This window comes from Haliotis rufescens, unplaced genomic scaffold (assembly GCF_023055435.1).
Source record: "Haliotis rufescens isolate VD_foot unplaced genomic scaffold, xgHalRufe1.0.p SCAF_60, whole genome shotgun sequence".
Taxonomy (NCBI): domain Eukaryota; kingdom Metazoa; phylum Mollusca; class Gastropoda; order Lepetellida; family Haliotidae; genus Haliotis; species Haliotis rufescens.
Window position 1 is genome coordinate 2,618,427 of NW_025964335.1, and position 144,179 is coordinate 2,762,605.

The 144,179-nt window shown below is 41.6% G+C and overlaps 6 protein-coding genes across 10 annotated transcripts in view; 5 read left to right on the forward strand and 1 right to left on the reverse strand.

Moving 5' to 3' along the window:
- The first annotated feature begins 19,360 nt into the window (after positions 1-19,360).
- LOC124140825 lies at positions 19,361-20,655 on the forward strand. Its single transcript, XM_048386770.1, has 6 exons — positions 19,361-19,383; positions 19,541-19,603; positions 19,850-19,924; positions 20,125-20,178; positions 20,292-20,336; positions 20,468-20,655. Exons 1-6 carry the CDS (start codon positions 19,371-19,373, stop codon positions 20,653-20,655), a joined length of 438 nt encoding a protein of 145 aa, XP_048242727.1. The 5' UTR covers positions 19,361-19,370.
- Positions 20,656-26,767: 6,112 nt separating this feature from the next.
- On the forward strand, positions 26,768-41,677 carry LOC124140826 (chymotrypsin-like serine proteinase). The gene is made up of 6 exons (XM_046508602.1): positions 26,768-26,866; positions 32,653-32,833; positions 34,302-34,395; positions 35,618-35,774; positions 40,723-40,859; positions 41,467-41,677. The coding sequence occupies exons 1-6, from the start codon at positions 26,809-26,811 to the stop codon at positions 41,590-41,592; spliced, it is 753 nt and encodes a 250-aa protein (XP_046364558.1). The 5' UTR covers positions 26,768-26,808; the 3' UTR covers positions 41,593-41,677.
- A 2,077-nt stretch (positions 41,678-43,754) lies between these two features.
- On the forward strand, positions 43,755-66,161 carry LOC124140827 (ankyrin repeat domain-containing protein 34B-like). The gene is made up of 3 exons (XM_046508603.2): positions 43,755-43,952; positions 62,032-62,508; positions 65,100-66,161. Exons 2-3 carry the CDS (start codon positions 62,055-62,057, stop codon positions 65,891-65,893), a joined length of 1,248 nt encoding a protein of 415 aa, XP_046364559.2. The 5' UTR covers positions 43,755-43,952; positions 62,032-62,054; the 3' UTR covers positions 65,894-66,161.
- A 7,333-nt stretch (positions 66,162-73,494) lies between these two features.
- Positions 73,495-118,967, forward strand: LOC125375872 (glucose transporter type 1-like). 4 transcript variants are annotated; one of them, XM_048386787.1, is made up of 14 exons: positions 73,495-73,603; positions 84,712-84,827; positions 98,359-98,517; positions 100,015-100,110; positions 107,456-107,616; positions 108,670-108,794; positions 110,538-110,708; positions 112,147-112,254; positions 113,512-113,600; positions 114,031-114,129; positions 115,152-115,364; positions 116,009-116,084; positions 116,702-116,829; positions 117,767-118,967. In XM_048386787.1, the coding sequence occupies exons 3-14, from the start codon at positions 98,416-98,418 to the stop codon at positions 117,968-117,970; spliced, it is 1,572 nt and encodes a 523-aa protein (XP_048242744.1). In that variant the 5' UTR covers positions 73,495-73,603; positions 84,712-84,827; positions 98,359-98,415; the 3' UTR covers positions 117,971-118,967. The 4 variants fall into 4 exon arrangements, with proteins under 4 accessions (XP_048242744.1, XP_048242745.1, XP_048242743.1 ...); XM_048386788.1 differs by lacking the exon at positions 84,712-84,827; XM_048386786.1 differs by lacking the exon at positions 73,495-73,603 and having other exon boundaries at positions 84,574-84,827.
- A 4,781-nt stretch (positions 118,968-123,748) lies between these two features.
- Positions 123,749-140,179, forward strand: LOC125375876 (glucose transporter type 1-like). Of its 2 annotated transcripts, none has more exons than XM_048386797.1 (13): positions 123,749-123,848; positions 124,058-124,213; positions 127,122-127,217; positions 128,400-128,560; positions 129,383-129,507; positions 130,175-130,345; positions 131,489-131,596; positions 132,370-132,458; positions 132,955-133,053; positions 135,582-135,794; positions 136,807-136,882; positions 138,506-138,633; positions 139,950-140,179. In XM_048386797.1, exons 2-13 carry the CDS (start codon positions 124,130-124,132, stop codon positions 140,151-140,153), a joined length of 1,554 nt encoding a protein of 517 aa, XP_048242754.1. In that variant the 5' UTR covers positions 123,749-123,848; positions 124,058-124,129; the 3' UTR covers positions 140,154-140,179. The 2 variants fall into 2 exon arrangements, with proteins under 2 accessions (XP_048242754.1, XP_048242755.1); XM_048386798.1 differs by having other exon boundaries at positions 123,750-123,848; positions 124,048-124,213.
- Positions 140,180-142,124: 1,945 nt separating this feature from the next.
- Positions 142,125-144,179, reverse strand: part of LOC125375871 — a 5,622-nt gene continuing 3,567 nt past the window's right edge. The window contains exon 3 of the mRNA XM_048386785.1: positions 142,125-143,201. Coding sequence (XP_048242742.1) covers positions 142,255-143,201 — 947 coding nt within the window. The 3' untranslated portion in view covers positions 142,125-142,254. The remainder of the gene's footprint in view (positions 143,202-144,179) is intronic.

Sequence of the window (144,179 nt, forward strand, 5' to 3'; positions counted from 1 at the left end):
TCAGACAAGAATTAAAATACTCACACTTTACATTCATTAAGCAAATCGCGAGAGGCTGAGAAATTTGTTTGCGAATCATCTTTGACAGCTATGGACCTGTGTGTCAAGACAATCACATTACACCAGCATTGGTTATCGAAGCATGAATTCATGCGACTGTGCCCTGAGTACATATACAATAAAGCAAATAATAATCTCGTTGTTTTCCCAGACATGGCTATCATCTGTTTATCCTTCAATAGCTCAGTTCTCCGAAGTGATGCTCCATTAATCTGAAATGGCTCTCCAAACGTGCTTGGAACTAACATGCGAAACTCGGAGGTAATTACTCCGTGCGAAAGAGGTGAAAACATGGCTTTGAGTGTCTGATAACATTCAATGGAAAACACCCACTTATTGACTAGACATTTGATGGAAGCCAAATTAGGAACCACGGTCTGTCAGTACAATGAAAGAGAGTACTATGCTTACAGACTTTATTGGGGAAACTGGTGAATACAACGGCAGGTTTTTTGTTCATTGAAATGGTTTGAGTGAAGTCTGGCCACACTTATTTCAACAAGTGAAATATTCACCAAATATGTCTCACAAAATGAGTGGCAAGACAGAATGATGTTCAAGCAATGTTTACTTTGCTCACTGCGACTACTTACCAATTTGGTCCAGGGCAAAAACAGAAGAGTTCCTAAAATCCGAAGAAAGTTTATTGGTTCGTACTTGGGTTTTCCTGTCGAGTGAGGGAGTTTGGTTTACAACTGATGATGTTGACAGTATTCCAGTTATATCACTGCGTGTCAGTACAGTAGAAGAAAGTCTGGAGTGATGCAGGTCCAGGACGTTTACCACTTTGGTGAAACCCACGAGCACCAGTATGGTTGGTTTCCCTATCAGGATATAGTGCGTCATTGGTCATATTCCCTCATTGTGTCGATCATGGTACGTGTATTCTATTAAGTCTTCGAAATGTGAAAATATCATAGATCCAGGTGCATAGATGCTCATGTAATGTCTACCATAACCATCCTTCTCCCAATAAACATTTATTTTTTCATAACAAAAACATGGCAAAATGTGAGCAGGACTCATTAATACCCCCGACTTCGACTGCAACATTCACTGCGACAACCTGGCCATTTACTTTACCTGTGGTTTACTATGAGTAAAGTTACTTCCACAAGAAACTGCTGGTGTTGTTTTGCCAATCCACGACTGAAATTTCAGGTAACATTTGTACTGTACCAGATTGGAAAGGGATTTGACAAAACGTGTATGAATAGTTGCTCTTCTAAATGTATATTCTATTACTAACAATACCTCTTAATCACATACATTGGCAATAAAGTGCAAACCAATAAAGTCAACTGTTTTGAAGATGCATTATTACGTGTTGAATCCAAAATTAAAATGCGAAAGTATTTTTTTGGGTTCGGTCTCAAACGCCACACTCAGCAATATTCCAGCTATATAACGGGAACAAACTAGTTGGCAAACTTTTTTTGTAATGTTCACACACAAACTCATGTTTGTAAACACAAATCGTCAAACTTGAGTTTGTTGTGTGAAGCTTTCTTAACACCGCAGGGGGCTCGGGTGGCCCAGTCGTCTAAGGCGCCGCGATTCGCTGTGCAGAGTTGCGTCTCCCATGACACGCCAGAAACCTATGATTGTGGGCTCAAATCCCGGTTCACCCCGATTATGTTTCTAGGTTTGTCAGCACCATACCCGTGCTCGTGGGTTTCACCGAAGTGGTAAACGTCTGAGACCTGCATCACTTCGGGCTTTCATCCCACATTAAGCTGACACGCCATGATATAAGTGGAATAATGTTAAAGCGGCGTTAAACCCAACTCACTCACTCACTCACTCTCAACGCCGCACTTGGCAATTTCCAAGATACACGATAGCGGCCTGTAAATGATCTAGTCTAGACCAGTCAATCCAATGATAGGATCGATGTAAGCAATTGGGATACGATGACATGTATCAGCCAAGTCAGCGCGCTTGACCACTCGATACCGTTATTTGCCTCTTACGGCAAGCATGGGTTACTGAAGACCAATTCTCTACCTGGACCTTCACGGGTCGAAAGTTATTTTGAAAGTGAGTTGATGTTTTAGGCCACATTGGAATGATTGCAGCCCTATAGCAAGTTATGGCATTTACACATCACCATTATCACATCCAATTATAAACAATGTTAACAGATATCTGGTCCTGTTTTGTAGGCAAACTCTCTGATCTTTCCATCAACATGTAACCTAAATTTGGAAAAGGTGGAGTTATGTTTTGTTAAGTTTGTCATTGCAGGAAGGTCCAGACCCGTGAAGATCCGGGTAGAACAGGTCTTCAGCAACCCATGCTTGCTGTAAAAGGCGACTATGCTTGTCGTAAAAGGCAACTAACGGGATCGGGTGTTCAGGCTCGCTGACTTGGTTGATGCATGTCATCGATCCCAATTGCATGGATTGATGCTCATGATGTCAATCACTGGATTTTCTGGTCCAGAATCGTTTATTTACAGACCTCCGTCATATAGCTGGAATATTGCGGAGTGCGGCGTTGAACAGGAAACCAAACCAAAACAATGTTAATAGATATCTTGTCCTGTTTTGAAGGCTAACTCTCTGTTCTTTCCATCAACATGTTACCTGAATGTGGAAAAGGCAGATTTATGTTGTCATGGCAGGAAGGTCCAGAGCTTAAAGGTGTCTTCCCCGTCCTGGTACTTTTTCTTGGTACTCTTGACGGCTGACTCTCCATTTATCAATCCTTCACAAGATAATCTTGTAAACAGCCCTCAATGTAAATATGCAAACCAGATGTATAATAAAGTCACTCTTTACAGATCTTAGTCTGCCATGACTTTTTATGCTTTCATTTAGCAAACTGTTTTGCAAACTAGTCAAAAAAGGTAATCACTCTGTGAAGTGAAAGCCTTGTCTTGGCAGAGCGATGTTTTCAATCCACATCATCACAGTAACATGTAGGAGAAGCTTATCTGATGAGAAGAAACACTGAGGATTTTCCTCGAACATCTGACAGTAAGCTCCGGCAAATCATGAGGTGTAGCAATCTTTATATGTATTGTTTAATGCCGTACTCAGCATTATTCCATCTTTCTGACAGCGGCCTGTAAATAATCAAGTCTGGACAATACAAACCAGTGAGCGATGATCCACGATGTCAACTTACAATGAGACATGTCAACTTACATTGAGCCTGATTGCCCGGAAATGTATGCTGTAATCTGATTGTATGAACGTTTTAATTGAGATTGAATCGATGATTATTATTCGTGTTCCGAAGCATATTCATAGTATTTTCTCTTGTGTAAGCGTAAGTCAACTCGAAAAACAAATATTCCAGGTATGTTATTGCAGTGTGTAAATAATCAATCTTGAGCCAAATATAGCATCACCCTGACCTTAAGGGTATATAATTAAAACTGCCAATTCCCACGGATATTCATATTATTTTTTCATTAAAACAGAGTTCAAAACCCGGGTGATGCTACACAAATGTGTAAACATGGCCGTTCAAACATAATCTGACGCCACTATTCAACTGAAATACAATTGATAGCAGTATTAAAGTCAATTCACACACTGATAACGTAGTGCACGTTATAATATTCCAGACTGAAACAGATGTGGTTTGATTGCTTCATACACTGCAAGCTTGCAAGATCTGCATCCAATGACAGTTGAGTAATAAAGTCCAACCAAGTATAAAAATATTGCCGTAATAATTGGAAAACTTCTAGTAGCTTCATTTAACGAAGTTGAAGAATTCGATAAATCCAACTAATGTAGCATAAAACTCCAATTTGTCCTTTATATCCGTCTGTGTGAGTGTATTTGGAGCCAATGTGTGACTGTTTCCAGCTGGATTCATCGGTTTAATGAGGTAAAGTTGAAGATAGCATATGTGACTGTTTCCTTATTTGACAAGTATCCTATCACAAAGAACTCTCTGTGCAAGTAACCTGTCTTCGCAAGGTAGAGTAAAGTTCACGTGGTGCCAAATTTTGAACCTCAGTTTAATTATTTTCTGTTGTCTCCCTCCCTGCCTATTACAGAAGAAGGACGTTCTTCACATCGTACATTATCAGTTAGTTGGTTGGTTGTTTTACGACTCATTCAGAAATATTCCAGCTATATGGCGGCGGTCTGTAAATAATCCAGTCTGGACCAGACAATCCAGTGGTTAATACCATGAGCATCGATCCAGGCAATTGGGATCAGCAGGCCAGTATACAGATGTACAAGACGACGTGTAAATGCATTTATAAAAGATGACGGACATTTTGTACTATTTTATTTCCAGAAATTGATCGGACAAGGTAACAACACAAGGCAGATAGATGGATACAGCTGGGGCCATTTTGTGCTCCAGCTCATTATTATTCAAGCAAAGGATTCTGAGGGTGAAATTTACACACATGGGTACACAAAAAATCCATTTTATTTTGCGGTTCTTAAAAAGAATGTGTGTTTCTGATTCTGGACTTAAACAAGTATGTAATATTATGCGATGAAAATGCTGCTATTCATACACATATTTGAAAGAGGTACCTCTTTATTAACGAGAACGAACAGCCTTGGATTAACATAATGTACTAAAACTCAATGCAGAACCTTCATTGGATGACTTTGTATGAATGACATTAATTACCTGTGTGCAATGTGTGGACGGAAAAACATCATGTTAGGGTTTTCCTACTTTTACTCTTAAGTTATGATGCTAAATATTACTTACGATGTGCCCCGTGGAAAATTCGGGGTTAGAATAGGTCTTCAAGAACCAATGCGTCTCGTAAATAGCGACTGTGCTTGTCGAAAGAGGTGACCAACGGCATCGGGGTGGCCAGGCTCGCTGACTTGGTTGATGCATGTAATTGTATCCCTATTGCGTAGATCGATGCTCATTGTCTGGACCAGACTCGATTATTTACAGACCGCCGTCATGTAGCTTGAATATTGCTGGGTGCGGCGTTAAACAACAAACCGAAAAATCGTGACGTAATTGCTGCTGTTTCAGTGTACACAGAAGAACTTTCATCGATTTCAACCTCCATTTGAGACGTGTTTGGGAGTATGAGTTTGTATGAAAGGTAATTACTATCTGTGAAAGTCTGGAAGAAGAGCCACCAGGGGATGGTAGGCTTCACTGTTATAACTCACTTTGGCATTGCCAAAAGATGGATTGGAAACCGCTGGGAAAGCTCGTAGACTTTTTCTGTATGACCTTGACAGGCATTGACGCCTTGGACATTGCTTCCTGAGTTTTCTGGTAGTTCTGGAGAACGTTTTAAAGTAATGTTGCATGAGGCAATAACTAAGACTTACACATTGATGACCTCAATCAGAACTCCTTCTCTATTCACGTGTGTTTTTGACTCACAGTCAAAAGAGTGCGAGGATACGACTTCAGCGGATTTCCTTCGACGGCTGGACAACAGGTTTTTCACACTTCCACCTTGACACGCTGCCGGGGACTGTAATACAAACAGGCATCTTTTGTCTATATTATACCTGTCGACATTTTGCAACCTGAGTGAGTTACTCTCATGTATGTGAGTTATCCGCGAAATGGCTGAACAGAATATTATTATCATATTTGGATATAGAATATGAATCAATGTTTTTGCATTATGATAGCCAGGCTCGCTGACTTTGTTGATACATGTCATCGATCCCCATTGCGTGGACCGATGCTCATGATATCAATCACTGGATTGTCTGGTCCAGACTCGATTATACACAGACCGCCGTCATATTGCTGAAGAATTGCTGAGTGCGGCGTTAACCAACCAACCAAAGTCTCTTAACAAGTCTCATAATTTCTCGCTGTAACTTATGTTACATGTTATGTGTGTTTGCGATGAGACCAAAATAATCATATGGGGCAAAGGGGTTGCTTAGTGGAGAATGGGATTGATCGCCATTCTGACTCCCAGGGTTGGTTCGACAATAATCAAAGAATAACCCAATAACAAATATGATTATTTGGTTTAAAGGAATTCGAACTATTCTGTCATAATCTCTTATTTGACAAATATGCCAAACAGCAGATGAATTATCTGTAAAGAGGACCGCCTCCGTGGTCTATCGGGAGAGAGTCCGCCAAGGGAGCTAAAAGTCCGGGGATCGGTCCCCGTCCGCGCCATACCAAAAGAAGTTAAAAGATGGTACTTGTTGTTACCTTGCCTGGCAATGTGCATGTTACCTGTCTTCACTAGGTAAAGTTCACATGTTGCCAAATTTTGAACCTTAGTTTCGATTGTATTTCGTGCCGGATTCATCGTTTTAAATAAACATACATGTATGTGACCGTACACGTATTGGCCAAGTATCCTATCGCGCAAAAACAATGTTAACTGTCTTCAAAAGACACACTGTTTTCCCATGCGGTGCCAACTTTTGAAGTAAAAAATTATTAAGTTCAGGGGTTCAAATCATGCAATCAGACAGCGATGAGAGGGGTCTCGGAAAAATTAATCTGTATTTTAATTTGTTGGTCAATATGAATTTTGAAAATTCGAGAGAGCCGTATCCCTCACGACGTGTATTATGTTTGGCGTTATTGTTTGTCATCACCTTTTTCCGTTTGGTAAATGCCTGGCATGAATTTATTCTACTTTTGTCCTATCATAAAATCCATTGAAAAACTGTTAGAAACAACGGTTACTGCTCACTCCCTCTTTTTAGTTCAGCTGACTGACTGTTTGACTAACGTGCGACGTGTCACAATATAGCATGTTTCAATTGTGAGGTATATTAAATACCATGTGTGAGTGAGTATTGTTTTCTGCCTCAACTGTTTCACTGTCACAGCTCTGTCACGTATTCGTGAGTGACTGTTTCCACATTCTATGATATTCAGCTGCATGAATGATGTAAACATGAACAAACTGTGCAAGCAGGATACAATGAGACACAATATGTTAGCTGTGTCACACCCACTGCGCATTCGGTTAATGTATTTGTGCATGGAGAAATGGACAGTCACGTAAAAATTTTTTTATCATAAAATCAGATTGTCACAGACTGATCATCTTGTATAAAATAAGGCATGGTTGTTCAATGTAAAATTATGCCGTTTTTTTCACCTCACCAAGACACATTATATTAACTCAGAGACGGCCTGTCCTTGTATGACTTTCTATCTTCTACGTAGGACTTTCTATATTCTCCGTAGGAGTTTCTATCTTTTATGTAGGACTTTCTATCTTCTACTTAGAACTTTCCTCTCTTCTAAGTTGGACTTTCGTATCTCCTATATGTGATTGCAATTGCCTACGTTTTTCCCACGTTCAAACATACGAGAAAAAAAAGTCCTATCTTGGAGACAAGAGAGTCCCGCATCGGAAAAATGAAAGCCCTACATCTTCAAATGAATGTTCCGTACATCCATTCACCAGAGCATATCGCAAATCTTACAAAATGAAATATTTACTATTATCTCCAAATTTAACATAAAACAAACAGGATAGATACAAATGTAAACACCCTGACAATAATATAAACTACAATAATTTTTTTTGACTATATACGCGTCGTAACTGTTGAGTGGCGGCAGGGTAACCCAGTCGTTGAAGTGTTCGCTCGTCACGCCGAAATCCCAGGTTGGATTCCCAACATGGGTACGATATATGAAGCCAATTCCTGGTGTCCCCCGCCGTGATATTGCTGGAATATTGCTAAAAGCGGCGTAAAACCATACTTACTCACTTCACAGTTGAATATACAGACAAATAAGATAGTGTTAACATCATTGCCCACTGACACCGCTCGAAAGATGAGTCCGATGTGAGGCTTTTTTAAATGAATCCCTTGCGGGGTCACAGTCCACACAGTTAAGTACACAGATTACATGACTGAGTATCAGGAGAGAAGAAAGCTCAACGCTAAAGTAATCTTTCCACTTTGTGCGACCTGACACATATGATACATGAATATATAGCATAACCAGCTGTACAACATTTATATAACGATACAGCATTTATATCATGTTTCTAGCTACATTATACTACTACACTGTATCAGACATGCACCATAATAAATGTGTAAAATATGCATTTAAGAGAGATCAGTAACAAGATCTAAACATATGTGAAAACAAGAGCTCTTGTTTCGCTTAATTTTCACGAGCAGAGGAATTGTAATTATTTTAACATATGAGTAAATTTTATGCGTCAGTTAAGAGAATTATTATTATCTCTTTATGTCGTTGTTTTGTTGTAATGTCTTAACGTTTTCCATTCAGTGCTGGTCCGGGGCTCCTTAAGTTCAAAACAAATCACACTTGGACAAAATTGTTTAGTAGCCAGTAAGATAGCTGGTGTTCTATTATATATGGTGTATATTTTATACGAAAATATTGTTTTACAATTATAACTGAACATTCTCGCTAACCCAGGCCATTTCTTAAACAAAGAGTATCCACTTGTACCGGCCGGCGATATTATTTGCCACGTTTTAAAACAAATAGAGCTTTCACATTTGTTTTTTCTATCAATTATTCGTCTCTTATTAAATGATAGGTAGATTCCGGCTCTAACACGGCTATCAATTGACTTTTACATGCTGTTTAACACTGTAATTGGATCATCCTACAAAAGATAAAAACAAATAGTGATAACATAATTACATCATCCTCTGCAACTGTGGACATAAGAAATAATGCTATTCACAAAGGGGCATATCCGCTTTTGTCTGGCACGTTTGCTGAACACTTCCCTTTCACCTGTTTAACTCAAATCACATCAACACTTTCAGATATCATAAAAAATAAAGGAATGACACAACAAAATTTATCACCCAACTGTTTTCAACAGGATATATTCCTTTAATGAGATCAAGCTGTATGTCCTTTGATATATGGCTACAATGAAATAGCATCAGAATGCTTTGTAGCAATGCAACATCATCAGTTAACATGTTCGCGAAATAGATGAGCGTATCCTGCCCCAACGGCGTTACTGTCACAAACACATGCAAAGGCAAGTAAATTGTTCACCTTGAAAAAAACACGGATGCGTCAAGTTTGGAAATGTCCTCCACACGGCCACCATAAAACTTTCTGAAAGGCTTTGAATGTTGTAACCTTGATCAAAATCTTCTGAGCAAGAGTTGTATGAGGTTGTGTAATCTTGGAAGAACGAGCATGCTCGATTGCACCTAAGAAGTTGTGAAATGTAGGCACCAAGGGCTGGAACTGGAGGAATAATGCTCGGCACAAAGGGCAAGTTGACTATTGGAAAGTTGAAGTCATCCCATTGCCATGCGGGATTGTCTTGTCACCCTTGAATCTTTATGCACAGATCTGAATATGAAACAGATGAAACGGTCTCACTGGTCTCCGGCCCGTGAAGATACGGGGAAGAATAGATCTTCAGCAACCCATGCTTGCCGTAAATGGCGACTATGCTTGTCGTAAAAGGCGACTGACGGGATCGGATGGTCAGGCTCAGTGACTTGGTTGATGTATGTAATCGTATCCCAATTGCGTGAATCGATGCTCATGATGTCAATCACTGGATTGTCTGGTCCTGACTCGATCATTTACAGACCGCCGTCATATAGCTGGAATATTGCTGAGTGCGGCGTTAAACAAGAAACAAACAAACAAACAAAAGATTATGCGATGATGCCATGGAGCAAGTTAAAAAAGACAACTGTAATCTCAGGTTACTCATTTAGGAATATTACATGAAATATGACAGAAACAATTTACCAAATTATGTCTGAATACTTTCTACAAAATAGCTGTTAAAGTCACAGTAACTAATGGTGAACAAGTGACTTCTCTGAACCCACGCATCCATCACACAACCGCAGTGCCATGGGTATACCGGCAACCTGTAGACACATCAATCAGATTGCGATGTGTGTGGATCCTGAAGATGTATCTCGCACACTCTTCTGACGAATTGTGAACTATTAGATTGCTCAGAGAAGGAGTGCTATATATACTGTAGGGCAATTTACAGACTGACTCTGTAAATGGAGCTGTCAATCTGTAGTGTTGGGAAATGCTTTATCGTATCGCGTGTCAGCAGTTATCAAGTAAATAGACAGAGTGCATCTGAAGGTTGGTTTGTTGTTTAAGGCGACTAACGGGATCGGGTGGTCAGGCTCGCTGACTTCGTTGATGCATGTCATCGATCCCAATTGGGTGGATCGATGCTCATGATATTAATCACTGGATTGTCTGGTCCAGACTCGATTATTTACAGACCGCCGTCATATAGCTGGAATATTGCTGAGTGCGACCTTAAACAACAAGCCAACCAACCAACAAATGTTTAGATTTTCAAGATGTTTCCCTCAGGCACAGCATGCCAAAAGGATAACATTTGCCATTGAAACCAAACAAACTTCTCTTCAAACTTTTGTTTTCATCGCCGTTTTTCATGAGGATTCAAAAGCCTTGTTTGATCGTATAACAGTTTGTGCTTTTGTTATTTATGTGCTCTATCTGATGGCAATGTGTTAAGTTTAAAGGCATTCCCGACAGCTATTCTCGAAAACGGCAACGGTAAAAAATGACCAGTACCATAATCGAATTTCAGTCGTTGCATCTTGGATTAAAAAAATGTTCGAACGAAATTGTCCCCGAGAAGCGCTGGATTCCGCTGAGGAATAATCAATGGAACATATGCATTCAACATTGGTCCTGCGAACATGTCCCTGCACACATCATATTGTACACGTGTCGTGGCCTTCTTTATAAAATCGATAACAACACACACGTTTGTCTAAGAAAGCAAGAAGTTAACAATTTTTGTAATAGTTATGTTGTTCCTTCTCAGTTGGTTATTTGTTACTGTAGGGGAAACCATATTGTACGCGTGCCGTGGCCTTCTTTATAAAATCGATAAATACACACACGTTTGTCTAAGAAAGCAAGAAGTTAACAATTTTTGTAATAGTTATGTTGTTCTTTCTCAGTAGGTTATTTGTAACTGTAGAGGAACATGAGATTGCTGCACTGAATTTAAGGATGGTCTGTTTGTACCATAGGGAAACACGACTGCTGGGACTGAAATACTTGTGCCGTTATTTTACCCAGTGTGCTCTTTTGTGTGTGTTTGTTGTATGTAGATCAATAAGCAAAATACACAGTTTCAACCCTACCATGAATTTACTGAATAATACTAACCATTAAATAGTTTCGAGGTGGACACGCATTTTCAGATAAGAATGTAAATACTCACATTTTGCATTCATTAAGCAAAGCATGTGAGCCTGAGAAATATGTTTGTGAATCAACTTTGACAGCTATGGACCAGTGTGTCAAGACAATCACATTACACCAGCAATTCTTATCGAAGCATGAATTCTTATGAAGTGGCCTGAATACATACACAATAAAGCAAATATTATGTCATTCGTTTTTTCCCCAGACATTGCTAACATCTGAAAACCTTCTGTATTTCAGTTCTCCGAACTGATGCTCTTTAAATATGAAGCGCCTGTCCAAACGTGGTTGAAACTAACATGGGAAACACTGAAGTAATTACACCGTGAAAAAGAGGTGAAAACATGGCTTTGACTGTCTGATAACATTCAATGGAAAACACCCACTTATTGACTAGACATTTGATGGAACCAAATTAGGAACCACGGTCTGTCAGTACAATGAAAGAGAGTGCTATGCTTACAGTATTTATTGAGGAAATTGTGAAGAAGATGGCAGCTTTTTTTGTTCATTGAAATAGTTTGAGTGAAGTCTGGCCACACTTATTTGCATAAATAATATATTCACCAACTATGTCTCTCAGAAAGAGTGGCCAAGACGGAATAATGTTCGCTATGCTCACTAAGATTTCGGTCCAGGGCGAACGATAATATTTTTCTAAAATCCAAAGAAAGTGTGTGGGTTCGTTCTTGGCTTTCCCTATTGATTGAGGGAGTTAGTGAGTTGTGTTTAGGCTGATGATTTTGACAGTATTTCCAGTTATATCACGGCGTGTCAGTGTAATGTGGGAGAAAGTCCGTGGTAGCAGGTCCATTACGTTCATCACTTCGGTGAAATCCACGAGCACAGGTATGATGGGGTTCCATTTCGTGATAGTGTGATGGGCCATCACGAAGAATCTATAAATATTAACGTATCTTCATTGTAAAATTTTTGATGGTTGTATGACAGTGAACGAATCATGTCATAATCATCCTGTAAACTGTAATTAGTTTTGCAGGGATATACCAGTATATTTTTCACGCAATTCAACGTTTTGAAATTCATTTTTGTAAAAAGTCTGTCAAAGGATCATAGCATGCTGTTATAGAGCTTCATAGCATACTAGTATCTGGAAAAATAATTATATGTCCATGCCATCATGTTACGCAAACTTGTATGATATGTCAGTACCTCAGAAGCATCGATGTCAACAACGTGCCTGTCAAAATGATCTTGTTTATCTTTTTTAAGAGTTTTCCATTGACCGTAACCTTTGAAGAATTCATCGTTCCAAGTATACAGTAACGCAGATTAACCATCAGATGCAGATTAATCATACCTTCGTTCTTAAAAAAACCCCAGATCACCATCCATTGGCAGCTCGATATTTATACATATTTCTGTGAATTTGTGATTAGGGCTTAGCTACGTGTTTCGCTGACGCCCGCGATTTTAACTTTGTGACAGCTATCTTAGGTTGAAATAAAGTTACTGAATTTTGCTAAAGCTTAGCATTTTGCATTATTAAGTTTAGTTAACCAAATGAATTACGTACAGAGGAACCCAGAATCGTGTTTGATGATATGTCAAGACGTGTATTAAAGCTGCTGTTAATTCTGACATCAGGATCTTCCCTGATGTATTCATGCGCGTCATTTACCATGATTATTTATGAACATGTTTTTCATACATATGACATCCAGTGCTACTGTCAAAGCATATCAGTGGCCAGTTCGTGTTATTAAACGTATTTTGTATCAGATAAATGCCAATTGCCTCCTGACATTCGTAATTTTCCCCTTTGAATTGTCCATCGTAATTCCCAGTCAATGTTGCTTGTTGTTATTACGTCCTCTTGGCAGGCAGCACGGACGAAGCTTCGACATATCAGGACGTAATTGTTTATCTTGTGATATTGGAAGGCAATCAATGAATCAGTTAGACGTAATTAATTGATTGGAATAAAAAACTCATTTTTATACCAAATTACCTCCAAAGATGGTTCGCCTTCCTCTTTATTTCAGTGATTTTACGTTGTGAAAGAAGATGCCTAAAAGGAATGAGAACGTAAAGGGAGGTAATTTCTCGTTCTTTGATTGGTCAAAAACTGACATGTGACCATTTACTCACACCTATATACGATAAGATCCATACTGGGTCATTCTGACTTTGGCAGTCTACAGGTCAGTTTCAATCCAAAGGCAGATAATGCAGCACAAAAGTTCCCCTTGCATATTCCCTACGTATTCTTTCTATAAATAGACTGCATTTTTGACACGCAGTTGGGAGACGAAGACATGCATCAACCAAGTCAGCGAACCTGACCACCCGATCCCTTCAGTCGCCTCTTACGAGAAGCATAGTAGTCGCCTTTCACGGCAAGCATGGGTTGCTGAAGAACGGTTCTACCCCGGATCTTCACAGGTCTAAACAATGATAATCAACCTGGTATTTACGTGATCTCTTTTTTCGTTCCATCAGGGTATAATCCAAATTGAGGAATTATGTTTTGTTAAGTTGTCATGGTCATGTAGGTCATGTAGGCTTATTACTTGTGTCTTCAATCTCGATCTTCCTGGTACTCTCTTACGGATGACATCCCGTTTATCAATCCTTCTCTGGATAATATTCTAAACATCTCTTCACGCAAGTATACAAACCGTATTTGCTAAGAATAGTCAATGCCTACAGCTCTTAGTCTGCCGTGACTGATTATATGGCCACATTAATCAAACTGTTTCACAAATGCTGGTCAGAAAATGTGATCACTCTGTGAAGTGTAAGCCTTGTCTTGGCAGAGTGATGTTCTCACGCCACATCATCACAGTAAGATGTACGAGAAGCTTATCTGCTGAGAAGAAACACACCCACATAAAGAAAGGAACACGTGTGACTTAAACACCATACTATTTTCCACGGACATCGGACAGTAAGCTCCGGCTAAACCATGATCCATTGGCATTAACCTGGTTTCCTGAAATATTTTGCCTTCAGCACAAACAGATTACATGAATTGTGCACATTGTAGGCGCCGAACATATTTTTTATGTGATTTGTTTAACGTCGCACTCAGCAATATTCTATCTTTCTTACAGTAGCCGGAACAATATTCCTCAAGAGAATCCTCAATTATGCCTGTCTCATAACTGTAAGAGCTGAGATAGAGCAATAGTGATCGGAAAATTACTGACAAAAACTTTTAAATGATATACTTCAGTGTGAAAGACTGAGTTTTCTGAAGTAGAAAAAAGTTATCGCAGTGAAAATAACACTATTTATTTAATTGCAGTGGACATAACACTGGATATCTCATTATAGTGAACATAATATTTTGACGGAGCTATTGTCATATCTTAACAATTGTACGAGGGCTGGCTGAAAAGTTCTAAGCCTATGTGGGATATCTCAATCGGATTGAAACAAAGTTTTCCCACCAACAAGTACAATCATTTAATGAATCATAGACATAAGAACTGCAACTGTAGTGTTATTATTGTCTTTGTACCAGACCATCTTGTGAACCTACCCATTGAATCACCAGAAATGGACAAAACTGGCTATAAGGCAGTCATCAAGTACCTGCAACTGAAAAGGCTAACTCCAACACAGATACATGCTGACATGGTCTCCGCTTTAGGGAATGATGCCCCTTCCTTTTCCACTGTAAAGAAGTGGGCTGCGGAATTCAAGCGTGGCAGAGAAAGCCTTGACGATGACCCGCGTCCAGGAAGGCCTTCAACAGCAACCATTCCGGAAAACATTACCCGGGTGCATGACATGGTGATGGCTGATCAATGATTGACCACTCGATATATTGCCAGTGTTGTGGGCATCTCTCATGAGAGGGTGGAGCACATTATCACCAACGAGTTGGGAATGCCAAACGTTTCTGGCATTCCCAACTCGTTGGTAAAAATGTGCTCAACCCTTTACGTTTCTGGACCCGTGAAGAGTCCAGGGTAGAATAGGTCTTCAGCAATCCATGCTTGCCGTAAAAGGTGACTATGCTTGTCGTAAAAGGCGACTACCGGGATCGGGTGGTGAGGCTCGCTGACCTCGTTGATGCATGTCATCCATCCAAATTGCGTGGATCGATGCTCATGATGTCAATCACTCGGTTGTATGGTACAGACTCGATTACTTACAGACCGCCGTCATATAGCTGGAATATTGCGGAGTGTGGCGTTAACCAACCAACAAACAAACATAATATGACGTGAAACAAGAGATAAAGGAATATTTTCATGTAACCCCGACCAACATGATTCACTTTCACATCTATCCATAAAAGGATAGGTTTACATGACGTATCGTACAGGGACAATCTGATCACAGACCCGAATAAGAAACGCATTCTTTATATTGCTGTACAGAGCCCGCCGCTGGTATCATTGATCTAATCGTCTCATCACAACAATGTACGGGATAAAGATCTAGTGCATGTAATTCGCCAACGTGGCAGTGAGAAAGATACGATTCTTTCCGGCTAATTGGACGCATTGGGACAATTACATTTTTCTCAATAGAATTGTAGGCTTGTATATACTTATATACATTAGTCAGATACAGGGATACTTGCCGTAAAAGGCGACTATGCTTGTCATTTGTTTGTCTGTTTGTTTGTTGTTTAACGCCGCACTCAGCAATATTCCAGCTATATGACGGCGGTCTGTAAATAATCGAGTCTGGACTACACAATCAAGTGATTACTATCATGAGCATCGATCCATGGTTCTATGGGACTTGAACATTTTATGACCGCTATGTTTATTTAGTAGGATATCTCCCACAAAACATCCCGACCAGCCCGCCCAAATCCCAAAGCGGTGTTTACCTTTCACAGTTTGAGTTAGTTGGTTGGTTGGTTGGTTTGTTGTTTAACGCCGCACTCAGCAATATTCCAGCTATATGACGGCGGTCTGTAAATAATCGAGTCTGGACCAGACAATCCAGTGATTGATATCATGAGCATCAATCCACGCATTTTGGATGGATGACATGCATCAACCAAGTCAGCGAGCCTGACCACCCGATCCCGTTTGTCGCCTTTTACGGCAAGCATAGTCGCCTTCTACGGCAAGCGTGGGTTGCTGAAGACCTATTCTACCCCGGAATCCTCACGGGTCTGTGCTTGTCGTAAAAGGCTCGTCGTAAAGGGCGACCAACGGGATCGAGTTCTTTCCCATCGAACGATTGCTTCTAGAGAGATATGCCAATCGCTACTGGAAGAAAAGGTATTCGGCATGCAAATTGTGAAAACATGAACGACAAACTGACCAGTTAATATCTATTTCTATGCCATGTACGCCAGCACTGATTGCGTGTCTGTGGATGTGGAAAAATACTCAGGTACGGATATTTTATGATACTTCAAACAATTCACTCTCATTGCCTTGGGCAAATCTGATCCAAGTTGTCATAAAATCTGTTACTTCATCATTTATTTCACAGACTTGAACAAAGTAATCCACATTCCTCCATGAAATTATATTTCCCTGTGACACTTGTACCTGCTGCTAACAGTTATCACGACGTATTTCTACTGCTATTGCTACTACTCTGTCTCTACTACGTCATCACTGTTACCACTACGTATTTCTACTGATATTGCTACTACACTGTCTCTACTACGTCATCACTGTTACCACTACGTATTTCTACTGCTATTGCTACTACACTGTCTCTACTACGTCTTCACTGTTACCACTACGTATTTCTACTGCTATTGCTACTACACTGTCTCTACTACGTCTTCACTGTTACTACTACGTATTTCTACTGCTATTGCTACTACACTGTCTCTACTACGTCTTCACTGTTACCACTACGTATTTCTATTGCTATTGCTACTACACTGCGTCTACTACGTCTTCACTGTTACTACTACGTATTTCTACTGCTATTGCTACTACACTGTCTCTACTACGTCTTCACTGTTACCACTACGTATTTCTACTGCTATTGCTACTAAACCACGTCTACTACGTCTTCACTGTTACCACTACGTATTTCTACTGCTATTGCTACTAAACCACTTCTACTACGTCATCACTGTTACCACTACGTATTTCTACTGCTATTGCTACTTCTCTACGTCTACTACGTCTTCACTGTTACCACTACGTATTTCTATTGCTATTGCTACTACACTGCGTCTACTACGTCATCATTGTTACCACTACGTATTTCTACTGCTATTGCTACTACACTGCGTCTACTACGTCATCACTGTTACCACTACGTATTTCTACTGCTATTACTACTACATTACGTCTACTACGTCTTCACTGTTACCACTACGTATTTCTACTGCTATTACTACTACACTACGTCTACTACGTCATCACTGTTACCACTACGTATTTCTACTGCTATTGCTACTACATTACGTCTACTACGTCATCACTGTTACCACTACGTATTTCTACTGCTATTGCTACTAAACCACGTCTACTACGTCATCACTGTTACCACTACGTATTTCTACTGCTATTCCTACTACACTACGTCTACTACGTCTTCACTGTTATCACTACGTAGTCCTACTGCATGTGCACATGCATGAATTGTTTTAGACCTATTCATAAGTTTCATAAAATTGGTATCATATGCTGTATATATGCTTATAACGAACTGCGGTTATAACGGAACTAAAATTAGTAGTCCCTTTGAGTTCGTTATAACTGTAGTTTACTGTATATTGTTTTTGCGTATGTTTTATGTATGGATGCATCTTGATTGAATCGCATGACAAACACAATTGTTACAGAAATAATAAATATTCTGGTTTTCCATTGCTAAACGCACGGGAAATGTAGTACGTGAATCAAATACCAGTAACATCTAATTATAAAACGCAAAAAAACCTTGGTCATTCTTAAAACAGGGACAGCTGACCAAAATAATTTTAAAGTTGGTTTGTCTGTTTGTTGTTTTAGCTCGCGCTGAACAATATTCTCTTATATGACGGCGGTCTGTAAATAATCGAGTCTAGACGAGACAATCCAATGATTGATATCATGAGCATCGAGCTACGCAATTAGGTACAATGACATGCATCAACCAAGTCAGCGAGCCTGAAAACCCGATCCCGTTAATCTCCTCTTTACGACAAGAAAGGGTTTCCGAAGACATATTCTATTCTTCACCGGATCTTCACTTCTTTTTTTAATTTTAAAAGGCCATGTTCTGCTATATTATTGTGTAGAAGCAGAACGCGATAGCAACGTAAAAACGCCTGCTTGAGAAATATTTACTTATTTTCAAGGCCAATTAAACTCTGAATGAACTTAACAGCATGGTGCTAATTGGATATACCACCTGTTGACACGTACGTTGATGGGACACAATCAACACCCAACTGTTGGCGTTTGATTGAGGGAGGGTTTGGTTGGTTGGTTTGTTGTTTAACGCCGCACTCAGCAATATTCCAGCTATATGACGGCGGCCTGAAAATTATCGAGTCTGGACAAGACAGTCCAGTGATATCATGAGCATCGATCCACGCAATTGGGATCGATGACATGAATCAACCAAGTCAGGGAGCCTGACCACCCGATCCCGTTTGTCGCCTCTTACCACAAGCATAAGTTGCTATTGACCTATTCTACCCCGTATCGTCACGGTAATGATTTTACAAGGCATTGTCCTACAATTTTAAGGTATATAAGCAAAACGCGATAGCAATGCAAAAACGCCTGCTTTAGAAATATTTACTCATTTTCAATGGTCAAGGTCAAATAAACTCAAATAAACTCTGTATGAACTCTTCACAGCATGGTGCTTGCTGAATATACCACCTGTTAACACCCACGTTCTTAGGATAAAATCAATACCCAAACCGCGTTAGCTACTTTTGGCGTTTGATCGCCAAAGGAAGGTGATGCCAAAAGCGACCATGGTCGTCAGTATGTGTAAAGAAGTTTTAACTTGCCATTTGTTACACTTTTTGTGTTGCAAACATTCACGATTTTTACCTCCTACGAAAAGCATAGTCGCCTTTTACGGCAAGAATAGTTTGCTGAAGACCTATTCTACCCCGGATGCAGGTACCAGGTGTCCCCGCGGTCCCTAGTATTTTAGCGAAACATTTGTTGCTGGACCCGTGAAGATCCGGGGAGGAACAGGTCTTCACCAACCCATGCTTGCCGTAAAAGGGGGGGGGGGGGGGGATCTCAGGAGGCATGGAAACACCTGGTAATGATGACACTTCCTTCTTGGGATTCATGTACATGTGTATTAAAGTCAATAACGTATGTAACTTAATCAAGCTTTATGGGTATTTGATGGTATATTTATGAAACATTGACAGTATTTGTTATGATAAATGAAAAATATGTTTTATTAATTTAAGTGTTCAGCATGATTCCTTCAGTAGCTGATGAAGCTGAAGAAGCTACACAGGCATTAATGTTTGGTAAATACTACTTCAAACTCATTTATTTCTTTGTTTTGAAGATGTAAATAAACTAAATATTGCCATATTCAAAAACTAATACCTCTTGCATATTGGCAAATTCCCCTTACATATTAAATGTATCATAAATGAACAAATGTATACAAAAGAAATATATGAGATTTCTCGATGCACTGAATGGTCAGGCACAATTAACCAATATCTTCAATACAACTATTTAGTGCACTCACAACTTATATATTTCAGATTCTCCACAGGAGGTGTTTTACACTCCACTGACAGCTACAAGCACAGGAGAAAATGATTGTGTAACTATCACAGGTATGAAATAATTTTTAATAATAAAGATAATCAAATGTTATAATTTACATTGACATGGTGAATAAATTCATACACTTGGTGCTATTTTATTCTAAAAATCCAAGTGTATGCTGAAAATACATGTGAACAAACTGAATACCGGTACCCCATGTGAGATGTTAGCAGTTACAATTATCTTAAAAATATTATATACATTTAAGAAAAGAACCAAGCCAGTCTGGAGGATATAATGATGACTCCTGCTATCAGAACCAGTATGTATTAAACATTATGCAACTTTATTCAATAGTAAATTTGTATTAACATTAAAAAATCAAGTCACTATATCATGAATTCTAGTTAATAACAATACAAATTTGTTTTCAAGGAAAACCTAAAGGGAGGCCTCTGATCAAGAAAACATCTAATGAAGGTATGGCATTTATTTGTTCATAATGTAGTGGTTTCAGTATTACATATAATGATCATAAATGTTTAATAAAATAATATTAAGTAACATCCTAATATCATTGATATAACCCAAAATTGTCTAAATATTTTCAGAAGACATTCTGGGAGAGATTAAGTCCTTACAAGCCCAGGAGGAGAGAAAGATGTCACTCCTTGAGGAAATTCTGTCTGTGCAGCGGGACATCCGTGACATCCAAAGACAGAGCCTGGACCTGGAAAGAGAAAAATTTGAATATAAAAAAATCATTTGGAAACTCATTGTCTCCCATAATCAAATTTGATTAAAGGCAGTAAACTCATGTTACTGTTTACTTGTGATCACAAAGATGTTTAGTTGTTTGTGTTATTATTTGGATATAGCATATGTACAAAAAACAATACATTTTCATAAACTCCAAAAAACAATTATATGCAATATTCACAAGTGTGGCCATAAAGTGGTGCTGGATTTTGAAAAAGTGCTACCTTACAACTTTTAGTGTGGGATTATTGACATTATGTGGCCTCTTAGTAAAAGTATCACAATTGGATATGTATGCTACGTCATTTAAAACCTAGTGTTGATAAGTTTTCCCCTGACTCTACATCCATCCAAGTTGTGGTTATCAGCAGGACTGCTGTCCACCTCTGGTCCAGGAGTCTCACAAAGAACATCAGGCTCAGGCAACTTCAGTAATATTGCCAAATTATGAAGTTGAAAGCAGGCAGTACTAATTTTGATGCTCTTCTGTGGGCTGAATAACAGGCATCCTGTTGATTTGTGTAGACACCTAAGCAGATGTAACATACTTATATAGTTGAGTTTACAAATATAGTGATGAATATATCATGATATAACATTTATACTAAGTTTTCCTGTAATAATTAGATCCACATCAAGTGCTTTTATGAGTTATCATTGTGTAATATTTATACATCATTTCATATATAATTATAGTTTAGCAAGTAATACTTATCATCAGGTAAAACGCATATTTTATATTACCTGTTAGTATAAATGTTTTATCATGATAAACACATGCCAACAGCACAGGTATTTTGAAATCAGAATGACATACAATCAGCAATACACATGCTCATTAGTCCAGTTACTTCAGCAAAACCTTGAATTAAAACATAAAGCTTCCATGAATTATTTATTTGTTGAGTTGCCCTCTCAACTGAGTTCCTTGTTCCAATATGACAGCGGTTGTATTTCTCCTCTTTTTCATTTGCAGGGTTGTTGACAGGTGTCAGGAGGTAGGGTCTACAGGCATACCTAATGTAGAATGTTTCGATAAATTTAATGTTCCCGATATATATTTATGTATACATTAAAAGACAAACATGACATAAATAACTTGGACATACATGTACCTACCCTGAATCACCAAGAAGCCAGATGTCATATTTCCCTTCCTCCAGATGCCTTTTCAAATTGCAGTTGTTGAAAACATGTGAATCATGGGTTGATCCTGGCCATTGGACAATAATGTTTGTGAATCTGCAAAAATAAATAAATACATACATAAATAACTAAATCCACAAGTCCACATTCGTTAAGAAAATCATATTTAAATAAGCCGAATAATTATGAAACATTTGGACATAAATAAGCCTACATGAGCTATTGACAAATCAATTATGACACAATGACGTTTATTATCTGAAATTATTACCCATGTGGTGAAGATACAGGTGGTAAGATACTAAATCCGTACGTCACACGTGTGTCGTACAAGGTTGACCTTGTTTTATTCGTTTTGATTGGATAACCGTGAGCTCTGTCACACCGGGACTACTTTTTTCATTCATAAAAATCGCGAGACGTCATTCCTTTCGCAACCACAAGGTAGAACTGAAGAAATTAATGAGACCGAGAGATATTCACAAACACTTTATTAAACCAAACAAAATAGTCACAGGCATCAAATTCAGTTTGCATTCTATATAAGTTATGCATACAGCTTCTACAAACATTATATAATCGAGCGATATCCATTTACAATGTACGACTACCGATCAATAGAGCGAGGGCCCCCATGAGCGTGACGCACCCGACCACTTTTGCAACTTTCAATTTGATTTAAGGTAAAGGGATAAGCGTTGTGAAATGAAGTATGTTTAAACTATCTGGACAGATATTTAGCCTTACTTGGGATGATCTGGTTTTGCCATCAGTGTCCCCTTCGAAGCGTATTTTGTGGCGCTGTTTCGGGAGATGTTGTTCATGAATGAACGTACACGACTGCACTGCCATATCACCAAAAGTGAACAGTTCTGATAAAAATCATTCGAAAGCTCCGTGGAAGTGTGCCTGACTTCTGATTTTGTGGCCCCAAACATCCAAAATGTGAACAATAACATTCCCTATCTCTAGCGTAAAACGCTGAGTAGGCCTAGATCACGGTTGTCTTTTCTTATTCCGGTGGTGACCTTGCCCTTCGATCGTTCGAAGCTGTCACTGACATGCAAGCAGACTTGAGTTTGTTGATTTTCACGTCTTCAGTATAGGGTGGTACAGTTAACATGAATGTCTTTGGCGAACACTCTGATTTCCCTCTTCCAATATGGTACGATGATATAAATTCTGCTGATAGATCAAGGAAACCGAACTATATTGATTGCACAGACGGGACACCGGCAGTGCGAGTGACCGACTGTTAGTCCAAAGCGCGGCGCTAATGTGACTTTTCAAATTTTCATAAAGGTGTCCTTCGTACTAACAACATGGCGCTTGAATTTAGGCCGTGGGCTAGGTATGACCCACGAGCACCCCCCCCCCCCCCCCCCCCACACCCCCCACCCCCCCACCCCCACACACACATCCAAACCCCACTAAAAAATTGTAAAGCCAATAAACATACTAAACGGATCATCCCAAGAAAAAAGTTGGGACGAACTTGTTGTTACAGCCTTTCAAAGTATGGTACCTTATATCGCGTTTTCGCCCGGTTTTGCCGTATATCACTTAGGGGTATGATTACGTTTTGGGTTGTCATCTCACTAGTGACCCACTGATCTTCAAGTGTGATATACCACTGGAATCCATATATAAATACCTCTCTAATGAGGTATCAATAATTGGTATTGAGTGAATATGGACCAACCCATGGCAAATCAAACGTCATATATCCCGACAAAACTATTTTTTTCTCGCAGAAACCTTTAATCCGGTATATGTTCTAGGTACGTGTGCCTGATTCCACTATAATCTTCAAACACGTGTTCCAGTACATCTCTTGAAGTACTTACTTAACATGTGATGTTACCAGGTGAAAATCTTTTGCCCAATTTGAAACAAATTTACTCGGATACCTAATATTGCATTCTCGGCCTAGCTATATCGGAACAACGCTTGGATGTATGCTCAGGATTTGGCTTGTCATCTTGTGTGTTATTCACCGACCTTGATGTGTTATATGCCATAGGACACCATATATAAACACCATAATTTGATGTGGGATGATTATTGATCTACTTTTGGACAATCATATAGAATACTTCTTGACAACTCTGATATCACTCACTTTTGTATGCATATAAGAGGTTCACAGTATAATGCTCGAGTCGATTTCAGAACTTTGAATGAAATGGACCTATGTGTAACATATTCAAGATGGCAACCATAAAGCTGTGCAAAAAAAAAAGATCATAATGTAAATGTTATTTATTTCAGCAAATATACAAATCAATTTCTGGACGCAGGCTTGATATTTTGACAAATTTTGCCATTTCAAGTTGAGTTTCAGATGTTTTAGTACAGTTACTAGTTAATGTGAATTTGCAGGGGGCACCACCGAAGGTAAAAGACGAATTCACTTACTAACATTTAATTCATACATCACTTAGCTACCTAAGTTTCCAATTTACAGAAAATGTCCAAATGCGAATCGTCCAAATTGTATATGAATGGCTTGAAATGAACAGGGACCATGCATTCACAGAAATAAATTATATTCCAATTACATACTTAAGATTCTCTTACAGAATACCCAAGTTAATATATATGGAAATGTCCCACCTTGTAACAATGTCATCACCATGATTATGTGTCTTTTGAGGTTGAACTGTTGTGACTGAGACCAACATCTTATACAACCGGGAACAACTCGAAGACAGCTTTAACATCTCAACCAAATCGGAAACGTATCCCCAGTGATCCAGAGCCAGTGTGCATCATACATGTACCTGGCTTGAAGTATGGCCCACTACAACGTCTGAGCAAAGCCAAAGATCCTGATGAGAAGATGGAAAAGCTGAAGGAGTGATCAAGCATAGAAGGATGGCAGAACCTCCAGAAACGCCAAATCAAATGGAAGTGTCATGTACAAGCCTGCCGGCAGTTCTGGAAGAAACCCATGGCTATCACAGAGAATATTGTCAGCGTTTTACAGTGAACCTTGACAGTTTGTAACAACCTGAAATTGAATCTTAGGAACTAGCTTGCCGCCCAATTCGGCGTCCATCCTATGAGCCCATCATCTTCCAACCTGACTGCATCTTTTGTACTTCGTATTCATGAAAGAAATTCAAGTCAAAAGGAAGCTGGACAACAGAAGGGCTCTCAAACTTCAGTCGGGGTGGATGGCAGCATGTCATTGAAGTAGCTCAACGTCAAAACGATGAGCCTCTCCTGCTGCGGATCAGAGGGAAGGATCTATTTACCTGTGAAGCAAAATATCACAAGTCGTGCCGAACTGGTTACATACAGATTCCTGAGAAATTTGGGCATATATCAATATTCATGTGCAACCAGATTTTGCAACCGGTTTCAGTTTGGTCGGTCAACGAACGAAAGTTGTTATGTATTTACACTTAAATATATATTTAATGTGGGTAATAAATAAAATACCACATGCATTCTCGTTAGATACCATTTTTACGAAACTCGTGAACTTTCTATGTTATCTGACCGAGCGAAAGCTCGGTCAGATACCACAGAAAGTCCACTCGTTTAGTAAAAATGGTATCTAACGAGAATGAGTGTAGTATTCTCTATGAACCAGCAAGTCTAGATTGTTTTGTTACATTGCAAGGGTCAAGGTCGTCAAGGATATCTACCGGAGTTGGGCGTCGCACACAGCTTGCACATTGATGGCGTGGAATCCTTTTCTGCACACATATACTGCTTCATCTAATGCTGGTCGTTGAATAGGTATCAAAGTACAATCTATGCAGCCAACAACTTTCGGAAAACCACAGATGTGGAAGAAATCCTCCGCTAGTTTAGCGTGTTTGTCGGGCCTTGGAAACCAGATCAAGTCATACGACTTTACAATTGCATCTGTCGTCTTTTCCAACACGCGACAAACACTTGATTTGGCAGTACCATGTATATCTCCTAATTCGCTTAGGAATCCCCCTTTTGAAAAGTATTTAAGTGTTACTAACACCTGAACATGGACAGGTAAGGCACACGAACGTTTGGTCGGCCGAGAGATCTCCGAGCTGACCCGATCAACCAGCTGTAGGATGGTATGCCGATGGATGGAAAGCGATACCTGGCAATCAGTTCTGTGTCGGTCAAAGTGTCCAACACTTGAGTCCTATCCCAGAATATTCGCTCTCGCCTAATGTTTCTCCTGTTCAAAATTTATTTGATTCTCAATATCGTGTTGCCATATCAGACGCTGACTGAGGATGTCGTAAGCTAGTTACAAGTGCCCCATACCTTTCGTAGGTTAGGAGGTTGTTTACGGTGGGTTTTATAGTTAGGAGGTCTTTGTGAAATGGCACAACTATTTAAGAGGTGCTTTACGGCGTGGTTTAGGAGGTCGTAGCGCTAAGAGGCTTTCGTGAAACCACAGACTATCCAGTGAAGCGATGGCGTGCATCAACCAAGTCAGCGTGTCGAACCACCCGATCCCGTTAGTCGTCTCTTACGACAAGCGACCCGTGAAGATTCCGGGGTAGAATAGGTCTTCAGCAACCTATGCTTGCCGTAAAAGGTGACTATGCTTGCCGTAAAAGGTGACTATGCTTGTCGTCAAAGGCGACTTAAGGGATCGGGTGGACAGGCTCGCTGACTTGGTTGATACATGTCATCGATCCCAATTGCGTGGATCGATGCTCATGATATTAATCACTGGATTGTCTGATCCAGACTCGATTATTTACAGACCGCTGTCATATAGCTGGAATATTGCTGAGTGCGGCGTTAAACAACAAACCAAAGCTTACGACAAACAAAGTCGCATGTTGTAAGCTGGATCTTTACTGGTAGACTATCTTCTATTAACAGCAATGTGTGAGGTGACAGGTGGCATGTCCATTTAGCACCCTGCTGTCACGAGTTGATTAAGAGTTTTAAATTTGGGGAAAATGACAATCTTATACGTTATTATGAATACCCAATCACATTACTACACCGTGTTGGATATTTCCTTAAATAGCAGATCTCCCAGACGTTCGCTATCGGGGAATATTTCCAGTAAGACCAGGTTTCAACTATCATGACCAGGACGGGAGGGATGACGAATGTCTACATCGCTGCGATCATGTGCTTGTCAGGTAGGCTTTATTACAATTACAATTTACGTGAAGATCCGGGTCAGCAACCCAAGCTTATCTATAGTTTTATTTCGTTTGTTGTTTAACGCCGCACTCAGCAATACTCCAGCTTATGACGGCGGTCTGTAAATAATCGAGTCTGGACCAGACAGTCGCCTTTTCTCTTCCCGGGTCTTCATGGGTTGCTTACCGTAAAGGGCGAGCATGCTTTTCGTAAGACGTGGCTAGCGGGATCGGGTGGTCATGCCTACTAACTCGGTTGATGCATGTCATCGTATCCCAATTCGGTAGATCGATGCTCATGAAGTCAATCTGTTGTAAGTCTGGTCCAGACTTGATGATTTACACTTTACAGACCGTCGTCATATATGGTGTGTTTGTTGGTTGTTTAACGCTGCACTATAATTCCAATATTCCAGCTATATGACGGCGGTCTGTAAATAATCGAGTCTAGGCCAGACAAAGTAGTGATTGACATCATGAGCATCGATCCACGTATTTGGGATACGATGACATGCATCAACCAAGTCAGCGAGCCTGACCACCCGATCCCGATTGTCTGGTCCAGACTCGATTATTTACAGACCGCCGTCATATAGGTTGAATATTGCTGAGTGCGGCGTTAAACAACAAAAGAAATTTTAAAAAATTAAAACATATGAAGACAGGCACCGAGTCTGACCACGGAAGCTTGTACTGCCGGATAAAGCATTTCATACGAATTTACTGTGAGTTATTTGTTGATCATATTTCATATCTCAGAGCATATACCCCCTGTCACCTAAGGACAGTAAAATGACAGGTCCGTGAAGATTCTGGGGTAGACTAGGTGTTCAGCAACCCATGCTTGCCGTAAAAGGTGACTATGCTTGTCGTAAAAGGCGACTAACGGGATCGGATGATCAGGCTCGCTGACTTGGTTGATGCATGTCATCGATCCCTATTGTATGGATGGATCCTCGTGATATTAATCACTGGATTGTCTGCTCCAGACTCTATTTACAGCTGTAATCTTGTGAACGAACAAACGAATCCCAATTGCGTGGATCGATGCTCATATTGTTAATGACTGGATTTTCTGGTCAACCAACTAACTTAAAAAGCAGCTGTCAGCAGCTAGAATATTGCTGGGTGCGGGGTTAAACAACAAACCAACCAACCAGTAAAATGACAAGACTATTTCACACACACACACACACACACACACACACACACACACACACACACACACACACACATATAAAACTAGCGAGTGAGTATAATTTTACGCCGCTTTCAGCAATATTTCAGGTACATGTTTGTGTCGGCGGAGGACACCAGAAATGGGCTTCACACATTGTACATGTAGGGACGCTTTAACCACGATGCTGTCCAACAACCCCTTAAAGCTAGCGGGGCTGTGGGGTAGCCTAACCCTTACCCGAAAACCCGGGTTCGATTCCCCACATGAGTGAGTGAGTTAATGCTTTACGTCACATCTTCAATATTTCAGCCATATCGTGACGAGAAGTTATACGGTATTCATACATGTATTTAAACCGAATAAAAACCTGTCATCGATGGACAGTAAAATTACTTGAATATCACAGATTTAATATTTAAAAGTAGCAAACAACAATAAAAAGATATCACTAAATAGTCATGAAACATTACAATGTAAAAAAGGGCTATAGATCGCCAGCATCTGAAGGCAGATCACCATACTAGGGTCCATGGGGACTTTTGCTAATTGCATGGATCCCTAGCCGGATTTACATCATCCCCTGTTGGCGATTATTGACAAATTAAGCTAAAATTTAGAGGAACATATAAACTACGATTAAAAACGTGGCAGAAATAAACATACTTTGAAGGACGTGGTCTGACATACCCTCTCAGGGGGACAATAATATTACACTACTTTAACACCCTTAGAGGATATAGATAGCCACTAACAATCTCAGTTACTGATTAATTCTACCAACTGTAAAAGTGAATTTATATATTTACAAAACATAGCAATCAAAATTTATGAATTAATTCAATTTCTTTAACAAAAACACGAATTAAATGAGTTCTTACCCGTGTAAAAACTAAAAAGGTCCTTCATAGCTGAAACTTTGAAATATGTATCCCTTGTGATGGAAATATCAGTACAGTCAAGCAGGACATGCTTGACCGTGATTCTTTCCTCACAAGGGATGCAGAATGGAGGATCCTCACATTTTAATATATATTCATGAGTATAGCGAGAATGGACAATACGACATCGTCTTAAAATGACCTCTTCAAATCTCGACTGACAACCCAAGTAGGTATTACATGTAATGTATTTATACCCACTTCTTCTGCAGGGGCGGTCGGGTAGCCTAGTGGTTAAAGCGTTCGCTCGTCACGCCGAACACCCGGGTTCGATTCCCGACATGGGTACAGTGTGTGAAGCCCATTTCTGGTGTGATATTGCTGGAATATTGCTAAAAGCGGCGTAAAACCATACTCAATCACAATCAACTGCATTAGATCTCTGATGAAACATCTAATGACAGGTTTATAATCACTGTATGGTATAAGAAGTGGTGTCACAGATTTGTTGTGTGCTACTTTTGCAGCAGCATCAGTATGTTGTATTACCAACAATTCCAACATGTAACCAGCTGTAACCAGCAAAAGACGATGTCATATTGGCCAGATGCAAGGTTATTATGTAGTTCTATGATGTCGAGAAAAATTGGATGCTGACACGAAGTATTTTTAATTGCCTGAAGACAGGATAAACAGTCTGAAAAAATTATGAATTCCTTTTGTTTAGATTGTTTATCTATATATTCTAAAGCAGTTAATATTGCCTTTGATTCAGCTGTAAAAATTTAAGAGTCATCTTGTAATCTATAGCTAGTTGATACAGTTCTGGATCCAATGATGGTGGCGCTGGCAACAGCATCACCATCCTTGGATCCATCAGTAAAAATAGATTTATAGGTATCATATTTACACCTTAACTGATTGTATTCTTGTTGATATTGTAGTTGATTAGTGTCAGATTTCTTCAGTTAAGGTAAGGTAAGGTCCACCTGTGGCTTTACCACCTGCCATAGAGGAGAAGGAAGCAGGCGGAAAAGAGATATATTTTCCAGTTTTATAGTGAGTGAGTGAGTGAGTTACACTTTACATCGCATCGGCAATATTTCAGCCATATAGCGATGGCAACAAGGTATTAGATATAAAATATCGGTCGACAAAGGACAGTAAAATAGTAAGGTATATCACAGTTTTTATTAAAACAAACCAGAGTGTGAGTTTTAAAAATCATATAGCTATACACAGCATTAAGTCTTATCAATTAAAACATGGCTATAGACCACTAATAACCAAAGCTAGACCACCTAACTGGGGATCAAGGGGACTTACAGTGCTTTTGCTTCCTGCATGATTCCCAGCAGGATTTATACCATCACTTTGGTCACGAGTGGTTGTACGAAATATTAACCAATATTAAAAATCAAAACACAATCAAGGAATTAAAACACTAGTTGATATTAATTACTTCAATATAGTAGACTCATGTGTCACTGTCAGGGGGACAATAATTTTACACTACTTTAACCCCCTGAGTGGCACTGCCTTCATACATCTCAGTTGACAATAATATCCAACTATTCTAAAACAATTCAAAATTTAATAAATAATAGTATTTCTTTTAAAAAACCGAGAATTAAATGAGCACTGATATTATAAAGAATATCCTTTAAAGATGTTGAATGATAAAAGTTAAAAAAGATAAAAATCAACACAGTCAATCAAGTAAAACATGCTTGACTGTGATTCTCTCATCACAAGGGACACAGAATGGAGAATCCTCACCTTTTAAAAGATACTCATGGCTATATCGACTGTGTCCAATACGACATCGTTGCAAAACAACTTCGTCATGTCTCGAATGGCAACCCAAGTAGGTATACCCTATTGTTGGTTTTATGGCATAAAGTTTGCTTATACCTACTTGGGTGGTCCACTTCTTTTGCATTAGATCTTTGATGTAGCATCTAATTATTGGCTTGTAATCACTGTATGGTAAAAGAAGTGGTGTTACTGATTTGTTGAGTGCTGCCTTTGCAGCAGTATCAGCCATAGTGTTACCAGCAATTCCAACATGACTGGGCAACAAGCAAAAGACGATGTCGTATTCGGCAGTGGCGAGAACATTATTCAATTCTAAAATATTCAGAATCAACGGATGATCTGAAGTACAATTATGTGTTGCTTGAAGGCATGACAAGGAATCAGAAAAGATGATGAACTGTTGAGATGATTGGTTTTGAATGTAGTCCAATGCTATAAGAATAGCATTGGCCTCAGCTGTAAAAAATCTAGAAGACACCCTTTTAGATCCAATGACAGTGGCACTTGAAACTCTGCCACCATCCTTGGAGCCATCGGTAAAAATAGAGCGATGGGTATCATATTTTGACCGCAATTGGGCATGTTCTTGTTGACAGACCGACTGGTTTGTGTCAGCTTTTTTGAGGGTAGTTAGTGTTAGGTCTACCTCCGGTTTGACCAGTTGCCAAGGAGTTGTAGACAGTAACCTGTGTTTTATACCAGCAGCCGAAATTAAAGATTTTATTCTTATTCCGAGAGGTGAAATAAGAGAGGACTTCTTACTATACAGATCCTCATAAAGAGGATTAAACACAAAGTTGCACGCGGTGTTAGACGGATTAGAATTTAATTTTGTGATATACAGTAAAATACGGTTATAACAAACTCAAGGGACCACTTATTTTAGTTCGTTATAACCGTAGTTCGTTATAAGCATATATACAGCATATATACAACAAATGGCCGGGACTAAAAAATAAGTTTGTTATATCAGTCAGTTCGTTAGAAGCGTGTTCGTTATAACCGTAGTTTACTGTACTGCAAAGTTAGTTTCGTTCGGCGTACAGGTAGTTAAAGTGGCGGCTCATCGGCCTCAACGTACAGTTGGTTGGTTTGTTGTTTTACGCCGCAATCCAGTGATTAATATCATGAACATCGATCAACGCAATTGGGATCGATGACCAGCAGCAACCAAGTCAGCGAGCCTGACCACCCGACCCCGTTAGTCGCCTCTTACGACAAGCATGGGTTGCTGAAGACCTATTCTACCCCGGATCATCACGGGTAGATGAAAATTAACAATAGTTAACTGTAATGGTTGATTTGCGTGTAACTGTAACTGACTATATTGAATGTGTCTCATAAGATCACGTACTGGTTTATCCGAATGTACAGGTCGCCGTATTGTGTTTATAGTCTAGTGTAGTCTAGTGGTTAAAGCATTCGCTTGTCACGCTGAAAACCCGGGTTCGATTCCCGACGTGGGTACATTGTGTGAAGCCAATTTCTGGTGTCTCCAATATTGCTGGAATATTGATAAAAACGGCGTAAAACCATACTCACTCACTCACTCACTGCACCGAGTTGATATTTCTGCGGACCCGTGAAGATTCCGGGGTAGAACAGGTCTTCAGCAACCCATGCTTGCCGTAAAAGGCGACTATGCTTCTCGTAAAAGTCGACTAACGGGATCGGGTGGTCAGGCTCGCTGACTTGGTTGATACACGTCATCGATCCCAATTGCGTGGATCGATGCTCATGATATCAATCACTGGATTGTCTGGTCCAGACTCGATTATTTACAGACCGCCGTCATATAGCTTGAATACTGCTGAGTGCGACGTTAAACAATAAACCAACCAACCAACATTTCTGCAATTTACGACTGCGGATTCTGAATACAGTGATAATGAAATCTATCATTTCAGCCGTATCTCAAGCTTCTCCTCAGAAACGATTTGGTGGCGGGACAGACGTCAGCACGAATGACTTTCCGTGGATGGGGAGTCTGCAAACTAATGAAACTGGGACATGGACCCATATTTGTGGACTCATATCTGGGGGAGGAGGAATGTCGGCCGCATCTGCATATCACTGTTTTAATACCAGGTACATGTATATTCTGATGTGATAGGGGCAGTCGGGCAGCCTAGTGGTTGAAGCGTTCCCTCGTCACGCCGATGACCCGGGTTCGATTCCCGACATGGGTACAATGTGTGAAGCCCATTTCTGGTTTCCCCCGCCGTGATATTGCTGGAATATTGCTAAAAGCGGCGTAAAACCATACTCACTCACCCTAATGTGATTTGTAAGTGCATTGCACGCTGTTTCTACTTGCAGATGAATTTGAGACTATGGACGACTGCCTGTGCGTTTACGGATTTGAGATTGTATTGTACATGTGAAGTTGTAAGATATTCTTTTGATTCTGAGGCGGACCATGTCCTTGCAACTCTACACGTTGCTATTTAACGTAGCAAAACAAGGGGGCACCTGTGGCCCAGTCGTCTGTGCAGAGTTGCATCCCCTGGGCACGCCAGAAACCTATGATTGTGGGTTCGAATCCCGGTTCGCCCCGATAATGTTTCTAGGTTTGTCAGCACCATCCCCATGCTCGTGGGTTTCACCGAAGTAGTAAACGTCTGAGACCTGCATCACTTCGGGCTTTCCTCCCACATTAAGTTGACACGCCGCGATATAACTGGAATACTAAGCGGCGTTAAACCCAACTCACTCACTCACTGACAATAGCAAAACAAACCAGCTGTTTATGGTGATCAGTCCATCTGTTGTAGTGGTGATTATTTATTTGTTGTTTAACGCCGCACTCAGCAATATTCCAGCTACATGACGGTGGTCTGTAAATAATCGAGTCTGGACCAGGCAATCCGATGACTAATATCATGAGCATCGATCCACGTAATTGGGATCGATGACATACATCAACAAAGTGTGACCACCCGATCCTGTTAGTCGCCTCTTACGACAAGCATATTGTCTTTTACTGGTCTCAAATCCGTATGAGTAAGAAATGAAAGAAAGTACCGTCCCGTGAAGATTCGGGGGAGAATAGCTCTTCAGCAACCCATGCTTGTCGTAAAAGGTAATATACTTGGTTGATGCATGTCATCGTATACTAAATGCATAGAATGATGATCATGAAAGCTGTATTGCCTCACTTTTGACCCGTGAAGATCCGGGATAGAATAGGTCTTCAGCAACCCATGCCTGCCGTCAAAGGCGACTATGCTTGTCGTAGGAGGCGACAAACGGGATCGGGGGGTCAAGCTCGCTGTCTTTGTTGATGCATGTCATCGATCCCAAGTTATGCTTGTCGTAAGAGGCGACTAACGGGATCGGGTGGTCAGGCTCGCTGACTTGGTTGATGCATGTCATCGATCCCAATTGCCTGGATCGATGCTCATGATGTCAATCACTGGATTATCTGGTCCTAACTTGATAATTTACAGACCGCCGTCACATAGCTGGAATACTGCATAGCTCGGCGTTAAACAACAAACAATCAGAAGAAAGTACCAATCCTGAACTATTAGTGAAGTGAAGAATTACATTTCAGCTTCCCCCTAGAGGACTACAGAATGGTGTTTGATACCAACGACCTATCGGATTTATCTCAAGCAACGATTTCTAATATCACGAGTGTCATTCTGGTAAGTTGACTTTTTACTGTAGCCACTTGGGATGTTTTATCGTTTTATGTTTTTCGTAGTTTAACATCACCCTGGAGAAATCTCATATCTTCAGGTTTTCACTACACTATACATCTTGACCATTATTTGACTACTGCACTTTGATAATGTTCCCAAATTCCCTCAAAACACATTTACTATTTACGCATAATTTGGTTTGGTTTGGTTTGTTGTTTAACGCCGCACTCAGCCATATTCCAGCCATATGACGGCAGTCTCTAAATAATCGAGTCTGGCCCAGGCAATCCAGTGATTGATATCATGAGCATCGATCCACGCAATTGTGATCGATGACATGGATCAACCAAGTCAGCGAGCCTGACCACCCGATCCCGTTAGTCGCCTTTTACGACAAGCTTAGTCATCTTTTACCGCAAGCATGGGTTGCTGAAGACATCGGTATGTTGCAAATGGGAGTGATGCAGGAGCACGTTGCCAGGATCATGGGCTGGTTCAAGTGCATCATCGCCAGACTTGTTACACGTCACAGGCAAACTGGCAGTACTACAGACAAGCACAGGAAGACCGGTATTTACGGGTGCTTCACCTAATTCCAGATTCCTTACTATGACGTCAGCCTTGGACATCCAGTCAGCAGAAGGACCGTTGACGGGATTGGGTGGTCAGGCTCGCTGACTTGGTTGATGCATGTCACCAATCCCAATTGTATGGATGGATTCTCATGATATAAATCACTGGATTGTCTGCTCCAGACTCTATTTACAGCTGTAATCTTGCGAACGAACGAACGAATCCCAATTGCGTGGATCGATGTTCATATTGTCAATGACTGGATTTTCTGGTCAACCAACTGAGTATAAAAGCAGCTGTCAAAAAACATTTAAGACACATGGATGTCTATGGAGAATTCTACCCAGTGTTTGGTTAAATGCGTGTCATCGTACTTCGACGACGGTACCGCCGTGAAGATTCCGGGGTAGAATAGGTCTTCAGCAACCCATGCTTGCCGTAAAAGGTGACTAACGGGATCGGGTGGTCAGGCTCACTGACTTGGTCGATGCATGTCATCAATCCCAATTGCGTGGATCGATGCTCATGATGTCAATCACTAGATTGTCGGGTCCAGACTCGATAATTTACAGACCGCCGTCATATAGCTGGAATATTGCTGAGTGCGGCGTTAAACAACAAACAAACAAACAAAATCAACATGATTTTCTAGACTGCTTCATTCACAACTAATGGTCCTGGATACAGCTACGATAACATTGAGTACAGATCAACAACCCCTGTTACTGATGTCTCTGATCCCCAAATTGGGACTGCATTGGACCAAGCTGGATTAGAGTGTGAAATTCTTGGATGGGGAAAGTTAACAGGTAAGGCTTTTTTTTGGAACATGTTGAATATTTTTCCGCAAGGACCTGAAGCTCTCGCAAACTGAAAATCTTGATGTAGAAATAAAGAATGTAAGTGATGTAAGTCACAAACTGCTGACGACGTCCTCAAATACGCTCAGAAGCTTCAAAAGTCTGGATTCTTTAGGCTAAGAGCAGGTGAAAAAGGTCTAAGCCAAACAAACAAAACCAATAATTTTGAAAGGGTTTTTAAATTTATTTCTCAACATCACTGAGTGAGTTGACGTTTTACATCGCATCGGCAATAATGCAGCCATATGGCGATGAAAACAAGTTCATTATTAATAAATACCTGCCGATAAAGGACAGTGAAACACTAAGTCATGTATCACAGCTTAGGTGTATAACAAACCCAATCACTATTAAAATAAAGAATATTTCAGTAATTTAGGTAGTAGAAAAAACCACAACCCTATATACCACCGGCATCCAAAGCTAGACCACCTAACTGGGGATCACGGGACTCGAAGTCATTCAGCATTATCTCCCTGCTTTTCAATACGCGACTATGCTTGTCCAGCAACCCATGCTTGTCGTAAAAGGTGACTATGCTTGTCGTGAAAGGCGACTAGCGGGATCGGGTGGTCAGGCTCGCTGACTTGGTTGATGCATGTCATCGTTTCCAATTGCGTGGATCGATTTTCATGATGTCAATCACTGGATTGTCTAGTCCAGACTCGATTATTTACAGACCGCCGTCATTAAGTTGGTAAATTGCTGAGTAAAACAACAAACCAACCAACCAACCAGCATAGAATTAAGATTGAATGATTTTGTAACACAATGTATTCCATCTAAAACTGTCACTATTCGACCAAATGACAAACCATGGTTTGATACACATTTAAGAAAGGAGTGTAGGATACGTAATAGGTTACGAAAGAAATCAAAAAGAAGTAATAAGGAGACAGATATTATAGCATACAAAAAACAACGCAATAAAGTCAACAACATGAAAAGTTATGCGAAAGAAAAGTTCTATTCTAACATCGATGAATTTCTTTCGGAACTATATATAGTAAATAAACAATCATATTGGAAATTACTAAGATATGTCGTCAAAAACTCTGGGACATCTACGAGCATCCCCCCGTTGAGGAAACAAGATACCGATGACTGTCCCACTATATTTTCAGATTTAGAAAAATCAGAGAGATTAAATGAATATTTCCAATCCATATCTACCCTAACAGAAGAACGGGAAGAATTACCAGATTTCAATCAACGCACTAAGAGTATTTTTGACAAATTAACTGTCTCAGAAAAGGAAATATCTGACGTTATAAAATGTCTTCAAATTAACAAGGCATCTGGTCCGGACAGAATAAGTAACAACCTATTAAAGAAAACAGTAAACAGCATTAGTATTGTTTTATGTATGTTATTCAATCATTCATTGGCTTTAAATGCATATCCAACAGAATGGAAAAGAGCGCATGTCATGCCATTGTATAAGAAAGGAGATCATTCAGTTGTGACAAATTACAGACCAATATCACTCATTAGTTGTATTGGTAAAGTATTTGAAAGAGTTGTATTTAAGCATCTTTATAACTACTTTCATGACAATAAATTGTTATATAAATACCAGTCGGGCTTTCAAAAAGGCCATTCCACTGTCCATCAATTAATTGAATTGTATAATCAAATTTGTATATCTTTAGATAATAGAGAAAAATATTGCATGGTTTTTTGCGATGTGTCAAAAGCATTTGATCGTGTCTGGCATAGAGGGCTTATGTACAAATTAGAAATGTATGGTATAAAAGGGAATTTACTTGAATGGCTGTCCAGTTACATAAGCAATCGTACTCAATCAGTGTTTGTAAGCGGGGCTCTATCCAAGCCAAGGATTTTGAAGGCTGGCGTTCCACAGGGGTCGGTGTTAGGTCCCTTTTTATTCATTGTGTTTGTTAACGACATTGCTGATGAATTAGATTGCATAACAAGACTCTTTGCTGACGATACAGCACTCGGCTTTTCTTCACCAGACAATCAACTTGTTGAATCAACTCTAAATTTAAATCTGAGCAAGCTGTGTAACTGGGCAAAACGCTGGTTAATTAAATACAACCCAGATAAAACAGAAGCGGTTATATTTTCCTTAAAAGATGAATCAGACGTCATTACCTTGTACTTTGATGAATGTAAAGTTAAGAATGTTCAAAATCATAAACATTTGGGTATAACGTTTGCATCAAACGGAAAATGGTCCTGTCACGTAGATAACATAATTAAGTCAACATCAAAAAATGATAAATTCAATGAGAAAATTAAAATTCATATTGAACAGAAATACACTAAATAAAGTATATACAATCTTCATAAGACCCCATTTCGAATATGCGTGTGAAGTGTGGGATGGGTGTAATATAGAATTATCAACTCAGTTAGAAAATCTCCAACTAGAAGCTGCCAGAGTAGTTACTGGGCTCCCAAAGTATACTTCGCACACACATCTGTATTATGAAACAGGATGGGAAACGTTAATAGAACGAAGAAGGAAACGCAAGCTATGTTTGTTCTACAAAATACAAAGTAATATTGCCCCAACTTACCTTAAAGACATTGTACCAACCACTGTAGGTTCAAATATATCATATAATTTAAGAAATTCAGACAATATTGGGATTCCATATACTAGATTAAAACACTCAACGTGTTCTTTTATTCCAATAACTGTAAGGTTATGGAACACTATTCCTGCAGCAGGTAGAAATTGTACATCTACATCCCAATTCAAGACATACATACAAAAAGAGCAAGTCATTGCACCTCCATATTTTTCCTATGGTGTTAGAAAGTTGAATATTTATCATACTCGATTAAGATACATGAAAAGCCAGTTAAATTATGATTTATACAGAATAGAGGTAAAATGTGATCCAATATGTCAATGTGGTGATCCATGTGAAAACGCATATCATTATTTATTAAAGTGTCCATTGTACGTCCACCAAAGAAAAACTATGTTAATAATAATTCGGGACATTTTACAGAACGCCGTGAACAAAAATGCTAAATTAGATTTAAATTTGATGTTAAACGGAAATGAATGTTTGTCCATTATCGAAAATCAACACATCTTTAAAGCAGTGCAAATGTTTATAAGTCATACAAAGAGATTTGGGTAACACTTTAATGTACATATACTAGTCTCTCTCTTTTGTACATTTCTTGTTATCTTTACACTCATCTTCTTTTCTGTTTTTCTTGTATATGATTTACTGTACAAGCTTTGTAAATACCATGGAGAGGGAGTCCTAAGTTGGATAACTTGTTCCCAATCCATTTCAATCTGAATAAAATATGTTTAAATCATAGAATTAAGTTCGTTCACCCACCCGTCTGTCTGAAGTCAGGGTCAAATGTGCGTTGACCAACGGGAACAGTGTTCCCGACTCCACTGCGCTAAAGATCCAGAATCGCTTCCTCGACTGACACAGGCTCGGAGCCAACGGTAAACCGGATGCCCAATGTTGTCGCCTTTAACGGCAAGCAATGATGTGCTGGGGACACATTCTACCAAGGAGACCCGTGAAGATTCTGGTTAGAATAGGTCTTCAGCAACCCATGCTTGCCGTTAAAGGCGAATCCTTGTCATAAGAGGCTACTATGACTTCGTTGAGACCCGTGAAGATCCGGGATAGAATAGGTCTTCAGCAACTTATGCTTGCCGTGAAAGGCGAATATGCTTGTCGAAAGAGGCGACTAACGGGATCGGGTGGTCAGGCTCGCTGACTTGGTTGATGCATGTCATAGATCCCAATTGCGTGGATCGATTTTCATGATGTCAATCACTGGATTGTCTGGCCCAGGCTCGATTATTTAGAGACCGCCGTCATATAGCTGGAATATTGCTGAGTGCGGCGTTAAACGACAAACCAACAAACCAACGTGGCCAAAGCGATGGCATAAATCCTGCTGGGAATCATGCAAGAGTGAGTTGGGTTAACGTCGCTTTTAACAGTATTCCAGTTGTATCGCGGAGTGTCAGCTTAATGTGGGAGGAAAGCCCGAAGTGATGCAGGTCTCAGACATTCACCACTTCGGTGAAACCCACGAGCACGGGTATGGTGCTGATAAACCTAGAAACATAATCGGGGCGAACCCGGGATTCGAACCCACAGTCATAGGTTTCGGGCGTGCCGAAGGGACGCAACTCTGCACAGCGAATCGCGGCGCCTTAGACGACTGGGCCACCCGTGCCCCCGAATCATGCAGGAATCAAAAGCACTGTAAGTCCCCATGATCCCTAGTTAGCTGGTCTAGCGTTGGTTGCCAGTGGTCTATAGCCAGGATTTACTTTCTAATAACTAATAGACTGAAAACTTCTGTTTTAATATTGCTCGGGTAAATTTTATGTCTACACTGTGATAATTACCTCACTGTTTTACTGTCCTTTGTCGACAGGAATTTCATAAAAATAAACATGTTCTCATCGCGATATGGCTGCAATATTGCCAGTGCAATGTAAAATCATAACTCGCTCATCGTTTCACAATTGTCTGGATCTATGCCCACGATGCGGTTGTAAAACTGGCATATTTTAAACAATGTGCAAACAATTTGAAACAAAATACAGTCAGTCAGTCATTGGATTGGTTGGTTTGTTGTTGAACGCCGCACTCAGCAATTTTCTAGCTATATGACGGCGGTCTGTAAATAATAGTCAGGACCAGACAATCCAGTGATTGATATCATTAACATTCACGCAATTGGGATCGTTGACATGCATCAACCAAGTCAGCGAGCCTGACCACCCGATCCCGTTAGTCACCTTTTACTACAAGCATAGTCGCCTTTCCCGGCAAGCATGGGTGGCTGAAGACCTATTCTACCCCGGGCCTTCACGGGTCCAGTCATTGGATAACTATGTGTGAAAAAGTATTGGTCATTTTTTCTTCAGATGGTACTTTTCCCAGTCTCCTCCAGAAAAGAAATGTTACGCTGATCAGTAATGCTGAGTGCCAGTCCCGTGTGTCCTCCTTGGGTGCCACCATCTTGTCAGTAGACACGTGTGTTGATGGAAACGTCATCTCAGAGGTATCTATATTTAAGTATTTTACAAAATGTAATTTGTCTATTATGTTATGGGGGCACGGGTGGCCCAGTCGTCTAAGGCGCCGCGATTCGCTGTGCAGAGTTGCTGTGCCTTGGACACGCCAGAAACCTATGATTGTAGGTTCGAATCTCGGTTCGACCCGATTATTTTTCTAGGTTTGTCAGCACCATACCCGTGCTCGTGGGTTTCACCGAAGTGATAAACGTCTGAGACCTGCATCACTTCGGGCTTTCCTCCCACATTAAGCTGACATGCCGCGATATTACTGGAATATTGTTAAAAGCGGCGTTAAACCCAACTCACTCACTATTATGTTTGCTTTGGACCAAAGGTCTTATAAAACTTTACATATAGCCTTCCAGCATTGTATCTAACGCTGACTTGGTCGATGCATGTCCTCAATCCCAATTGCGTGGATCGATGCGCATGATGTCAATCACTGGATTGTCTGGTCCAGACTCGATTATTTACAGATCGCCGTCATATAGCTGGAATATTGCTGAGTGCGGCTATACTGATTGAATTGACAGGTAGTAATGTTGGATTACATGGAGAAACTGTGTATTTTTTTTATGTTTGCTTCTGCAGGGCGATGATGGTAGTCCGCTCATATGCAACGGAATAGTCGTTGGGGTTGCATCTTGGTCTGTAGATGGCAGCTGTGGTAAAAGCGTCAGCGTCTTCATAGCTTCCGGAAATTTTTTTGTGGGATAATTATGTCAACCCACGCTAATAAAGATGCACCAGTAAAATTGTCAATTTGCTGAAGGCAATGAATACGAACATAAACCTACTTTCACCTCAACTAAATTGTTTGTTGTTTGTACTAAATTGTTTGTTGTTTGTTGCTACACTCACCGTGGGACGCGGAATAAAATTTAGGATTAGAATTATTTAATCTAAATATAATTATATTATAACTGTTTCGGCTGAAATACTGCCGACGTGACTTTAAAATTCACTCACTCACTCACCCCAAGTTTCGTTAAAAATGTTGAACGATTTTCAACTAACTGACCGGAAATGAACCCAACCCTCGGTTGATTTGTTTGTTTGTTGTTTTACACCGCACTCAGCAATATTCCAGCTATATGACGGCGGTCTCTAAATAATCGAATCTGGACCAGACAATCCAGTGATTGACATCCTGAATCACTTCGGGCTTTCCTCCCACATTAAGCTGACCCGCCGTGATGTAACTGGACTACTGTTAAAAGCGGCGTTAAACCCAACTCACTCACTCACTCTTGCCTCTGGAAGATGGCGAGATACCTTATGAACCCCCAAATGACCCACCTTACAAATACATCCTTTTTTAATTTAACGCTTCATTCTGGCGCTGTCTAAGCGAACATCCTATTTTATGGGTGCTTGTCTTAAAGACGATGTTGATGGTATTAAAATATGCATTAGTCTATTAAGGAAGACAATTATGATCAAAGCGGGATAGGCAATTAACACAATCATGTCCTCTTCCGCTTGACCTGGTCGCGAAGTCGTGACAGAACGCTTCGTCGGCTGTCATGGCACATTGCAACCTGGTCGTGCCGCCACGTGGGGATTCTAGATCAGAATGGGCTTCCTGTCACCCGTGCTTTCTCCCGAGCGACAAACGGTTTACCCACGAATGTCTGCTTAAGACAGATCAGGACGATCCTCCTAAGTGTAACCGTGAAGATCCGGGGTAGAATAGGTCTTCAGCAACCCATGCTTGCCGTTACAGGCGACTATGCTTGTCGTAAGAGGAAACTAACGGGATCGGGTGGTCAGGCTCGCTGACTTGGTTGATGCATGTCATTGTATTCCAATTGCGTGGATCGATGCTCATGATGTCAATCACTACTTTGTCTGGCCTAGACTCGATTCTTTACAGACCACAAAGAATTCCGACCCTATGCAACCCGGTGTTCGGGTGAAGCAGCGACCACTACATTACTAAGTGCATGTTGAGATTGTTTAACGCACTTTCGAAGATACGTCTTCTGGATCATAGAAAAGAATAGGTCTTCAGCAACCAATCCTTGCTGTAAAGTTGTATATGCTTGTCGAGTGAGTGAGTGAGTGAGTGCGTGGGTGCGTGCGTGAGTGCGTGAGTGAGTGAGTGAGTGAGAGGTTTTACGCCGCTTTTAGCAATATTCCAGCAATATCACGGCGGGGGAAACCAGAAATGGGCTTCACACATTGTACCCATGTCGGGAATCGAACCCGGGTCTTCGGCATGACGAGCGAACGCTTTAACCACTAGGCTACCCGACCGCCCCATATGCTTGTCGAAAGAGGCAACTAACAGGATCGGACGGACAGGCTTGCTGACTTGGTTTATGCATGTCATCGTATTCCAATTGCGTGGATCGATGCTCATGACGTCAATCACTAGATTGTCTGATCCCGATTCGAATATTTACAGACCGTCATAGCTGGAATATTGCTGAGTACGGCGTTAAACAAACAAACAAACAAACAACAAACAAACAAACAAACTTTGACACTGAAGATGTACTGTTATACTCAAGACACTGGCTATTGCTTTTTTCAAACTAAATCAAAACGTGGAAGATGCTGTACGATGAATCATTTTATTTCAAATATATCATTGGTTGGTTGTTTGGTTTGGTGTTTAACGCTGCACTCAGCAATATTCCAGCTACAGGACGGCCAAATATATCGGCCAAATATATCAACAAGCGTCGAGTATCGATTAGTATCGAAATATTTCAAATCAAACACTCAGTTGATATTCTCTTAAAGCGGCTTTAAAAAACAAACAAACAAAACATTAAACCTAAAAAACGTTCTCCGTTTACATGATCACCGACATGAATGAAATCACACTTGCTGTTAGTGTTTCCACCCGACACTGTTTTTACAAGCCCATGCGTGCGTGACAGCTTTAAAGCCTACTGAAGGGCTCGTTCCCATGGGATGTCACTGAAATATACATAGCCCGCTGTCAGTGTTTCTTCAGCGGGATGATCGATTTCCAGGTACGTCCGTCACGGCCTACACTCGCAGTCTCCTCCATTCTTGAATCTAACCTTGGACATTCTTCCCACAACGCAAATGAGTCGACACAGGTAAGATTCTGACACACATATAACCTTTACGTTTCATAATGTAAATTGCATGATTGACAGTGAAGGAAATGTACGCCTTTGCAGTGAAATAGGAAATAGACAAGGTTGATTGATCTGTTTATAGATAGAATGTTCGATCAGGGGCATTACGTGCACAAGTTAAGGCGGGTAGGGCTGTGAGAGGTAAGTACTCTGGCAATATATAGAATTATGTCTAACTTCCATCATAAGACCCGCGTCGATCGGGGTAGAACTGGTCTTCAGAGACCCATGCTTGCCGTAAAAGGTGAATATGCTTGTCGTCAGAGGCGACCATCGGGATCGGGTGGTCAGGCTCGCTGACTTGGTTGATGCATGTCATCGATCCCAATTGCGTGGACCGATGCTCATGATGTCAATCACTGGATTGTCTGGTCCAGACTCGAACATTGTTGAGTGCGGCGTTAAACAACAAACAAACCATCCAACTCAATCCGGGTACTCTTTTCACAAGACCGTGGAGGCTGTCTTGTCGTATGAGCAAAAGTATTATCCTCAATATTGCTTAATGCCCAATGCCAATATCAACGCATAATACTATTCCAAAAGAGACACGATTGACTCCGGGGCAGTGGGAGTCGAAATTGGTTCACGGAGTTGCGTCCCTTAGCCATGCTGGAACCGCATACCCAATCCCGGATTAATTTCGTCCCTGGTGTTCCCCAAAGTGATCATAAAGTTTTTCTCCCAAAATAAGCTAACAAGCCGTGATATAACTTAAATACTGTTCAAAGCGACGTTAACACTGACTAACACTGACATTTAAGCGTATGGCTGTCTGACTGACAATGAAACATGTCTACATATGAACACATCTGTTCCGCTGATACAAATGGGCCGGTGGCCTCATTGTTCCCACGGAAGACAAGCCGCCTCATTGACTGAATTATGCATACTTCGCACTGTTGTAGTGTGTGTATCTCAAAAAGAGAATACGAAAGTGTGTTTGGCCTGTAGTTACATAATTCGCACTAATTAATGAAACATGTTCTGCTTCTTCACTGTGTTCTCTCTCACCCGTGAAGATTCCGGGGTAGAATAGATCTTCAGCAACCCATGCTTGCCCTAAAAGGTGACTATGCTTGTCGTAAAAAGCGACTAACGGGATCGGGTGATCAGGCTCGCTGACTTGGTTGATACATGTCATCGTATCCCAATTACATGGATCGATGCTCATGATATCAATCACTGGATTGTCTGGTCCAGACTCGATTATTTACAGACCGCCGTCATATAGCTGGAATACTGCTGAGTGCGGCGTTCAACAACAAACAAACAAAAATCACTGTGTTCTCATAGTACTATTTTTATGATTGACGCTACTGCGCTGTGCATCACTGCGTTTGTTTGTCTGTTTGACGCCGTACGTGAGTGTGGCAAGTTGATGAAATAAAAGAATTTCGGCTTTAAAAATTCCCAAGTGTATGTTTTCGAGAGTTTAATAGGGATTTGTATATGCTATTGTCTTTTTTTAACTTGTTGTTTTACGCAGAAATTAGCAATATTCCAGCAACATGACGATGATCTGTCTATAATCGAATCTGGATCACACAACGCAGTGATTGACATCATGAACATCCAGGGGCCACGGGTGGCCCAGTCGTCTAAGGCGCCGCGATTCGCTGTCCAGAGTTGCGTCCCTTGGGCACGCCAGAAACCTCTGATTGTGGGTTCGAATCCCGGTTCGCCCCGATTATGTTTCTAGGTTTGTCAGCACCATACCCGTGCTCGTGGGTTTCACCGAAGTGGTAAACGTCTGAGACCTGCATCACTTCGGGCTTTCCTCCCACATTAGTGACCCGTGAAGATCCGGGGTAGAATAGGTCTTCAGCAACCCATGCTTGCCTTAAAAAGGCGACTATGCTTGTCGTAAAAGGCGACTTACGGGATCGGGTGGTCAGGCTCGCTGACTTGGTTGATGCGCGGTCATCGATCTCAATTGCATGGATTGATGCTCATGATATCAATCACTGGATTGTCTGGTCCAGACTCGATTATTTACAGACCGCCGTCATATAGCTGGAATATTGCTGAGAGCGGCGTTAAACAACAAACCAACCAACCAACCAATCCTCCCACATTAAGCTGACACGCCGTGATATAACTGGAATACGGCGTTAAACCTCACTCACTCACCCCATGAACATCCAAAATTCGCTCTGATTATGTTTTTGGGTTTGCCATTACCAACACGTGTCTTTGAAAAATTGGTAAACATCCGGTCACTTCGGGCTTTCCTCCCACAGCGGACTGACACGTCCTGATGTACTCGTAACTGGAACACAGTTCAAAGCCGAGTTTAGACTCACACACTCTTCCTCTAAATGAGGTGAGGTGAAATGGGATTTCGTGGCCTTCCTATCGACGTATTGGACGTGTTTGTGGCTGCATGTACTTGTCTGGATTTATGGCAATTGTACATGTTATGGCGCCAGCCTACAGAAACACCATGGCCGGTTGGAATATGGATACCCCACTCAGGCACAGTTTTCTGACTCCGAGCTGACCAGTCCTTGTTTTAGACCCTTAATGCTGAGTGCCATGAGGATAACAAGAAGTTCAACGTATTTTTGGAATGACACGGCCAGGAGATCGAACCACCGACCTTTCGCTCTCCGCGTAGATGCTCTATCAACCAGACCTTGGAGGTGGTCTCCACTAAGATGGGGTTAAGAACAAGGGGGCCTGGTGTCAAGTTAGTGAAAAGGTCACATGTGGACCTGCCATTTCATATTTTTAAGGGCTGGGATTCGGTGTTGGAGACATGATTTTTTTTTCAAATACGCTTTGAAAACGCAATTGTTAGACTTTTTCAAGGAGCAATTTTTTTTTCAAAAGAAAATCCCACACATCCCGATCATTCCAGAATATCGGAGCCCCGAGAAACTCACCATTTCAACCGTTAGCCACGAAGTGCTCGTGCTGGCCGATCAAGGAATGAGTTTTCTTTAAATTTACTTCTTTCTATTGTTTGTTTGTTTGTTGTTTGACGCCGCACTTAACAATATTCCAGCTGTATGACGGCGGTCTGTAAATGATCGAGTCTGTACCAGACAATCCAGTGACAAATAGCATGCGCATTGATCTACGTAACTGGGATACGATGACATGCATCAACCAAGTCATCAAACCCGAACACCCTAACCGGTTAGTCGCGAGAAGCGTGGCTTGCTGAATACCAATTCTAATATCTTTACGTTTCTTTAAAACCAAAGGTACTAAATTAATCTATATTCAGTGTAAACCGCGGGGCGAAAGAAAGTATACCGAGTCTTTTTTTTGTAATAAATTATTGAAAAATTAAATGAACTGTTGTTAAACTTGATTATTTCTGATTAACCATCACTCCGGCAACAGTTTGAAAAAGTTATCTGTGGCTGGGTAATTTTGTGTAAAATATGTTGGTTCTATATGAAGACAGTGGTAAGAGCTTAATGTGTGGCCACTACCAGGTTTGAGTGTGTGAGTATGGTTTTACGCCACTTTTAGCAACATTCCAGCAATATCATGGCGGGGGACACCAGAAATGGGCTTCACACATCTTACCGATGTCGGGAATCGAACCCGGGTCTTCTGCGTGACGAGCGAACGCTGGAACCACTAGGCTACCCAACCGCGCACTACCAGTTTTGAAATTTAAGATAAGAAGAAATCTAATTTGATGATAAGATGTCAAGGATCCCTATCAGCAATGTTTTATAGGCGGTTGTTTTTTGTGTGAATTTATTCATGTTTTAAATCAAATTATATTTTAATATATAAACCATGTAGAAGTATTTTTGAGTACTGACTTGGCGCCAGTATATATAAGATCACTAACATAATATATTTTTAAATTGAAAATCACACATATGCCCCTCAGTTAACACACGGTATAAATTACAAATATCTCCATCACACAAGGAATAACGATCAGCTTGATGTTAGAAAATGTCACCGTGTCAGAAGACAACATTCGATCGCCTTTGGTGTGGATTGCGCGGCTCGAATCCAAATGGAAACACTGTTTTCGTCAAACTTGGCTATCAAGTGATAGATATAAATTCCGTCCGGGGTAGAATATTAATAGGTCTTCAGCAACCCATGCTTGCCATAAAAGGCGACTATGCTTGTCGTAAGAGGCGGCTAACGGGATCGGGTGGTCAGGCTCGCTGACTTGGTTGATGCATGCCATCGATCCCAATTGCGTGGATCGATGTTCATGATGTCAATCACTGGATTGTCTGGTCCAGACGCGATTATTTACAGACCGCCTTCATGCAGCTGGAATATTGCTGAGTGCTGCGTTAAACAACAGACAGACACTGGCAAGTATTGTTAAAAAACTAAGAACTGTGCCAGGTAATGAACGCACAAGACAAAACTGTCGTGATTAAATGCGAAATTTGAACCCGAGAAGGAAAACACACACACACACACGCACGCACACACACACACACACACACACACACACACACACACACACACACACATGCATGCATCTCCAGGAAAAACTGTGTGCTTCCGTGCTGAATATTGCGTAAAACAAGTAAAAAAAGACAATAGCATATTATACAAATCCCTATGAAACTCAGACTATCGACACACACTCATACACGCACGCACACACACGTACATTCACACACACGTACATTCACACACACACACACACACACACACACACACACACACACACACACACACACACACACACACACACACACACACACACACACACACACACAAACACACAAACACACACAAATGCATGCATCTCCAGCAAAAAACGGTATGCTTCCATGCTGAAAGATTCTGAGATCGATTCATTCTATTGAGCTGTGCTTGTTGAATTTGAAGGTCGATATTGCTCATTGTTTCTACAGTGTTATATTGCACCGAGCCAGCGAAAGGTTTGCATTCCGGTCGACGACATAGCATCGTGCATAGCGTTCTGGAGTGAACGGGTTGGTTTATGTAACACTGATAATTGAAAATCCACGAGCCTTTTAGTGTGTTAGTGTAAAGAGATAGGTGGTCATACAGTCCGGAGTATGTTTGTCATAGACAACACTTCATGGTTTTCCTCATGTATAGATGGTGCTGTTACCATGGTGTTACTGATACTAGATGCAATGCTTGTTTCTCCTGGTATTTTAGACGATGCAGAAATAATTAAAATTCCTTTCACATTTTACATGATGCGGTGACAATTGCGCTCGGGTTCCAGAGGGTGTGATGGTTTCTCGCTTCTGTATAATTACACTTGCTGCAGTGAGAGTTTCTCCTGGATTTTTTATACAATGTAGTGAACGTTTCTGCAGCAATTGTACATGCTGCCGCAAATGTTTTCTTCACATTAAACATGATGCCAAGATATTTTCCCCCTTAATCTGCACTATAGTTACGTCTTAATTGACTTCATCCCACGACAGTTCTCGGCGTGGTTTACATGGTGCCGTGATAGTTTTACTTGTGTTCTACATGAAGCTGTTTTAGTTTTCCTTGTATTTTACATGATGCCGTGAGGGTTTTCCTTGTGTTCTACATGAAGCTGTTTTAGTTTTCCTCTTATTTTACATGATGCCGCGATAGTTTTCCTTGTGTTCTACATGCTGCTGCTGTAGTTTCCCTGGTATTTTACATGATGCCGCGATAGTTTTCCTTGTGTTCTACATGCTGCTGCTGTAGTTTTCCTCATATTTTACATGATGCCGCGATAGTATTCCTTGTGTTCTACATGCTGCTGCTGTAGTTTTCCTCATATTTTACATGATGCCGCGATAGTATTCCTTGTGTTCTACATGATGCTGCTGTAGTTTTCCTCATATTTTACATGATGCCGCGATAGTATTCCTTGTGTTCTACATGCTGCTGCTGTAGTTTTCCTCGTATTTTACATGATGCCGCGATAGTATTCCTTGTGTTCTACATGATGCTGCTGTAGTTTTCCTCGTATTTTACATGATGCCGCGATAGTTTTCCTTGTGTTCTACATGATGCTGCTGTAGTTTTCCTCATATTTTACATGATGCCGCGATAGTATTCCTTGTGTTCTACATGATGCTGCTGTAGTTTTCCTCATATTTTACATGATGCCGCGATAGTTTTCCTTGTGTTCTACATGAAGCTGCTGTAGTTTTCCTCGTATTTTACATGATGCCGCGATAGTTTTCCTTGTGTTCTACATGCTGCTGCTGTAGTTTTCCTCGTATTTTACATGATGCCGCGATAGTTTTCCTTGTGTTCTACATGATGCTGCTGTAGTTTTCCTCATATTTTACATGATGCCGCGATAGTATTCCTTGTGTTCTACATGATGCTGCTGTAGTTTTCCTCATATTTTACATGATGCCGCGATAGTTTTCCTTGTGTTCTACATGAAGCTGCTGTAGTTTTCCTCGTATTTTACATGATGCCGCGATAGTTTTCCTTGTGTTCTACATGCTGCTGCTGTAGTTTTCCTCGTATTTTACATGATGCCGCGATAGTTTTCCTTGTGTTCTACATGATGCTGCTGTAGTTTTCCTCGTATTTAACATGATGCTGTGATAGTTTTTCCCGTATTCCATTTGATTTCACAAAGTTACTCCTTGAAATTTACATGATGTTAAAATAAACTTTTTTATATTTCAAGTGATGGCATGACAATTTCTCCTCATATACTAGTATATGATGCAGTGTATTTCTTCACCTCCTCTTTTGAATGATGCCGTGAAATATCTCCTATTTAACCTGATGCCATCATATTTTCCTCAGATATTTTTGACGATACCGTGGTAATGTCTCTTATTTAACAGACCCGTGAAGATCCGGGGTATAATAGGTCTTCAGCAATCCATTCTTGCCGTAAAAGGCCACTATGCTTGTCGTAAAAGGCGACTTACGGGATCGGGTGGTCAGGGTCGCTGACTTAGTTGAAGCATGTGATCGATCCAAACTACATGGATCGATGCGCATGATATAATTCACTGGATTGTCTGGTCCAGACTCGATTATTTACCGACCGCCCCCACATAGCTGGAATATTGCTGATTGCGGCGTAAAACAACCAACCAACCAACTCTTATTTTACAAGCAGTGGTAATGGTGATGGTGAAATGGGGTTTCTCGCCGCGTTCAAGATCATTGCATTTATAAAATTGACGTGCATGCACGTGTGTGTGCGTACGTCTGTTTGTACTAGTCCAGACTTATTCTGGTTGTAAAGTGCTAGCCATTAAAGTGAGATACCATACAAACCAACCCACTCAGATTCAGTTAACTGATTCATAGCCACACAGTCTTGTTTGTTGCCTCTTAGTGCCAACGCCGGGTAGGTCCACAGGTACCGTGGTTTTGAATGACGCGCCAGGGGATCGAACCCCCGACCTTCAGCTCACCGGGCAAATGCTCTGTCCACTAGACTACGGATGTGGTTGTGTCTTACTCGTTTATCCGTTATTATGTATGTCAAGGTTGACATGGAAGTATCGGTTATAGCCATAACGGGGACATGGGTGTGTCAGTCGACAAAAGCGTTGCTCCAATGGGCATACAAGAAATCTATGATCGTGGGTTCGAATCCCGGCACTCCCCGATTATGTTTCTTGTTCTTTCAGCAACATATACCCACGCTCGAGGGTTTAACCTGGTTGGTAAACGTCGGAAACCTGGATCACTCTCTGGCACGCCGTGATGTGACTTGAATACTGTTTAAAGCCGCGTTAAACCGCACGCACTCACGCCACACCCACGGTCTCACTCACGCAGGCACGCACGCACTCACGCACTCACTCACTCACTCACTCTCGCCCCTAAATGAAAGGCTCTCCCATGGAGATGCCGTGTTCATAGTATAATTCACAGGTTCAGAATAACAAGTTACTTTTTAATGCAAAATGTGTGAATGCTTGCACTTTTCGCGAACCCCCACTGTCATCACTGAATTTCGGTGGTCTATGTGGTTTTCACAGCTGTTTTTGTCTGTGCGCCACCCGTAGATTCGGTGTCGGCGGAGAGTGTACGCTGGCTATTATTCTTGCATTGACAATATATATGTTTTCAGTCATATGCTGGTCGATTGCGTGTCACCGTAGCCTGACGGCGTGGCACATTGCACACATTAATCATTGGTTTGCTGTCATACAGCTTGAATAATGCCGAAGGCGGCTTTAAGTGAGAATGACCAAACATAATCAGGAGAAATCTCTGATAAAAGGGAGCGGTGGGGTGTTTTTGTGGGGAAAGAACGTCTGGGTGAGATTATCCAAATGGGTACAATGTGTAAGGCCCACTTCTGGTGTCCCCCGTTTGAATATTGCTTGAATATGTGTAAAAGCGGCGTAAAACCATACTCACTCACTCTGACAACGTAGAATCCACTGTACGATTTCGACTATATCGGAAGCATGTTTTTATGAATCATTTTCAAGTCGTCATGATACCACGTGCACCGAACCAGTCACGTGTTCAAAAGTCAAAATATGGAATACTGAATCATTTTCTTCACAGATGTTTCAAATTGGGAAAAGTTATCCACATGTCTACCATAAAATAATTTAAAAGATTTGGTATGGATCAACCTGTTCAACAAAACAATGACGCTCTTTGAAATATTCGACCGTCAACATCATTCACTGTTGTTTTTGACGAATCATATAATAACATATTTCTGTGAAACTGTACTATTACAACACATAACCAATTACAGAAGCAACTGTGCTGAACGATTTGACCTATTTCCACTAATTTAAATCTGGGTGTGGCAATTGCTCTTGATGATGAATCGTGCAATCACGCTATGGAATGGAAGTAGTGCAACATTCGCGGCAATAGCCCGATGAGTTTATGCGTTTGTTTTACATTTTAATGTTTTAAATTTAGATTTTATTTTAAAAATAATACCATGGAAAAGTATTCTTTAGGTGCTGACTAAGCGCCAGTGCAGTACTTTTTCACCTCAGTCATATAGCTGGAATATTGCTGAATACGTCGTTTAACAACAAACAAACAAAACCCTCGTATCATCTACCGCACTGTGCACGATACGAGATTCACTAGTGGCCCAGTCGTCTAAGGCGCCGCGATTCGCTGTGCAGAGTTGCGTCCCTTGGGCACGCCAGAAACCTATGATTGTGGGTTCGAATCCCGGTTCGCCCCGATTATGTTTCTAAGTTTGTCAGCACCATAACCGTGCTCGTGGGTTTCACCGAAGTGGTAAACGTCTGGGACCTGCATCACTTCGGGCTTTCCTCCCACATAAAGTTGACACGCCGCGATATAACTGAAATTATGTTAAAAGCGGCGTTAAACCCCAACTCACTGACTCACATGTTGTTTTTGCCAGTTCGACCAGGAGTCTGGATGACCCATTGGATTAGTACAGATACCAATCAAGGTGTTGGACGCTTCACCGGGTTTCATTTTGGTCTATTCATGTGGGCGTATTTCCAAACAGACTGACTAATCCCTGGAACTATTACTCCCATGAGTTGTTCCGTTCTCATATAATATTCATCACCCTAGTGAGTAGGCCATTCATTGCATTGTCTGTCGAAAATCATGCAGTGCGGTGTGGGCGGGATAATAACACTGTCGGACAATAACACAGCACTCTGGTAGATGAGAGGCGTTGAATGTATTGTATAGTACGAAAACTTAACATTTAAAAAAAAAAAATCGAGTTTTTTCTCGTTACTTCCATTATTTATTCGTTATTTTTAAAATAATACTGAAATAATGAGAAAATAACCGATATTTTGATAGAAATCGACAAATAATCTAATTAATGAGAAATTTCGATTTACAATAAATAAATAATGCTACAAATTTGGCATCATTAGGCTTTCGTATGACATGTGTATGGTGATGAAGTGCGAACAATTCCTAAGTGTGGTATATTTTATAGTCGGGGAGTGGGCGGAATGTAGTGGGGGTTGGGTGATCTGAGACGGGATATTTTTCTTATCAAGATAATTATACAGTTATGTTCTCTGTTAGGAGTCCAAACATTTTATTAATCGACATTTTCAGGACAACTATCATGTCTTGTGTTTGGTTCATCATTGTTTGATAAAATTTGGGGCAAATTACTCTTTGCCGGGGTTTTCAGGCCAATGGTTATTGCTAGTCTGTAGCGACGTGTGTGTGGTTGCTTGTACTAGTCCGGACTAATTTAGTGCAAGCCCACCGAGATACCATGCCCAAATTAAACATGAGACTGAGAGAAAGGCGACCATGCTTGTCGTAAGAGGCGACTAACGGGATCGGGTCAGGCTCGCTGACTTGGTTGAAGCATGTCATAGATCCCATTTGCGTGGATCGACGCTCATGATATTAACCACTGGGTTTTCTGGCCCAGACTCGATTATTTACAGACCATCCTCATATAGCTGGAATATTGCTGACCAACCAACCAGAGAGTATACTGACTCCGAGCCGACCATTCCTTGTTTTATCCTATTTATTCAAAGCGCCAGGCAGGGTAACAACAAATACCATATATTAAACGTCTGGGGGTGGTCAGAGGTGGTCCCACGGGTTTCAGGAACACATTACTTTTTAAAAAGAAATATCATGCCGCCCCTCAAAATCTCAAACTGACCCCATTGACCGGACAGTTTATACGCAAATTCATCGGTGTATACGTACACAAGTAACTGTATCTTACATTAAGCATGTATTATCCTTGAAATCAGTCGTGATTAATTTAAAGTACTGTTCCGAGAGCGTTAAGCATGACTTTAGAGACATTTCTGTCGATAAGCAAGGCACAACAAATTATACAGCTATGTTTGGTGCGGGTTAAACACGGTTTTGAGGCGTATTGATGGTTTTAAACACTTCCGGGGCGACCTAAGTCACCCTGGTAACACCGTGTATTGATAGTTCCGCTCTTTTGTGCATAATTCCTTTTGCACGCCAAAGGACGCTTCAAAGAATAAATCTAAACACCGAATACCATTGTCTGCTCTCCCAGAAAGTACATCAATAAATCAATATCAGTGTATTGTGATTCTGAAAGGTTCTGCTTTGATAAACGATCGACTGAAGTGACTGTTCCACCTGACTACAACTCAGTCTGTTGTTCGACCCGTAGCGGATGTCAGATTTACGACAATACACATCTCTGAGAACGGCATCGCTCGTAATGTGCCTTCCGCTTTTAGATATTGGAACCTCCCAACACGGCGAAAAAACTTCGAATTCATTGTTTACGATAATCGAAGTTGGACGCCAGCATTGGTAGATTTTATAGTTTATATTTATGACCTATGGTATTGAATTCATTCTATTTTTAGAGAATAATATGAATATTTACGTCTGATTGATCGTCATCGGTTTTGTCAGCGAGTTAAAGGTGAACGTCATCATTTAATTGTTTGCATGTCCAGTGTGAAGTCATCATTCTATTGTTTGAATGTCCAAGATGAACGTCATCATTCTATTGTTTGAATGTCCAGTGCGAAGTCATCATTCTATTGTTTGAATGTCCAAGATGAACGTCATCATTCTATTGTTTGAATGTCCAGTGTGAAGTCATCATTCTATTGTTTGAATGTACAAGATGAACGTCATCATTCTATTGTTTGAATGTCCAGTGTGAAGTCATCATTCTATTGTTTGAATGTCCAAGATGAACGTCATCATTCTATTGTTTGAATGTCCAGGGTGAACGTCATCATTCTATTTTTTTAATGTCCAAGGTAAACGTCATCATTCTATTGTTTGAATGTCCAAGACGAACGTGATCATTCTATTGTTTGAATGTCCAAGATGAACGTCATCATTATATTGTTTGAATGTTTATGGTGAACGTCATCATTCTATTGTTTGAATGTCCAAGATGAACGTCATCATTCTATTGTTTGAATGTCCAAGGTGAAGTCATCATTTTATTGTTTGAATGTCCAAGGTGAACGTCATCATTCTATTGTTTGAATGTCCAAGGTAAACGTCACCATTCTATTGTTTGAATGTCCAGTGTAAACGTCATCATTCTATTGTTTGAATGTCCAAGACCAACGTCATCATTCTATTGTTTGAATGTCCAAGGTGAACGTGATCATTCTATTGTTTGAATGTCCAAGGTGAACGTGATCATTTTATTGTTTGAATGTCCAAGATGAACGTCATCATTCTATTGTTTGAATGTCCAAGGTGAACGTGATCATTCTATTGTTTGAATGTCCAAGGTGAACGTGATCATTTTATTGTTTGAATGTCCAAGATGAACGTCATCATTCTATTGTTTGAATGTCCAAGGTGAACGTCATCATTCTATTGTTTGAATGTCCAAGGTGAACGTCACCATTCTATTGTTTGAATGTCCAAGGTAAACGTCGTCATTCTACTGTTTGAATGTCCAAGACGAACGTCATCATTCTATTGTTTGAATATCCAGTGTGAAGTCATCATTCTATTGTTTGAATGTCCAAGACGAACGTCATCATTCTATTGTTTGAATGTCCAAGGTGAACGTGATCATTCTATTGTTTGAATGTCCAAGGTGAACGTGATCATTCTATTGTAAGAATGTCCAGTGTGAAGTCATCATTCTATTGTTTGAATGTCGAAGGTGAACGTCATCATTCTATTGTTTGAATGGCCAGTGTGAAGTCATCATTCTATTGTTTGAATGTCCAGTGTGAAGTCATCATTCTATGTTTGAATGTCCAAGACGAACGTCATCATTCTATTGTTTGAATGTCCAAGATGAACGTGATCATTCTATTGTTTGAATGTCCAAGGTGAACGTCATCATTCTATTGTTTGAATGTCCAAGGTGAACGTCATCATTCTATTGTTTGAATGTCCAGGGTAAACGTCATCATTCTATTGTTTGAATGTCCAGTGTGAAGTCATCATCATTCTATGTTTGAATGTCCAAGACGAACGTCATCATTCTATTGTTTGAATGTCCAAGTTGAACGTGATCATTCTATTGTTTGAATGTCCAAGTTGAACGTGATCATTCTATTGTTTTAATGTCCAAGATGAACGTCATCATTCTATTGTTTGAATGTCCAAGGTAGACATCATCATTCTATTGTTTGAATGTCCAAGGTGAACGTCATCATTCTATTGTTTGAATGTCCAGTGTAAACGTCATCATTCTATTGTTTGAATGTCCAGTGTGAAGTAATCATTCTATTGCTTTATTCAGTCCAAGGTGAACGTGATCATTCTATTGTTTGAATGTCCAAGATAAACGTGATCATTCTATTGTTTGAATGTCCAAGATGAACGTCACCATTCTATTGTTTGAATGTCCAAGGTGAACGTGATCATTCTATTGTTTGAATGTTCATGGTGAACGTCATCATTCTATTGTTTGAATGTCCAAGGTGAACGTCATCATTCCATTGTTTGAATGTTCATGGTGAACGTGATCATTCTATTGTTTGAATGTCGAAGACGAACGTCATCATTCTATTGTTTGAATGTCCAAGGTGAACGTCATCATTCTATTGTTTGAATGTCCAAGGTGAATGTCCAGGGTAAACGTCATCATTCTATTGTTTGAATGTCCAGTGTGAAGTCATCATTCTATTGTTTGAATGTCCAAGACGGACGTCATCATTCTATTGTTTGAATGTCCAGTGGGAAGTCATCATTCTATTGTTTGAATGTCCAAGACGAACGTCATCATTCTATTGTTTGAATGTCCAAGGTGAACGTGATCATTCTATTGTTTGAATGTCCAAGGTGAACGTGATCATTCTATTGTTTGAATGTCCAAGGTTAACGTCATCATTCTATTGTTTGAATGTCCATGGTAAACGTCATCATTCTGTTGTTTGAATGTCCAAGATGAACGTCACCATTCTATTGTTTGAATGTCCAGGGTAAACGTCATCATTTTATTGTTTGAATGTCCAAGGTGAACGTGATCATTCTTATGTTTGAATGTACAAGATGAACGTCATCATTCTATTGTTTGAATGTCCAAGGTGAAGTCATCATTCTATTGTTTGAATGTCCAAGGTGAACGTCACCATTCTATTGTTTGAATGTCCAAGGTGAACGTCATCATTCTATTGTTTGAATGTCCAAGGTAAACGTGATCATTCTATTGTTTGAATGTCCAAGGTTAACGTCATCATTCTATTGTTTGAAAGTCCAAGGTGAACGTCACCATTCTATTGTTTGAATGTCCAAGGTGAACGTCATCATTCTATTGTTTGAATGTCCATGGTAAACGTCGTCATTCTATTGTTTGAATGTCCAAGGTGAACGTCACCATTCTATTGTTTGAATGTCCAGTGTGAAGTCATCATTCTATTGTTTGAATGTACAAGATGAACGTCATCATTCTATTGTTTGAATGTCCAGTGTGAAGTCATCATTCTATTGTTTGAATGTCCAAGATGAACGTCATCATTCTATTGTTTGAATGTCCAGGGTGAACGTCATCATTCTATTTTTTTAATGTCCAAGGTAAACGTCATCATTCTATTGTTTGAATGTCCAAGGTTAACGTCATCATTCTATTGTTTGAATGTCCAAGATGAACGTCATCATTATATTGTTTGAATGTCCAAGACGAACGTCATCATTCTATTGTTTGAATGTCCAAGATGAACGTCATCATTCTATTGTTTGAATGTCCAAGGTGAAGTCATCATTTTATTGTTTGAATGTCCAAGGTGAACGTCATCATTCTATTGTTTGAATGTCCAAGGTAAACGTCACCATTCTATTGTTTGAATGTCCAGTGTAAACGTCATCATTCTATTGTTTGAATGTCCAAGACCAACGTCATCATTCTATTGTTTGAATGTCCAAGGTGAACGTGATCATTCTATTGTTTGAATGTCCAAGGTGAACGTGATCATTTTATTGTTTGAATGTCCAAGATGAACGTCATCATTCTATTGTTTGAATGTCCAAGGTGAACGTGATCATTCTATTGTTTGAATGTCCAAGGTGAACGTGATCATTCTATTGTTTTAATGTCCAAGATGAACGTCATCATTCTATTGTTTGAATGTCCAAGGTGAACGTGATCATTCTATTCTTTGAATGTTTATGGTGAACGTCATCATTCTATTGTTTGAATGTCCAAGGTGAACGTCATCATTCTATTGTTTGAATGTCCAGGGTAAACGTCATCATTCTATTGTTTGAATGTTTATGGTGAACGTCATCATTCTATTGTTTGAATGTCCAAGGTGAACGTCATCATTGTATTGTTTGAATGTCCAGGGTAAACGTCATCATTCTATTGTTTGAATGTCCAAGGTGAACGTCATCATTCTATTGTTTGAATGTCCAAGGTAAACGTCGTCATTCTACTGTTTGAATGTCCAAGACGAACGTCATCATTCTATTGTTTGAATATCCAGTGTGAAGTCATCATTCTATTGTTTGAATGTCCAAGACGAACGTCATCATTCTATTGTTTGAATGTCCAAGGTGAACGTGATCATTCTATTGTTTGAATGTCCAAGGTGAACGTGATCATTCTATTGTTTGAATGTCCAGTGTGAAGTCACCATTCTATTGTTTGAATGTCGAAGGTGAACGTCATCATTCTATTGTTTGAATGGCCAGTGTGAAGTCATCATTCTATTGTTTGAATGTCCAGTGTGAAGTCATCATTCTATGTTTGAATGTCCAAGACAAACGTCATCATTCTATTGTTTGAATGTCCAAGATGAACGTGATCATTCTATTGTTTGAATGTCCAAGGTGAACGTCATCATTCTATTGTTTGAATGTCCAAGGTGAACGTCATCATTCTATTGTTTGAATGTCCAGTGTAAACGTCATCATTCTATTGTTTGAATGTCCAGTGTGAAGTCATCATCATTCTATGTTTGAATGTCCAAGACGAACGTCATCATTCTATTGTTTGAATGTCCAAGTTGAACGTGATCATTCTATTGTTTGAATGTCCAAGTTGAACGTGATCATTCTATTGTTTGAATGTCCAAGATGAACGTCATCATTCTATTGTTTGAATGTCCAAGGTAGACATCATCATTCTATTGTTTGAATGTCCAAGGTGAACGTCATCATTCTATTGTTTGAATGTCCAGTGTAAACGTCATCATTCTATTGTTTGAATGTCCAGTGTGAAGTCATCATTCTATTGCTTTATTCAGTCCAAGGTGAACGTGATCATTCTATTGTTTGAATGTCCAAGATAAACGTGATCATTCTATTGTTTGAATGTCCAAGATGAACGTCACCATTCTATTGTTTGAATGTCCAAGGTGAACGTGATCATTCTATTGTTTGAATGTTCATGGTGAACGTCATCATTCTATTGTTTGAATGTCCAAGGTGAACGTCATCATTCCATTGTTTGAATGTTCATGGTGAACGTGATCATTCTATTGTTTGAATGTCGAAGACGAACGTCATCATTCTATTGTTTGAATGTCCAAGGTGAACGTCATCATTCTATTGTTTGAATGTCCAAGGTGAATGTCCAGGGTAAACGTCATCATTCTATTGTTTGAATGTCCAGTGTGAAGTCATCATTCTATTGTTTGAATGTCCAAGACGGACGTCATCATTCTATTGTTTGAATGTCCAGTGGGAAGTCATCATTCTATTGTTTGAATGTCCAAGACGAACGTCATCATTCTATTGTTTGAATGTCCAAGGTGAACGTGATCATTCTATTGTTTGAATGTCCAAGGTGAACGTGATCATTCTATTGTTTGAATGTCCAAGGTTAACGTCATCATTCTATTGTTTGAATGTCCATGGTAAACGTCATCATTCTGTTGTTTGAATGTCCAAGATGAACGTCACCATTCTATTGTTTGAATGTCCAGGGTAAACGTCATCATTTTATTGTTTGAATGTCCAAGGTGAACGTCATCATTCTTATGTTTGAATGTACAAGATGAACGTCATCATTCTATTGTTTGAATGTCCAAGGTGAAGTCATCATTCTATTGTTTGAATGTCCAAGGTGAACGTCACCATTCTATTGTTTGAATGTCCAAGGTGAACGTCATCATTCTATTGTTTGAATGTCCAAGGTAAACGTCATCATTCTATTGTTTGAATGTCCAAGGTTAACGTCATCATTCTATTGTTTGAAAGTCCAAGGTGAACGTCACCATTCTATTGTTTGAATGTCCAAGGTGAACGTCATCATTCTATTGTTTGAATGTCCATGGTAAACGTCGTCATTCTATTGTTTGAATGTCCAAGGTGAACGTCACCATTCTATTGTTTGAATGTCCAGGGTAAACGTCACCATTTTATTGTTTGAATGTCCAAGGTGAACGTGATCATTCGATTGTTTGAATGTCCAAGATGAACGTCATCATTCTATTGTTTGAATGTCCAAGGTGAACGTCATCATTCTATTGTTTGAATGTCCAAGGTGAACGTCATCATTCTATTGTTTGAATGTCCAAGGTGAACGTCACCATTCTATTGTTTGAATGTCCAGGGTGAACGTCATCATTCTATTGTTTGAATGTCCAGGGTAAACGTCATCATTCTATTGTTTGAATGTCCAGGGTAAACGTCGTCATTCTATTGTTTGAATGTCCAAGGTGAACGTCACCATTCTATTGTTTGAATGTCCAGTGTGAAGTCATCATTCTATTGCTTGAATGTCCAAGGTGAACGTCACTATTCTATTTTCCACGACGACGGTCGTTATAGTTATTGTAAGTAAATGAGTTAAATGAGTCACATCGTCAGTATCTCAGCCATGCCGTGACAATAAAAAGCCATACATTAAAAATAAATACATCGAGACTATATGAAAACCTGCCAACGAAGAAAAGTAAAACAATTGCGTTGATCGATGCCCATGATGTCAATCACTGGATTTTCTGGTCGAGTCGATTATTTACAGACCGCCGTCGTATAACTTGAATATTGCGGCGTTAAACAACAAACAAACAATATTCTAGCTATACTATTGGGGATTGTCATCTTGGTTAAAGCTGTCCTTTTCCTGCTAGATTGAGAATATTGAAGCAACATTTTTATGTGTGTTGAAAGTACTGACAGAGGACAGATAACTTTAGTTTGCAAGAATGTCGAAATTTAAACGAACATCACAAAACTGTTTATTTCACTAAATGAATGCATTTCATTACAGCATCTGGAAGCGATGACATAAGCATGTGCGACTCAGAGGGATCGATGTCATCCGGTACCCAGAATTCAATAGTGACCGTAAACATTGACGATTTATTGAACGTTATTGATGATGAAGATTTCGATCCGGACGAAAGGGACAGAATTCACGATCTACAGACGTTTCTTATGAAAATATGCCACATGGGACTCGACAACTACGGTGAACGTGCCATTTTGGACTCACTGGACGCAAAGACCCCGGATTATCACGCTCAAGATGCTCAAGGAAGGACAGCGCTGATGCATGCTTGCATTGCCAGGAAGTCAAACGTTGTGCAGTTTGTGACGTCACGGTGTAGTGACGTCACACAGCGAGACAATGACGGAAATACGGTGTTGGTGTATGCGATCCGGAGCGGGGACTCTGATATAATAGAGAACATACTTGATTGTGATCTAACAACATATGAGCTACTCAACGCCAAGAACAATATAGGTGATTTTAATGTTTAAGTATTAGCTGACTTTCTCAATACACTTTGAGTTCCTCAATACCCGTACCCATGGAGCTTCTCAAATGGAATAGGTCCCAGCAACCTGTAGACCCGTGAAGACCCGGGGTAGAATAGGTCTTCAGCAACCCATGCTTGCCGGAAAAAGGCGACTATGCTTGTCGTAAGAGACGACTAACGGGTGGTCAGGCTCGCTGACTTGGTTGATGCATGTCATCGATCCCAATTGCGTGGATCGATGCTCATGATATAATCACTGGATTGTCTGGTACAGACTCGATTATTTGGCAGACCGCCGTCATATAACTGGAATATTGCTGATTGCGACGTTAGACAACAAACCAAATCCAGCAACCTATGTTTGTCGTTACGAGTAACTGGCTCGGGCGGACAGGCTCAGTGACTTGGTTGATTGCATGTCATCGTATCCCATTTGTGGATATCTTTGCTCATGATGTCAATCGCAGGAATTGGTTTTATCAACGTCAAATACTCAATTCACTCAACTGGGATACGACGAGATGCAATCAGTCAGGTCAACGAGCTTTGCCACTCCGTAAAAGGCGACTATGCTTGTCGTAAAAGGCGACAATGCTTGCCATAAAAGGCGACTATGCTTGTCGGAAAAGGCGACTAACGGGATCGGGTGGTCAGGCTCGCTGACTTGGTTGACGCATGTCATCGTATCCTAATTGAGAGGATTAATGCCAAAGCCGAGTGGATTGATGTCAATTACTGGATTGTCTGGTCCAGACTCGATTATTTACAGACCGCCGTCAAATGGCTGTAATATTGCTGAGTGTGGCGTAAAACAACAAAACAAAACCCACGTGTCTTCGCCAAAGTGGTAGGTGTCTCCATCGTGAGTCACTCTCAGCTTTGCGTGGACACGCCTTAAAGAGGCGCTGAAATAAGTCCGTTCAGTTTCGATGCATGACAATTCCATGAAAGTATAGTGGTGCCACTTTGGTACCATCGTGTTAATTTGTTTTAATTCAAAATTTCTCGTTATTTCATTTTATTTTTAAAATACGTTAAAATAAGTTTCCATTTATTGACATAACAAACATGATCAAATTACGAGAAAATATTCGAAGACTCGAGAAAAAGTTCGAAGTTTCACGTTTTTAAGTAAACTTGAAATAGCGAGAAAATAATCGAAATTGCGAAAATATACTCGATGTAACCTGAAAATAATCGAAATTTCGAAAACAACTTTGAAATAACGAGACGTTTCAGTTTACAGGAAATTGCTACCAAAGTGGCACCATTTGGATTTCGTACTATTGAAAAAAGCTTACAGTGTCGGATGTTTGTTTTTGGAGCCAACTAATGCACCTGGGAATCCCCTGTCAGAAGTGTCCCCAGCAACCATGCTGGTCGTAAGAGGCGACCTAATGCATCGGGTTGTCAGGGTTGCTGACTTGGTTGATTGTGTGTCATGGTACGCCGACGGCGTAGAACGTTTTATATGATGTCTATCACTGGATTGTCTTGTCCAGACTCGATTATTTAAAGATCGCCGTAATAAAGCTGGAATGAAACTCAGTGCGGCGTAAAACAACAAACAAAACTGTTAGGGACCACTTCAGTTGGGATCGAACCGACATGGGTGATTGCGTGTTATTTCACAACGATAGGGGCACGGGTGGCAAAGTCGTCTAAGGCGCCGCGATTCGCTGTGCAGACTTGCATCCCTTGGGCACGCCAGACACCTATGGTTGTGGGTTCGAATCCCGGTTCGCCCCGATAATGTTTCTAGGTTTGTCAGCACCATACCCGTGCTCGTGGGTTTCACCGAAGTGGTAAACGTCTGAGACCTGCATCACTTCGGGCTTTCCTCCCACATTAAGCTGACACGCCGTGATATAACTGGAATAATGTTAAAAGCGGCGTTAAACCCAACTCACTCACTCACTCACTTACAACGATGGTATGGATCGATGTTCATGAGTTCAGTCACTGGTTGTCGATTATTTAAAGATCCACGTAATGTAGGTGGAATAAGGCGACAAATTATGTGTTTGTTTGTTTGTCTGTCTGTAGTGTAACGCCGCACTCAGCAATATTCCAGCTATATGACGGCGGTCTGTAAATAATCGAGTGAGAACCAGACAATCCAGTGATTGATATCATTAGCTTCGAACCACGGAACTGGAATACGATGACATGCATCAACCAAGTCAGCGAGCCTGACCACCCGATCCCGTTAGTCGCCTCTTACGACAAGCATGGTAGCTTAAGGCCTATTCTATTCTGGGATCGCGCCGACATGGCTGTGGATTGTTTTCTATCATTAGGGGCGGTCGGGTAGCCTAGTGGTTAAAGCGTTCGCTCGTCACGCCGAAGACCCGGGTTCGATTCCCGACATGTGTGAAGCCCATTTCTGGTGTGCCCCGTCGTGATATTGCTGGAATATTGCTAAAAGCGGCGTAAAACCATTGTCACTCATTAATTATCATTGGTTGTGCCTTGTTTAGACTAGATTATTTACAGATAATTCTCACATAGCTGAAGTATTGTTTAATGCTGCTGTACGCAATATTCACTCGAGACAACTTTCTGTCTATTCCAGGTTTGACAGCAATGGATGTCGCCCAGAAGAAAGGAGACCCACACATCATACAGTTGCTGGAACATCGCAGGCCCGCCCACCCCAGTGTCAAACAACTTCGGAAGCGGACGGACAAAAGACAACCTCGGCTCCCTCCGGCGGCTGTTCCAACTGCGAGTAAACCCCTGTCGTTAAAGTCACATAACACCAACGGGAATCCCCGCCTGCCGTTCTACCACAGCAAGTCATTGGATACAAGCGACCATGTGACTAAACGTCATCTTCCCGAACGAGGTTTTTCAGCTGACCGTGCACCTTTTCATCAAGCTCAATGTACCAGTGATACAGAGTTACATCGTCAGTCCGACAGTGCCGCATACGATGACGTCACACCTCGGGATAATGACGTCACACCCCGGAATGATGTGTGCAGTGACAGAGGTCAAATGTCAGGTCTGCCTCAAATTGCTTCACGATTTGTAGAGAAGGCAAGACATATTGACAGAGGTAGATCTCGCAGAGACTCAGTGTCGTTACCGGATCTACGAGATTTGAATGGGATGTTAGTGTCGTCAGGAACGACAACTCCCTTCTCACGAAATGGGAGCCGTTTGACTTTAACATCACAAGAATCTTTAGACGAAGATGTCTTTGCGGAGGACGCTCAGAAAAGGAAAGATTCTTCAGTTAAGAAATTGCCTGTTCTTATCCCCAAAAGGGTCCTTAACTTAGAAGCAAGACAAAGGGGTTTTGCAAGGACGAGAAAGAAATCAAACAGTACTGAAGATTTTATTCACAACAGTATATTATTTTAAGCCGCAGCATTAGGAGGTCAACCATAAAGTAAAAGATTGATGGGGTTGTAGAGGAAGCGAGGGCTGGGGGCTGTGTTTCGATTACTGTTTAAATCGATCACGCAATATATATGTGTGACAGGAGAGGGTGTGGAGTCTGGGAACATATGACTTTCCCTCTTTTGTAGCTCAACTAACTGAAGGTCAAGAGCGTCCATGTCGTGGTCCGATGGTCCATCGCCCCACGTGCGCCGTCCGCCCGTTGCATACGTCTTCTCTTCAAGTTCCACTGGACCAGGGAAGCTGAAACTTTACTTATTCCCACCTATGATGACCCCCCAACCCCCACCCCACCCCCCCACCACCCATCCCCCATGTTTGTTCAGAGGTTCGAATCTGATTTCAAAGTGGCTACAATGACAGCCACACTAACAAAACATTTTAATGGCCAAATGTTATGAAATTTGGTGTGTGCGCAGTTGGTACTGAGGCTCAACATATATGCTCCCGTGTTTTTCAATATTTGAAATGTTTACCGTGTTTGACCATGCTCTTAAATTGTCTCGAAATGCATAGTTTCATCTGTAAACTTATCCTTAGAAATTGACAGAATGTTGGAGTGAAACATTGCCTCATACTTTTCTTCTTAAATGTTTTGTTCAGTTCGTCTAGGAGATTAGAACAAGTAATTGTTCGTGTTATATTATCCGTAACATCGGCAAAAGAAAGAATACACTTGAAAAATGTGACCAAATCATTATACACGTGATCAAAACGTTACTAGTTTGAGTGAGTTAGTGAGTATGGTTTTACGCCGCTTTTACCAATATTCCAGCAATATCACGGCGGGGGACACAAGATACCCATGTCGGGAATCGAACCCGGGTCTTTGGCGTGACGAGCGAACGCTTTAACCACTAGGCTACCCGACCGCCCCTTACTACAATTTGAAAACAGGCGCCAAAACACTGAAAACTTTATGTCCAAAACACAACTGTGATACCCGAATCAAATACATCACCATAGAAAAATCATTTCTTGTTTGTTTCACCATGAAACATGGGGTATACTTTCTTTTGCCCAGCAGTATATGGCTTTTATTTATTAATTCTTTTATATTTATATCATTCCATGATATGAAAACTCTTTATTCACTTATAATTTTTTAGATGAAATATGACAGTATATTACCCACGTGGTGAAGATACAGGTGGTATGTTGAAATCCGGACGTCACACCTGCGTCGTACAAGGTTGACCTTGTTTTATTCGTATTGATTGGATAACCGTGACCTCTGTCACATCGGAACTACTTTTTTCATTCATAAAAAATCGCAAGACGTAATTCATTTTGCAACTACAAGGCATAACTGAAGCAATCTCATGAGAGCAAGAGATAATTACAAACACTTTATTAAACCAAACAAGATAGTCACACGCATCAAATTCGGTTTGCATTGTGTATAAGTTATGCATAGAGCTTCTACATACATTATATAATCGAGCTATATCCATTCACAATATACGACTACCGACCAATAGATCGAGGGTCCCCATCAGCGTGACGTACCCAACCACTTTCACAATGTTCAATTTGATTTAACGTAAACAGATAAGCGTGGTGAAATGAAGTCAGTTTAAACTAGCTGGTCAGATATCTAGACTTACTTGGGATGATCCGGTTGTGCCATTAGTGTCCCCTTCGAAGGTTTTTTGTGGCGCTGTTTCGGGAGTTGTTTGTTCACGACTGCACGAACAGATCACTCAAAGTGAACATTTCAAATACAAATCATTCAAAAACTCCGTCGAAGTGTACCTGATTTCAGATTATGGGGCCCAAAATATCCCAAATGAGAGCAATAACATTCCCTATCTCAAGTGTAAAACGCTGTGAGTAGATCACAGTTGTCTTTTCTTATTCCGGTGGTGACCTTGCCCTTCTTTCGAAGTTGTCACTGACATGCAAGCAGACTTGAATTTGTTGATGTTCACGTCTTCAGTATAGGGTGGTACAGTTAACATGAATGTCTCTGGCGAACAATATGATTTCCCTCTTCCAAAATGGTACGGACATGATATAAATTCAGCTGACTGATCAAGGAAACCGAACCATTTTGATTGCACAGCCGGAACACCGACAGTGCGAGTGACCGACTGGTTGGTCCGATATTCAAAGCCCGGCGCTAATGTGACTTTTCAAATTTTCTTACAGGTGCCCTGCGTACTAACAACATGGCGCTTGAATTATTATAAGTTGAAGAAATTCTTCCAAAAGGATCTTGAGCGTCGGTGCTGTTTTGTTTGCAAACACAACTGCAGGCGCATGTTGTTAAAGCGTATGCATAGAAATGTCAACAATGCCCATATTTGGACATATATCAATATTCATGTGCAACCAGATTTTGCAACCGGTTTCAGTTTGGTCTGTCAACGAACGAAAGTTGTTTTGTATTTACAATTAAATATATTTAACGTAGGTAATAAATAAAATACCACACTCATTCTCGTTACATACCATTTTTACGAAACTCGTGAACTATCTATGGTATTTGACCTCGCTTTCGCTCGGTCAGATATCATTGGAAGTCCACTTGTTTCGTAAAAAATTGTTATCTAACGAGAATGAGTGTAGTATTCTCTGTGTATACATACTATATGTTTACAATAAACTTTATAACCAAGTTTTCAATCCTTGCATTTATGTTCGATTTTATGAAAATACTGTCTATGTTCAGGTGGTACAAAGTTTTATAACTTCAGTTTTATAAACTAACTTTGGCGAAAGTACGCCCCCTTAATCAACTACACCGATACTTAGTTTTGATTGTTTGTTGTTAAACGCCACACTCAGCAATATTCCGGCTATATAACGGCTGTCAATAATCCAGTCTGGACCACAAAATCTAGAGATTGACATCTTGAGCAACCACCCACGCAGTTGCGATACGATGACATGTGGCTCTTTATTTACTAAATTGTCCAAACTATGTAAATCAACATAAGAAAATGGTGGAGTCTCTCACCGTTCTCAATATTGACGTCTCATTGGCTGGACTTTTATGTTCTAGGAACACCGTTCGCCATGACGTTCAGAATGTCATTCTCGCTTATATTAAAGCGTTTGGCAGTTTTACTAGTTTATAAATATCAAGGTACTTAAACCTTTATTATGGGCGAGGTGTAAATGGGCCAAGTTGCCCGAACACCTATAAAACGTAAAATGATCTATCAATCAATCGATGACATGCATCAACCAAGTCAGTGAGCCTGACCACCAGTCCCTTTTGTCACCTGTTACGAAAAGGATGGGTTGCTGAAGACTTATTCCAACCCGGATCTTCATGGAGCCGATACTTCCTACCATTAGCGGATCAGTTGCCTGTCAGGACTTGACCACACAGATGAAGAGAGGTGAGGTGAGGTGAGGTGAGGTGAGGTGAGGTGAAATTGGGTTTAACGTCGCGTCCAAGATTATTGCACTTATATAGCGACGTGCATGTACGTGTGTGTGGCTGCTTGTACTAGTCCGGACTGATGCCGATTTATAGTGCTAGCTCACTGAGATACCATGCCGCAGTTTAATATTAATACCCCACTCAGACACAGTATACTGACTCCGAGCCGACCAGTCCTTGTTTTAGCCCCTTAATGCCGAGCGCCGGACAGGGTAACAACAAGTACCATCTTTTAACGTCTTTTGGTGTGACTTCAAGCATTGAGAAGATACGTATACAACTGTACTAAATGTCCGACCAAGAATGGCCTATTAGACACAATAAAATACAATAAGTTACATTACAGTAAAATAAATATTAAAATACACACACAGTAAATAAAATATATAAAGCGAACATAGTTTATATTAATAGCTACATACCATCACTCCACAGCAAGCATTCATCATCTACCTACACACAACATGCATACATATACGCTGCCCCCACCCCCACCCCCACCGGACAAACGTACAAACACCCCCTTACAACATCCCCCTTACACGCAAGTGGTTCAATACACAGTGAGTGAGTAGGTGTGGTTGTATAACCACTAGGCTACCCCACCGCCCCTCCATAATCACAGACAGCACTAAAACACGTGTACCATACCATACCCCCATCACCACGCCCGACGCGTTACTAACGAAGGGACGTAACTCTATTGTGACTCCATTTGATTTCAAATATTTTATTACCCTTCTTTGAGTTATGGTGATATTTCATAATGTCTGATTTGTTTGTTTATTTGTTTTCAACGCCGCACGCAATATTCAGCTATATGATGGCGGTCTGTAAACAACGGGGATGATACTACTGTGTTGTGTGGTGTTGTTCTTTTATGTTTGAGGTAGCGAACCTCGAGTCAGGATGTGTTGTGTAAATCCCTATCACTCGTTTCATACGAAGTATTGCATCTTACTGGAGCAAAGACGATCAAAATAAATTTCATTTACAGAGCGTCTGAAAATTCAGGGCAAACAATTTTTCTCGTCAATACAACATCCATTCGAATGTATTTAAAATGTTGATTTGGTGATGTCAGGAGATGGCTAGAATTTGTCAACATGTATTGCATGACTTGTTTGATAGGCATTACTTAGAAGTTGGCGGATGACTACCTATGTTATCCCACTCATGTATGCCCTTGTTGTTACTGTTAATCCTCCACTTGCTATATATATTCTGCACTATGTCCCTCATTCAGTCTTGCTTGACAACGGTATAAGGATCTATACCGAAACGTCGCTTTTTTACAGTATTAAAGAAGTTGTTATCCATAAAATTGTGTCTATCATGTATTGCATTGTTTCATGAACTACTTCAAATAATCACAACTTTTGTAAAGTAACATACACTTTGCCACAGAACGTGACCATCTGATCCTCACAAACGTCAAACGTGATACACAAGCTGGGGACCCAGTCGTATCCAAAAATACATACAGTGAGTGAGTGGTGTTTGTTTTACGCCTTGAACCAAATTTCAGTTATTTCACGGGTTTTACCGGTCTTATGCCTTACCAGTGAGTGAGTGAGTGAGTGAGTTGGGTTTAACGCCGCTTTTAACAGTATTCAATGTGGGAGGAAAACCTGAAGTGATGCAGGTCTCGGACGTTTACCACTTCGGTGAAACCCACGAGCACGGGTATGGTGCTGACAAACCTAGAAACATAATCGGGTCGAACCGGGATTCGAACCCACAATCATACGTTTCTGACGTGGCCAAGGGACGCAACTCTGCACAGCGAATCGAGGCGCCTTAGACGACTGAGCAACCCGTGCCCCCTTATGCCTTACCAAACCCACGTGCTTGACTATGGTGATGATAAACCAAGACACATAGTCGGGGCAAATCTGGGATTCGAACCCACGTTAATAGGTTTCTGACACGCCTAAATGACGTACCTGCACAGCAGACCCGTGAGGATCCGGGGTAGAATCCGACAGCTGGATAACGTTAGTCACGGAACACACTCGACGATAGGTTAACGCCACTGGAAACGTGATCACATTATTTTCAAAAGAAATCTCGACCCGTTATGATCCGGATAAGAATAGGTCTTCAGCAACCCATGCTGACCGTAAAAGGCGACTATGCTTGTCGAAAGAGGCGACTAACGGGATCGAGTGGTCAGGTTCGCTGACTTGGTTGATCTATGTCATCGTATCCCAAATGCGTGGATCGATGTTCATGATTTCAATCACTGGATCGTTTGGTCCAGACTCGATTATTTACAGACCACCGTCATATAGCTTGAACATCGCTGAGTGCGGCGTTAAACAACAAACGAACAAATAATTCGTACTGTACTGACATAACGTATTATCGTCATAAGAAAAACTGCCACCACACGATCCATGACATGGCATACTAGGATGTTTCAGGTTGATGTGAAAGACTCGATTATTGACATACCGCCGTCCATAGATGGAATATTGCTTAGTGCGGCGTTAAACAACAAACACACAAACAAACAATTTAACCTTCACAGCAAAACTGAGGTGCCACAAAACGATTTGTGCACCAATGACTCCCGAAATCCGCACAGGGCGGGATAATCGACTATAAAATCTAATGCTTTGAGTCGTGTTGCAAATTCAACACAGTAAACACGCCTCAGGACGCATCTCCGCACAACGACAAGCGCCTCAGGCGATTGGGCCTTGCGTGACCCCGGAAATCAATTCAGGGCGTGGCAAGTACTGTTATGCTATTGCAAATATTCGAGAGTAAATTACTCCACAAAATTCTTTTGTTTGTTGATCGTTTAACATGATAAAGCGAAAGTCCAGCTGTATGACGGCGGTCTGTAAATAATCTAGTCTGGATAGTTACTGACACTATGAGCGTCGATCTGCACAATTGGGACGCAAGCCTATCCTCTTACGACAAGCATAGGTTGCTGGACCAATTCTAACCCGGTTCTTCACATAATACAGTCGTTGTTATTGTTGTTTGTTTGTTGTTTAACGCCGCACTCAGCAATATTCCAGCTATATGACGGCGGTCTGTAAATAATCGAGTCTGGGCCAGACAATCCAGTGATTGATATCATGAGCATCGATCCACGCAATTGGGATACGATGACATGCATCAACCAAGTCAGCGAGCCTGACCACCCGATCCCGTTAGTCGCCTTTTACGACAAGCATAGTCACCTTTTACGGCAAGCATGGGTTGCTGAAGACCTATTCTACACCGGATCTTCACGGGTCTATAATACAGTCACCGTGACAGTCCCGAGCATCTACATCTTTGGGACCCGTGAACATCCGGGTTAGAATATGTCTTCAGCAACCCATGCTTGACGTAAGAGGCAACTAATAGGATCGGCTGGTCATCGTATCCCAATTGCGTAATTCGATGCTCATGATGTCAATCACTGGATTGTCTAGTCAAGACTCGATTATATACAGATCACCGTCATATAGCTGGAATATTGCTGTTGAGTGCGGCGTTAAACAACAAACAAACAAGCAAACAATATAATATACGTTTGGAAAATGCCACATTTGTCAACACCATACCCCTGCTCGTGGGTTTCATCAAAGTGATAAATGTCCAAGACTGCATCACTTCGGGCGTCCTTCCAAATCAAACTGACATGGCGTGATATAACCGGAATACTAGTCATGGCGTTAAACCCAACTCACTCACTCACTCTTCAGACTACGAAACGCGTACAGTAAAAAGGCAACAGTAAATCTAAAGCTGTGTAAGTTTAATCGGTTATGAGACCATATCAATCACTGCATTGTCTGGTCCCGACTCGGCTATTTATAGACCGCCATCAATTGGTTTGAATGATGATGCGCGCAGCTTTAAACAACGAGAGAGAGAGAGAGAGAGAGAGAGAGAGAGAGAGAGAGAGAGAGAGAGTATTTTATTAAGATGTCACGTGAAAATAACATATACATACTGCATAAAACAAAACAAAAAACAATTATCATCGGTATTGCACCCAGCCTTTACAGCCTTATGAGACATCGTATGTACATTTAAACATGTATAAAAGTATCCAAGTAAAACATTGTAAGCTTTTGTAAGCAACAAGTAAACAAAGCCAAATACACTCACGAAGCCTTTGAAAACTGAAACAGACTATAGACGCACACACACACTGGGACATCCTTTCAAGCCAGCTGTGACACTTTTTGTAACGCCGAGTTCGTTTTAATTATAATCTTGTCACATTGGAATAGGATTTAGTAACAACCCCATTGCACGATGCGAAGGTAAGAGATTCGGCCATTCATATCGTATTTGAGGTGGTTAAATTTACGTAAATATTTCAGATATGTCCTATTGGGCATATGTTTTGTGTACACTTGCCTCGCCGGATTGTTAAACATATTCTGTTTATGACAAACACGCTGCGACTATTCAACCGTGAACAAGTTTTGTGTTGCAGAACTTATTTGTGGAGAAGGCCGTGTGTGAACCTCATGCACATGACATAAATTTCACTTTGTGCGGGACTCGTGACACGAGCCGCGTAATATCGGGAGCTGTTTCGTTATAACGTGAATCTATTGTTTGCGTCAGCTGTCACATTATTTATCCGTTCGGTTGTTGAATCATGCAGCCTCCGTTATGCTTGTTTATTATATTTGATATTTATGGAAATAGCTATAGGTCATATGTTCATTACTGTAACTACGAAAGCCTATAGGGGTCAAAACCGCAAAACATGTATTTTTCTTGACAGTCGTAATTACGGGAAGAAAACTGTAATAACGAGAATAAAGTCGATATTACGAGGTCTTAATGATGTAGTTACGAGGGTTTTGTGTCACTACGGTGTGTCACTACGGTTTGGGCCCTAATAGGTTTTCGTTCTGTACTGAGACCCTTGACGATCCGGGGTCGAATAGGTCTTCACAACCCATGCTTACCGTAAAAAGGTGACTATGCTTGTCGTAAGAGGCAACTAACGGAATCGGGTGGTCAGGCTTGCTGACTTGGTTGACGCATGTCATAATATCCCAATTGCGTGGGTCGATGCTCATGATCTCAATCACTGGATTGTCTTGTCCAGACTCGATTTTTTACAGACCGCCGTCATATAGCTTGAATATTGCTGAGTGCGGCGTTAAACAAAAAACAAACAAATAAATCGTACTGTACTAACATAACGTATTAACGTCACGTGAGCCGACATACGATCCATGCCATGCCATACCAGGATGGTTCCTGTGAAATGAACATTCTTTAAACAGAATATTCCCGAGTGCCTCATTAAACAACAAACAAACAAACAAACAAACAAATAAACAAACCAGCCTTATATTGAACACGGCGACCACTTCGGGTTTCCCTTTATTTTACAGGAAGCTGATATTACTGAAATACAGTAAACTACGGTTATAACGAACTCAACAGGACCACTAATTTTAGTTCGATATAACCGTAGTTCGTTATACGCATATATACAGCATAAATACAGCAAATAGTCGGGACAAAAAAGTAAGTTCGTTATATCCGTCAGTTCGTTTTAAGCGTGTTCGTTATAAACGTAGTATACTGTGCTGTCAAGCATGGTTAATCCGAATTGAGCGACGAAGTGTTTACCTAAAATGGTCAGTTTGTGAAGGGTTTACGGTACTTGCTGTAATATCTCTGTATGGTGTCCTCAGGCACCGTGGCGTTGTATATGACACCCAACTGTCGCCCAGATGGCGGTGTCGTGACATATGACGGAGCAGTACGAAGGGGAACGGATGTCTTGAACGTCGTGTTATGCATGGTCGGTGGATGTCATTTATTTAGATGCCAAGCTCTGTTAAAACATAGACGTGTATACAGACCCATTGCTTATCTGAATTTGTATACATTTTAGCGGTTATTGTCCAATCAAAACGCTAGAGAGCTAAACACTATCGAGATTTATCTATGAAATATATAAAGTTGCAAGAAAACGCAAAACGGAAAAGACATATATCCATGCTTGAAATGCTGTCATCTTGTCATATTTCAATTTGTGTACATCTAGGCGGTTTTTGCCCAATCAAAATGCAAGAGAACTTAAGAACCTATCGAGATTTATCGATGAAATATTTAAAGTTGCAAGAGTGAGTGATAATGGCGTCTAATCTGTCTGGTGATTTTTAAAAAAACAGCGTTTTACTCTACAAACCAGGGGTGTGGTTCAAACAGTACAAAGGGCATGCATGTACACATACAATATTCATATATGACATGATACCAACATGTCATAGATGGTATATATATTTTCCGTTTTGTGTCTTCTTACAACTTTAGGGGGCATGGGTGGCCCAGTCGTCTAAGGCGCCGCGATTCGCTGTGCGGAGTTGCGTCCCTTTGGCACACCAGAAACCTATGATTGTGGGTTTGAATCCCGGTTCGCCCTGATTATGTTTCTAGGTTTGTCAGCACCATACCCGTGCTCGTTGGTTTCACCGAAGTGGTAAACGTCTGAGACCTGCATCACTTCGGGCTTTCCTCCCACATTAAGCTGACACGCCGTGATATGACTGGAATTCTGTTAAAAGCGGCGTTAAACCCAACTCACTCACTTACTCAGATATTTGCGTGTTTTAGTTCAATCATGCTGCAGAGTGGAAATATTACCATGAAACGCAAATCGATTGCCCTGATTGCGCGTTAGTCCTTATCAGTCCTCAATCTCACTTAAACTCTTCAGACGTAATTCAATAAAAGCAAATCGTTTTAGTTACAACAAAATCAGGAAATACGTTGTCGTGTGACGGGATTTTTTAGGTCCTACACTTGATTGTCTGGTATGTTCACAGGCCGTCGTCGTCGTCGTCGTCGTGTTGCAGGAGTAGTGCTGTGCGGCGTCAGGCAATAAACACATTCTTGTTTATGCAGATTGTGTGAATACTTGCCCTGGTGTCATTACTAGTTTTCAGTGATCTATTTATGTCACCTTCACCGCTATGTTGCCCATGGGGTCCGGGTAAGGATATACAGTAAACTACGGTTATAACGAAATCAAAGGGACCACTAATTTTAGTTCGTTATAACCGTAGTTCGTTATAAGCATATATACAGCATAACGACAGCAAATAGTCGGGACAAAAAGTAGGTTCGGTATATCCGTCAGTTCGTTATAGGCGTGTTCGTTATAAACGTAGTTTATGTATGTTCCCAGAAGTCAGTGGGAATGCTTGTGGAAAGAGGAAACTGAACGGACTAACCCGACGGTTATCGTTCACCATGTCACTATAAACGTTCAGTCCGCCGTCATATAACTGGGGTGTTGCAGAGTGCGGCGTCAAGCAAGGACCAAACAAACAAACAAACAAACAAACAAAGGGCTCTGCAGCATAGAACCAAATATTGTTCCAGGATTTCGAAGTAACAACGAAAATATGATATATCCTACTCATTGAACGCAGGTAAAGCAAACCAGTCAGAATCTTGTTTACTACAAAAAAATAACTTGAGTTTGGCGAGAAAAAGGAAATGTGAATTTGGAAGGCTTGTATTTAAGACCCGCTCACCCTAACATTGCCCACGCCCCTGATAGTGTTTATATTATTTAACACTACCTAAAGTGAAATATAGTTCTTGCTCCAAATTCTAACCTTATAGACGTCGTGCAATTTAAAGTGTGTCAGATGTCCAGGGGATATCAGCTGTGACCTCGGTCCTGTCTCTTACTTCTTCGCGATGTGGGGGCGTGGCCTAAGGGGACACTGTGGTACATATTAGAATCAAATTTTATCCGGGGTAGAAAAAGGTCTTCAGCAACCCATGTTTGCTGTAAAAGGCGACTCGGCTTGTCGTAGGGGGCGACTAACGAGATCGAGTGGTCAGGCACGCTGACTTGGTTGATGCATGTCATAGATCCCAAGTGCTTGGATCGATGCTCATGATGTCAATCACCGGTTTGTCTGATCCATACTCGATTATGTACAGACCGCCGTCATATAGCTGGAATATTGCTGAGTGCGGCGTTAAACAACAAACAAACAAAACAAACAAACAAAGAATCAAGTTTACTTTAATAGATGAAATAAAACATTTTTCTAAAAGATCCGTTTTCCCTTCTCATTCTATCAATAACAACAATATATTTTTGACTGGCCTTAACAGCTGATAAGCTTTTGTTTGTTTGTTTGTCTGTTATTTAACGCCGCACTCAGCAATATTCCAGCTTATGATAAGAGATGAACAGATAAGTGGACATAACAAAGCTTTTGTTGACGACGTAAACATTGACATATGATTTAATTTCATACCTACCGGTAATCCAGGATAAGTTGAACCAACAAAAAAAAAACAGGTTTGAGACAAGGTGGCGGTGCACAGAGTGTGGCTTGAATTTGGTTGGTTACAGGTAGAGAGGGTTAACGCATGTTGTGCACGTGCATGTCATGACGATGAAATTGACTACGCTCCCGAGGACACAAGTGTTGCTTGTAAGACAATTTAGAACTCGTTTTGACAAGTAAATACCACAACTAAACGTCGTTTGATTGAAGTTAATTACAAACAGATAAACATGTCAAAGCAGGTAAGCATGCTTAAATCACCTATCAGCAGGCTCGAGAATTGGCCTGTAATGTCATAAATTACATGGTGAAAGAGACCCGTGAAGATCCGGGGTAGAATAGGTCTTCAACAACCCATGCTTGCCGTAAAAGGCGACTATGCTTGTCGTAAAAGGCGACTAACGGGATCGGGTGGTCAGGCTCGCTGACTTGGTTGATACATGTCATCGATCCCAATTCCGACAACTGGATAACGTCAGTCACGGAACACACTCGACGATAGGTTAACGCCACTGGAAACGTTATCACATTATTTGAAAATCGACCCGTTATGATCCGGATTAGAATAGTTCTTCAGCAAACCATGCTTGCAGTAAAATGCGTCTATTCTTGTCGTAAGAGGCGACTACCGGGATCGGGTGGTCAGGCTCGCTGACTTGGTTGATGTATATCATCGTATCCCAAATGCGTGGATCGATGCTCATTATATCAATCACTGGTCCAGACTCGATTATTTACAGACCGCCGTCATATAGCTGTAATATTGCGGAGTGATGCGTTAAACAACAAACAAACATGGAGAAAGAATTTACAAATACACTTACCAAAGCATTGTCAAAAGCGAGCATTTCTGCTGTCTCTATCTACACCAAAGCGCATCAGAATGTGCAGACGAGTGCCATGATTATCCGTGCTTGCTTGTTTGTTGTTTAATGCCGCACTCAGCAATATTACAGCTATATGACGGCTGTAAATAATCGAGTCTGGACCAGACAATCCAGTGCTTGACATCATCAGCATCGATCCACCCAATTGGGATCGATGACATTCATCAATCAAGTCAGCCAGCCTGACCACCCGATCCCCTTAGTCGCCTCTTACGACAAGCATAGTCAATTTGTACGGCAAGGATGGGTTGCTGAAGACCTATTCTACCCAGATCCTCACGGATCCCATGATTATCCAGTTGTCACCATATAAATCCAGCTAGCAATATTACGTTTACAGCATGCTAAAACCCCATAAACAGTCACATGGGATGAATTAAGGAATTTGTCATTGAGTCAACTGTCACTACGTTAAGGCCTCACCCTTCACAACCATTGATGAATGGCGTGACACTATCATTATTGCTCTCTAGATAACAGAATTCAATAATAACAGCAAAAGAATTCCCTTCATTGTCACCGTATTCACAGTCATCGGGCACCCCACATCAGCACGTAGCATAATGTGCTATTGAACTCAGCCGAGACAGACAGGGCGGACCTCATACACAAACATACGGGGTTAATTGTCAGGTATATCTATCCTGACTTCCCAGTAACTTTGGGCAGATGAAAACACTCAGTTGTTGCGTTCATGTGGCATGGACGTGTCGGGGCTGTTCATATGGAAGTTTCGTATTGACAAACACGTCTGGCTTGTGATACCAGGTTTATAACTCCTGTATAAATGGTAACTAGAGAAATGCATTGAAAAGCAGACATGGGATGTAACATGTACTTTAAGTATGGATGCATGTGAACACATTGTGCAGACGAGGGTTGATTCAGACACCAATGACCAATCCCACCTGAGCGAAAAACACCCCAACCCATACAACATAATCAGTGTTACTCCTACCTACCCCCACCTATACAACATATAACCAGTGTTACACCTACCTACCCCCACCCATACAACATAACCAGTGTTACACCTACCTCCCCCCACCCATACAACATAAATAGTGTTACTCCTACCTCCCCCCACCCATACAACATAACCAGTGTTACTCCTACCTCCCCCCACCCATACAACATAACCAGTGTTACACCTACCTCCCCCCACCCATACAACACAACTAGTGTTACTCCTACCTACCCCCACCCATACAACATAACCAGTGTTACTCCTACCTACCCCCACCCATACAACATAACCAGTGTTACTCCTACCTACCCCCACCTATACAACATATAACCAGTGTTACACCTACCTACCCCCACCCATACAACATAACCAGTGTTACACCTACCTCCCCCCACCCATACAACATAAATAGTGTTACTCCTACCCCCACCCATACAACATAACCAGTGTTACTCCTACCTACCCCCACCCATACAACATAATCAGTGTTACTCCTACCTACCCCCACCCATACAACATAACCAGTGTTACTCCTACTCCCGAACTATACATCAGAACCAGCGTTACTCCTACCCCCACCCATACAACATAACCAGTGTTACTCCTACCTATCCCCAACCAGACAACATAACCAGTGGTAATCCTACCTACCCTCATACAACATAACCAGTGTTACACCTACCTACCCACACCCATACAACATAACCAGTGTTACTCCTGCCTACCCACACCCATACAACATAACCAGTGTTACTCCTGCCTACCCACACCCATACAACATAACCAGTGTTACTCCTACCTACCCCCACCCATACAACATAACCAGTGTTACACCTACCTCCCCCCACCCATACAACATAACCAGTGTTACTCCTACCTACCCCCACCCATACAACATAACCAGTGTTACTCCTGCCTGCCCACACCCACACAGTATAACCAGTGTTACTCCTACCCTACCCATACAACATAACCAGTGTCACTCTTACCTACCCCCAACCAGACAACATAACCAGTGTTACTCCTGCCTACCCCCACCCTGACAACATAACCAGTGTTACTCCTACCTACCCCAACCCATACAACATAATCAGTGTTACCCCTACCTACCCCCACCCATACAACATAAATAGTGTTACTCCTACCTACCCCACCCATACAACATAACCAGTGTTACTCCTACCTACCCCCACCCATACAACATAATCAGTGTTACTCCTACCTACCCCCACCCATACAACATAAATAGTGTTACTCCTACTCCCGAACTATACATCAGAACCAGCGTTACTCCTACCCCCACCCATACAACATAACCAGTGTTACTCCTACCTATCCCCAACCAGACAACATAACCAGTGGTAATCCTACCTACCCTCATACAACATAACCAGTGTTAATCCTACCTACCCCCACCCATACAACATAACCAGTGTTAATCCTACGAACCCCCACCCATACAACATAACCAGTGTTACTCCTACCTACCCCCACCCATACAACATATCCAGTGTTAATGTTAGCTTAGAATTTACATTCCCAGGTCCTTGGTAGTGGATGTTTATCATGCAAATATTTGCTGCGCGTTCCGAGAAAGGCTTATGTTTATGTTAGCATACTATATTGTACAAACATTTACTGCCTCAAACGTTAAACACTGTAGAATAGCTCCTGTACGACACGACACAATCTAGGACACACGCTACGCACCACAGTACACCGTACAACAACATGATATGCACAAAGACATGCAACCACAACACGACACATATTACATGACACACACTGACACAACACACAATGGCAACACTCGACACCCCATAACGTGTACAACACCTACACGTTCATGACACGCAACGGCAACAAGACACTCGACGACAACATGGCACTCGACGACAACATGACACACGTGTACAACAGCTACATGTACGTGACACTCAACGGCACATAACACACGTGTACAAGACACACGACGACAACGTGACACACGTATACAAGACCTACATGTACAGAAAGTAGACCACGCCCACCAACCGACTACTGTTTCCCGATTGGCTGCTAATAGAATGGGCGGGGCTTTCACTGATGTTTTCTACATTTGTTGGTGTGTTAATAATTTTATCAGAAGTACCGGGTATGTGAAGCCATTAATGAGTACGTATTTATTTATAAGTATTGACCTCAATATGTGTGTGTTATGGAGATATAAACGTAAAAACTGGTTTGCAAATTTTACGTAAATCAGCCGTATATACATCGGTTTTTATGTTTCGATCCATATAGTCAATTCTGAAATCAACAATATATTGTGTAAATGGCGCTGGTGTATAAGGTAGCTGCTAAAGAAAATCGCCCCCATGGTGTACTACAAGAAGCTAAAGCATCTGCTCGGAGGACGGTAGGTCGATGGTTCGATCCCCGGTCGCGTCATACCGAAAGTCGTTGAAAGATGGTACTCGTTGTTTCCATGTCTGGTGCTCGGCATTATGTGGATAAAACAAGAACTGGTCGGCTCGGAGTTTGAGTGTGGGTGGGTGGTTGGCGTATTCATGTTAAACTGCGTCATATTTATCTCAGTGGACTGGCACAATAAAACCAGCATTAGTCCCGACTAGTACAAGCCAATACACACACATGAATGTACTCACGCACATACACGTGTACATGTGTGTACGTCGCTAAATAAGTGAAGTACATAAATAATTTGAAGGCGAAGCTAGACCCATTCACCTCACCACCACCATCACCGATCCTCCATGTTTGCCAGCAACACGGCCGTTAGCCAGGTGATGTTTCCGACAGGTTTTATCTGTACAAGATAGTTGGTATCTTGACCTGTACGAACTCAGCTGACTATATGACTGGTCAGCTGACTATAGGCCGGCATTAAGGACTGGTCGGCACCGAGTCCCCGAGTGTGTGTGGCTGGATGGCGCGTCCATGTTAAACTGCGGCATGGTATCTCAGTGGGCTAGCACTATAAAATCGGTATTAGTCCGTGCCACCACAACTCCTACCCACCAATCCATCCACCAAAAACAACAATATTATTTATCATTAGCTCTTTATATCACGATCTTACAAGCAAATAAATTCTGTGTTTGTTAAGATACATAGACAATAACTTACGAGTGACGAGGAAGGACGGTTTACGAGCTAATTTAATTTTGTAAGTCACGAGCTTTGGGGAGTGACTTACCACAAAGAAATTCACGAGGGACAGATAACCTGTCATTTCTCGTCACAAGTAGTTTATTGTTTTTATTACCCATTGTCAAATTTAAACATAACAAGCTAAAAAGAAACACCAAAATTCACCTTAATAAAAGTGAGGCGAAATCACATTTTGGTATATTCCTACGAGTGTGAAATTCCTGGAATTTCACCGAAGCACAGTCCAACTACATTATGATTCCACGATAGTAAAATAGTTCATTTGAAACGTATCTATATCTGGGAATATTAAACCAAATATTCCGTCATTCAACACTGGGAATCATTTTGTTTTCAGTCATTAAAAACATTAAGTAATTCATAGTAGGTGGCATAGGATATCTGATAATTAATATAAATAATCAAACACGTGCAGTTTCCTTCAATCCATTCACCAGTTTCGCGGTCGTCATTGCGCATTGGATGAATTGGATGGTAGAACCACGTCATGTGTTTGTACCGCTGAAGCTACGGGTATCACAGTCGAGTCACAAACCGCAGTGGAGAGTGTGTGCGCGGACATAGGCCTAGCAACGGGTTCATTCGGTGCATTGGAACTTGAATGTTGGAAAGATTTCAACTTCCCGAGGTTAGGGAGTTAACTGACTATAAAAGTCCAGTTTCAACACTTACCGAACTAGGCTGGAATTATGGAGTCATATTTGGGCTGGACTAACGAATCTATGCATATTCTAATCAAAATCGCGTAACAAAAACAACATCAAATACCGTGCAGATTTCGGTTGATTGCAGGATTTGCAAAGCATGTGTACTATTTCTTAGCCTCAACAGATATTTTCCAAATCTTTTCAGGTTTTCAATCAAAGTGCTTACGTTATTTGATGCAATTCGTAAAGTAAGACCCGTTGTATTACAATATAGATCTTGATTATCGTTCAGATCGTCTTTTCTGGTCGCCGCTATATTGTTTGAAGCAAATGAAAGTGATATCAGAGGTGAAATCTGATTGGCCAATATGAGGGACATAGAACTCGTAATAGCCACTGGTGGCGCTACGATCGAATCCAGAAATTCCGGTCTAGTTCGGCAAGGGTGGACCTTTACAGTCAGTTGACTCGGGAGATGGAAAGACCGCGGTGTTGGGGGGGGGGGGGGGGGGGGGGGGGGGGTTGTATGGCAGACACTGAAGACACTGTTTCTGGAAGAACATGTATCCGAAGCTCACCGATCTCTGTTTTGACAAACTGTTCCATGTTTACTCTTTCAAATACCATTTCATCGATCGTGACTAGAGCATTCAATTGTCGCCATGTTTGTTTACGTTCCACGTTCTACGAGGTAGCAGATGATTATTCATGCATATTCAATGTTTTAAGAAATCCTATCAATGTATTGTGTAAGCCATAAGCGTTGGCAACAAATGTAAACGTTTATCCTAAATTTAAAATGAAAACTTATGTTCGGTAGAATTTGTGTGGTTTGTTTGTGGTATAAAGATGAATGAACCTCATATGTGGATGAAGAAAGTAGTTCCGGCAACCAATCAAATGACAGCATTCTGAAACATCCAATCAGCTGTAAGCGAAATGTACTAACCCACACCTCCTTCCCGCAGGGGTAATAAAAGAAGAAACGATTAGTACAAGCAGCCACACACACATGCATTCACTTCGCAATATAAATATATAAATCGTGAACGCGACGCGAAATCCCATTTCACACCCAGCTTTCCTGGTAAGTTGAAAATATTGCTCAGCGCAGAAGCGGCTGACATTAACATATACATAAAGTGTATACATATTCACCTATAGAATCACGTTGTATATTCCAAGGCACGTCTGTTGTGTGTACACATATGTACATACACGATTGTCATCAATGTTTAGCTCCCTACTAGTGCCTCGTGAAAGCTCCTCACAAGGTCGCTTTGTGTTTACTTTGGGAAGATATATAGAACGGGTATTCTGATATGGGTATTCATGAGGGTTGATATTCCCCCGGGACGTTGTTGTGAGTTTGTGGGACACAGTTGTGGACATTATCTCCTATTGCAGGGACGGGGAGGATTAGGGACATATCTCGACAGTTCATGCGTTCTTGCAAGCCACGGATCTGGTGTGCTGGCCGCATTTGCTGAAGGAGAGATACATTTGGAATACTGCTTTTTTAGGTAAGCCCTGTTACTGTTGGTACATGTATGTTACGAGGTTTTGTTGAAGTGAAATGGTTTAACGCTCAAGATTATTGGACTTATATATCGATGTGCATGCGCGCGCGCGCGCGCGTGTGTTTAGTCCGGATTGATGCTGGTTTTATAGTTCTCGCCAACTGAGATGCCATTTGGCAATTTAACATGGATACCCCACCCAGACGCATTATAATGACTTCGCGCCGGTCAGTCATTGTTTTATTCCCTGAACGCTAAGCAAGTTAAACATACATGCGGCCTTTTAACGACTTTTTTGCATGACGTGGCCGGAGATCGAACCACCGATGTTCGGTTCAAAGGACAGACCACGGGCGTCTGGTATCCTATGATAACATCAACAAATAACATAGAGGTTTTTGTCGAGGGATATGTGGTCACTTTTTTATTCGTAATTATGTCAAAATACCTTAAACTCTTGTGTTCCTCAGATGTGACAGACAAATAAGATCGTGGGTTCGAATCCCTGCTTCCCCTGCTTTTCATCACTTTGGGCTATCATCCAACATCAAGCTGACACGCCTTGATGTAACTGAGATACAACTCAAAGCGATATTATACCCGATGCAACTCACTCACTCACTCACTCACTCACTCACTCACTCACAACTGTCCCATCATGATTGCAATTTTTTTTGTCTTGCCACAATTTCACGCAAATCGGTCAGTTCATTCACGCTATTGTTTTGTTTGTTTGCGCTCGTCAGAGAAATGATGGACCCGACCAATCTCCAGCAACCCATGCTTGCCGTAAAAGGCGACTATGCTTGACGTAAGAGGCGACTAACGGGATCGGGTGGTCAGGCTCGCTGTCTTGGTTGATGCATCGTATCCCAATCGCGTAGATTGGTGCTCATGATATCAATCACTGGGTTGTCTGGTCCAGACTCGAATATTTACAAACCGCCGCCATATCGTTGGAATAATGCTGGGTGCGGCGTTAAACCACAAACAAACAATGACACGCTATCAACTAGTCACCACGCAAGACCACCCGATCTATCAAATCGCCTTTAAAGACAAGCATTCATAGCTGGGTTCCCATCCTGACGGTCAGTTGCTAATGTCAAACTGAACACATACAATGTAACAGTGTTGCAAGTACGTCAAATTATACCCCGCCGTCTTCAAGCTTATTACGGGGCGGTCGAGTAGCCTAGTGGTTAAAGCTTTCGCTCGTCACGCCGAAGACCCGGGTTCTATTTCCGACATGGGTACAAAGTGTGAAGCCCATTTCTGGTGTCCCCGGGCCCCGCCGTGATATTGCTGGAATATTGCTGGAATATTGCTGGAATATTGATAAAAGCGGCGTAAAACCATACTCACTCACTCAAGCTTATTACACCAAATCAGCGTCTCAGCGTATTTTAACATTGGCTTAAGATGCGCTGAACAGAGCCTTAACACAAACAAACGTCGTCAGGAGCTCACATGGCAATACGGCGACAAACAAAAGCTTCGCATTCACATGTAAATTGTGGTAAATATACCGTTGTGAGATAAATCCATTGTGTGGCCACACAAGAGCTATTCCGCGAGGAATAAACCGTCAACCTCTGATATAAAACACTGGGCGGAATGTTTGTACAGACGATGGCTTATATATTATGCTGACAACCCATGTACACAGCATGATGATTATATGACCTCTCACGAAACTTCTCGATATGCAGGGGGCACGGGTGACCTACATTAGGGCGCCGCGATTCGCTGTGCAGAGCTGCTTCTCTTGGGCACGCCAGAAACCTAGCATTGTGGGTTCGAATCCCGGTTCAACCCCATTATGTTTCTTTAATAGCTCCGTTCCCGTTGTTGTGGCTTTCACCAAATTGGCAGGCCTCTGGGACCTGCATCACTTCAAGCGTTCCTCCCAAATCAAACTTACACGCCCTCAAACAACTGAATTAGTGTTCCAAGCAGAGTAATACCAATCTCACTCACATATTTGTACAGCCCTTGATGTTATGGCCCAATGATACGACTGTTTGACTACTTAACTCTCTTGAACTGATTAAATTTTGATTATATGTTTTGTAATTAATAAACATTTTAGAATTGGTTGAATGAAACATGTTAACTGAGATAATCATTGTTAGTGGCTGTACCCTTGATGGAGGTTAAAGTAGTGTAAAATGATTGTCCTCCAGAGAGACCACGTCATTCGAAGTAATTTTTTTCCACCACAATTTTAATCGTAGAATATGTGTGCGTTTAATCTGGCTAAATTTGTCAATAATCGCCATCAGCTGAGGGGATGATGTAAATCCGGCTGGGGTCCATGCAGGTTGCAAAAGTACTGTAAGTCCCCATGGACCCTAGCATGGTGATCTACCTTCAGCTGCTGGCGATCTATAGCCCTTTTTATATTGTACTGTTTCTTTTAGTGATATCTTTTTATGGTTGTATGCTAGTTTTAAACATTAATCTGTGATATTTTAGTAATTTTACTGTCCATCGATGACAGGTTTTATTTAGTTTAAATATATGTATTAAAAATGTATAACTTCTCTTTATATGGTATGGCTGAAATATTGCCGATGTGACGTAAAGCATTTACTCACTCACTCACTCACTTATTTGTACAGCCCTTGATGTTATGGCTTAATGTTACGACTGTTACAGTACTCTCTTGAACTGATATTTAACCATGAGTTGTGTACAGATGGAATGATAAACGTTTGTGAGCTACTTTTTTCACCACAAGAAGCTTACTCGCCGTGATATAACTGGAATACTGTTCAAAGCGGCATTCAATCAAACACACTCACTCACTATAGATATGTATGCTACAGTGTGCCTAGGCCCCGTTCCACAAAGCGATCGTAGCACTAAGACAATCGTAACTCACATACTTTAACATAGACTTACGACAATCGCAGCGCTACGATCGCTTTGTGGAACGGGACCCTGAACTGCCGAGATGAAAATCCACCGTGAACAAAAATGTAGCTGGATGAGTGAGTGAGTGAGTATGGTTTTACGCCGCTTTTAGCAATATTCCAGCAATATCACGACGGGGGACACCAGAAATGGGCTCCACACATTGTACCCATATCGGGAATCGAACTCGGGTCTTCGGCGTGACGAGCAAACGCTTTAACCACTTGGCTACCCGACCGCCCCTTGCTGGATGAGTAGAAAACCAATAGGAAACTCGAATGACACAGTTCGCGAACCGTCATCTGGGTTAATGGCATGTTGAGATGATTTTAAGGTATTATACAAGTGTCCTCAATATTGACCCAGGCCTTATCTGAGCCCTGACCTTAGCTTTGTATCATTAAATAAGGCCCCTTTATATAACGTTCTTCGGGGAAAGTGGGACGGGGGATGCTTAGGATATAATATTTTTACGTTGAATGGAACAAGATCACTATAAAAATGTTTGTGCAGACTGTTGAAGATAAAATCCCGGGGCACCCCAAGAATGGGGTCGTGTTTTGGGGAATAAACGTGTTTCACTGCTAAACGTGTTACACGTAGCCCGATTCGTGAAGATCCGGCATAGAATAGGTCTTCAGCAACCCATGCTGAGGGTAAAAGGCGACTACGCTTGTTGAAAGACTTACGGGATCGGGTGGTCAGGCTCGCTGACTTGGTTGATGTATGTCATCGTATTCCAATTGCGTGGGACCGCCTCCGTGGTCTAGAGGTAGAGCGTCCGCCCGTAGAGCGGAAGGTCCGGGGTTCGATCCCCGACCGCGTCATACCAAAAGAAGTTAAAAGATAGTACTTGTTGTTACCCTGTCTGGCGCTAGGCATTAAGGGGTTTAAAACAAGGACTGGTCGGTTCGGAGTCAGTATACTGTGTCTGAGTGGGGTATTCATGTTAAACTGGGGCATGGTATCTCAGTGAGCTAGCACTATAAATCGGCATTAGTCCGGACTAGTACAAGCAGCCACACACACACACACACACACACACACACACACACACACGTGCATGCTATTGTCTATTGTCTATTTGTCAATCCCACAAACTTTAGGAAATACTCCATTCCTTGATCCATGGGGCGTTTGTTTCAAAACGTGGTGACCATAGATACAGTTAGATATATATCTGCACAGGTTCAGGTCAATTTGTCGTGGTCGGGTTCGATTCCCGACATGGGTACAAAGTGTGAAACCCATTTCTGGTGTCCCCCGTCGTGATATTGCAGGAATATTGCTAAAAGCGGCGTAAAACCATACTCACTCACTCAGGTGAACAGTTGACTTGCCTTCGCATGTGTTTGTGACCGGTGCAAGATACGCACACCTTTTCGAGAACAACTGGTATCATCACTTTTTGATAGTGATTCATGAACACATGCTCTTGATATGGTCGGAATCGTACAATCGACTCCACTTTGGGCAGATATTTCTATTTCTATACGAATATGGAAATGGCTTTATCACCGTTATTTACGCAGCATGGCACAAATAGCTATAGAGATTTGGGTTGCCCGTCACTGCCACGATGTGTGATGTCGAATGCAGGGCCACGTCAATACTTCACGGGTTTGAACATACTACGATCCTCCATCACCCGTGACTACATACAGCCTCTGTGCGGTGTAGTAGAGACTCGTGTCGTCAATCAATCACGGAATACAAATAGTTCCTTCTCCGTGCATGAAGCTTGTGCAAGCCCTACCTTTACCTGATATTGAATAAAAGCCACACAATCATTTCCATAATCACACGAAATCACTGTTAACAGAATCAGCTGTACAATTCCGGCTATGTTAAAGCATGTGTTTACGAATAAGTAAAAAGGCTTAAATGATGATTCTTGGTGTTCGCGAAAAAGTATATTTTGAACAGATGGCCGCAAAGATGAGGCACATATTGCGCGATAAATGGTGCCGTTTTGTGTGTCGCAATTGAGGCCTCTTTGGCTTCTCCTCGCTGGAACCAGGCCTTGCAATGAGTTGTTATTTAATATAGCGACTACATTGCAAGTCGGACGTATGCATTCACAGGTGCTGGAGGTGTATACAAAAACTGAAGTATTGACGATGATAAAAGCACCAGTCAGCCTGGTAATCTGACTGTTCTATCACAGGATTATCCTTATGGTTAAAACGCTCCCTGAAGGCCCGGGTTCGATTCCCAACATGGGTACAATGTGTGAAACACATTTGTGGTGTCCCCCCCGCCGTGATATTGCTGGAAAATTGCTAAAAACGGTTTAAAACAAGGACTGGTCGGCTCGGAATCAGTATACTGTGTCTGTGTGGGGTATCCATGCTAAACTGCGTGGACTGACACTATCAAACTAGCATTAGTCCCGACTAGTACAAACAAACAAAAATACATGTACATGTCCGTCGCTAAATAAGTGAAATAAATAAATACTTTGAACGCGAAGTTAAACTCCATTTCACCTCACCATCACTGGGGGGCGGACGGGTAGCCTAGTAGTTAAAGCGTTCGCTCGGCACGCCGAAGACCCGGGTTCGATTCCCGACATGGGTATAATGTGTGAAGCATATTTCTGGTGTCCACTGCCGTGATATTGCTGGAATATTGCTAAAAGCGGCGTAAAACCATATTCACTCACTCACCATCCCTGCTCCTCTTTGCCTGTCAGCAACACAACCTTTCGCCAGTTGATGTTAACGACTTCAGATGTTATCTGTACAAGATAACTGGTATCACGACCTGTATGAACCCACGTGTGTCACACTATCAGCTGACATGGTTAAGACTTATACTGAATGACATTACTAAAAGACTTTTTGTGCACTGAAATGATGAATATCATGCTCTGCATTCTTTAGGGACCAACTATTTTGTGTTCTGGGGTTGGGTGAGAGGGTATAATGTTTACTGGCGACAGATTACCTTTTCCATTCCTGCTCCTAGACGAACATACAAACATGTTCTTTGACAGACAGAAAAATACTATGCAATACAAACATCCAGGCAGTCCACCAAATAATATATTTTTTTTGAGTGAGAGAGTCCAAGGTTAAAGCCAGTATTGTAGCCATGATTTGTGAGTTCGAACGTCGACTTGCATCTCTATCGCTATTCCTGTCGCACTGAGTTGACATGACTGGTTGGTTGGTTGGTTTGTTGTTTAACGCCGCAATCAGCAGTATTCCAGCTATACGACGGCGGTCTGTAAATAAACGAGTCTGGACCAGACAATCCAGTGATTGACATCATGATCATCGATCCACGCAATTGGGATCGATGACATGCTTCCATCAAGTCAGCGAGCCTGACCACCCGAACCCGTTAGTCGCCTCTTACGAGAAGCATAGTCGCCTTTTACGGCAAGCATGCGTCCTGAAGACCTATTCTACCCCGGTCTTCACGGGTCTCCTGTCGCATTGAGTTGACATGACTGAAACCCTGCCATAAACCGTCTCCCTACTTATAGCCATTAATGTGGCTCAATCTTAGTGTCAGTTGTCCCTGGGATTGGGGTGGGTGGTGTTGAGTGGGGGGGGGGGCTTAAATGACTGGTGTTTGATAGTCAGATACGATAGACTTGGAAAGCCATGCAAAGAGGTTTACGTATATATTTAAACATGTTATTTACATATGTTTATGCATGGCAACCATATTGTTTGTTTGTCTCAAAATCACCTGGACCCTACCTTTGACAAACAACACCATTTTATCGTGCCTATGACCGTTTCTTTATGTAGTATTAAGTTACAACAAGAGTTGTGTTCAAGAAGGCTGCATCTCTTGAACAGCACTTACACTACACACTTCTCTATACACGGACATTAAGGTCGCAGTGCATGTGTACCCGGAGCCGCGTTAGCATCCATTACTTCCCGCTGAACCCAACCTGCTTCTGTGGCCATATACAAACAAATATCTTTACATGCATGTATTTGGCAAACAGCGCGTTTGTCGTTCATATGATTATTATATTGTTTACAGATTCAAAGATATAAACGCAGCAAAGGTTTTTATCATCATCATCATCATCATTATTATTATTAATGAACTAATGGCTATAATCTGATTGGTAAGCGGCCGTTCTGCGCAAACCCATACAATACGGCTGTTCGGCCTGAACGGATATCATTACGTGGTAAGGCGTGATGTTACGTCACTTGCTTGTGACGTAATAGTCGCCTTTGTTTTCTCTTGAGTTACTATCCCGAGAGTCAACTGGAGGGCACAAACCTTTTGATCAAGTGTCACAGAAATATTTCTTCTAAGTGCGTCCTTGTCACTTGTGAACTACTGTTTGAATCTTGGCATGTGTCAATAACAGGGGGTGCAGCAGGGGATGTAGGAGTTGATAATATGCACGCTACCTTCGTGACTTACAAGACCATTTAACTCCGAGAATCCGCAACCCGTCATCAACAGGCGTTGGATGAGGTAAAATGGGATTTAACGTCGCGTCCAAGATTATTGCACTTATATAGCGACGTGCATGTACGTGTATGTGTGTGTGTGGCTGCTTGTACTAGACCGGACTGATGCCGATTTATAGTGCTAGCTCACTGAGATACCATGCCGCAGTTTAACATGAATACCCCACTCAGACACAGGTATACTGACTCCGAGCCGACCAGTCCTTGTTTTAGCACCTTAATGCCGAGCGCCAGACAGGGTAACAACAAGTACCATCTTTTAACGTCTTTTGGTATGACGCGGCCTGGGATCGAACTCCGGACCTTCCGCTCTCCAACAGGCGTTGGGGACATGACTGGGACATGTTTTGGAGTAATTTAGTTTCTTAGTAAGATTACACGGCAAAATCATTATCCAAGAACTACGTGCTGTTTTCGTTTATGAGCAAGGGACCGAACGACCATCTGGTACTCAGACCCGGGACGTGGGCGGTCGTATTAACTGGCTCCCGAAACTACCCGAATTCTGTCAGACAAAATGGTTTTTCAGCCGCTGATTAGGTTCACCCAGCACATTTTCAGGACAATCGGAATGTACCGAGATCACTTTAGATCCGTGTGACCAGACGTCTCATTTGCTTTTCAGAGTTGCGCCCCTTTGTCACACGAGACACCTATGGGTTGAGTTGACATGACTGGTTGGTTGGTTTGGTGTCTAACGCCGCACTCAGCAGTATTCAAGCTATATGACGGCGGTCTGTAAATAATCGAGTCTGGACCAGACAATCCAGTGATTGACATCATGAGCATCGATCCACGCAAATGGGATCGACTCTCTGTTCGCCCCGATTATGTTTCCACGTTTGTCAGTACAAGACCGTGATCGTAGGTTTCATCAAAGTGATAAACATCCGAGGCCGCATCATGTCGGGATTTCCTCCCACACCAAACCGACACCCAGTGATGTAACTTCAAATATTGTTCAAAGCCGCGATAAACAAAACCCACTTACTCCCGGCCCCCGAGAGCAATTTGTATTGTGTATAATATCTGGTAAATTATATTTCCTTTTCAGTGTCCTTCGGGACAACATTTTTAAAAAATCCCCCCTCGGTCATTTACTGAAGTCGATCGAACAGTTCCACAACAAATACGGCCCAAGGATCTAATCTTGAAATGTAGACGACATGTGACTGTCTATGGTATTTTATGTAAACACCATCACGTGATCGCGCGGACTTCTGATGATGAATGACAATGCACCGTGGCCGCTTTAGAAGATAGCAGTGATAGGTCGGAGGGATTCGTCACATGGCTAAAATGCTGACTCATCCCAGCTCCAGATCGCGTTGTAGTGTTTTCACTTAAGGATATCAGTAACTACAGACCAGTTCAATTCTCAGAGACGGAGCGCGGATTCCCAATCGTAAGTTATCACTTCCAGTCTCTCTCAGTCAGTGTAAGACCGGGGTGCAATAGGTCTTCGGCAACCCATGCTTGCCGTAAAAGGCGACAATGCTTGTCGTAAGAGGCGACTAACGGGATCGGGTGGTCAGGTTCGCGGACTTGGTTAATGCATGTCATCGTATCCCAGTTACTCGGATCGATGCTCATGCTATTAATCACTGGATTGTCTGATCCAGACTCGATTATTTAGAGACCGACGTCATATAGCTGGGATATTGCTGAGTTTGGCGTTAAACAACAAACAAACATAGAAACAAACAGTCAGTGTTGTTCACTGTAATTAGAGTATTACGTGGTATAATTAGAAAGTAAACATTTTTAATATTCAATTTGAGGTTTCAAACGTGGATTTGATAACTGTTCATTTTATTCGAAACGGAACACGTTACAGCTTTCGAATTTAAGGTTTGCCTACATTTAACGCAATGGCAGTGTGTATGTTTATTTTTAAAAATATGAAGTATGTTCAATATTCTGTCATTCGGGTCGATATATGTTTTATTATAGCTGAAATGGATGGAATTATCATTAAACCGCCCGCATGTTATCAGAAATGAGCGGGCCACTGTAACTTGATAATGCCCTCATATTGCTTGACGCCGGGCTATTATCACACCCGTTGTTAGGTGACGTTATAGCATAGGGATAAGTGACGTACCGTTCAATAGTGACGTCATCTGGTGACGTTTCCATATTTGTAAAAGTCGGTCAGTGACATTCGTGTTGATTGCAGTAAATGTTTCCAAACCGATATTGTTGTTTCTTTTTATCTAATAACAAAGTCCATCCATTTAGAGCTATAATAACGGTAACATTATTTTTCAGGACATTATTATTTGCAGAAGCCCTCCGTCTTTTCAACCGCCCTCCTTCGTCGGCCAGTTAATGGAACACCTCGGGCTTCTGCAAATGATAATGCCCTGAAAAATAGCGTTACCCTTATAATAATACACATAACCCTACGTGAAAAAGTAGATCCAAGTGTGAAGCTGTGTAGATGTCACATTGACCTTGTGCATGTAAAGATCCGGGGTAGAATAGGTCTTCAGCAACCCATGCTTGCCGTAAAAGGCGACTGTGCTTGCCGTAAAAGGCGAGGCGACTAACGAGATCGGGTGGTCAGGCTCGCTGACTTGGTTGATGCATGTCATCGATCCCAAATGCGTGGATCAATGCTGATGATGCCAATCACTGGATTGTCTGGTCCAGACTCGATTATTAAGAGACCGCCGTCATATAGCTGGAATTTGCTGAGTGCGGCGTTAAACAACAAACAAACAAACAACATTGGGAACCGGTGCGAATTTCGGCATAGACTTGGTCCCCAGCAATATATAATTGAGAGGTGACTTAATGGATTTGGGACGGGGGAAGAGAAGGGGGGCTCGGTAACCGTTTGATGGCGTATCATCTTTCCCCGACTTAGTGAATCGTTGCTCGCAATACCAATCACTGGAATGTCTGTTCCAAACTGAAATGTTGCTGCACATGAGTGCCGCGTTAAACAACAGATATAAACAAAACTGTTTACTGGGTATCCACCTTACATGTGCTGCCACATTTGCTTGTTATAATCTAATAACCGCAACACGTCATCTGTCAACGTTTCCAATGAAACAGTCAGCAAATACCAACAAAGCCTCAAATAGATTTGATACCGGACCAATCACAAGGCAGGATCAAAAGCAGAGTAATTCGGACGCCTCATACGGCCGGATCCCCCGAATGTAGGATATTAACATATATGATATACAGTAAACTACGGTTATAACGAACACGCTTATAACGAACTGACGGTTATAACGAACTTACTTTTTTGGTCCCGACTATTTGTTGTAGTTATGCTGTATATATGCTTATAACGAACTACGGTTATAACGAACTAAAATTAGTAGTCCCTTTGAGTTCGTTATAACCGTAGTTTACTGTATATAAATTTACATTGCGCCAATTTCCAGGGGGTAGGACGAATTGTTTTGATGCCATTGACTTAAACTCTAGGACTTTTTTGGACCTTACATACTCAATAACAGCCGCTATTCTGTAAACACGTAATGCTTTTATCCAAAGTGTGCACATTCACTGTTATGCACATTCATATGCTCTAAGAGATAGTTATCGAACGCCAATTCCAAGCGCTGTAAAGTAAAAATACAGAACTTTTCTTTATTTCCCGTACCATGGTAAAACCCTGTTGAGACGAGAAATAAATATGTTTGCCTGGTCGATATGCGGGCGGTCTTTGGTTCGGAATCTGCGTTCCTTAGTCGTTCTAGGGCGGTCGGGTAGCCTAGTGGTTAAAGCGTTCGCTCGTCACGCTGAAGACCCGAGTTCGATTCTCGAAATGGGTACAATATGTGAAGCCCATTTCTGGTTTGCCTCGCCGTGATATTACTGGAATATTGTTAAAAACGGCGTAAAACCATACTCACGCACTCACTTATGCGTTCTAGAAAACCTTCTCGCTGATCAAAATTGTAAACATCTGAAACTTGCATAAAACTGAGCATTCCTCTCCTATCCATTCCTTGAGCATTATGCTGACCGACCGTTACATCCTACCCCACAGTCGACGGGTGGATTGATGTGTCCGGTGAAGGCTACACGCTGTGTGTCCTTACACGCCGGGGGCACGGGTGGCCCAGTCGTCTAAGGCGCCGCGATTCGCTGAGGGAGTTGCGTCCCTTGGGCACGCCAGAAACCTATGATTGTGGGTTCGAATCCCGGTTCGCCCCGATTATGTTTCTAGGTATGTCAGCACCATACCCGTGCTCGTGGGTTTCACCGAAGTGGTAAACGTCTGAGACCTGCATCACTTCGGGCTTTCCTCCCACATTAAGCTGACACGCCGCGATATAACTGGAATACTGTTAAAAGCGGCGTTAAACCCAACTCACCCATCCACCCCATGTACACGCCAATAGACACAAGGGACAGTGCGTGTGTGTCTCTGTAAATTCACGGAAACACCGACTTGTTCCTGTTTTCGTTTAGTTTAATAGAACGCATCTAAATATACGATCCTGGACCTCGCTTCACTCAACAATCTTAGCGCTACGACTGCCGTAATCCCCATACTTTAACATAGACTTTGCTTTGTGGAACAGTGCCCCTGGTTATCTTCCTCTGACAACATCAAAGAAGGTCAACGGCCTCAGGGTACCTCCTTATATGCCAACAGGCACGCTTGTCGCAAGCTACAAGTTATCGTCTGCTACCAACATTTACGATTGTTGTAATTTCCAGGGTATCGTCTGCTAGCAACATTTACGATTGTTGACAGCTACATGCTTTCTTCTGCCGGTTACGACTGTCGTAAGCTCAAGGTTATCTTCTGCTACCAAGATTTACGATTGTCGTAAGATGAAGGCTATCGTGTCTACTAACATCTACGATTGTCGTAAACTTCATTTTATCTTCTTCTACCAACATTGACGGTTGTCGTAGGATAAAGGCAATCGTGTCTACTAACATTTACGATTGTCGTAAAGTACATTTTATCTTCTGCTACTAATTAACATTTACGATTGTCGTAAATTACATTTTACCTTCTGCTACCAACATTTACGGTTGTCGTCAGATACAGGTTATCGTGTCTACTAACATTTACGATTGTCGTAAACTACATTTTATTTTCTGCTCCCAACATTTACGATTGTCGTAAGATAAAGGCTATCGTGTCTACTAACATTTACGATTGTCGTAAACTACATTGTATCTTTTGCTAGCATTTTACGACTGTCGTAAGATAAAGGCTATCGTGTCTACAAACATTTACGATTGTCGTAAACATTTTATCTCCTGCTACCAACATTGACGATTGTCGTAGGATACAGGTTACATGTCCTCAACTGAAAAAAGTTTACTTCTATCAACAAAGGTTGTCTTAATAATACAGGTTAATACATCTTCCAACTTTTTCGATTGTCCAATGCTATAAGCTGTTACCTTCTACTAGGGGGCATGGGTGGCCCAGTCGTCTAAGGCGCCGCGATTCGTTGTGCAGAGTTGCGTCCCTTGGGCACGCCAGAAACCAATGATTGTGGGTTCTAATCCCTGTTCGCCCCGATTATGTTTCTAGGTTTGTCAGCACCATACCCGTGCTCGTGGGTTTCATCGAAGTGATATGCGTCTGAGACCTGCATCACTTCGGGCTTCCCTCCCACATTAAGCTGACAAGCCGTGATATAACTGGAATACTGTTAAAAGCGGCGTTAAACCCAGCACCCTATTCCCTTTTAAACCACACCCGTGTAACGGTACCGGTACCTACTAATGAATGATCTGCTCCCAACTGTGGGCAGAGTAAGCTTCTCCAACTCGTTCACTTATACAAATTAACAGTTATCTTCATGATGGATGGAAGTGAATATATCTGCTCCGTGGTTACATTTACGAGGGTAATGTTACAATATTCAATTCTGAACAGGATCAGAGACAATACAAGCTCTTTTCTACAAATAAATACGTTAGTCGTAAACCAACGGCCATATCAGTTGAGACGAATGAAAACCACTTCTGACCCTTGATTGACCTCCATTTCATCTACAGGTAATTTTGGAGATTGAAATTATATTTCGACATCTCTTCTTTTCCAGACAAACATAATTAATTTTAGTAATTGACAAATCTAAACAACGCATTCCTCTATTGAGAAAAGATATGTAAGGACATTTTATTTTATTTTGATTGTCATACGTCATGTCATATTTCAGATCAAACACACAGTAAAACAGGCAGCACCTGGATTGGCTGACTTTTCCTACGCCATCATGGGAGAAAAGGTTGAGACATCAAAGACGGTGACGTATGGGACGACAGATCTCGAGAAGCCTGGGGGTGACGTTCAGACCCAGCCCACCCCAGAACATGGGGTGAGTGTTTTTTTGTTTGTTTGTTGTTTAACGCCGCACTCAGCAATATTCCAGCTATAGGACGGCGGTCTGTAAAATAATCGAGTCTGGTCCAGACAATCCAGTGATTGACATCATGAGCATCGATCTAAGCAATTGGGATCGATGACATGTATCAACCAAGTCAGCGAGCCTGACCACCCGATCCCGTTAGTCGCCTTCTACGACAAGCATAGTCGCCTTTACGGCAAGAAGGTTTCTGAAGACCTATTCTACCCTGGAATCTTCACGGGTCGGGGGGTGAGTGAAATCTACAACACATGTACTTATCTCAAAATAATAATCTGAAAGAACAGAAATCATAAAATGCACAAATGTCAGTGATCGTTTGCAAAACGCATTATATATAACCAAATGTTCAATAGTATTATGCTTCGATGCCTTCTTGGACCAACAAAATCAACTCGCTGTATCCGATGTTCGATATTGATGTGACCTGTACCGTTATATCCCAGGTGGACCGTGTACCTATAAATGTGTTTAAACGTAGTGAGTTTGGTTTGATATCGCTTAGAACAGTATTCCAGTTATTACGGGGTACCAGCTTGATCATGAGGAAAACCCGAATTTTTGCAGGTCTTAGACCGGAGCCGGGGATTCTATCTCCAGCCGCGTCACACCGACAAGATGGCAGTTACCTAAAAGATAGTTATTATTGTTTACCTGTCATGCGCTCGGCATTAAGGGAATAAAACAAGCATTGGTCGGCTCGGAGTCAGTATACTGTGTCTGATCCGGGTATCTATGTTACAATGCGGAATGGTATCGCGGGTGTTGGCACTATAATACTTGAATTAGTCTATAATACAGTAATCTACGGTTATAACGAACACGCTTATATCGAACTGACCGATATAACGAACTGATTTTGTAGTCCCGTCCATGTGTTGTATATGTGCTTATAACGAACTACGGTTATAACGAACTAAAATAAGTGGTCCCTTTGAGTTCGTAATAACCGTAGTTTACTGTACATGCAGACACATACATACGCACGCACACACGTACACACACGCTGAGACAGTGTGTATATAACATATATTTTAAGTGTAATAATCTTGAAGACATCTCTTAGTCGTGACAGAAACCTTTGATTGTGGTTTTGAATCCCAGTTTGTCCCGATTATGGTTCACAATACCCGTGCACGTGGGTTTCACTAAAACGGCAAACCTCTGTGACTTACATCCCTTCAAGCGTTCTTTCCAAATCAAACTTACACGCCCTCATATAAATGAAATATTTGTCAAAGCAGAGTGACACCAAACTCACTCATTCACTCACTCACTCACTCACTCACTCACTCACTCACTACAGCCTTTGATGGCCCTTTTGTTGCGACTGTTTACTTCTTAACTCTCTTGAGCTAAACACTGCTTGAATCGGAAGTGATATGTGAGTGGACTTTATTTTGTTTATTAACACACTTCATCATTCTTTCTTGTATTTCTGCTACACAGAAACTGACCCCACGACTCATGATGTCCATAGTTGCAGCCGCCATGGGATCGTTCCAGTTTGGCTACAACACAGGGGTCATCAACGCTCCTGAAGCGGTACGTGTTATAACAGTCAAAAGCATTAACCGTTAACACTGGCTGTGCACGCACCATACGGGTGCACGGGTGGCTAGTCGTCTGAGGCGCCGCAAATCGCTGTACAGAGTTACGTCCCTTGGTCACGAGTGAACCCTTTGACTATGGGTTCGAATCCCGGTTCGCCCCGATTATGTTTCAAGGTTTGTTCGCGCCATACCCGTGTTCGTGGGTTTCCCCAAAGCGGTAAATGTCTGAGACTTGCATCACTTCGGGCTTTCCTCCCACATTTAGTTGACACGCCGTGATATAACTGTAATACTATTCAACTCACTCACATACCATACTCGTTTTATTAACGTCAGTAGACGGTTCAGTTAATGGGGATATTATTATAATATTATACCGGTACCTCTGTGTGAGACCCGTGAAGATCCGGGGTAGAATAGGTCTTTAGCAACCCATGCTTGCCGTAAAAGGCGACTATGCTTGTTATATTATGTCGTAAGAGGCGACCAACGGGATCGGGTGGTCAGGCTCGCTGACTTGTTTGATGCATGTCATCGATCCCAATTGCGTGGATCGATGCTCACGATATTAAATCACTGGATTGTCTGGTCAAGACTCGGTTATTAACAGACCGCCGTCATATAGCTGGAATATTGCTGAGTGCGGCGTTAAACAACAAACCAACCAAACCAACCAACCTATGCATGGGCATTGTACTGAACGCACTCTTATACATATCTTGGCAAAATATTACGCACCGGTTCCTTCCGAAAGTACCCACCTTGTTGACTGGGATTTATAGGGGCTATTTATACAGCAGACTCATCTGACCTTAGTGCATTACAACTAGATCCAATTAAAGGACGCACATCACTTATGATTTCTTGAGAAAACTGCAAGTCACCTCTCTCCCCGACATATATCAGTGGACTCTTATCAAGGGCGGAGCTTTGTAGGCATTGTTATGTACAGCAACACTCGTGAAAGTTCAACAGCACGTGTTGACGTGTTGAACATCACTAAGAAGGCCTGTAGTTGTACATCACTAAGAAGGCCTGTAGTTGTACATCACTAAGAAGGCCTGTAGTTGTACATCACTAAGAAGGTCTGTAGATGTACATCATTAAAAAGGCCTGTAGTTGTTCATCGCTGAGAAGACCTGTAGTTGTACATCACTAAGGAGGTCTGTAGTTGTACATCACTAAGAAGGTCTGTAGTTTTACATCACTAAGAGGACCTGTAGTTGTACATCACTAAGAGGACCTGTAGTTGTACATCACTAAGAAGGCCTGTAGTTGTACATCACTAAGAGGACCTGTAGTTGTACATCACTAAGAAGGTCTGTAGTTGTACATCACTAAGAAGGTCTGTAGTTGTTCATCACTGAGAGGACCTGTAGTTGTACATCACTAAGAAGGCCTGTAGGTGTACATCATTAAGAAGGCCTGTAGTTGTACATCACTAAGAAGGCCTGTTGTTGTACATCACTAAGAGGACCTGTAGTTGTACATCACTAAGAGGACCTGTAGTTGTACATCACTAAGAAGGCCTGTAGTTGTACATCACTAAGAGGACCTGTAGTTGTACATCACTAAGAAGGTCTGTAGTTGTACATCACTAAGAAGGTCTGTAGTTGTTCATCACTGAGAGGACCTGTAGTTGTACATCACTAAGAAGGCCTGTAGGTGTACATCATTAAGAAGGCCTGTAGTTGTACATCACTAAGAAGGCCTGTTGTACATCACTAAGAGGACCTGTAGTTGTACATCACTAAGAGGACCTGTAGTTGTACATCACTAAGAAGGCCTGTAGTTGTACATCACTAAGAAGGCCTGTAGTTGTACATCACTAAGAAGGCCTGTAGTTGTACATCACTTTGAAGACCTGTAGTTTTACATCACTAAGAAGGCCTGTAGTTGTACATCACTAAGAAGGCCTGTAGTTGTACATCACTTTGAAGACCTGTAGTTGTACATCACTAAGAAGGCCTGTAGTTGTACATCATTAAAAAGGCCTGTATTTGTATTTCACTAAGAAGGCCTGTAGTTGTACATGACTAAGAAGGCCTGTAGTTGTACATCACTAAGAAGGCCTGTAGTTGTACATCACTAAAATGGCCTATAGTGGTACATCACTAAAATGGCCTATAGTTGTACATCACTAAGAGGACCTGTAGTTGTACATCACTAAGAGGGCCTGTAGTTGTACATCACTAAAAAGGCCTGTAGTTGTACATCACTAAGAAGGCCTGTAGTTGTACATCACTGTGAGGACCTGTAGTTGTTCATCGCTGAGAAGACCTGTACTTGTACATCACTAAGAAGGCCTGTAGTTGTATTTCACTAAGAAGGCCTGTAGTTGTACATCACTAAAAAGGCCTGTAGTTGTACATCACTAAGAAGGCCTGTAGTTGTACACCACTAAGAAGGCCTGTAGTTGTACATCACTAAGAGGGTCTGTAGATCTAAATAATTAAAACTGCCTGTAGTTGTACATCACTAAGAAGGTCTGTAGATCTAAATAATTAAAAATGCCTGTAGTTGTACATCACTAAAAAGGCCTGTAGTTGTACATCACTAAGAAGGTCTGTAGATCTAAATAATTAAAACTGCCTGTAGTTGTACATCACTAAGAGGACCTGTAGTTGTACATCACTAAGAGGACCTGTAGTTGTACATCACTAAGAAGGCCTGTTGTTATACATCACTAAGAGGACCTGTAGTTGTACATCACTAAGAGGACCTGTAGTTGTACATCACTAAGAAGGCCTGTAGTTGTATATCACTAAGAGGACCTGTAGTTGTACATCACTAAGAAGGTCTGTAGTTGTACATCACTAAGAAGGTCTGTAGTTGTACATCACTGAGAGGACCTGTAGTTGTACATCACTAAGAAGGCCTGTAGGTGTACATCATTAAAAAGGCCTGTATTTGTATTTCACTAAGAAGGCCTGTAGTTGTACATGACTAAGAAGGCCTGTAGTTGTACATCACTAAGAAGGCCTGTAGTTGTACATCACTAAAATGGCCTATAGTTGTACATCACTAAAATGGCCTATAGTTGTACATCACTAAGAGGACCTGTAGTTGTACATCACTAAAAAGGCCTGTAGTTGTACATCACTAAGAAGGCCTGTAGTTGTACACCACTAAGAAGGCCTGTAGTTGTACATCACTAAGAGGACCTGTAGTTGTACATCACTAAGAAGGCCTGTAGTTGTACATCACTAAAATGGCCTATAGTTGTACATCACTAAAATGTCCTATAGTTGTACATCACTAAGAGGACCTGTAGTTGTACATCACTAAAAAGGCCTGTAGTTGTACATCACTAAGAAGGCCTGTAGTTGTACACCACTAAGAAGGCCTGTAGTTGTACATCACTAAGAGGGTCTGTAGATCTAAATAATTAAAACTGCCTGTAGTTGTACATCACTAAGAAGGTCTGTAGATCTAAATAATTAAAAATGCCTGTAGTTGTACATCACTAAAAAGGCCTGTAGTTGTACATCACTAAGAAGGTCTGTAGACCTAAATAATTAAAACTGCCTGTAGTTGTACATCACTAAGAAGGCCTGTAGTTGTACACCACTAAAAAGGCCTGTAGTTGTACACCACTAAGAAGGCCTGTAGTTGTACACCACTAAGAAGGTCTGTAGATCTAAATAATTAAAACTGCCTGTAGTTGTACATCACTAAGAAGGTCTGTAGATCTAAATAATTAAAACTGCCTGTAGTTGTACATCACTAAGAAGGTCTGTAGATCTAAATAATTAAAAATGCCTGTAGTTGTACATCACTAAAAAGGCCTGTAGTTGTACATCACTAAGAAGGTCTGTAGACCTAAATAATTAAAACTGCCTGTAGTTGTACATCACTAAGAAGGCCTGTAGTTGTACACCACTAAAAAGGCCTGTAGTTGTACACCACTAAGAAGGCCTGTAGTTGTACACCACTAAGAAGGTCTGTAGATCTAAATAATTAAAACTGCCTGTAGTTGTACATCACTAAGAAGGTCTGTAGATCTAAATAATTAAAAATGCCTGTAGTTGTACATCACTAAGAAGGTCTGTAGATCTAAATAATTAAAAATGCCTGTAGTTGTACATCACTAAGAAGGCCTGTAGTTGTACATCACTAAAAAGGCCTGTAGTTGTATTTCACTAAGAAGGCCTGTAGTTGTACATCACTAAGGGGGCCTGTAGTTGTACATCACTAAGAAGGCCTGTAGTTGTACACCACTAAGAAGGCCTGTAGTTGTATATTAGGCATAGTATTGACATATAGGGATTCATAAGAAGTAGCGCCGGCTAGCATTGCTAGGTGGTCCCAATTGCATACTTATCGGATAGTGATACCAAGATCGCGACCACCCGGATCAAGGCTACTTGAGGCCAGGGTACGGTCAGTGACGAGGTGAATCTCCCACCCACGTGTCTATTGCCACAGCCCACATGCACCGAGGAATGCCTATGTCATAAACACCTAGATAACGTTCGTGTTCATGAGTCACGTGATCAAAGTTTAAGGGCCAACAATACATGGCAAGCAAATGCTCTATCCTGGATTGTCTGGTCGATTGTTTACATGACGCCGTTTTAAACCTAGACTACTGCTGTGCTGCGTCAGGCAACAAACAATAACATTTTTTTAAGGAAAATCTTCTTTCATCTTCCAGAGGCAAGGGAGTTAACCTATTATAAAAGTCCACTTTCCACCCTTGTCGAACTAAGCTTGAATTCCGTGGCTCGATCGTAGCGCCGCATGTGACTATTTCGAGTTACGTCCCTTCTATGTCTTCCTACCGACCAATCCAATTACGCCACTCACATCACTTGCATTTGCTTCGAACAAAATGGCGGCACCCAGACAAGACAATCTAATCGCTAATTATGACGTTTTTTTGTAATAACGGGACTTCGCAAAATGCATCAAATCAGTTGAGCACCTTGATTAAAAATATGAAAAGATATGAAAAATATCTGTCGAAGCCCAGTTGACAGTACACATGGTCTTCAAATTCTGCAATTGTTCGAAATGTGCACTGAACTTTACGAACCGGATGTCGATATCGTCACGCGATTTTAATTGAACTTTGCACAGCCAGCCAGAATTGAACTCTAAAATACCAGCCAAGTTCGGCAAGGTTAGAAACTGAACTTTTATAGTCAGTAAACTCTTTTGCCTTGGGACGATGATCCTTTTATGCCACCGGTAGAAATGTGCGAGATTAGAAAACCGGAAACGACAAGCATCTGAAGCAGTATCCCCAGAGCTCCCCGAATGTTTCTGGATGCGTTCAGGCCTGGACATTTTATATCACAGTCCCACTGGAAATATGTTTCGGGTCAAAATGGTTCGATTGTTATTCCTGGATTGCTACGCTCCTTGCGAAGTTAACTAGACTGGAATGCTCCCATGACCTGCCTACATCGTTCTCCATTGCTATGTATCAGCTTAACGTTTCTTAAAAGTTGTGTGAGCCGGGTTACAGCCTTGAAGGCCTTAATAAAGCTTTCAAAACGTATTATGGTAAACATATCGAGGACATTTCCAAATTTGGGGTCGGTCGGGTAGCCTAGTGGTTCTAGCGTTCGCTCGTCACGCCGAAGACCCGGGTTCGATTTCCGACATGGGTTCAATGTGTGAAGCCAATTTCTGGTGTCCCCCGCTGTGATATTGCTGGAATATTGCTAAAAGCGGCGTAAAACCATGCTCACTCACTCACTCACTCCAAATTTGACCCATCAGTGACACAAATGATGTTCGTTATAATTCTCTTATTGACATTATGTTTGATGCATCGTGCCTTGCTTGTCGTGTCACAATTGACCCTGTTCGCTCTAAAGTCCGACGGTGGTTTCAGGGGCATTTTGAAGTGATACACACTTATAGATAGTATTGTCACAAACATTCATAGAATTTCCTTTTTGTAACCTGTGTACTCGTAGTGATAATTCGTGACATGTGTCAAAAGCGGGATGTACGGGGTTTCACGAGCTGCACGTCCATGTATATCCTTCGAAATTCAGGGAACACTGATGGCTCAGCCGTCTGAGGCGCCGCAATTCACTGTGCAGAGTTGTGTCCCTTGGATCGTGGATTCGAATCACGGTTCGCTCTGATTATGTTTCTAGAATTGACAGCAGCATACACGTGCTCGTAGGTGTCACCAAAGCTGTAAACGACAGCAATAACCAACATGAATATAACTGTTTGTTTGTTTGTTGTTTAACACCACACTCAGCAATATTCCAGCTATATGACGGCGGTCTGTAAATAATCGAGTCTGGACCAGACAATCCAGTGATTGACATCATGAGCATGCATCGCTGACTTGGTTGATGCAGGTCATCGATCCCAATTGCGTGGATCGATGCTCATAATATTAATCACTGGATTGTCTTGTAAGATTTCAGGGGATTTGGTATGTAGGCATCCACCCTTAACTTACAGTAGCCAGCACGTCGTAACTGTAAGAGGGATGGGGGACAAAGGGTAAATAAGTATGTGTTTATCTATATAATATGACTGTCTCTCTTAGAAGTGAATCGTAAATCATCAGAAGCTCCTTGTCAATGTAACTCTGATTCGATGTCAGTCTCGGACATGTCTGAGGAGTGAGTGAGTTGGGTTTAACGCCGCTTATAACATTATTCAAGTTATATCGCGGCGTGTCAGCTTAATGTGGAAGGAAACCCGAAGTGACGCAGGTCTCAGACGTTTACCACTTCGGTATATTGAAAATCGGTCTATATGTATATTCAAACGGTTCAATTTTAAATATAAACTTCCAAGCCAAATAGTGATCGAAAAAGAAAAGTAAGATGTTCAGATTGGCATGACCTGCCGATTGATAGAATGGGCCCATCCTACCACCAGTCTAGGCGAAGTAAGGGTCAAAGTGGTCTATTAGGCAAAAAAACGCAACTCCTGGAACCAGTTCCCTCAACCAACAGACTCCGGTCCTTCACCGACACAGGGACACAACCCATGGTTGGTTGGTTGGTTGTTTAACGCCGCACTCAGCAATATTCCAGCTATATGACGGCGGTCTGTAAATAATCGAGTCTGGACCAGACAATCCAGTGATTGATATCATGAGCATCGATCCAGGCAATTGGGATCGATGACATACATCAACCAAGTCAGCGAGCCTAACCACCCGATCCCGTTAGTCGCCTTTGACGACAAGCATAGTCGCCTTTTACGGCAAGCATGGGTTGCTGAAGACCTATTCTACCCCGGATCTTCACGTGTCCGTAATATACCTGAATACTGTTAAAAGCGTCGTTACACCCAGCTCATTCAGTCACAGGGCATATACACATATTTACGATTTTGACATTATTTTTCAGAGGATCAAGGATTTCATGAACGCCACAGACATATCACGTGACGGTCAAGAGATGGACGTGGACACTCAGACCAACCTGTTTGCCGTCCTGGTGGCAGCCTTTGCCATCGGTGGCGCTGTCGGGGGTTTGTTGGCGGGTCTGTGGGCAGATTACTTTGGCCGGTGGGTTTACGTTCATACAACATGTGTTGCTCTTGATGACAAGGTATTTATTTGCTCGTTCGCGAATTCAGATTCTGGCACAACTATTAAACACAAACCTGTACATGAAATACATCATACGTGACGTGTCATGAACGTGGCGTATCCTGTGCGTGACCTACCATGAAATTGACATACCCAGTAGACGGACTCTTAGTATGACGTATTCAGTATTCGATGTACCTTGTACGTGACCTTCTATGAATGTGACGTACCTTGTAGACTGACTATCTGTATAACGTATCCAGTATTCGATATACCTTGTACGTGACCTACTATGAATGTGACGTACCTTGTAGACTGACTCTCTGTATAACGTATCAAGTATTCGATGTACCTTGTACGTGACCTGCTATAATGTGACGTACCTTGTAGACTGACTCTCTGTATAACGTATACAGTTTTCAGTGTACCTTGTACGTGACTTACTATGAATGTTACGTACCTTGTAGGCTGACTCTCTGTATGACGTATACAGTTTTCAGTGTACCTTGTACTTGACCAACTATGAATGTTACGTACCTTGTAGACTGACTATCTGTATAACGTATACAGTTTTCAGTGTACCTTTACGTGACCAACTATGAATGTGACGTACCTTGTAGACTGACTATCTGTATAACGTATAGAGTTTTCGATGTACATTGTACGTGTCTTACTATGAATGTGACGTACTTTGTAGACTGACTCTTAGAATGAAACACCCAGTATCCGATGTACATTGTACGTGACCTACCATGAACCTGACGTACCCTGTTGACCGAGGCACCTGTAGTATTTGTTGATATGTGTGACATGACTGCGTGTATTGCAATTAGAATAAAGTTATAACACCATTATTTTCTTATCTCTGCAAACCAGAACATCCTAAGACAAACACATTGTGACGTGTCTCGTGGAAAAATTGAAATGTATGCCTAGAAAAGTATAGTTTCTATAGTCTTCCAAAATAATTTTTTATGACGATCACCATGAAATATTAAGTGATAAGATATATTATGTTGTCATTTTCAGAAAGAATGGCTCTCTGATTAACGCAGTGATAGGCATTGGCGCTGCCGCTCTGCTGTACTTCGGGCGTATGGCGGCGACCTATGAGATGATCATTGTCGGGAGGCTGGTCGTGGGATTCAACTGTGGTATGTCTATTTGAAGGTTCGACCGCCTCCGTGGTCAAGAGGTAGAGCGTCCGCCCGGAGAGCGGTAGGTCCGGAGTTCGATACCCGGCCGCGTCATACCAAAAGACGTTCAAAGATGGTACTTGTTGTTACCCTGTCTGGCGCTCGGCATTAAGGGGCTAAAACAAGGTCTTGTCGGCTCGGAGTCAGCGTACTGTGTCTGGGAGGGGTATTCATGTTAAACTGCGGCATAGTATATCAGTGGGCTAGCACTATAAATCGGCATCAGTCCGGACCAGTACAAGCAGTCACACACACACGCGTGCATGCACGTTGCTATATAAGTGCAATAATCTTGGACGCGACGTTAAACTCAATTTCACCTCACCTCATCTATTTGAATTTCTATCTACCTGATTCTGATTGTGATAAAAAGTCAATGATAATGTTTATCGCTTACAAAACGGATATTTCTTGAAAAACGCACTTTGCAATTTTTGTCATTACTTTGAGGAATGTTCCCTATCGGCGGAATGGATTGTTTTCAGTTTGTTAATATAAGCATACATCCAGCTATCTTAGTTAATTATTCATCGCGATATTTCGTGATTCTGTTTTAAGTGGCGAGGGCTATAGGATCTTGCTCCTATCTAGCCTATGGAGAAGAGTTATACGGGATATCTTGTATTTCTTTTACATTTTTTCCCAAAATATACCGTATTCGATGAATAAGCGCCCAGGGCACTCTCAAAATTAGAAATAGAGGTCTCGTATTAAAATATTTTTTTGGTGAAAAAAAACAGAGTTGAAAGATCGTAAATTTCGTGGTTTATGCTGACATCCTGAAATGTTTATATACGACAGATATATTTTTTTCAGAATTTAATTGCCCATAATTAAGGGTGCATATAACACACGAGTGCGTATTATACAAGAATAAATAAGTATGTGTACATTCATCAGTCGAAAGGGGTGCTATTTGGGATTGTTCACTAGCTAATATATTTTGCAAATATCGCCGTGGGCACTTATTAGAGCGGGGCGCTGATTACGTCGAATACGGTAAGTATACAACGTCAACGCCAGATAACAAACTTGATTCATCTTCCCGAGCTGAGAACGTCCACTAGCCTTTTTATCAAAGTCTTGTTTCCACCCTTACCACATGAAGCCTACTACTCATGCATTCATCCATCCATCCATCCATCCATCCATCCATCCACACACACACACACACACACACACACACACACACACACACACACACACACACACACACACACATATACATACAGCGCACATATCGATAGTCCAATCAGAGAACGTTTCACAAATATAACATCCACGACTGGTACAGCTTCGTATGAAAGTGATTTACCGCTTAGAAAATCCCAATGATTGCCAATGTCGTTTTGTGTCAGGGATAAAATCGCGAATGTTTTCGTTATCTGATCGACTAGGTCGTCGCCTATGGTAGTCGCCATCTCTGAGAAGCTATACGTGTTAAGAACAGCAATCTGATTGGATATCGCGTTTTCATTACAAGGGGCACAACTCGTGATCTACGCGAGGTGGCGCCAGGGTCGAGCCAATAAAAGTGGCCTTGATGTGGCAGTGTTGGAAACGCGGCTTTGATATAGGCTAGTGGACATGCTAGCCTCGGGAAGATGGTCTCGATTACACGCTGAAATAGATTCCATTGATCTACCAGACAATCCAGTGACACGATAGCGCATTTACAAGATATATCGTACATGCTTTCAGGTCTCTACACGGCACTAGCACCCATCTACCTGAGCGAGATCGCATCAGTAAACATCCGAGGAGCTCTGGGTGTACTGCATCAGCTGTTTGTCGTTTCCGGTATTCTAATCTCGCAAATTCTCGGCTTCCCCGAGATATTAGGAAACAAGGAATACTGGGACATTCTCTTGGGTAAGAATGATAATATCTTATCCACAAATACGTCAAATGTAAGTTCACACGAACACGTATCTTGGAAGGTCTTTTTTATGATCAAATCAAGTCCAGAATCAGAATTCATCATTTCTTGGTAATAATGTGGAATCTTAAAATTATGCGATGCGACTTTTTTTATTTTATTATTTTATGTTTCGCAAAAATTATTCGCATAATACAAATATGATCATTTAGTTTGAAGTATAGGCTGTTATACGGACGTCTCACGATTTCTGGATAAAATATTTTACCTGTTTAATGTGATTTATTGCCAAGTATAATCGTGTCTCTAAAACATTTTGACAAACTAAAGAAAATTATCTTATAAATTACAGAGGCTATGTAAAAGTGCAATGCTGCCCCTAAGTGATATTGCAATATTGGAAGAAATTTACCATTTGTTGTCGAGAATAGATGAACAACGGATTGGAAACGTGGTGTAAATCATTATTTCCAATTGGGCACGGGTGGCCGAATGCAGAGTTGCGACCCTTGGGCACGCCGGAAACCTCTGATTGTGGGTTCGAATCCCGGTTCGCCCCGATTATGTTTCTAGGTTTGTCAGCACCATACCCGTGCTCGTGGGTTTCACCGAAGTGGTAAACGTCTAAGACCTGCATCACATATGGCTTTCCTCCCACATTAAGCTGGCACGCCGCGATATGACTTGAATAATGTTAATAGCGGCGTTAAACCCAACTCACTGTCTCATTATTTCCTATGCGTTGCGTACCTTGAGCACGTCAGAAACCTTTGATTGTGGGTTCAAATCCTGGTTCGCACCGATTAAGTTTCGAGGTTCGGTAACACCAGGCCCGTGCTAGTGGGTTTAATCTTAATGGTAAACTGAGACCAGTGGGCGGTGTGGTGGCCTAGTGGTTAAAGCGTTGTCTCGTCATGCCGAAGACCCGAGGTTGACTCCCCATAGGGCTACAATGTGTGATGCCCATTTCTGGTGTCCCCCCACTGTGATATTGCAGGAATATTTCTAAAAGCGGCATAAAACCATACTCAGGACTTTCCTCTCACATTAAGCTGAGACACCGTCATACAACTGAAATACTGTTAAAAGCGGTGTTAACCCCAAATCACTCACTAACACGCACTTACGCATGCGACCCGTGAAGATCCTGGGTAGAATAGGTCTTCAGCAACCCATGTTTGCCGTAAAAGGCGACAATGCTCGTCGTACGAGGCGACTAACGGGATCGGGTGGTCAGGCTCGCTGACTTGGTTGATGTATGTCATCGTATCTTAATTGCATGGATCGATGCTCATGACGCCAATCACTAGATTGTCTGGTCCAGATTCAATTATCCACAAACCGCTGGAATATTGCTGAGGCCGGCGTTAAAAAACAAATAAACAATCACACAAACACTCACGCATTCGTCTTTATGTTATTCTCGTCCAGGTTTGACGGCAATACCGTGCGTGGTACAGCTAATAGTGATGCCATTCTGCCCGGAGAGTCCACGACATCTACTAATCGCAAAAGGCAGAGAACAAGATGCACGAACAGGTTTGTCCATGTTTCTGTGCAAATCACAAGAAAACAATTTATGTCAAGGTTCGCAACCGAGAATGAAGTCTTGGCGGGAGGGGGGAACCTCGAGGAGGGATATTGTTACTTTTGAATCATCCCCCCCGAATATGACTTCGTGAAGCGATTCATGAACCGACATCTTCTTAGATTGATTCTCACATTTATCAATTATGTTGTATTTATTTGTTACCTCAACCCTCATCGGCAGTGCATGTGCACAAACTGATGAGCGACACATGTTGTCACAAGCGTTGTGCACAGTAAACGTTAACAGTAAACTACGGTTATAACGAACTCAAAGGGACTACTAATTTTAGTTCGTAATAACCGTAGTTCGTTATAAGTACAATTACAGAATGACTACAGCAAGTAGTCGGGACCAAAAAGTAAGTTCGTTATATCCGTCAGTTCGTTATAAGCGTGTTCGTTATAACCGTAGTTTACTGAACTTATTCCCCAGACCCGAAAAACACTGGGTTAAAATACCAAACATGATATGTGGCTTCAGATTTGATTCAAGTCTTGGAATTTTCATGTGAAAACTATCTTGACTTTTAACCAGTCAAATATAAACCTTAGAGGCTAGTTACTTTGACATAGTTCAAATGTAAAACATCAATGCAGGTCTTTTTTACGATTCAACGTAAAACCGACCCGTGAAGATCCGGGGTAGAATAAGTCTTCAGCAACATATGCTTGCCGTAAAAGGCGACTATGCTTGTCGTAAAAGGCGACTATGCTTGTCGTAAAAGGCGACTAACGGGATCGGTTGGTCAGGCTCGCTGACTTGGTTGATGCATGTGATCGTATCCCAAGTGCGTGGATCGATGCTCATGATATCAATCACTGGATTGTCTGGTCCAGACTCGATTATTTACAGACCGTCGTCATATAGCTGGAATATTGCTGAGTGCGGCGTTAAACAGCATACAAACAGACATCAGAACCACAAAGAATTCCTTCCCTGTGCAACCCGGTGTTTGGGTGAAGCAGCGACCACTACATTACTTTGGCCATGTTGATGCAACGTAAAAACGACCCGTGAAGATCCGGGGTAAAACCGTTGGTCTTATAACTTGACAGAAGTAAAACCTCAAAGCATCTCCCGGCTTCCTTGATTGGTGAGATTTTGTAAGGAGGCAAGATATTTTTTCAGCTACATCTGCAAAACCCAAAACTTTTCGTTCAAATTATGAGCCTATATATTTTCTGTAACCCCAAAAACATTTTTAGCGCTGCAGTCGCTTCGCGGAATCGAAGACGTTGATGCTGAGATATCGGAGATGAGAATCGAGGCGGAACAAGCTCAAAGCGAGGCCAAGGTAAGTCTGGATTATGATTGGAGGAACTTAAGATCGGTCAGCACTGATTAAACAGTAATATACACCGTCTGTTACAAACATAATACATGCAATTTGCATTTGATACAGACGCGTTAAAGACTTAACAAAGAACACAAATATTGTCTTCAAAATAATTAAATTGCATATGATTCCGTGGCATTTGATTGGCGTACCAACCATTTTTGTTTGCACTTATGTTTCCACAAACCGAAATCCATTGATTGGCTTATTATAGAATGGGTGGGTCTTTAATATGATTTGATGTTGGTATAAACGTTAGAAGCGATGTGCAGATTTTGCGGATTTACAGTGTGTAATCCGTGTTTCACGTTTGTACCTACTCAAACGCAGAAAACATAATGAGGTCAATTCTTAAAATGAACAATTTTTTTATTGACATATATTTCAGGTTAGCGTTATCAAGCTGTTTCAGAAGCGATCTCTGCGCATGCCCCTTCTGATCAGTATCGTCATGCACCTCTCGCAGCAACTCTCGGGAATTGTCGCGGTAAGTCACGTGATTCAAGCAAAGACGTTTATCAAAGTGGCATCTTACCATTGATACATAGTCCAGAAGTACACTAATAACCCATTTGGTCCAAGCGCACCGACAGAAACATGGATACAGATGGTAACATAGTTCTGAAGAAACTATAGTGCGCACTTAGATGAATAGGAACTGCCACAGAATTTGAGAAGCGTCAAGTATAACATGTTAATCATCATATGATTTTGGTTTGCGTCCCTTGGGCACGCCAGAAACCTATGATTGTGGGTTCGAATCCCGGTTCGCCCCGATTATGTTTCTAGGTTTGTCAGCACCTTACCCGTGTTCGTGGGTTTCACCGAAGTGGTAAACGTCTGAGACCTGCATCACTTCGGGCTTTCCTCCCACATTAAGCTGACACGCCGCGATATAACTGGAATACTGTTAAAAGCGGCGTTAAACCCAACTCACTCACTCACTTATGATTTCGGTGAGTTCAAGCGATGTCACACAGGATTCTTCTCATATACGGTACTGTTTTATACACAATTCCAAGTGAATTGTTAGAGTTTGGTCTACCATGTCGCAGTTTAACAGGGACACCCAACTCAGACACAGTGTACTGTCTCCGACATGACCGTCCCTGTTTTATCCTCAAGATGCCGATCCCCAAGAAGGGTAACAACACGTACTATCTTTACCGCCTTTTTGTTTGACGCGGCCGCGGATCGAACCACCGACCTTCCGATCTCTGCGCTTTAAAAATGTAACCAACACACCTTAAACTAACAAATATGACTAGCTTCTTCATCTGAGGGTGGGGCGGTCGGGTAGCCTAGTGGTTAAAGTGTTCGCTGGTCACGCCGAAGACCCGGGTTCGATTCCCGACATGGGTACAATGTGTGAAGCCCATTTCTGGTGTCCCCCGCCGTGATATTGCTGGAATATTGCTAAAAGCGGCGTAAAACCATACTCACTCACTCACTCATCTGAGGGTGTACTATAAGGTGACATAATTCAGTACACTCGTGTTTTTATTACAGATCTTCTACTACTCGGGGAACCTGTTCAAGGGGGCAGGGCTAGATGAATCCACAGCCACACACGCCACGAGCGGGGTTGGAGCTGTCATGGTTGTCATGACACTGGTGACGATTCCACTCATGGACCGGGTTGGTCGACGGACACTGCATCTCATTGGTCTAGGCGGAATGGCCGTGTCTAGCATTTTAATTACAGTGTGCCTCTCACTTCTGGTGAGTTGGAAGAGGATTATGTAGAAACTATGATAAACAATTACGATTACTCAAGCCATGTCAAGAATAAATGCACATTTCATTAGCATAATGTTTCTCTTATACAAACAAGATGCAATTTAAAAGTAAGTGGTACTTTCAATTTTTATATATTAGGGTCCTTTTCAGAGATTGGACCTGGCTTTCCAAATACGGCTATCGTCTAATAATAGATTGACAAAAGTGCCTGAGGGAAAGTTCTGTCATGATGACTAATTTACCCTCTCTAACATTAGCCATCCTCCCGAGGCAAGGGAGATAACTGACTAAATAAGTCCAGTTTCCACCCCTGCCGAACAAAGCTGGAATTCCGTGGCTCGATCGTAGCGCCGCTGGTGACTATTACGAGTTACGTCCCTTCTATGTCCTCCTACTGACCAATCAAATTCCGCCTCTCATATCCCTTGCATTTGCTTCAAACAAAATGGCGGCGCCCAGACAAAACGATCTGATCAATAATCATGATATTTATTGTAATAAAACGGGTCGTTCTGGACTTTTATCGACAGTTGACAGCTCTGCCCCGGGAAGATGCACATTAGCATAAACATCGTGTGTTTTTTTTTATATATGAACGACAAACCTAAAAGTTCATTGTATTCCAGGACCGGGTAGAGTGGTTTAAAGTGGCAAGCATCGCTACGTCTCTCCTGTTTGTCGTCTTCTTCGCCCTTGGACCAGGTACGTGGGCAAAGTGACCTCCTCTAAAACGATATAATAAATGAGTGACTGAATTAGATTTTCCACCGCTTCAAACACTACAGTTAAATCACAGAGTGAAAGCACGAAGCTATGCAGGTCTTAGACGTTTACCACTTTGAAACCAACGAGCATAGGTATGGTTCTGACAAACCTAGAATCATAATGATGTCTAATATGGGATTCCAAACAACAATCATAAGTTCCTGGCACGCCCAAGGGATGCAACTCTGCTCAGCACTTCGAGGAGCCGTGGTTACGTTGGCCATCGTTGCCCGTGTAATATGTAAGGTATTGATTAGACCTATAAGGTGTGACAACTAATTTTAGCACTTGGTTAAAATCATGAGTTAAAGAGCGGTGGGGTAGCCTAGTAGTTAAAGCGTTCTCTCGTCACATCGAAGGCCCGAGTTCAATTCCCCACATGGGTACAATGTTTGAAGCCCATTTCCGGTGTCCCCCTCCGTGATACTGTTGGAATACTTATTGCTTAAAGTGGCGTAAAACAATACTCACTCACACTTTTATTAAAAGTAATTTAATTAAAACATGTTAACGGTTAGTTTTTGTCAAACACAATTTATTCTTCTCATTTCAAGGCTCCATACCCTGGTTGATAGTGGCTGAGTTGTTCTCCCAGGGGCCGAGATCGTCCGCCATCAGTGTCTCTGTCCTCGTCAACTGGGTGGCCAACTTCTGTGTGGGTTACGCCTTCCCCCAGATGCAGGTAAAAATACTAAAAGTCCCCTATTTTCGATACAGGATCTCAATTTACATAGATATGTAAATTCCAGTTGACCCGTGAGGATCCAGGGTAAGAGACCCGTGAACATCCGGGGTAGAATACGTCTTCAGCAACCCATGCTTGCCGAAAAAGGCGACTATGCTTGTCGTAAAAGGCAACTAACGGGATCGTGTGGTCAGGTTCGGTGACTTGCATGTCATCATATCCCAATTTCGTGGGACCCGTGAAGATTCCGGGGTAGAATAGGTCTTCAGCAACCCATGCTTGCCGTAAAAGGTGACTATGCTTGTCGTAAAAGGCGACTAACTGGTTCGGTGGTCAGGCTCGCTGACTTGGTTGATGCATGGCATCGATCCCAATTACGTGGATCGATACTCATAATGTCAATCACTGACTTGTATGGTCCAGACTCGATTATTTACAGACCGCCGTCATATAGCTGGAATATTGCTGAGTTTGGCGTTAAACGACAAACAAACAAACCAGGGTAAGAATAGAGGTCTCCAGCAACATATGCTTGTCGTAAGATCGGGATCGGGTGGTCAGGTTCGGTGACATGCATGTCATCATATCCAACTTGTTTTTAAACAAAATTTTGCATTAATGACTAAATTGTCAATATATTAACTTGGTCTCGTCGATATATGGCTGAGATAATGCCGATGTGACGTGAAATTTTAACTCACTCACTCACTCATATCCAAATGTCGTGGATCGACGATCAAGATCATAGGATTGTCTGGTACATATTTAATTATTTACTGACTGAATTCATATAGCTGGAATATTGCTGGATGCGATGTTAAACAACAAACAAACAAACATTTTTCTTATGACAGCATACATATGAGTACGCAAAACGACATTTATTTCTCGTTCGACATTTTCTAAGATGTATTCTTTTGTTTTGTCTTTCCAGAAAGGACTGGGGAGCTACTCCTTCGTGCCCTTTACCGTTATGATCATATTGTTTTGGATATTCGTATTCATGTTCTTACCAGAAACGAAAGGCAGAACGATTGAGGAAATCTCATCAATATGGCGAAAAGAGGGAGGCAAAGGTGATAAGCCCAGATCAGAGAGCTATTTGGTCTCTTACCAGAAGAACCCCGACAGCTCATAAAGGGTTAACACATCACATCATCACGAACAAAATGACACTGTGCTGAGTCAACCTCTGCTGCAAAGATGCGCTTCAAGCGTTTGTGCAGGAGTAGCTGCTGTTGTGCCGTAAACTCAAGAGGTCACACCCTTGCTTCATTTACAGATCCGGAGGTTCTTAAACACTATACAACAGATATTATCAAAGAAACAATAACAATTATGTAATCCACCAGTACGGACATTTCAACCTTCCCAGCCCAACTATCAGAGTCAACTGTGACGTTTCGAGCAAGTGAAACGTTTTGACGTTATGAAACGCTGGCTTGTAGAACCGCTTAGTTAACCGGTTAATATCGATAGCTTGACCACTTATGAATAAGTGAGTGAATATAGTTTAACCCCGCTTTTAGCAATATTCCAGCAATATCACGGCGGGGGACAACAGAAATTGGCTTCACACATTGTACCCATTTCGGGATTCGAACGCGGGTCTTCGGCTTGACGAGCGAACGCCTTAACCACTAGGCTACCCGACCGCCCCTGACCTTTGAAGAGGTACCATATTGATATGTTTTTGCACATGTAAAACAAAGGACATAACCAGCGAGCTTGAGGTATGATATATTACCACATGAATATCTAGGTCACAGCATGAATAATGCAAGAGCATTATGATTAATAACAAGACGAGGCAAGACATCATTTGTTTGTCAGCTATGCAGGTGTAGCGCATTTGCTGGAATAATAATAGTTTGATTTGTTATGAACAGTTTTTTTTCTATTCCTGCTAATATGGCTTTTATTGAACTTACTCATGGTCACCTTTGGTATAATTTTTAAGGTAGCAAACAGTCAAAACTATTATTCTCGTTTGTACTAAGCAAAGATTACTGACATTGAAGGTTTGTTTGTTTGTTTGTTTGTTTGTTTGTTTTTTAAAGCCGCACTCAGCAATATTCCAGCTCTATGACGGCGGTCTGTAAATAATCGAGTCTGGACCAGACATTCAAGTGATTGATATCATGAACATCGATCCGCGCAATTGGGATCAACGACATACATCAATCAAGTCAGCGAACCTGACCACCCGATCCCGTTAGTCGCCTCTTACGACAAGCATAGTCGCCTTTCACGGCAAGCGTGGGTTGCTGAAGACCTATTCTACCCCGGATCTTCACGTTTCGAATGCAAAAGTGCGTATAATGATAGCACCTACCCCTGAAGTTTAGCTTTCCAGATACTTCTTCCTCCTGCAACCTATACTTTCGTAGGATACGACTAAATTGATCGCGTGGTCAGACTTGCGTGACATCGAAAGTTGATAGAGCGTCCTACGACCTTTGCACAGCAGTAGTTGCAATATGCAAGGCCTCAGTAAAAGGTTCCAAAATGTTTGCTGTTGACATTTGAATCACATTTTCAAATTCGACGCACAAACATGATGTCCGATGCAATTTCTTATTTTAGACTGGATTAATCTCTGTCGTACAGTGGTTCATAAACACATACCTATGATATACTCGGATTCCTACTACCAACGCTTTTATTGTGTTTGATCTCGGGTCATTATCAAAATATGTACCCTTTTTATGTCAGTAATCTCTATCTATCTATAAAGTTTGAGATAGCCCTTAACTTTCATCCTTAATTTTTCAGTGGGGAACCAATGTAATGTGGGGGACACAGAGAAGAGTAAATTATCATGTTTTTCTTTTTTTACTCACAACGAGTGATAATCCAGGTTTTAAAATGTGGTGATATTATTCTTTTTCTTTGCTAGGCTGAGGGAAAATATAAGTTTTACAATAATACACCGAAAGAAATAATGGATTTACTTTATATTTCTCTAAAAAGACCGGTAACTATAATGGTTACGCCAAGGACAATAGATTTCCACTGATTCTCCAGAGTATTTGAAATATTTCAAAATTATGTTTCTTTGTGTTGGCATAATTTACCCAACTATTTGCTAAGTTTAGACGTTTCTTGTTAAATCACTAACAGTCTGAATTTTCAAGTTTTATTTTTTGTTTATTCAACAGGACCAAAAGGGATACAAATTTGGATAATAACCCTCTCGTATTACTTCGAACACTCCATTTACTATATTTCATTGTCTTTCATATGTACATTCATCATCAGCAAAAAGACTGATGTATATATCCATTTTGATAATCCGATATTAAACAGACTCGTCGTTTTCAATTGTTATTATTATTTCAATTATATCTTTATGCATATTTGTGTAACGTATGTTCCCTTAAAAGTACACAGCAGAAAATATTGATTTGTAACAACTTTTCTATGTAATTCAATGTCATGCATATGTCGTACAATATGTGAGCCATATGTCTCAGAAGATGCACACAAGATGTCATAAAATGTCACACAATATGTCCCCGTGCGGACTTGGGTTGAATGTGCCCCAAGCACCACATCGCTGGTCGTAAGAGGCGACCAAATTGGGCAACATGCAGCTGTTTGCCGTAGGTTGAAGATCCGGGGTAAAATAGTACTTCAGCAACCCGTGCTTGTTGTAAAAGGTGACTATGCTTGTCGTAAAAGGCGACTAACGGGATCGGGTGATCAGGCTCGCTGACTTGGTTGATGCATGTCATCGATTCCAACTGCGTGGATCGATGCTCATGATATTAATCACTGGATTGTCTGATCCAGACTCGATTATTTACAGACCGCCGTCATATAGCTGGAATATTGCTGAGTTTGGCGTTAAACAACAAACCAACCAACCAACCGTGGGTTGTGTTCCTGTGTCGGCGAAGGACCGGAGTCTGTTGGTTCCAGGAGAAGCGTTCCTTTGCCTAATAGACCATTTTGACCCTTACTTCGCCTAGATGGGTGGTAGGATGGGCCCATTCTATCAATCGGCAGGTCATGCCAATCTGAACATCTTACTTTTCCTTTTCGATCACTATTTGGCTTGGAAGTTTATATTTAAAATTGAACCGTTTGAATATACATATACACCGAGTTTCACTGTACCGAAGTGGAAAACGTCTGAGACCTGCATTACTTCGGGATTTCCTCCCACATTAAGCAGTCACGCCGTGATATAACTGGAATTATGTTATAAGCGGCGTTAACCCCAACTCACTCACTCCTCAGACATGTCCGAGACTGACATCGAATCAGAGTTACATTGACAAGGAGCTTCTGATGATTTACGATTCACTACTAAGAGAGACAATCATATTATATAGATAAACACATACTTATTCACCTTTTGTCCCCCATCCCTCTTACAATCACGACGTGCTGGCTACTGTAAGTTAAGGGTGGATGCCTACATACCAAATCCCCTGAAATCCTACAAGACAATCCAGTGATTAATATCATGAGCATCGATCCACGCAATTGGGATCGATGACCTGCATCAACCAAGTCAGCGAGCCTGACCACCCGATCCCGTTTGTCGCCTTTTACGACAAGCATAGTCGCCTTTTACGGCAAGCATGGGTTGCTGAAGATCTATTCTACCCCGTATCTTCACGGGTCTCAATCAACTGAAAAGATAAAGGGATGCAAATGTCATATATTTAAAACAAACAGGTCGTGCATCATAATAAATAATTTGTCATCCATAAATTATCTTGTCTTTACAATCAAAAGGTAGACCAGACAATCCCGTGACACGATAGCCCATTCGCTGAATGTTTGAACTTAAAACGAGATGTTGATTTTGAATTACGTCCAAAATAATTTATTATTTGTTTTTTTCCTGTGTTTCACTTTTTGAAAAGGCCAAACACAACTTGCTCACAGATCACTGCATTCGGGACATCCAGAAAACGTTTCATTATTATCAAATTCTAGTCCGACCCCTCCCCCCCCCCCCCCAGACACACGCACAGAAAATAATATGGCCGGTTCCAAACAAACCAGTACATTTGTAAGTCCTACAATGTTACACATGTTCTCGTGTTTTTTTCAGCTGGACAATTGACTTGCCTTTGCATGTGTTTGTGACGGGTGCCACAGGTGCCTCAGGATACGCTCACCTTTTCGCGAACACATGGTATCGTCACTATTTGATAGTGATTCATACTTGGTCTGAATCGTACAACCGACTCTGCTTTTAGAGATTTCTTGTGGCTGTGAAATGGGTTTCGTCGCTTTAATTTAGATCTTTGCTGAGAAATCCCCCCAAGAACAACGTGTCTTGCCGAACTTGTTTTGACTTCACGACTGACGTTCCCACAGAGATAGCTTGATAACAGTGATGTATAACGTCACGACCTACTTTCTCATAGAGACAGCAGTGATGTAATTACTGTATTTATAACACAGGACGCAGGTTTTTGCCTCGAGGCTGGTTGACATATAGGCCAGTTCTCACATAACCGACGTGGGATATATATATGACCAGGCTCCCGTTTCGTTTGTTTGTTGTTTAACGCCGCACTCAGCAATATATTAAAGCTATATGACGGCGGTCTGTAAATATTCGAGTCTGGACCAGACAATCCAGTGATTGATATCATGAGCATCGATCAACATAATTGGGATACCATGCGGTAATAAAACTAGAAAACAACCAGGTAAGAAATCATGAATAGATTCTAAGATATCTTAATAGAATTTGACGACCAGTACGCTTCACTGCAAAACCATATCCCCAAAAATATCCATGATCCCTTACTTATTTAGTTCAGTATGCGTACTCGGAATTGTCCCGTAATTATCATTTGCTTTTTGTAATAGTGAGTGAGTGAGTGAGTTTGTTTTTTAACGCCGCTTTTAACAGTATTCCAGTCATATCACGGCGTTTCAGCTTAATGTGGGAGGAAAGGCCGAAGTGATGCAGGTCTCAGACGTTTACCACTTCGGTGAAACCCACGAGCACGGCATGGTGCTGACAAACCTAGATATATAATCGGGGCGAACCGGGATACGAACCCAATCATAGGTTTCTGACGTGCCCAGCGAATTGCGGCGCCTTAGACGACTGGGCCACCCGTGCCCCCGGTTTTTTTACGGGGCACGAGTGGCCCAGTCGTCTAAGGCACTACCTAAACGTACAAGAAACTTATGGTCGTGGGTTTGAATCCCAGAATCGGTCAGATTTGGTTAGCGTTCGAGGTTTGTCGGCGCCATACTGTTCAAAGCTGCGATGAACCAAACTTACTCACTTCAATTCAACTTACAACATTCTTATACTATGGAATCCTTGGAGGGACATTGTCACGTTGTCACCCTTACAAAACACGCAAAAAGTGGCCAAATTCACCAGTGCATCAATGCGAAAACGCAACATTTTGACCGTTTTTTGTAACATGTGAGTGAATGAGGGTTGTTTAAATAACACCGCAGTGAGCAATATTCCATCTGCATATTGTCTGGCTGCATATAGCGTACAATGTAAATCCCTAATATGGCCTGGTTTGAAACTACGAACCTCAATACGCGTTCACCTCCACAGTAAAACATTAGGACGACTTGATCGTCTCAGCAGGATTCGCTGTGCAGAGTTGCGTCCCCTGGACACGCCAGAAACCTATGATTGTGGGTTCGAATCCCGGTTCGCCCCGATTATGTTTCTAGGTTTGTCAGCACCATACCCGTGCTCGTGGGTTTCACCGAAGTGGTAAACGTCTTAGACCTGCATCACTTCGGGCTTTCCTCCCACATTAAGCTGACACGCCGTGATATAACTGGAATACTGTTAAAAGCGGCGTTAAACCCAACTCACTCACTCTAAGCAAGATCTCGAGACGACTAAACTTGACGTGTAAACGTGGCTTAATCTGCTGTCAAAGAATGCAAATTAGGTACGACACAGCGATTTCGTAGAAATGTCACAGTGTCATTTCTGTAAAACCTGATTTTCTTCCTTGTATTCCCTTGCCATTACAACGTGGGATATGTGAGACTAGAAGGTTGTGTTTGTAAATCTGACACAAATGCTCAGACACACTGTCTAACATTTCTGTGCCAAGTTTTCTAAATTATCTGCCGTTGAAGGGCAGTTTCTCCTCTGATATGATGTCGTTGTTTGTAAACATGGTAGAGGAACCAAATGCTTTCATCCGTTGCAGCATTTACGTTATTTTTATAACACAATATGTAACTTTTCAGGTGTTTTCAGATCCACCAAGCTGCCAACGGAAGACCCTGTTCACTGTAGCAGCATACTGCGGCGACTGACACTGCCATCAGCATGGATAGCAAAGCGTCTAACCCTGGGCCGAGTGCAGCTGAAGAGAAGGGTGTCCCAGGTATACAGTCTGGTCCAGCTCAGGGGGTGAGTTACGTACGATATACGTCCATTCAGTTCCACAATAACGGTGTCTAGAAAAAATCCAGTTTTTTTCTCCGCATCAATGTGAACTTTTCACTTTCGATGAAGTTATTGCATCCCTAATTAGCGTTAATAGAAGAGCTACAGATTACACCAGCAGAGCTGTACGATGTAGACAAATGTCAAACCATTTATAGTTCCGCGAATGGATACATGATTATGCTTGCTTTGTTTGTTTGTTGTTTAATACCACAGCAATATGCAAGGGTTATATTCCGGCAGCCTGAAATAACCGAGTATGTACGTATACCCGAGAAACCAGTAACTGATATTGTGTGACCCCACGTCTTACATGTAGGATAACACGCCATTAACCAAGTCAACGAGCATGACCAAACGATCCCAAAAGACGACTCGGACGTTTAGGTTGGTGTGTGCCCATCTCATCCTACCGGGTACCCTGTTCAGACAGATGTAGTATGTCCCATTTCAAGTATGAATTCGTGAGTGGACTGTCGTATGGGATTTAAGTAACCTATATCGTATATTGTTCATATATTGACCGACCGCCTCAAAAACCGTTAAAAAGAGTGTACGTGTTGCGGCGCTCGGCATGAAGGGGATTGAACAAGGACTGGTCGGTTCTGAGTCAGTATATTATGTCTGAGTGGGTATCCATGTTGAGGTACGGGATGGTATTCCAGTGGGCTTACAGTATAAACCTGCCTCAGTCCGGACTAGTACACGTAGCCACACATACACACACGTGCATGCACATCGCTACAAAAGTTAAATACTCTTGAACGCGACGTTAAATCACAAGGTAAGATTAAAATGGATATATACACTGCATCAGCTAATAATAAAAGCATATCAAGGGATCCAGAATGAAAATTCGAATTAATTTATATTTGTTACTGCTGCTAAAAAGAAAGTATGCTGTTATTGGAGTATTTTCGAAGGAATTCGAAATCATAGTATTTCCGTCTGTTGTTTTTTTCCTTGAGCAAGGGTCTGTTGACGCTCTTTGCAGTCTACGTAGAAAATAGCCTTAGCTTGGACCAGGAGGCCATAAATCCAGATCGTTGATAATAGTTGATAATGATGTTAATAGTTCTTTTAGCCAACTCAATATCCGTAAAGCATAGGGCCCTGGTAATATTAGTCTGGTTTTGTTTTGAAAGAGTGCAGTGGTATTGTTAAAACAATTTTCGAAATTTATGTTGACAATCATTGAATCGCTCTTCTTTGGAAAACATCAAATGTCATACCCATTCAAAAGCAAAACAAATCCATCTGCCCTTAATGAGTGAGTACAGTTTTACGCCGCTTTTAGCTATATTCCAGCAATGTCACAGCGGGGGTCACCAGAAATGGTCTTTACACAATGTACCCATGTGGGGAATGGAACCCGGGTCTTCGGCGTGACGAGCGAACGCTTTAACCACTAAGCTACCCCATCGCCCCTCCATCTGTCCATAATGATTGTCGTCATGTTGCCTTGACTTCGCTTGCGATGAAATGCCTTGAATGTGTAAGGAAACAAAATATCAATTGAAGAAGTCGATCACATTTTAGACGACCTTCAGTGTGCTTACAGGGGCGGTCGGGTAGCCTAGTGGTTAAAGCGTTCGCTCGTCACACCGAAGACCCGGGTTCGATTCCCGACATGAGTACAATGTGTGAAGCCCATTTCTGGTGTCCCCCGCCGTGATATTGCTGGAATATTGCTAAAAGCGGCGTAAATTATACTCACTCACTCTTTTGCTTACAGACCAGGACTAGATGTGGAAAACTCGCATCAGTCCCTCTTGCACAATATCGATACCTACCTAGAAAAGTGTAACTCATATGTCAGAATATTGTTTGTAGATGTTCATCTGCTTTAAATACCACCAAATATTAGCGTTAACTGGAACATTAGTGAGTGGGTGAATTTCTTTAATGACAACAGACCAGATTGTTGGTTTAAAACGGACACGTTCATTCACAGTAATAACCTCTACTGGGGCTCCACAGGGCTGTGTTCTTTCACCAGTTTTATTTACTCTGTATACAACTGATTGTTTTAGTACTTCCTTCTGTATGACGCAATATATATATATATATATATATATATATATATATATACATATTTGTGACGTCAAAACGGCGTAACGGTATAACTGTACTCTTGAAAGTCACATGCGTGAAACCGGTTGAGTAAATTATACAGCTCATCTTTGGACTTTTGTATTCTCTCTCTCTCTCTCTCTCTCTCTCTCTCTCTCTCTCTCTCTCTCTCTCTGTATATATATATATATTTATGTATTTAAATGGGCGGGAAAAAGTCCATAAAATCCCATAAGACAGTCCGCTCACGATATATATATAATGGGTAGGTTTCTCGGCAGGATAAAGCCAACGGAAAAACGATATCCGTTGGAGTCATATGCGGATAGAGGTGCAAATATCAAATATCAAGTAGGGACTACTTTCAGTGTAGACAACATGGCGTCGCTCTTGTCATTCGACGTTCGAGTCAGAATGAACCATTGGGAATCTGGAGAAACTACTGGGATAATTGCTATCATTATCAAAAGAATAGTCTAATATACTGAAAATCAGAGTCTATCTGTGATGTAGATTAGGTATTTTACAAGCTTTGCCAACTTACAGCAGGAAGAAATAATAACACTCGCATGTGTGTCATGTTTTTACGACACTCAGGATTCTTGTATTTCCCTCCTCTCGCTCGGGAAATACAATTCTGACACTCGTCTCTTGGAATCAGTATGGCACACATGCCCGTTTAATAATCTCTATATCTTATCTTATTTTAGTATCTACTGCAGGTTGACATATCCTCTCAATCTTGATCATCCGTGGGCTTACTGTTGATTGAATAGTGTGTATTTCATTTGTTCAATAGAAACTGACCCTGCGTCTGGTAGTGGCGATATGTGGAGCCGCTATGGGATCACTGCAGTTTGGCTACAACACTGGAGTCATCAACGCCCCTGAAGCTGTAGGTAAACCTTCGCACCCTGCACATGACGTAAACTCGACATGACGTAGCCTGCACATGCCGTACCGTGGGCATAAAGTACCCTTCACATTATGTACACTGCACATGACGTGTTCTGCACATGACGTAGCCTGCATATGACGTAACCTGCACATGACGTAATCTGCACGTGACGTATTCTGTACATTACGTAATCTGCACATGATGCAACCCGCACATGACGTAACCTTCACATGACGTAACCTGCACATGATGTACCCTTCACATGATGTACCCTGCACATGACGTAGCCTGCACATGACGTACCCTGCACATGACGTACCCTTCACATGACGTAACCTGCACATGACGTAGCCTGCACATGACGTAACCTTCACATGACGTAACCTGCACATGCCGTACCATTGGCATGAAGTACCATGCACATAACATACCCTTCACATGATGTACCCTTCACATGATGTACCCTGCACATGACGTAGCCTGCACATGACGTACCCTGCACATGACGTACCCTTCACATGACGTAACCTGCACATGCCGTACCATTGGCATGAAGTACCCTGAACATAACATTCTCTTCACATGTTGTACCCTGCACATGACGTGTTCTGCACATGACGTAACCTGCACGTGACGTAGCCTGCACATGACGTGTTATGTACATGACGTAACCTGCACATGACGTAACCTGCACATAACATACCCTTCACATGACGTACCCTGCACATGACGTACCTTTCACACGACGTCACCTGGACATGACGTAACCTACACATGCCGTATCACGGGCATGAAATACCCTGAACATAACATACCCTTGACATGACGTGTTCTGCACATGACGCACCCTGCACATGAAGTAACCTGCACGTGACGTACCCTGTTAATGACGTACCATACACATGACGTACTCATTCTGGGACTCTTAGGACGCAAAATCGTTCCAAACTTAATAAAAAGTTTCTTCAGGTTTTTTCGTGCATATGTCACGATGGAAATATTACATCGGTTATGCCTTGAATAATAGTGAAAGCACTCGCAGTTGCAGAACCGGGTAACACAGATAGTCCGCAGCATGTAGGTCTCACCTAATTATCAGCTGATTTGCTTATCCTTGTCCACCTGTTTGGCAGCATAAGCACCTTGTAAAACCTGTTTGTTTTTTATTTTTTTATTTAGAGGATCAAGGAGTTCATGAACGCCACAGTCATGTCACGTGACGGTCAAGAGATGGACGTGGACACTCAGACCAACCTGTTCGCCGTCCTGGTGGCAGCCTTTGCCATCGGCGGCGCCGTCGGGGGTCTGTTGGCGGGTCTGTGGGCAGATTACTTTGGCAGGTGAGTTTACGGAATTGTTTTCTCTGAATATTATTCCCCGTGCACATGATACCTCGTGCACATTGCCTGCTCTGTACTCGATATTCCCCGTACATGACGTGTACTTGGCGTACCGTGTAGATGACTTATCAAGCTCAATACGTACGTATATCCCGTACATGACGTACATTGCACAAGCTGTACCTTATAGATTACGTATCAAACCCATGACGTACCTTGTCCATGACGCACCATGCACATGTCATCCTGTGTATGACCTGATCTAAAAGTGGCATACTTTTTATTCAATATACACTCGACATGACGAACTCTGCGCATGGATTACCTACCATACAATAATCCCTATACATGGCGCACCCTCCCAATGACCCATTCACATGGCCTGTTTATGACGTAATCTGTACATGACATACATTGCGCATGACGTACTCTGTATATGACGTCCCCTTCACATAACTTGTATATGACGTAACATGTTCATGACATACTTTGCGCATGACGTACTATGTACAGTACGTTCCCTTCATATGACCTGTTTATGACGTAATATGTATGAGACACATTGCACATGACGTACTCTGTAATATGTACATGACATGCCCTACACATGACGTACTCTGTAGACGGCGCACAGTGATGATGACGTACAATGTATATGACATCAACTGACCATGACGTTTCATGCACATTGCATACACTTGATGACGTACTCTTTGTACGCAGCACTGTGTAGCGTCTTGAGTGCTTTACAAATACACACCTTCGACACACACCTCCACCCCTGATAATTTTACTGAAATGGTTCTGAATTCTGACTTTCAGGAAGAATGGCTCTTTGATTAACGCCGTCATAGGCATTGGCGCTGCGGCTCTGTTGTACTTCAGCCGAATGACGGCGTCCTATGAGATGATCATTGTCGGGAGGCTGGTGGTGGGATTCAACTGTGGTATGTATGAATCCATGACAACATCAGCTATCAATACAATTCTATATAAACCTCCAGTGACATCACTCCATTGTCCTGTCAATGTATCACATATGAAGACCCATGCTTGCCGCAAAAGGCAACTATGCTTGTCGTAAGAGGCGACTAGCGGGATCGGGTGGTCAGGCTCGCTGACTTGGTTGATGCATGTCATCGAATCCAAATTGCGTAGATCGATGCTTATGATTTTAATCACTGGATTATCTGGTCCAGATTCGATTATTTAGAGACCGCCGTCATAATCAGTGCGGCGTTCACAAAACAAATGCTTTTAGGCTTTTAGTTTCAACAGAATCAGTAAATGCACTATCGTGTCACTCGACTTTTCGTCCATCGATCACATGCTTGCCTGCTTTGTTTACCGGCTGACGTCAGACACACCATACTTAACTTTTATGCAAATTGTCTGCTAGCAGTAGGTCTCGACATGGTTATCCTTTCGAGAACCCCTGGAGTAATCACTGTTTTTTCAGCTATTCATTCATATTTCATGAATACAGCTACAGCTATTTTGCTCTTAACGCCAAATGGTGTGTGTTTCGGCGGATAATCAAGACTGGTTTTTTTCTTGCAATGGCGTTTATATTCGACTGTAGCACATAATCTACGACGCATTCTCTTTTATCAGGTCTCTACACGGCTCTTGCGCCCATCTACCTCAGCGAGATTGCCTCAGTCAACATCCGGGGAGCTCTAGGTGTCTTGCATCAGCTTTTTGTCGTTTCCGGCTTACTTATCTCGCAGATTCTCGGCTTTCCCGAGATATTCGGAAACAACCAGTCCTGGCATGTTCTTTTAGGTGAGTTTTACCATGTAAACTATTATCATGACCCTGATGAATAACAAATACCACGTGGAGCGTCCATCAGTTTTTGACTTCGTATTTTTTAACAATGCATGCACGCAAATAAACGTTGCCAAGGGTTGAAACAAATGTTTCCCTGGCCTTTGATTGGCTAACTAGGCAGTTTCCATACGAATGTTTCCGGACTCTTGTTTCCTGATTGGCTGATAATAGAATGGGCGGGGCTTGTGTTGCATTGTTGCGCTGTAACTGATTTCGTATTATTATCCACAGTTTTTTTTGTCCATGGTTAGATAAGCTGTCCGTGAAATTATTATTGTTGACGTATTTATTTATTACAATAGACATCACTATATTTTTCGCCTATGGAGTTATAAGCGTAAACATCGGTGAGCGCACTTTGCGTAAATCCTCAAAAGATTGAAAGTTAATTATTTTTTAAATGAACCGGTGCAAAATTACGGTTTTGTTTTGATGGAAAATACATACTTATGATATAGTCGGATTCGTAGCAGAGATCATTATTGTTATGGAATGGGTATTGTTTGTTTGTTGTTTAACGCCGCACTATTCCAGCCATATTCCAGCTACATGACGGCGGTCTGTAAAATAATCGAGTCTAGACCAAACAATCCAGTGATTGACATCATGTGCATCGACCCACACAATTAGGATACGATGACATGCATCAACCAAGTCAGCGAGCCTGACCTCCCGATCCCGTTAGTCGCCTCTTACGACAAGCATAGTAGCCTTTTATAGCAAGAATGCGTTGCTGAAGACCTATTCCATCTCGGATCTTAACGGGTCGTAGATTCCATGAAGGACATTCTATAGAAGATTAGGGATGACTGCCGGAGCAGTTAACACAGGCGGGAGGTTTGTCAGTGTATGCTGTCTTCACATTCTCCACCACATCGATTGTGATGAGTAGCTGTCAGGATCAAAAATACTTCAACAAAACCATGTCGTATTTCCAAACTCATTGTCATCGATCTGTTGATTTCAGAATTTCGTACATTTGTTTGATTGTCTTTCTTAATGGACTTTGTTAACCACGTAATCCGTCAAAATACTTCCTCGTATGTTCTCGGTTAAATTAAACAATTAAGGGTAATGTGAATTGACTTCTACCAGGCTTGACGGCACTCCCTTGTGTTTTACAACTGGTTGTGATGCCTTTCTGCCCGGAGACCCCCCGATATCTGCTGATAACACAGGGCAGAGAACTGGACGCACGGAAAGGTTTGTGACATAGCAACACTCCATAGTCAACTATGAATCTAGTCAGTTCGAATTAAAAAGGCTACACTGCGTACACGAATAATTTTGTAAGCAATGATTGTATGTTATGTTGTTTGTATGTTGCTTTACGCCGCACTCATCAATATTCCAGCTATATGACGGCGGTCTGTAAATAATCAAGTCTGGACCAGACAATCCAGTGATTAATATCATGAGCATCGATCCACGCAATTTGGATCGATGACATGCATCAACCATGTCAGCGAGCCTGACCACCCGATCCCGTTAGTCGCCTAAGCATAGTCAACTTTTACGGCAAGCATGGGTTGCTGAAGACCTATTCTACCCTGGAATCTTCACGGGTCGAATCTTTACAGTGCTAGCCCACTGACCTTTACAGTGCTAGCTCACTGATATACCATGCCGCAGATACCATGACCCAAAGCCGACCAGGTTTATTCTCCAGAATGCCGAGCTTCAGTCAGGTAACAACATGTACCATCTTTTAACGTCTTTCGGTATGACGTGGTCGGGGATCGAACCACTGACCTTCGTAAGATGCTCTATCCACAAGACCACGGGGCACCGTTCCACAAAGCGACTTCCTTAAGTCAGCGTTAAAGTATTGGAATTAGGATCACCTTAGCGCTGAGATGGCTTTGTGGAACTGGGCCGTGATCTTTGGTAAAATCTTGTTATGGACGACTGTTAAGAACATACTTACAATGTTAGAATTATTTTTGTTGTTAATGAACCGATGTTTCTTCACAAAGTACTGGAGTCGCTACGTGGCGGCGGAGACGTGGGTGGGGAAATCGCGGAGATGAAGAAGGAAGCCGAACAAGCCATGGGTGACGCTAAGGTGTGCACTGATCACAAGAATGGCAAAGTTTGCTTCTTTGTTTGTTTGTTGTTTAACGCCGCACTCAGCAATATTCCAGCTATATGACGGCGGTCTGTAAATAATCGAGTCTGGACCAGACAATCCAGTGATTGACATCATGAGCATCGATCCATGCAATTGGGATACGAACACATGCATCAACCAAGTCAGCGAGCCTGACAATCCGATCCCGTTAGTTGCCTCCTACGACAAGCATAGTCGCCTTTTACTGCAAGCATCGCTTGCTGGACCAGATCTTCACGGGTCGAATGGCAAAGTAAAATATATCTTCAAGTAACATGAAGCTATGGGACGAAAGACAAAAAGAGAACTGGCCTATGGATTTCAACTTCATTTGGTACTCGTAGTGCTACATGTATGATGCACGTATGGTGTTCAAGCACGACGAGGCAAAATTTCATTGCAATATTTATAACAAGAAACCATTTTCACGACCATCATGTTTCTACTCCAGATTAGCGCCATCATGTTTGTTCAGGAGCGGTCTCTGCGCATGCCCCTCATCATCAGTATCGTCATGCATCTCTCTCAGCAACTCTCGGGCATAAATGTGGTAAGTCGTGTGTCGTTGGTTGCTGGTGTGTTGTTTAACGCCGCAATTAAGCCATGTTCAAGCTACAGTAAACTACGTTTATAACGAACACGCTTATAACGAACTGGCGTATATAACGAACTTTGTTTTGGTCCAAGCCATTTGCTGTATATATGGTGTATATATGTTTATAACGAACTACGGTTACAACGAGCTAAAATTAGTGGTCCATTTGAGTTCGTAATAACCGTTGTTTACTGTATCTGAGATTGAGATACAGTGACACGGAAGCCACCGAGCCTGACCACCCGATTCATTTAGTCGTTCTCTTCAGACAAGCTAGGGTTGTTGGGGACCATATGCTTATTCAGAATCCTCACGGCTTTGTTTTTTGTCATTTCACTCGCAATTCGTGACATATGTATACTTCAGACTCCCATACTGTTTATGACTGCTTTAATTGAAAGATGCATTTGAGAATATAAAACAAATTTCATCACAAGTGTCAATTATAAGATCTAAAGCACAGTGGATTGAAAAGGGTAAGAAGCCGAATTCGTTCTTATAAGGACTTGAATCTTGAAATATCTTCAATAAATTCTTTACAATTCGTAACGCATGTATACTTAGGACTCCCGTACTATGACTGCCTTTCTTCATCAAGTTAACGACCATTAACTTCAATATATTTTTTGCGTTTATGGATGTACCTAAAGTTTGCTGAGTCAATTCCTTTCAAATAAATACGTCAAAAATAATAATATCTTCTGTTTATTGAATAATGAACACACAAAAGACTAGTTTTCAAACTCGAAAACATTAATATTGATGAAAAAGGTAATATGATTGCGATTGAACTAACCCTAGACAAGTATAAATTAGCAATAATAAAATCTGTGGCCCAAATAACGAGCCGTAATTCTATGAAGAATTTGATTCAATAGTTAGATCTTTGGAGAGTGTCCTCCTGGTTCGTGTTGACTGGGACGTTAGTCAGGACTTTAGTTTGGACACATATAATTACATACAATCCAACAACGAGAGAGCGAGAAAACAGCTCAACTATATCAAAATAACGATGAAACGTCTGACCATTTTTCTATCGATGACCAGTTATTTTTCGAAACCGTATTATTGATAAGAAGAGAAACCATATTCAAAATTCCATGACGTTGACGAGAAGAAACTTGAAAAGAAAGAAAAGATAAAATCGGTAAACCGAACTGACAAAGAAGTTTAATGAGATAAGGCAGAAGATGAAATAGAAAAGAGTAAGCTAATAGTGGAAATAAAATTAATTGAAAGATGCATTTGAGAATATAAAACAAATTACAACACAAGTGTCAATTAAAAGATCTGAAGCACAGTGGATTGAAAAGGGTGAGAAGCCGAATTCGTTCTTATAAAGACATGAATCTTTAAATTTCTTCAATAAATTCTTTACACGAATCAAAGTTTCAAATGGAGATCTACTTGACAAACAGGTGGACATGCAGAACGATGTCAGTTACTTCTGTCATAAGCTATATGGTAACAGGACGCTTCTAATGTTGACTCACTATTACAGTTGGTTGGTTGGTTTGTTGTTTTACGCCGCACTCAGCAATATTCCAGCTATATAACGGCGGTCTGTAAATAATCGAGTCTGGACCAGACAATCCAGTGATTGATACATGAGCATCGATCCACGCGTACGCAACTGGGATCGATGACATGCATTAACCAAGTCAGCGAGCCTGACCACCCGATCCCGTTAGTCGCCTTTTACGACAAGCATAGTCGCCTTTTACGGCAAGCATGGGTTGCTGAAGACCTAATCTACACCGGAATCTTCAGGGGTCCACTATAACAAAATTAAGATGTTGTGATGAACTGTAGATGCTTCAGAATATTATCTACAGGCTATTCTGCATGTGTTAACTCCCCCCAACTAGAATTAAAGACATAATACAGTCTAAGAAAATTGCAATGATAAAGAGGTAGGACCAGCATTTATCTATGAATCTACATTGTAGATTTCGCTGCAATGAAATTGAATCACAATGCCGTGCAGACCATTGTGACATAATTGTTACCATGACGTCACAATCAAATGACATCACTAATGACTCTGCCACTGAGGCTGTTAGCAGTACATAGACACCGCGTATTACTGTCGACAAGCTGAAAAATATGGAAGAAAGATGTTGGATGATAAAAAAATCTCACACTCGTGTCCTTTGGAATGGCAAGCCTCGGGTTTTTTCCACTTTTATCAACTCGTGTTGGTATATTTGATATCAAAAGACACGAGGGTTAGATTCTCTTTGTATCTGAAGTGATGGATTTGTTAAGAGTATGTTACTTGAACCTTTTACATTTGGACGAAACTCATTAAGAACGGGAGGACGTCAGGGATGAGTTGAAAATAAGTTTTAGATCAAGAATAGTTTTACTTATATAACGACAAACATGCACGTGTGTGTGTGTATTACTTGTTTTGCTTGTTTGTGAACTGATCTCCAGCTCGTTTCTCGCCTACAAGCTATACTGCACGTTTTCCATTACAGATCTTCTACTACTCGGGGAACCTGTTCAAGGGGGCAGGACTAGATGAATCCACAGCCACTCACGCCACGAGCGGGGTGGGAGCTATCATGGTTGCCATGACACTCGTGACGATTCCACTCATGGACAGGGTTGGTCGACGGAGTCTGCATCTGATTGGTCTCGGCGGAATGATCGTGTCTAGCATATTGATAACAGTATGCCTCTCGCTTTTGGTGAGTAAGACAGATTACAGCATAACGAGATATGTTTTGTCTGCTGTATTACGCCACAGTTCACAGCAGTTCACAGCCTGGACCAGACAAACCAGTGATTGATATTCTGCGCAACGGTCCACACCTAAATTGGACAGAGTGAGTGAGTTAATATCTAACGTCGCATCGGCATTATTTCAGCCAAATAGCGACGAGTACAAGTTTCGTTGTGTTCATTGAAATTCCTGCATTCTCATTAGTTTAATTGGCCAGGTGTTATTACATTCATTTCCCAAATGTTTAATGTGCTGTCACCCTTCTCAATCTTTCCGTAAGATGAACTCACACGACAAACAAATCCTAAATACCCCAGTGGCCAGCAGTAGTGAAATATTATAGACAGAAAAGTAGCAGTAACTCACAATGTGGCAAAAGTTGACAGACGTCAGAAACAGCAGCCAACAGAAAATAGCCATGCAATGTATGGATTTCTGTTCGACTAGTTACAATGGTTACCATGGACACGTCATAAAAAAGACCAGTTTGCCAGAAATTATTCAAGCCAAATGTTCCATTTTGTTCATTTAGCCCGATGTGGACATTCATTTGATAACGATCCGTGAAGATACGGGGTAGAATAGATCTTCAGCAACCCATGCTTGCCGTAAAAGGCGACTATGCTTGTCGTAAAAGGCAACTAACGGGATCGGGTGGTCAGGCTCGCTGACTTGGTTGATGCATGTCATCGATCCCAATTGCGTGGATCGATGCTCATGTAATTGATCACTGGATTGTCTGGTCCAGACTCGATTATTTACAGACCGCCGTCATATAGCTGGAATATTGCTGAGTGCGGCGTTAAACAACAAACCAACCAACCAATCATTTGATAACTGCACAAGGATTACATATATTGATAATTAAAGTGTGGCATACATGATCACACATGAACTTTAACTCGTTGTTTGAATAACTTTTAAAATAACCATTTCTTCGGGTCTCTGGTGTATTATAAGGCGCTTCTTTTCTTCAGGACAGAGTTGAATGGTGCAATGGCGCCAGCGTCGCAATGGCTCTCATGTTCGTCGTCTTCTTCGCATTAGGACCAGGTGAGCTCATCTTCGTTGCCCACAAGCATTTTTTTAAATTCCATTTTACTCGCGTCTTAGGACAAGCACAGATTACTCAGAATGCTCCAAACTGACCAGACCTTGTTTTGTCCAATGAATGCCGAGCGGCACTCAGGGTAACAACAAATACCACATTTTAACGTCTTTTGGTATGACCTGGTAGGATATCGAAACACTAAATTTCTTCTCACCGGGAAGACGTTCTATCCACTAGATCATGGATGCGATCTCAGGTTTAGAGAGGGTATGTGACTGAAATATGTAAGTGATAGTGCTATCCCTCTGCAGTTGAACACCGTACCGTTGCATCGAGACGACGTTGATGGTTGTGTGGCCATCGCCGTCAGTTGGTTGGTTGGTTTGTTGTTTAACGCCGCACTCAGCAATATTCCAGCTATATGACAGCGGTCTGTAAATAATCGAGTCTGGACCAGACAATCCAGCGATTGATATCATGAACATCGATCCACGCAATTGGGATCGATGACATGCATCAACCAAGTCAGCGAGCCTGACCACCCGATCCCGTTAGTCGCCTTTTACGACAAGCATAGTCACCTTTTACGGCAAGCATGGGTTGCTGAAGACCTATTCTACCCCGGAATCTCCACGGGTCTAACCAGTGATGGTCGTAGCAGGCAACCTGTGATTGTCGTAGGAGGCAACCAGTGATGGTCGTAGGAGGCAACCAGTGATGGTCGTACGAGGCAACTGGTGATGGTCGTACGAGGCAACTGGTGATGGTCGTAGGAGGCAACCAGTGATGGTCGTAGGAGGCAACCAGTGATGGTCGTAAGAGGCAACCAGTGATGGTCGTAAGAGGCAACCAGTGATGGTCGTAGGAGGCAACCAGTGATGGTCGTAAGAGGCAACCAGTGATGGTCGTAAGAGGCAACCAGTGATGGTCGTAAGAGGCAACTAGTGATGGTCGTAAAAGGCAACCAGTGATGGTCGTAGGAGGCAACCAGTGATGGTCGTAAGAGGCAACCTGTGATGGTCGTAGGAGGCAACCTGTGATGGTCGTAAGAGGCAACCAGTGATGGTCGTAAGAGGCAACCAGTGATGGTCGTAGGAGGCAACCTGTGACGGTCGTAGGAGGCAACTAGTGAAAGGTCGTAGCAGGGAATCTGTGATGGTCGTTAGAGGCAACCAGTGATGGTCGTAAAAGGCAACCTGTGACGGTCGTATGAGGCAACCAGTGAAAGGTCGTAGCAGGGAATCTGTGATGGTCGTAGGAGGCAACCTGTGATGGTCGTAAAAGGCAACCTGTGACGGTCGTATGAGGCAACCAGTGAAAGGTCGTAGCAGGGAATCTGTGATGGTCGTAGCAGGCAACCAGTGATGGTCGTATGAGGCGATGTATTGGATCGGCTTGTCGGACAGCTCGGTAGCTTAGTTGAGTTGAATGTCATCGTGCCCCGACAGCGTGGATAGTTTCCTATAATATCAATCACTGGCTTCTCTGATCACTAAATTGTCTACCCAGCGTCACAGAGCTGGACAATTGCGGCGTTAAATAACTACCAACAGACGGACAAAGCTACATGGGTGTGACATTGCAGGTTCGACGTGATAACTGAATTTATTCGCTCTTTTTTGTAGGTTCTATACCCTGGTTGATCGTGGCCGAACTGTTCTCCCAAGGGGCGAGATCGTCCGCCATCAGTGTCTCTGTCCTCGTCAACTGGGTGGCGAACTTCTGCGTTGGTTACGGCTTCCCTCACATGCAGGTATGTTGGTCACACACGCGTGTCTCTTGAAAGCAAATCTTGCCAGCAAATATGCATTTGTTCAGCCTTTGCCGAAATATAATGCCACAGTCAGCAACTTTCCAGGTGTATCAGGGGTAATGCGGACCCAAACACACCAGTCGTGGTGTTAGTAGCACTGTCGTCGTCGAGTTGCCATTCACACTCAATCAACAAAGTCCGCTCAGTCGCATTTTACACCAGTCATATGTTGTTGTGGACCTGTACCACTCCGGACAGGGGCACGCTTGGCCCAGTCGTCTAAGGCGTCGCGATTCGCTGTCCAGCTTTGCGTCCCCTGGGCACGCCAGAAACCTATGATTGTGGGTTCGAATCCCGGTTCGCCCCGATTAAGTTTCCAGGTTTGTCAGCACCATACCCGTGCTCTTGGGTTTCACCGAAGTGGTAAACGTCTGAGACCTGCGTCACTTCGGGTTTTCCTCCCACATTAAGCTGACACGCCATGATATAACTGGAATGATGTTAAAAGCGGCGTTAAACCCAACTCACTCACTCACTCTACTCCGGAACTCTCACAGTGTTGAACTTAAAGTGTGGGCGCCTAGATATATCTTTCTTACGGAGTTTTGGAGCACTTTTGTTGGTTTTGTTTAATCGAATGACCGATGTATGTAATTGTTGAAGGATCACTGTAATGGTTGTAAGTATGCAACTCCTGACATCTTGCGGGGTTTTACATAGCATTTGATACATGGAAGTCAGGATGACCAGATCCGTGAAGATTCAGGGGTAGAATAGGTCTTCAGCAACGCATGCTTGCCTTAAAAGGCGACTATGCTTGTCGAAAGAGGCGACTAAAGGGATCGGGTAGACAGGCTCGCTGACTTGGTTGTTTGTTTGTGTGTTGTTTAACGCCGCATTCAGCACTATTCCAGCTGTATGTCGGCGGTCTGTAAATAATCGTGTCTGGACCAGACAATTCAGTGATTGAAATCACGAGCATCGATCCACGCAATGGGGATTGATGACGTGCATGAACCAAGTCAGCGAGCCTAACTACCCGATCCCGTTAGTAGCCTTTTACGGCAAGCATGGGTTGCTGAAGACCTATTCTACCCCGGAATCTTCACGGGGCGGCTGAAAATTGTAACACTATAGGTCCCACTTGAATATTGTATTACTGAAACATCACTTACTCACTAAAATATTCCTTCTTACTGCACATGTTTGAATTGCTAACATGACAGATGAAACACCCTGAATTGGTATTTACCAGGTGAGCTACAGGTTCGTCGCAAATTTACACATAATAATCTGTCTCCCGTTTTCTTCTCCAGAAAGGACTGATGAGTTTTTCGTTCTTGCCCTTCACTGTTCTGCTCGTGCTGTTCTGGATATTCCTAGTTATGTTCCTGCCAGAAACGAAAGGCAGAACAATCGAGGAAATCTCATCAGAATGGAAACAAGACAGAATCACAGGACAAAGTTTCAGATCGGAGAGCTATTCGGTTTCTTTTAAGAAAAACACAAATGCCATTTAGTCAAAATAAATTACTCTTAAAATATATATAAACAGATTGTAGACTATTCTCTACGGATGTATGAATGTTCTTTTAGCAGCTTTGTCAGCATGCTATTCCTCAAAGCACTCCGATGTACTCTCTTTTTCTGCAGGACAGACATTTCAACCATTGGACTGTCTGAAGTTAACTCTGCACTTGTAGCGTTGACCATGTGCATACTGACAATGATAGCATTAATTGCAACAGTAAAAATAGCTATATAATACGGCCAGTGCCCTTTGAAAGGTGGTCCAAATAATGTCACCGTGATTTCGTCAATGATGGTTGGTTGGTTGTTTAACGTCGCACTCAGCAATATTCCAAATATGACGGCGGTCTGTATTAATCGAGTCTGGTCCAGACAATCCAGTGACTGACATCATGAACATCGATCTACGCAATTGGAATCGATGACATGTACCAACCAAGTCAGCCAGTCTGACCACCCGATCCGTTAGTCGCCTCTTACGACAAGCATAGCCGCCGTTTACGGCAAGCATGGGTTGCTGAAGACCTATTCTACCCTGGATCTTCACGTGTGCATACTGACAATGATAGCATTGCAACAGTAAAAATAGCTATATAGTACGACCAGTGCCCTTTAAAGGGTGGTCCAGATAATGTCACCGTGATGTCGTCAATGATGGTTGGTTGGTTGGTTGGTTTGTTGTTTAACGCCGCACTCAGGAATATTCCATCTATACTACGGCGGTCCGTAAATAATCGAGTCTGGACGAGACAATTCAGTGATTGACATCATGAGCATCGATCAACGCAATTGGGATCGATGACACGCATCAACCAAGTCAGCGAGCCTGACCACCCGATCCTATTAGTCGCCTTTTTCGACAAACATAGTCGCCTTTTACGGCAAGCACGGGTTGCTGAAGACCTATTCTACCTCGGATTTTTACGGGTCGTGAATATGTAATTAGGCTTGTTAATTTGTTGTTCCGTATTACCGATCCTCACTGCTGAAATAATGTTAATGCGACGTCACATTTTAACTCACTCACTGGTAAGCAGGGCAGACCATAGGGAATTGTCCCCTCTGGGATTCCGCATGAAAAGGGTGAAGTTTATACTTTGTAAATGTCACTTTTAAAAGTTTGTTGAAAAATGAACGGATCATGCGAGCAGCATTTAAACCAATCACATCACAGGAAATCCCTAAACTTCAAAATAGAAATTTATAGATGAATTAATTGAGCTATTGATAGATTTTGAATTCTGACTTGGATCGTTTTGTTTTTGATCCGTCATAAGCTCAATGATTTAATTTTTACTGTCGACAGGGTATGTCCCAATCTGTATATAGCTGCGATATTGCTATGGGCGGTCGGGTAGCCTAGTGGTTAAAGCGTTCGCTCGTCACGCCAAAGACCCGGGTTCGATCCCCGACATCGGTACAAAGTGGGAAGCCCGTTTCTGGTGTCCCCCGCCGTGATATTGCTCGAATATTGCTAAAACCATACTCACTCACTGCAATGTTGCTGATGCTATGAAAAAGTTTAAATCACTCAGTCTCATGACAACTTGATGTGTATATTCTATCAAGACGATTTCAAAAATACGCTCTTGCAAAAAAAAAAAAAATAATGATAATAACAAAAGATGTACTGTCCAGATGCACATGGCTCAGGAAGTAAAACTTTGTTGTGAAATAAAAATAAGAAGCATCAAGGCATGATAAAACATTTAGGTTCAGTGGACAGGTGATGTTGGAAGAAGTTCAGAAGAGTTTTAAATTCAACAAAGTAAAAGTAACATTTTTTATCTGGAAATTGATAAAACTGTTTTGGTGCTGCAGATTATTTTTGTTTGTTCGTTTGTTTATTTGTTGTTTAACGCCGCACACAGCAATATTCCAGCTATATGACGTCGGTCTGTAAATAATCGAATCTGGACAAGACAATCCAGTTATTGATATCATGAACATCGATCCACGCAATTGGGATCGATGACATGCATCAACCAAGTCAGCGACTTTAACGGCAAGTATGGGTTGCTGAAGACCTATTCTACCATATTAGTTAAAATTTGTTGAAATATAACCAGATCATTGTTGCATTGTAGGATTTTATCCACTTTTTGTACCAGCAAGATGTGTGTATGCTTCTTTGTATTGTTTTCGTAGCAACTTTCCAAAGAAGAACAGACAGAGGAATAACAGTATTTGTATGAAAGCTATCATCGCCATGGTATAATGCAGCATTTGAGGTTGGAAATCTGACATCAACTGCCCTATAGTGAGGGATATCAATGACGTTCCTGCCAAGTCAAAAAATATGAAAATGGCATACAATGTATCATTCACTGTAACATTTTCTACACACCATGCCAATAGAGCAGAAAATAACGGAGCATAGCACAGTCCGAGAAAATGGGAACCCGCCCATAAAAACTCCGAACTCATTTCTGCAGTACATACCAGAAAAACAGATGCAGCTAGAACCCCTACCAAACACGATGTGACCAAACACAGCTGCCGCACTACTAAGCTCACAAACAAGCCCCCAACACGCCCTAACAATGTGACTGCATAAAAAGATGATGTCATCAGTGCCATTGTTGTCTCTGGTAAGCTGAGACTGCTTCGGGTTCCAAAGAGCAAGAGTAAGGTCCCGTATACGAAATTTGTGGCGCCTCCCATGAATATTAAAGATATTTGGAAGCTGACAAAAATAATTTCCATCTTTCCAAAGGAATAATTGTTTTTCTGGTCTGAATCCTGCTTGGGACTGTTTTGTAGACAATAACGTAAAACAGCCAAGACAATAACTAGTAGTGTTCCAGTTGATGCAATGATCAGATATGCATAAGCTATTCTTGAGTCTGACCCTCCACATTCGATTGACGTCACGAATAAGTCTGACATGTTAGACGCGTTGCTTTGGTTGATTGTGTTGTTGAGAAAAGGGGAGATAATCAATGGTCCTAGGATGTTGCCAGCGCACATTGCTATCCCCATCAAGTGGAGGGGAATAGCACTCTCCTGGCTTAATGCACCAATCTTTGCAACTCTAGCTGCAATGATAAAACATAAGTGTCATTAAAACAATTTGTCAACTAATATATTTTGTTTTGTTTAAATTGCTTTTGTCGGTATTCATCGAAGTCAGCAATATTCCGGTTATATCACTAGGCAGACAAACCAGTGTATAATCAACGTTCCAGAGGTTAGGGTACAATGTCACACAACCAATGTTGAAACTTGACCACCTGATCATATATAGTGCTTGAGGCTAATTCTAACATTCTAACAGTGGAGTAAGATTGTTCAAACGGTCTTAACCCTCATTTTGAAGAAGATCTGGACCCTAATTACGAATTAGATAATGAGGTGAAGTGAGATTGAGCTTAGCCTCGCGTCCAAGATTATTGCACTTATGTAGCGACGTTCATGCACGAGTGCGTGTGTGTGTGTGTGTGTGTGTGTGTGTGTGTGTGTGTGTGTGTGTGTGTGTGTGTGTGGCTGCTTGTACTAGCTAGTCCGGACAGATGCCGATATATAGTGCTGGCCCACTGAGATACCATATCGCAGTTTAACATGATTACCCCACTCACACAGTATACTGACTCCGAGCCGACCAGTCCTTGTTTAAAGCCCTTAATCGAACCTCGAACCTGGTACCGTCTATCGTTTCAATCTTCGGACATTTCCCATAGTAGACGAAAGAGAGTTGAGTGCGTGATATACTTTCATTTATAATTAATAAAGTCTGAGAGAGGTAGGGCTACATGATTAATCGACATCTGTTTCGTGTTTCCGACAATTACTTTCCACCTGACATCCAACATGTATATATAATGCGATAATATTTAATGTTATGGTTAACTGAGTAGGCACAGCAAATGGTTTTACTATTCAAACGTTTAAACCATGACACAACTACTAATGCGTATTTTAGTTTTGCAAATCAATAAAGTCTCTTTTTTCGGCACAAATTTACATTTTAAACTTAACACAAACTCACTAGCCACAGATTATTTTTTACAAACTGT

What these genes read in the sequence shown, in the direction of transcription:
- LOC124140826 (XM_046508602.1), top strand. Translation starts at nt 26,809, where the DNA reads ATGACCAGGACGGGAGGGATGACGAATGTCTACATCGCTGCGATCATG. An exon ending in TATCACTGTTTTAATACCAG is followed by an intron (nt 32,834 to 34,301) that starts GTACATGTATAT and finishes ATTACATTTCAG; the next exon opens with CTTCCCCCTAGAGGACTACA. An exon ending in ATGGAAACGTCATCTCAGAG is followed by an intron (nt 40,860 to 41,466) that starts GTATCTATATTT and finishes TTGCTTCTGCAG; the next exon opens with GGCGATGATGGTAGTCCGCT.
- LOC124140825 (XM_048386770.1), top strand. An exon ending in TGATTGTGTAACTATCACAG is followed by an intron (nt 19,925 to 20,124) that starts GTATGAAATAAT and finishes TATACATTTAAG; the next exon opens with AAAAGAACCAAGCCAGTCTG. An exon ending in CAAGAAAACATCTAATGAAG is followed by an intron (nt 20,337 to 20,467) that starts GTATGGCATTTA and finishes AAATATTTTCAG; the next exon opens with AAGACATTCTGGGAGAGATT.
- LOC124140827 (XM_046508603.2), top strand. Translation starts at nt 62,055, where the DNA reads ATGTGCGACTCAGAGGGATCGATGTCATCCGGTACCCAGAATTCAATA. An exon ending in CAACGCCAAGAACAATATAG is followed by an intron (nt 62,509 to 65,099) that starts GTGATTTTAATG and finishes TGTCTATTCCAG; the next exon opens with GTTTGACAGCAATGGATGTC.
- LOC125375872 (XM_048386787.1), top strand. Translation starts at nt 98,416, where the DNA reads ATGGGAGAAAAGGTTGAGACATCAAAGACGGTGACGTATGGGACGACA. An exon ending in ATACTGGGACATTCTCTTGG is followed by an intron (nt 110,709 to 112,146) that starts GTAAGAATGATA and finishes ATTCTCGTCCAG; the next exon opens with GTTTGACGGCAATACCGTGC. An exon ending in CTTCTTCGCCCTTGGACCAG is followed by an intron (nt 116,085 to 116,701) that starts GTACGTGGGCAA and finishes TCTCATTTCAAG; the next exon opens with GCTCCATACCCTGGTTGATA.
- LOC125375876 (XM_048386797.1), top strand. Translation starts at nt 124,130, where the DNA reads ATGGATAGCAAAGCGTCTAACCCTGGGCCGAGTGCAGCTGAAGAGAAG. An exon ending in AGTCTGGTCCAGCTCAGGGG is followed by an intron (nt 124,214 to 127,121) that starts GTGAGTTACGTA and finishes TTTGTTCAATAG; the next exon opens with AAACTGACCCTGCGTCTGGT. An exon ending in AGAACTGGACGCACGGAAAG is followed by an intron (nt 131,597 to 132,369) that starts GTTTGTGACATA and finishes TTCTTCACAAAG; the next exon opens with TACTGGAGTCGCTACGTGGC.